The 123,537-nt window shown below is 49.3% G+C and overlaps 10 protein-coding genes and 1 long non-coding RNA gene across 16 annotated transcripts; 10 read left to right on the top strand and 1 right to left on the bottom strand.

The window, feature by feature from the left end:
- Positions 1-1,279: 1,279 nt before the first annotated feature.
- On the bottom strand, positions 1,280-4,874 carry EVX2 (even-skipped homeobox 2). The gene is made up of 3 exons (XM_036879368.2): positions 4,448-4,874; positions 3,289-3,554; positions 1,280-1,990 (listed from the first exon to the last, which is right to left on the bottom strand). Exons 1-3 carry the CDS (start codon positions 4,872-4,874, stop codon positions 1,280-1,282), a joined length of 1,404 nt encoding a protein of 467 aa, XP_036735263.2.
- Positions 4,875-13,385: 8,511 nt separating this feature from the next.
- On the top strand, positions 13,386-16,529 carry HOXD13 (homeobox D13). The gene is made up of 2 exons (XM_036879414.2): positions 13,386-14,305; positions 15,054-16,529. The coding sequence occupies exons 1-2, from the start codon at positions 13,540-13,542 to the stop codon at positions 15,302-15,304; spliced, it is 1,017 nt and encodes a 338-aa protein (XP_036735309.2). The 5' UTR covers positions 13,386-13,539; the 3' UTR covers positions 15,305-16,529.
- A 3,936-nt stretch (positions 16,530-20,465) lies between these two features.
- On the top strand, positions 20,466-21,846 carry HOXD12 (homeobox D12). Its single transcript, XM_036879448.2, has 2 exons — positions 20,466-21,039; positions 21,186-21,846. Exons 1-2 carry the CDS (start codon positions 20,466-20,468, stop codon positions 21,422-21,424), a joined length of 813 nt encoding a protein of 270 aa, XP_036735343.2. The 3' UTR covers positions 21,425-21,846.
- Positions 21,847-26,924: 5,078 nt separating this feature from the next.
- Positions 26,925-42,478, top strand: HOXD11 (homeobox D11). Of its 3 annotated transcripts, none has more exons than XR_008998256.1 (3): positions 26,925-28,666; positions 29,408-29,863; positions 42,348-42,478. XR_008998256.1 is itself a non-coding variant. In XM_036879472.2 (2 exons), the coding sequence occupies exons 1-2, from the start codon at positions 27,880-27,882 to the stop codon at positions 29,641-29,643; spliced, it is 1,023 nt and encodes a 340-aa protein (XP_036735367.2). In that variant the 5' UTR covers positions 26,925-27,879; the 3' UTR covers positions 29,644-33,062. The 3 variants fall into 3 exon arrangements, 1 of the variants encoding a protein (XP_036735367.2); XR_008998257.1 differs by lacking the exon at positions 42,348-42,478 and adding an exon at positions 39,470-39,606; XM_036879472.2 differs by lacking the exon at positions 42,348-42,478 and having other exon boundaries at positions 29,408-33,062.
- On the top strand, positions 34,352-41,122 carry HOXD10 (homeobox D10). Of its 2 annotated transcripts, XR_008998255.1 has the most exons (3): positions 34,352-38,112; positions 39,470-40,723; positions 40,819-41,121. XR_008998255.1 is itself a non-coding variant. In XM_036879469.2 (2 exons), exons 1-2 carry the CDS (start codon positions 37,158-37,160, stop codon positions 39,745-39,747), a joined length of 1,233 nt encoding a protein of 410 aa, XP_036735364.2. In that variant the 5' UTR covers positions 34,352-37,157; the 3' UTR covers positions 39,748-41,122. The 2 variants fall into 2 exon arrangements, 1 of the variants encoding a protein (XP_036735364.2); XM_036879469.2 differs by having other exon boundaries at positions 39,470-41,122.
- A 410-nt stretch (positions 42,479-42,888) lies between the features above and the next one.
- HOXD9 (homeobox D9) lies at positions 42,889-45,386 on the top strand. Its single transcript, XM_036879471.2, has 2 exons — positions 42,889-44,082; positions 44,437-45,386. The coding sequence occupies exons 1-2, from the start codon at positions 43,302-43,304 to the stop codon at positions 44,676-44,678; spliced, it is 1,023 nt and encodes a 340-aa protein (XP_036735366.1). The 5' UTR covers positions 42,889-43,301; the 3' UTR covers positions 44,679-45,386.
- Positions 45,387-50,286: 4,900 nt separating this feature from the next.
- Positions 50,287-53,196, top strand: HOXD8 (homeobox D8). 2 transcript variants are annotated; one of them, XM_036879478.2, is made up of 2 exons: positions 50,287-51,362; positions 51,747-53,196. In XM_036879478.2, exons 1-2 carry the CDS (start codon positions 50,765-50,767, stop codon positions 52,037-52,039), a joined length of 891 nt encoding a protein of 296 aa, XP_036735373.2. In that variant the 5' UTR covers positions 50,287-50,764; the 3' UTR covers positions 52,040-53,196. The 2 variants fall into 2 exon arrangements, with proteins under 2 accessions (XP_036735373.2, XP_036735372.2); XM_036879477.2 differs by having other exon boundaries at positions 50,294-51,362; positions 51,744-53,196.
- Positions 53,197-71,004: 17,808 nt separating this feature from the next.
- Positions 71,005-88,012, top strand: HOXD4 (homeobox D4). Of its 2 annotated transcripts, XR_008998254.1 has the most exons (3): positions 71,005-72,574; positions 73,118-73,551; positions 87,915-88,012. XR_008998254.1 is itself a non-coding variant. In XM_036879461.2 (2 exons), the coding sequence occupies exons 1-2, from the start codon at positions 72,139-72,141 to the stop codon at positions 73,456-73,458; spliced, it is 777 nt and encodes a 258-aa protein (XP_036735356.2). In that variant the 5' UTR covers positions 71,005-72,138; the 3' UTR covers positions 73,459-73,745. The 2 variants fall into 2 exon arrangements, 1 of the variants encoding a protein (XP_036735356.2); XM_036879461.2 differs by lacking the exon at positions 87,915-88,012 and having other exon boundaries at positions 73,118-73,745.
- Positions 88,013-88,668: 656 nt separating this feature from the next.
- HOXD3 (homeobox D3) lies at positions 88,669-92,701 on the top strand. Its single transcript, XM_036879459.2, has 2 exons — positions 88,669-89,264; positions 91,093-92,701. Exons 1-2 carry the CDS (start codon positions 88,721-88,723, stop codon positions 91,851-91,853), a joined length of 1,305 nt encoding a protein of 434 aa, XP_036735354.1. The 5' UTR covers positions 88,669-88,720; the 3' UTR covers positions 91,854-92,701.
- Positions 92,702-97,432: 4,731 nt separating this feature from the next.
- LOC118909209 (uncharacterized) lies at positions 97,433-98,468 on the top strand. The gene is made up of 2 exons (XR_005023528.2): positions 97,433-97,819; positions 97,989-98,468. It is a non-coding gene; the product is annotated as an uncharacterized LOC118909209 (long non-coding RNA).
- Positions 98,469-106,987: 8,519 nt separating this feature from the next.
- HOXD1 (homeobox D1) lies at positions 106,988-109,225 on the top strand. Its single transcript, XM_036879460.2, has 2 exons — positions 106,988-107,779; positions 108,151-109,225. The coding sequence occupies exons 1-2, from the start codon at positions 107,146-107,148 to the stop codon at positions 108,483-108,485; spliced, it is 969 nt and encodes a 322-aa protein (XP_036735355.2). The 5' UTR covers positions 106,988-107,145; the 3' UTR covers positions 108,486-109,225.
- The last annotated feature ends 14,312 nt before the right edge of the window (positions 109,226-123,537 follow it).

Here is a 123,537-nt window from a genome sequence, read left to right as displayed (position 1 = left end):
TAGCATCAAAATTGACGTGGCAGTTAACACTGGTGGGTTTTGATGTGCCTTTCTTCAAGTTCAAGGAAACCCCTCCAGTAGTCGGGTTTGGCAGAGCGGGTCTCGACAACCCAGCGGCGGCTTTGCAGAGGCAAAGGCGCAATTGACATGCGTTGAAAAACATGCCAAGTACCCTTTTACCAGAGGAAAAGGACAGCGAGGAGAGAAAGGGTGAAGAATTGAGTTCGAACTTAGAAAGTGTCCAAAGAAATGCTTCAGGATAATATTGTATATCTAGAAATTCAAGTATTTCCCAGATGGAGTGGAACCCGGTAGTTGGGAAAATGAGCTGAAAACGCTTCTTCAAATGCTAGTTATCTGTCAGTCTTGCCCTACCCTTCCCTTCGTTTCCCTTTTCTTTCCTGGCTTGGCTTTGGCAACCGCATTAGCCATTACTTTCTGCATAAAATATGCAAGACGCCTCCATCCCAAGCCAAAGATCAGAAAAGAGAACGGTGGTGGGCCGAGACACCGAGAGGGAGGTGGCGAGACCATCACCCCTTCCCACCTCGGCTTTGTCCTAACGGGGAAGGCGGCCACAGCCCCACCTGCCTTGCTCCCGCACGCGGTAAACAATCTCACAAACACACCCGCGGCCGCCCGCGCTCTCCATCCACCCCGCTAGCCGTCTTCTCAGGCCTCCATTCCTCCGCTCTCCTCGGACAGGGTCCCTAACGAAGCTCAGGCTGGGAGAAAAATTGCTACCCTACCCCCTTACCCTTGTTTAAAGAAAAGAGAAGAAAGGATGGAAGAAAAAGAAGCAGCCTCGGGAACCTCGGGGTGATGGGGTGGGGGGTGACTCCCTCCTGCACAAAGCACTAGCGCACACCATTCCGTTCTCCGTTGCTTCTGGCCACGTGGTTCAGCTGAGTGAATCGGGCCTGTGGGCTTACAGCCAAGGCCCGAGACCCCAGGTGACTGGGCGAGGGGATTTCTTCGGGAAACCAAGAGCTCAGCACAGAGGCGGGAAGCAGGGCCCAGGAGGCGGGAAACACACATAGAGGAGCAGAGGTTGTGGGTAACAAATACAAAAATATAAATAATTTGGAGAGCTCAAGCTGGGCTTTCGCGCCGGCCTTTCCCCCCAATTCGGAGTAGGTTCCCTTCGGCCTTCCACGCCGGAGCGCCCCCTGGCGGCAACTTTAGCAACGGGCAGCGCTCGGAGGGCGCGGGGAGCTCACAGGGGACTCCCGGGCACACTCGGAGCGGCGGGCACGGCACCCTGGTGGTGGCGACGTAGTTATCTGGTGAGCGTCGCCTCGTCCCTCTGGTCCGGCGGGCTAACGGCAGTCTTGCTAAGCACAGCGGCTGAGTAGGGCAGGAAACCGCTCTCGGAACGCGGCGCCGCGGCGCTGCAGCCGAAGTCCGAGCCCCCGGAGGCCCCTGCGGCACCTCCACCGCCCCCGCCGCCCCCCCGGGAACCCAGGGCCGCTGCGGCTGCCGCCGCGGCCGCCGCCGCGGACTGACTACTATGACAACTGAGGCAAGAACAGGGCGCGGAGCCGCCGCTTGGGGGCGCCCCGGCCGCCGCGGCCGAGGAGGCCGCTGCCGCTGCCGCTGCCGCAGCCGCGGCGGCAGAGGCCGCGCTGTTGAGCCCAGCAGCGGCCGCGGGCGTCTGGTAGAGGCCCGGGTGGCGGAAGCTGCACAGCAGCTCCGGCCGCGAGTAGGGATGTGAGAGAGCGCGGAAGGTGTCCAGCGGTCGGATGGTTGTGGCGAAGGGCGAAGACGCCGCAGCCGCCGCGCCGGAGGCCGCAGCCGCCGCGGCCGCAGCCGTGACGCCCACGTGCGGGTAGTAGTGCAGCGGCACGTGCGAGTGAAAGGGATAGGGCAGGCTTCCGGTGGCGGCCGCGTGCGTCATCATGTAGGTGTAGAAGCTGGGGTCGGCCGGGTGCGGCCACGACATGGCCAGGCGCTGCCGCTTGTCCTTCATTCGCCGGTTCTGGAACCACACCTGCAGGAAAAGCCGCGCCGCGGCCAGAGTTAGGGAGCGCGCCCAGGCCCCAGCCTCCGCCCCATGCCTCTCCTCCCCTCCCGTACCTCTGAATGGCCTGGTCTACCCCCTCCGACCGAGCCGGGCCCCACGCCCCCCTCTGCTTTCCCAGCTGGGACAGTGTGGGCGGCAGTTGTGGACCACGGTGAGCACACCCTCTTCAGCAAAATGAATCTCGCCTGTGTCCGACTGCTGAGACTCGGCAGGCTTCTGCTCTTTTTGCTGCGTTTTCTCGTCCCAACCCACCCTTTCCTCTCCTTCCCACCACCCACCGTTACCCAGCCTCGCTGAGCACCCGATTCTCATCTCAGGATTTACGTGGGGATTCTAGGCCGCCTTTGAAGAGAGGCTACCATTCCAGCTTTTCTGAAAGGCCGCCGCGCGATATCCTGAACCTCTGAGCTGCGAGGACCTGCCTCGAGGGGCAGGGGTTCGCTTGTTATATTGGAGGGATGATTTTGTTACAATCGTTTGCCTCAGATGAGTGACAGAAGCAACATCCTCTTAAACTGGGAAGGGGACTTTTCTACCCCTCCCAACACAGTATCTAATGAAGACATCATTCGTCACAACTCTAAATTAAAGAAAACCCGATCAAACCAAAGGGGGACTTCCACACCCCTCCTCTATCCCGTGGAGTTTCCTTTTCTCTTTTTCTAGAGTGTCGGATCCTCCGCGAAGTGTTCGCCAAGTCGCCCACCTCCCGGCTATCTCTCCCAGACGTATAATAAAATTAATCGCCTACAGATACATAAGTACTTACAATTTCGTTGCATTTCCCTCCCCTCCCCAAGAGACCGCCTTTTTCCTGCTGCCCTGGAGAAAAATGTTGAGGAAACTACTTTCTTAACCCAATCGATTGTTAAAATACAGTATCCTTCACTCCGGAGGTAACGATTCACGTGAAAAATAAATCTCCAATCAAGAGCAAATGAAAAGTTTCACCTCTGGTGCTTGCCACAGGAACAAAGACCAACCGGCTTTGCAGCCGAGGGGAAAGTGGGGCCATGAACTTGGACTAGGGGCGCCTAGGCAGGCGCTGGGCCGAATCGACCAGAAGTGAGCGTTTGCGGCATCGGCTCTGCAATTTCGCGGCCTTCCCAGCTCAGCCAGGCTGGCCAACCCTCCCGCAGCTGAGAAATAAATATGCCAATTCCTTTGCTGACTTTTAGCTAAATCTAGCCATCCAAAAAGGAAAAAACAAAATCAACCCATACACCCCCGGGGAAGCTAGACCAGGCGCATGCTGGCACCGCTACCTTGATGGTGGTTTCAGGCAGGTTGAGCGCAGCTGCCAGCTCGCACCGGCGAGGCCGCGACACATAGTTCTCCCGGTAGAACTCCTTCTCCAAGCGCGCGATCTGTTCGCGTGTGAACGCCGTGCGGTAGCGCCGCACCTGATCTGCGCCAGAGCCGGAGCCGCCCAGCGCCGCGCCCCCGCCGCCGCCGCCTCCATGCAGGCTGCCAAGGCCGGAGCCCGACGCAGACGTCGCGGTGCCCGCGGCTGAGCCGCTCTCCGCATACCCTGGGAAACAGCCACCAAACGCATGAGTAGTACCGAGATTCCGGCGGTGGGGCTGCAAGCGGTTGGGGGAATCCGGAAGAGGAAGGCGAGGCGCAGCCTGAATTGATGGGGTCTGTCATGCTTACAGATAGCTGCTGTTAATGGAATCGATAAAGTTTGGGGAGTCCTTCATAACCAAATAATAAGAACTCAATTAAGGAGGGTTGTTTTTTTTTTAATAATTGGAACTGTTCAACTCAGAAGGAAAATGGACCAAGGGAAAAAATGCCTACCTCTAGATGCAGTTTGGGAAGTTCCGGGTTTGCCAGGGTCTGGAGACCGCAGAGCAGCTTTCTGTATGGCCTTTAACCTTTTTTTGACAGTCTTTCGGGTTTAGTTAAAAATATTTTAAGAATGGAAAGACAGCACCAGCTCAAACGGGAACCATTAGAGAGTGGACTCTACTTCTCAGCTCTTTTTCTTTCACTGACCCAAGTTGAGTCTCCCAGAAGTGCCCAGTGAGGCTTCCTGCGACTTATTTAGAATGCCCCCTCCACTCGGCCTTGTGGGCTTAGAGGCCGCGGACTTGAGAGCAGATGTCCACAGCACCCTTCCCCTAGTGCAACCGGATCGGCTTTTAGACCCGCGCGCAAAAACATTTTATCGGACTCAGGGGTGCCAGGGCAGGCAGTCGGGCGGGCCTGGCGCTGCGGGCCTGTAGCTCGCTGGGAGAGTCAAGGAGCAGGGCCGGGAGAGCACGGTCGTCCGCATTCGCCCCGACTCCGCCGGGGCCAGCTCAGTGGAGCTTGCTGACGGAGGGCTCCAGAGGGGCAAAGGCACCAAGAAGGGTTGGCAGGGGCCAAGGAGGAACAGGGAGTATGGGACTGGGGAGCGCGGCGCCGACAGCGCGTTACCTTTGCCGTTGGTTTCCTTGAGCGGCGCGGCGCCAAGGCCGCCGGGGGAGCGCAGCGCCGAGCAGCCCACCTCCACGTCGCTGCTCATGTCTGCTTCTGCGGCCGCCTCTGAATAACGGCCCGGCTTTTTGCGGCCCTCGGCGGCGGAGGCGACTTCGGATGAGACGGTGCTTTCGCTGCCCGTGTGCTGCAGGTTGAACAAAGTGTCTATTTCGAATTTGCCCTTGGCGGGGATGTCTCCCAGAGCGCCGTGCAAGGGGGCTGACGGCAGGCGCGGGCTGAGGTGAGCTGGGTGCTGTGAATTTTCCAGGGCCTCGAGCACAGCATTGCCAGCGGAGTCGGACAAATTGGAGAACCTCTTGCTGGCCGTGGGGCTGTGCAGCCCTCTCTCCATAAGAATCATCTCTTTTCTTATTCTTTCCATCATCTCAGCTTTCTAAAAAATGTCACAGTGGCCTGGCTGTCCCGTCCTAATGATGGGCTGCGCCTAGGGCTAATTCACATTCAGCCCCAGCGAGCGCCTCTAAATATTATTATCTCTTTTGGAGGGAGGCGGAAAAATTGTGGGATGCCAGAGCGAGGGAATGACTGGTCAAAATGACCCATACATCCTTCCGAGCCCGAAATGTCATTCATCAAAAAGTAGCTCTCGCTCGTCATTAAGGTACGAATGACGCTGTTCGAATAATCATTTATTGTAACAGGTTTATAAGCAAATAAATACACGCTCCTGTCAGTGGGTAATGAAGGCGGCTTCGGAGCAGACAAATAGATCCAGGTAGGAGGCGAGAAGAGACTAGAAGTGAGGAGGACGGCTCCGGTCCTTTGCAGGCTCAGAGCCGGTTCTGCTCGCCCGGGAGGTTGGCCTCGGGGGTGAAATTGACAGTCTGATTAATAGAGCGCGCCGCGGCACATTTCCCCCTTCATTTAGGGGCATCATTACGCTCTCAGTTTGCTGGGTTGCCCCTTAGGTCCTAATCATGCAGCGCCTTACTCATTTTTTCTCGGACACAGATACGTGTTAAATAATAGATAATGCTTTGATTTTCCGGAGTAGATCTTCGGGAAGGTCTTTTTTCTTTTTTTTTTTTTTAAACCATTTACAAGCGGGAAGCGAAAGGGGGGAAGGAGGGGAAGTATGTAGGAAGAGTTGCGTAAGGAGAGGACCTTACGCTCCTGTCTGGATTACTTATCTTTCGAATTTCAGAACCAAATATGTATTTTATTTAACAAATAGGACAACTGAGTTCTCTCTCTCCCCACTTCACCTCAGCCTGGCGGCTCTCCTCCCCCTCCAGAAGAGAGACGTGGGGGGAGAGAGAGAGACAGAGACAGAGGCAGAAAGAGATCTTAGAGTTTTGAGAGCACTTTAGGGCTACGTGGCTGGGGTGGTGCGTTGGGCCCGCGCCTCCAAACGGAAATCATTAGGTCCTCTCTGGTCTTTTTTAACACTGTTTGCAGAGTGAGTTCTGAACTTGAAGTCCCGGATTTTTACGTTTATAATCCTGCTGATGGATAGGTTTCTTGCCTACGCATTTTCCCTGGGGAAATGAAGTCGGCTGGACAATTTCATAGCGGAATTCGACAGCTAACTTAAAACCCGGTCTCGATTTATGGCGCCACATGGGCCGCCCCAAGTCCACTTTTTACGTTACCAGCTTTCCCCCTCCCTCCTCAAATCGAATTATTTGTAGCAAAGTTGCCGGATTTTGAGGTCAAAGGGGGTAAATAAGAGACTTAGCCTCCTTCTCCTGCCATACTGCTACCCTCCCTTCCCCACTCGGCTCTTCTTCCTGCCCTCACCCGCCACAGCCCCTTACCTTGTGGCCTCCAGTATTCCCCGCGCTGAGTCGGGGTGCGGAGAGTCGCGGACCAGTCTTGCTGCTGCTCCTCGTGGCCTGATCTTGGAGGCTGAACCTCTTGGCGATAACTTTGATGGTCATAATGACGCCGGTGGCAACCATTTTAACGAAGATCAATCTTCACTCAAGGCCGTTGCACGTCTCCTCCCGCGCTTGCGCCCCACCCCGCCCGGCCCCCCAGTGCACTGTGCGGGTCTGCCCGCCAGCAGCTCAGAGCGAGAGATCCGCGGCCACAAGTGGTGAGAAGTGAGGCTAGAGACTGGACACGGAATCCAGCCTGAGAGCTCCCAAAGCAGCCGAAAGACCCTGGCAATCTTGGCGCTGGGCTCAGGTCCTGCATTTTCAACTCGGCTCCAACCCAGACCCCAACCCAAAGCCCCCCTTCTCCTCCCCGTCGCCACACCCAGCACATCGGGGTGTGTTAGGGGCAAACCCGGAATCTATTTGCCCATCTCTCTGTTGGCGCTTTCCTTTTAACCTTGGACCCGTTGGGGGCGCGTCAGGAATGTAAGAGGAGGCGAGGTGTGAAGTATATTTATATACATTTATGCACGTAGTGAATGCCAAAAGTTTCTCTCCTGTTCCCCTCGGCGCCAACTTATTTCAACAATGCTAGCTTTGCTTAGAAAATCAATTCCACCTCTTTAAGGTAATAAACTGAATTCTCCCCCAAGGTGAGAAATGGAAAGAAAGCTGGATAGGCAGCGGTGGCTAGGGGGTTTGAGGAGGGGACGCGGAGTGGGCGTCCGGAGCCCGAGGAGTTCTTGACCCAGCGTTTACCTCTGCTCCTTTCCCAGAGGCCACCCGACTCCAGCCCCTAGGATCCCGGCCATTAACGCGGTCAGAGCTCAGTGGTGCTGATGCCCCCACCTCTCCCTCCCTGCTTCGTAGTATGGGCTCCCAGCTCCACCACCCACTGCAGGCCGCGTCCAGCAGAGGGAAGCCGCTGTCCCAGGGACCAGGAAAGGGCACCCCCACTAGTTCCACTTGCTTAGGGTATTGAGTGGGTCACCATGGTCTTGGTTCGGGCCCGTGGGGTGCCAAGCACAGGCTGGGGGTGGGATCGGGCGGAGGCGCAACCTGAGCGGAAGTCGCTGATGCCTTTATTGCTGTCGTTTGGCGCCCCCGTCTGTTTTCCTCGCGGTTTCGGCGGCTGTGAGAGGCTTTCCAGCTTAAAAGCACCGGCTGGGGCCTAGGTGCAGACAGCGACCGGTTCCTCCACCCATCTCTCGGGTCTCCCACTTCATTTCTACCTTTGGGACCTAAGTCCCAAAGCCTGCGCCAAACCTGACCTCAGTCTGTTGTAAAGGGGAAAGAACATTTCTTGGAGGCACCTTCATTCATTAGTATTTTTAAAAACTATTTGCACCTTTTAAATAACCCTAATATTATAACACATTTATTATGGAAAGTACATTGGAGACCACCTCCGGGAAACTTCGCACAGTAAAAGACACCTATAATTTTTCCACCAAGCTGCATTTAGCAGATAACTTTTCATGGGAAACAGTGAACATTCCATTACTACATTTAATGTCTCTTAAATTTTAGATTCCACACCTACTAATAGTAGTAATATTGACCAACTTGTGTGTGTGTGTACTTTCATTCTGAAATTACAAGTTCTTTTTACATAAATTACCTTGTCTAAAGCTTGCAGCAACTCCAGAGATCAATACTATTATTGCCTCTTTTTTAGAAATGAGAAACCTTCCATATGTAGAGTTTGGAAGACTTCCTGGTGATTTAAATTGGTTATCTCTGTAACAATATGAGTTACAAGGTGTTTAAAAGCTTCAGATGCATTTTTGGTTAATTTCTTATTTTGCATATGTCTTTTTAAACACAGGCCCAGCACAAAGCTTTGAGCTTACACAGAGAATAGTAAGAAGATTAACACAGCTGTGGTGTTCATTAATCAAATGCCCAAACCTTGCAACTTTACCAGACTGTCAAAGCTGAGGCTGGGAATAGGCCTGTCTCATGACCCGAATTTTTAGATGCAGCCTCCCAGCCATTAAGGCCTCCTATCTACTACCAAGGTACAGGACTCACTCCATAAAATAAGACAAGAACCCAACCCATGCCAGCATGGTTTGGCAGGAATTTTTAAGATGCATTGGGGGTGCGGGTACAGGGAGCACTTTCTCCAATTGGACTGAAAAGTGCTTTTTGCTCAAAAGGAGGAATTACATGTAAGAGTCTTAAATTTTTATGTTAGGCCTCCAGACTAAATGTTTGTTTCTTGAGCCATGGCCCGTCCTCTGGGGTGAAGTGGTAAACACTTTTGGCTTTCTCCTGAAAGTAATAAAAATCTGTCCAGGTTGCTGGAGGGTTGGGGTAGGGGGAAGGGTGCCTGTAAAGCTGGAGCTGCGCGGGAGCCCCATGTCTGCAGGGCCTGGCTCCAGTCTTAACGCGCAGCAGGCTCCTGGCCAACCAGGCCAAAACCTGCGAGTCAGCATCAGGATGTAAGCTCACTCGAGGACCGGGGGCACTGGGTGTGGTGGGACAGCAGGATGGCTAGAGCCTGGGCTTCAAGCCCAGGTACCTTTTCTTTAAGCTAAGAATGATTCCCCGGCTTGAAGATTTCAGTTTTTAAGAGAAGACACGGGTTTGACGATTCTACGCCAGACTCTGTATTGACAACTTTTTGCTGCCACCCCTGGCAGGCCGGCGCTCCCACTCTCTTGTCTCTTCCAGGACTCTCTGGCTGTTTCTAGTCCTCCTCCTCCTTCCCCCTACAATCTGGCGCCCCACCAGGGACAACCATGGGTGGGGGTGGAGGGTATTTTCTCCCTAGACTCTTGGGGTTACCCAGACCTGTCTGAAGCTCGTGCACCCTCAGATGCGACAGGAAAACTTGCAGGGACATCTAGCGCCAGGCCTGAGGAACTGCGCACCACCCGGCCTGGAAGCTAAGCCTGATCAATTGGCCCTCCATCTCCCTCCCTTCAGCCCTCACTCCCACCCCTTTCCCTTCCTGGTTAGGCATTTCCCTAACCTTCATCCCTTCGCCCTGCCACTGATCGGTAGATTTCCCAAAAGGACAGCAGCCTGTGCGGAATGGAAAGAGAAAGAGGGACATTTATTTTCTCTCATCTGGAAGGGCCAACAGAGAGAGGACTTCAGTTAACAATGACAATGCTAGAGAGGTGTATTCCCAGGACAACACTATACCTTGAGATGACAGATAAAACAGAGGGAAATTGTTTGCAGTCCCAGCTTTTATTCTGGGGAAAATTCAACAAATTAGTCTTGTCCTCCAGCTCTGGGCACACCCTCTGGTGCCCCTGTGAGTGAGATTAGGGCTTCTCTGAGAAGGAAGACTCACTGTGTTTAATTCACATCAGGACTGGAGGCATTCTCTCCATCCCAAATAAGGAACTGCTGCTCTGTGGGAGGCAGATCTTGTTTTAACAAATAATGCTTTGGGTTTGGAGTGGCTTTTTGTAGTTTTTGCAAACAATTTACATTTAATGAAGCCTAATTGTGTTGTTAAATCAAATGAAATACATCTCAGGCAGAGAAAGTGCCTAAGCTTGGGATTCCACTGTCTGGCTTTTGCTAGAGACCCCTTTCTTTACCCCAGGTTTGTTTTTAATCCTTTTGATAGTTCCAGCAAAATATTGGCTGCTCACTGCCAAGGGAAAATCAGCTCCAAAATTGTCAGGACACAGGTTTGTCCAGCCAGTTCCACTGGATTTAAGACTTTACTTCAAAATTAAAGCTTTATTTCGACATTGAATTTTTGTCAAGGTTAATTAGGAGGGTGTTCTGCATTTCCTGGTGTGGCCATCAAGAAAAACGCTTCCAAATGAGTCTCCAGGAACCCACTCTGATAGGACCCAGTGATTGTTGTCCTGGCCCTAATGAATTGAGATCATTGCTGTCTTAGCAAGCAGAGGAACTTATGTTCTTCATAAGTCTAAATCACAGCCTGCATTTACCCATTGCCCAACCCAGGACAGGAACATTACTTGAAAGATCATCTATAAGGTAGAAAAGAGGGTATGTGACTTCAAAGCATCGATTTCCCAAAAGGTGCTTGTGGAGGGAAAGGAGGGAGTGGAACGAGACATGGGACAGGAGGGCAGAGCTAATCTGTCTCTCTCTGATAAAATGGGACTTTGGGCAATGAAGGATCATCTTGAGTTTATAACCAAAATCAGGAAAGGTGGCAAAACAAAACAGGTTTCAGTGAATAACACATCAGTGTTTGGAGACATTTCTGGTTGCAAAAGATTTTCCTTTAAGACTCTCTGTTGTTAAAGTCCTAACATAATACACCCACACACATACACAGGGTTCAGTCTGTGCCCCTGGCCAGTTAAAGAAAATTATTCCCATTAAGTTTACACCTAAAATCAACTTGGACACAGGGTATACAAGCTAAATAAAATGTTTAAATGAAAATTCAGCCTCAAAATTCCTCCATTACCTATCATCCCAGGCTTTAAACTATGTGTCCTATTAGTTTGTAAACACAGCAGCCCTGACTCTGCCTGGTACTCTACTACAACTCTGTGATCCAACAGCAGCAGCTGTCCTGGGGCACTGGGTTTAGGGGCCATCACAGGGTCCAGTCAGAGCCTCTTTCCTGAAGGGAATTCTCTCTCCCAGAGCCAGAACCTGAAAGGCTGTAGTGAAAGCAGGTTCAGCGGCAGGATAGCAAAAGGCAATGCTCCTTATTGTTCAAAGCCTCCCAGGTCTCTGGACACCTGTTAGAATGGGCAGAGAAGCCCCGAGTCCTATGAGAGTCCCACTGGAAGGCAACTGAAGGTATGACCACCACTGAGAAGTACTTTCAATCAGAGCATTAATTCAGACTTTGTTTCCAGTTCTGCAAACTTAATTTGCTGCATGGAAAATGAAGCCAAAAATGAAAGGCTGTCTGATAACAGCAAAACTTGACAAATTCTTCCTTCATATCTTAATTTCATTTTCTTCATTTTTTAGCATATAATCAGTTATTAAGATGTATTTATCAGCTAGAAAATGGCGCAGAGGTCCCTGGGCACAAAATCACAGGGACATTTAGTTTTAAGAGAACTGAAAATTTGTTGGTGACAGTTACATCTCAGAACTATTTCAACAAATTTGATTTTTTTGAAGCCACAGAAAAAAAATATAAGAGTATCTCCCTGTTTTCCCTCTCTGAGAAAAATAAAGGGAGACACTAGAAGAATAAGAGCATTTCAAGGTAGCAGCCCATGACTGGTTTGGTGCTGGAAAGTCAGCAACTCTAACAGTTGGTTCGGGCCGGCATTTTTTAAATGTCAATCCAGCTTCCGTTGTTAACTTTTGCCTTCTCTCAAATAGTCAAAATTGCTCTCACCAGGAAACTTCTATTCCCTATGATTTTCTGCAAAGGCTTAGATCCCTCCAGTCTTGAATTTGATCAGAAACACATCTAGGACTTCACAAAGGTCAAACAGATTCTCCTGCTTTTTCTTTCCAGCGCCCCTCTCATAACTTTCCCCTTTATTTGAGCCTTTTATGGTTACGGTGTTTTGCGTGTCAACACTCCTAACACCAGGAGCCCACCCTGCAATGCCAGGCAAGGCCCAGGAGGGGCTTCCTAGCTTTTTACTTGCCCTATCAAGGTCCTGTCCCCATCCATGAACAGTGGGACTAGATGACAAATTGGCTCCAATAATCACAGGCTCAGAGGAGTGATTTTCATGGGCTGGCCTGGGTAGCAGATGATACAGAATCAAATGGGCTCACTCTGAGGTCTTCCGCACCCACCCTAGCACCCTCTGCTCTTCAGATCTATTGTTACTCCAAAGGTGGAGCTTTAAATGTACCTCGGGACTCACACTGGCTCTCCATTAAGCTAGGATGAAGGATGGTGGGCTGGGACTCTGGCTGAGGACTGGCAAGAAGGGATGAAGCGGGGTCAGGACTGTAATCTCTGACACCCTGAAGGGGCTGCCCAGTGCTCATTCTACACCCTCGAAGTCAGACCCAGTTACTCTGAGTTTCTCCTATCACAAGACCCAACCTTGCTTGGAAAAAATGCCCTTTTAATTTGCCCTACTAAGTTCTCTGCAGTTGGCAGCTTGGAAAAGAAAGCGAAACAAAGGTCCCTGGGAAAATGAAGTTTTCAATTAATTGGTGTGAGCAACGGGCGGGGATAGGTGGCGGCTGCAAAAATAGTTCGCTGCAGGCGACGCGGTTTCTCCGCGGGCAGCAGAGTGGCCTTCTCCAGGCGCCTTCCACAGGGTCTTCCTGCGTACCGCGGGAGGATGTGCCAGGGGTAGGGGGCCCAGCTTGGGAGGCAACGGCTCGCCGGCCTGAGTCGCAAAAGTGAATAACGTAGACCAGGAATCCGCAACTTTTTCGCTGGGACAGATCATCAGTTTCGCAGCACTGAGGCCAGGTCTTTTCGTCTGCTTGACTTACTTGTAAGTCTCTGACCCAGCCCCAGGCGCGTTTTGTGGGCATATTCCGGGCGAACGGTGTGTATAGGGGGGATCTAACTCTAACTGGTCTTAGTTCAGAGGATCCCCTGGGAAACAGGCATGAAATGCCTTTACCCTATAGCAATGCGCAAAATTAGCTCCCGCAGGTTTGGGGGCTGAGGGATTAAGCAACAGGATCAAAAATCGATGTTTTCATATTCTGACCAACTCTGTCCTTCGCCTTCATTTGGTTGTGCAGCTTGGGGAGCCGAGAAGAGGTGCAAAAACAGCCGTGGCCGAGACAAGGCGCAGGCCTCAGCGCCCGCCTCAGTCGCAGACAGGGCCTAGGATGGGCGGTCGCGCAATCAGCTCGTGGGGGTTGGCTGCGGCTCAAACGCCTGGATTCGGGGGAGGATGGGCCGGGGCGGTGGGCTGCGCCAGGGGGCTGGGGAGGGGTAGGGGCCGGGGTGGGTGGGTCCAGCCGGGCCGGGGCCAAGAGCCAAGCTCTCCCGCGCCCCCACCCCCACGTGGCCCCGCGCAGCCAATGGCACGGCCCCGAGCGGGAGCCCTGCGGGAGGAAGGCGGCCCCCCGACCGGCCCAAGCCCCCTCCCAACCTGAACTTCGTTTTTATAAACGTCCCGCGATGAGCTAACCTGTTGGAGGGCGGGCCGGCGAGAGGCGGGAGGCTCGCAGAGGGAGAGAGGGCGAGAGGAAGAGGGCGGGAGCGGGAGAACGGGAGAGAAAGGAGAGGCGAGAGGAGGCGCGCTGCGCCATGGTGTCCTGCGCGGGGCCGGGGCCGGGGCCGGGGCCGGCCCAGGCCGGGCCATGAGCCGCGCCGGGAGCTGGGACATGGACGGCCTGCGGGCAGACGGCGGGGCCGCTGGGGCGGCCCCCGCCTCCTCTTCCTCCTCTGTGGCGGCGGCGGCTCCGGGCCAGTGTCGCGGCTTCCTCTCGGCGCCAGTGTTCGCCGGGACACCCTCCGGGCGTGCGGCGGCGGCGGCGGCGGCAGCGGCGGCAGCGGCGGCGGCCTCGGGCTTCGCCTACCCGGGGACCTCTGAGCGCGCGGGCTCCGCCTCGTCGTCGTCATCTTCTGCTGTGGTCGCAGCGCGCCCAGAGGCTCCCTCCGCCAAAGAGTGCCCGACGCCCGGGGCGGCCGCTGCAGCGTCCCCAGGAGCCCCAGCTCTGGGCTACGGCTACCACTTCGGCAACGGCTACTATAGCTGCCGCATGTCGCACAGCGTGGGCTTACAGCAAAATGCTCTCAAGTCGTCGCCGCACGCCTCGCTGGGAGGCTTCCCGGTGGAGAAGTACATGGACGTAACGGGCCTGGCAAGCAGCAGCGTACCGACCAACGAGGTGCCCACGAGAGCCAAGGAGGTGTCCTTTTACCAGGGCTACACGAGCCCCTACCAGCACGTGCCTGGCTATATCGACATGGTGTCTACCTTCGGCTCCGGGGAGCCTCGGCACGAGGCATACATCTCCATGGAGGGCTACCAGTCCTGGACGCTGGCCAACGGGTGGAACAGCCAGGTGTACTGCACCAAGGACCAGCCACAGGGCTCACACTTTTGGAAATCATCTTTCCCAGGTAGGGACGTTGGGAAAAAAGCTGAGGACAGGAGGAAGGGAGAGAGAGAAAAAAAGATAGGACTAGGAGTGCATGTGCCTACTTGAGATTGGGTGCCTGTCCTGCTTGCCCAACCAGGGTTGCCCCCAAAAGAATAGTTCCTCCATTTGCATGAAGTCTGTAAATTCCTCCTTTGATTTAAACTACCTCTTTCACACTTCCCTTCTTGTGTGCAGGCACAGGCCTGATTTCCTCCTAAAGTCGAGGGTCTTTTTGTGCACTCTGCTCAGGCCTTGGCTCCTTCTCCCAAAGAGGTGTCACAGAGTTGGGCCCCAGCGTTTAAGTACATACATGGTGGCTCCAGAATGACCACTAAAGCTTCCAGGAGTTCAAAAGCTCCAAACACAGAACAAGAAATAAGATCTTGAACAACCAACCTGGATTAAAAGTCTATGTGTATTTGAATATGCGCAATCGGCATTTGCAGAAACTTTGTCCTTATGAGCGTCCCCAATAACAATGCCATAAAATCAAAGGCTTGTTAAGATGTCGGTTTAAGAAACCATGATGATCCATCAAAACTGACCTATGCTTTGAAGTGTGAATAATCTTTCTTTAATAATGTGTGAATAATATGTCTGTTAAGTATACAGCGTAAGCACCTTCGTTTTACCTATTCCCCAAACCCCCTCCAAACGAAACACGGAGCCCCAGACCGGTGCTCCAGATAAATAGTTCTAATTTTTCCCGTGCTATTTTTTTATACCAGGGGATGTGGCTCTAAATCAGCCAGACATGTGTGTCTACCGCCGGGGGAGGAAGAAGAGAGTGCCCTACACCAAACTGCAGCTCAAAGAACTGGAGAATGAGTATGCCATTAACAAGTTCATTAACAAGGACAAGCGGCGGCGGATCTCGGCTGCCACAAACCTATCCGAGAGACAAGTGACCATTTGGTTTCAGAATCGAAGGGTGAAAGATAAGAAAATCGTCTCCAAGCTCAAAGATACTGTGTCCTGATGTGGGCCAGATTGACCATGAGACTTTAAATGCTTTCTGTTGTCTCGAAAAGACTTGAATATGTATTTAATTCCCCCCAGTCCGCCGCCAGTGAAGGCAAATTTTGTGAATTGTTTTTCTCTCTCCCTCTAATATGTCTCTAATACTTTCTGCTGCCCAACCTGACTTTGTAGTTCTGTTTTTCTCTTGTTTATTATTGATTTTGTTTTGTCTAGGTTTTTTTTAATGATGTTTTTAATGTTCTGTTTCTCCCTCCAGGCCAGTATAAAGGACTTGAAACATTTTTTAATAATCCCCCCAAATGAATTTCAGAATTGCCATTCTGATTTTAGGGTTTTATTTTTTTTTAATAATTTTATATACGCCTGTTCCCAGCACTGATTATCTTCATAATCCATTAGGGCAGAACGATTTACAGTCATTCACATACTGTGATTGGGTGATTTAATCATTAGTTCTCAGCAGTCGCCCTGAGGCAAGTGGAAACAGCTCTGGGCAGGCAGTACTTCAGCGTCACTGGGAAAGCCTAAAAACAGGCAACTGGAGGTACTGTGATGGCTTTAAAAGCAGTTTCCTTATTAAATAGGGTTTGTATCCATATTGGAATGAAGACAATCTTTCCGACTTTGGGTCTTTCACTTGCTGTTTTATTTGTTTAATACACCTTGTCAATTTGTGTTTTATAATCTTTAAGTTGAAAATAATGGTTGCCTTCATTTCCCCAGCTCTAGATGCAGATATTTAAATGACTGTGGTTGTCAGAGTGACCCGTGGGTGGTGTAAATGTACCCCTTCTCCTAAGCAACGGATCTGTGGGACTAAAATTGAGAGTAATCTCAGTCCCCTGAAGAGGCTGAATCAATGTGGCCATGGGTGGGAACTCTTATCCAGAACCCAATGTAGAACTTGACTGTGTCCATATATATTGAAACTCTCATGGAACTTCAAAATATCTAACAAATGCGAAAACGTGGAGCTCTAAGATCCAAGAAGAAAAAATAGTATTTCTGAAAGTGATGATAAATAACTACTTTCAAAGTGCTGCATATTTATACAACTGAGATTATTTTTGTAGATGCAATGTCTGTGAGCTGGGATAGTTGGGCAGTGCTTCAGGCATTTAAAAATCACTTTTTACTCCTAGGGAGATGCAAATAAACAACTGTCTGGTTTCTTCTGAGTCTTCATATATTTGTTTTCCTTTTCCAAGTTTGTGTTGCCTCTAGAAACTTTTTATTTATTATAAACACTACAATGTTCCCTGAAGATGAAGGAAACTCAACACCAGTCTGGTCTCTCCATTTTCCTGCCCTTTCCCCCATGGCTTTAACATAAGCAGTGGATGTCTTTAAATGAGGATATAATTTGTGGTGTCCAAAATGGTATTTTTTACCCAACCAGCTCAAAAACTTCTCCAATAAAATTTTACTTCTTTCAGTATCAGTTTATTCAAATAGTTACTTTTAAAATCAACATGGATGTATGTTCTCAGGTACAAGAAAATGTGCTCACTTGAGGGTTTTCTTCCTAAAAGGGCTGCTGTAAATATCTACTCTAGGAAGGTCTTGAAATTATACATATCCATGTTTGTCAGTTCAAAAGAAGAGTCATTTCGGTCTTATCCCTTATCTTCTTTTCCTGGCAGCCTGCACATAGCAGTTGAAGATTGAAACCATAATTACACACCGTAAACCTCTAGACGCAATTTTTAGGCACTATGAACTTTCTTTTTGAGGCTTTTTTGTCAACCAGGGAAACGGCCGCTGAGGACCTAAGCGTTGGCTCTGGAGAGCAATCCGTTTAGTCAGTGCTAATTTTTTGGTATGTGAGTTAGAGATTTAAAACCTCATACAATATGGAAACTTCTGGCAGGAGGCTTCCCTTACGGATCGGCCAGAGAAGGCGCAGAAACTCAAGGTCCAAAGCTACTTTCGTTTTCTCTCTCCAGGCTTGATTTCTTTCGTATCTTGCAACCGTCGGCGGGAGGCCACCTTCGTTTTAATTCGAGGGACGGAAACAGAGAAAAAAAAGAAAAGTGACCACGATTGATTCCATCTCTGGAGAAGAAATAACCCCCGAAATAAGGTCCCAGTAATCCCCGACCTTTCCCCTTCATAAACAGTCACCAACATTCTCTTTTTTTCACACAATGTGTTTTCATCTGAAGCAGGCCTCTGGTCTCTTCTCCTCCTTGGTCGTTTTACCCCTTCTTTTTTGTAAATTCCCGACTCCAGTGCCGTACACCATTCCCAGGTCCTTCTCTCAGGTTTCCTGTCGTGGATCAGGGGGTATTGCCGCCGAGGTCTCCTTTCACCTGTGGTTGGCGAGTCAGTTTCCCTCCGCCTAAGAGAAATGGGAGGTTTGTTGAAGATTGAAACTGCGCTCAAACGTTTTCCGGTGGAATTTGAATTGACGGCTAAATCAATAACAGATGAATACTTTATTTATATGCATTCCTTTTATATTCCGAATTGAGGAAGGAGAGGAGTGGGTAGGTGGCCGAAGCGCTGGAAGGGGGGCCCCCGTAGAGAGCCGCGAGGCGAAGTTGCTCTGGGGAGAGGCTGTTCTTCCGGGTGGAGATTGAGAGGCCGCAGGGAGAGCACCCCCAAACCTGGCAGGTTTTGAGCGCGGCTGGTGGAGAATCAAGGCCCGCGCGTCTGCGCGTAATTCAAGAAGCAAAGGAGGCTTTGGCACCAGGACGCACCGCCAGACAAAGGGGCCGCCACGATGCTTCCCCGTATTTGGCAGCATGCTGTGTCCCTCCGGCTCTGCGGTCTCGACCAGCCCTGCTACTACGATCTCCCGCTTTCCGAGACACCCAGCAGCGCCTGGCAGCGGGCCGTGACCGCACGGGCTTGGCGACCCCGGTCCGGCTGCGCCGCCCTTCACTGTTGATCTTGACCGTGCGGAGGCGCCTCGCCAGGCGTGGAGCTCGCTCGCCATCTCCTGGGCGGTCGGCGGCATTGGCAGAGCTCGCCTTTGGCTCTCGGCGAAATCCTCCAACTCACCAGCCAGGCCTCTTGCCCCTCCCCCACTTGCCGCCCTCTCTCCCCTCGCCCTCCGCCTCCCTCTCTCCTTCCCCCCTTTACCCTCCCCTCCCCTCTTCCTCTCCCTCTCCCCGCCTCCCTCCCTCCCGCCTCCTCCCTCTCTCCTCCCTCCCGCCTTCACCCTCCTCTTCCCTCTCTTTCCCCCTTCCCCTTCCTCCTCCTCCTCCTTCTCTCCCCTCCCTGTCTCCTTCCTCCCCCTTCCTCCTCCTCCCTCTCTCCTCCTCCCACCCTGTCCCCAGCCCTCCTGTCCCCAGCATCCCCGTCCCCAGCTCCCAGCTCCCAGGTTCGTGCACACAACTTTGCTGGCCCTAGGAAATTATGACCCCAGGAGATGAGGTGGGGCGGCTGGGCACTATTCAGAGCCAAGGAGAAATGGGAGTCTAGTTCTAGTCTTTCCTGTATCTCACTTACTTCCTTTATTTCTTTGGTCCCAACTGGCAAACCGCAGGTGTGCGGCTACCTAAGGATCCGGAGAAGTCACCTCTGGACTTGGAAATACTGGAGAATCGCTGTATACTGAGAAGTGGGGAGAGAAAGCTGCAGAAACCCCTGGAGCTGGTGCTTTAGGCCCAGAGAGGTTGTAGCTCCTCGAAATCAGGACGAGTTTCCCAAAATGAGAGTCTGGGTCCCCTAAGTCTCTAGGAGATGAGGATGCAGCTTGGGCATACACTTTCCATGAACGGATGCGAGTGGAGTGCGTCTACTCCTGAGCTACTAAGGGAGCTCTAACAGAGCCCTGAAGAGCCCCGGACTTGCCCACCCCTACCCAAGCAGGGAGGAAGAGGCTGACTGCGTTCCCCAGAGCCGCCCAATTGGTCTCCGTAACTCACACAATAAAGTTGCAGCGCGGTGGTCAGCCTTGCCCTCCGGCGGCGCCTGTGTGGTCTCCGAGCTGGAACTGGCGGTCTAACCAATTCCAGCTTGGCTCGCCGATCACGAGGCGGGCTGCAAGCTGAGGAGGACGCCATTCACCGGGTCGCTGAGTGACTTTGAACCAAGGCAGGAGAGGATTCTTAGCTCTTTGGCCAGACTAGACATAGGGCCTGCGGCGAGGGCTGCCCTGTTGCTCAGAGCGAAGGAGCGCTCTCCCGTCGGCCTCCCTTTCCCAAGACCTGTGAACCCTCCAGCGGCCATGGAAACGCAGAGCAGAGGAACGCTGCTAGCCTGCTGCTTCCAACGCTGCTAGTCTGCTGCTTCAGTGTGCCGGGCTGTTCTTGACCAGGTGACTCTGGCTATTCTGTCCTTCCACACCAGGTCAGGGGCACTCATCCTGCTCTACCAGCCTCCTAGTAGATAAACAGCTTGGTGACTCCTGATGATTAAAATATTGAGCCTTTGGCCACATTGGGCAGTGGAGCTGCCTGGTCCCCAGGCAAATATTCTCTGTGGACCTGGGTGGTAACTTCCCTAGGAGCAGAGGGCTTGGCTATGGAGAATCACACCAGGAATGGTGTGAAGCCATCTTCCTGGGCACGAAACTTGGGCAGAGTTTGTGATCCTTTCTCCTGGGCGGGCAAACCGCTGTGACTGTGCCTGAGGGACTGTTCAGGCAACCTGTGGGTCTTCGCTGCCAGATTACCCCTGCCGAGTTCTCTCCAGAGTAACGCACTGGGGAGGGATGGAGTAGGAGTACCATTGCTCAGGCCTAGGGACGGAGCTCGTTTTACTGGACACGCCCAGAGGTGCGCAGCACCGTAGAGGCCTTAGCTGCAACTTAAAGCTGGTAGAAGCAAGCCTGACCCAGATAGCCAGCCAAAGGGCCAGGGCGAAGCCAATCAAGCCAAGGAGGATCCCAAGGGACACTTGGGCAAAAGCACCCCATGCTGGATGCCCCCAGCTCCTGAAGTAGGGTCCTGAAACTCAAAGAGGCTTCACCTTCCGTCAACACACTGGCTCAGGCTGGCGGCCTCGTCCTCCGCCATCGAATATTGCGGGCGTTATCATAATACTCTGAAGGGGTGGAGGGAATACGGGCCTGGGGATGTAGGCGGTGCTGAAATGACCGGCTTTGAAGAACCTGCAGGCAAAGTTTCGTCCAATCGTCTGAGCCTGTCCTCTTATTCCCGGTTGTAACTAAACACTGCTGCGAGCGCAGCCGAAGCCCTTTGTTGGAGATGTGTGAGCGCACTCTCTACAGAGCGGGCTATGTGGGCTCGCTTCTGAATCTGCAGTCGACCGACTCCTACTATTTCTCCAACCTGAGGCCGAATGGCGGCCAATTGGCCGCGCTTCCCCCCATCTCATACCAGCGAGGCGCGCTGCCCTGGGCCACCACGCCCGCCTCCTGCGCCCCAGCGCAGCCTGCCGGTGCCACTGCCTTCGGCAGCTTCTCGCAGCCCTACCTGGCCGGCTCCGGGTCTCTCGGCCTGCAGTCCCTGGGCGCCAAGGACGGACCCGAAGAACAGGCCAAGTTTTATACGTCCGACGCGGCCTCTGGTTCAGAGGAGCGTGGTCGTTCGCGGCCGCCGTTGTCCCACGAGTGTAGCCTGGCCCCCGCTGCCGCTGCTCTTAAAGCTGCCAAGTACGACTATACTGGCCTGGGCCGTGCTGCGCGGGGCTCTGCGGCCCTGCTGGAGGGGACCCCCTGTGCCGCCGGCTTCAAGGACGACGTCAAGGGCCCGCTCAACTTGAACATGACAGTGCAGGCTGCGGGCGTCGCCTCTTGCCTGCGACCTTCGCTGCCCGACGGTAAACAGTTGCCATGCTCCCAGGGCCAGTTTGGGCCGGGATGGGAGGTGGGACGCAGGGGAAAGTGTGTAGGGGAGGGAGCCGTCGGGGGGTGGGCAGACAACAGGGAGTGGGCTGTGCTGACTAGGGTTGGGGCTGTGTTGCAGGCCTGCAGTGGGGGGCGGCCCCGGGGAGGACCCGCAAGAAGCGGAAACCCTACACTAAACAGCAGATTGCGGAGCTGGAGAATGAATTCCTCCACAACGAATTCATCAACCGGCAGAAACGCAAGGAATTGTCCAACAGGCTGAACCTCAGCGACCAGCAGGTCAAAATATGGTTTCAGAATCGGCGTATGAAGAAGAAGCGCGTGGTACTGCGTGAGCAGGCGCTGGCGCTCTATTAACACCCCTGGCATGGCCACACTGCCTGGACGGGCTTGCCTTTTTGAGCGGAGTCCTGGCATGGGGGAAGAGCTGAAACGTGGGGCTTTCCTTCCTTTCCTTCACCGCTGTTCCCAGATACTCTCCTGCTCAATCTGCAGCCCCAGAAGCCAGCAGGAAATTTAAAGACTTGGACAGTTGGATCTCCACACTCTCTCCGAGGAGCAAGCAAAAAATGCAGCAAAACCTTGGCCTTGAGGCTTCCTGAGTGGGGGCCTGGGTTCGCCTGTCCTAGCTGTTGCCTGGGGCACTTACACCTGGGGCTCACCCTAGCTCCCTGTACTTGGATTTCTGCTTCCACTTGGTTAGTCTCCTTCTCCCATTCTCCCCTTTCCCCCTTCTCCCCTTCCCACCCTTTCTGTATTTAGCGGGCATCTAGCTAGAGCTCAGAGTGGGACTGAATTTAGGAAGGCCTCCAGGGCAGAGTGGAAAGGGCTGAGGGCACGATTCTGTCTCTTTGCAGCCAGATATCCCTGTTGCAAAGCCAGAATCTTAGCTCTGGAGAAAGGAAAGGGCTCCTTCGCCCTCCTGTCTACTCCAGCTGGCTTGGGAGGACCAAAGCTGCCCTAGAACTTCAGACTTCAGGAAGAAAGGGGTGGCGAGGAGAGAGAGAGCCGACAAACTCAGAGACACCCTGGAGTTTGGGCTCGGCTTGTCCTTGCAGCTGGGCAGAATAGACTGGATACTTCCTTCCAGTTGATGGGAGGGAGAATGGGGCCATCCAACAAACTGAGATCTGAAGCAGGACTTGCAAAATTCCCCTACCTCTTCACCTCACACAAGCCTCAGCCAGAGCCCTGCACTCTGCAACCAGACTCATCTCTGGTGAGGAGAGCTGCTGGTCTGCTTTGAGGCTGGGTTGCACTAAGAGGCAAAAATGTCCAGGGGAGGAGAAGGAGTGAACAAAGAGAGGGGAGTCCTGCATTCAGCTGTAAATATGCTTTCCTGTTGAGGTGGATAAAGGTGTTGACAAGTCTCTCTAGAATAACTGTAATGGGTCAACACAAGGAGAGGTGAAATCTCCTCTCCTAGACAACGGGGTGAGGAATGAGGCTTCTTGGCCACTGGACCCTACTCTTGGCCAAGTAGAGAGAAGCACAAGTTACCCTCTCCTCATCCTCACCCCCCACTCCAACTCCCCCAGGGACTCCTCTGTCAGCGCCTCAGCCTGTGGGCCCTTTCTGAGGCCATGTTTGGCCTACCTCAGTGGAGACTGTGATGTCCTAGGACCTGCTAGGCTTGTTTTGTGGAGCTGGGGTTCCTGAATGCCAGATGGGGTTGCTCTGGGTGTGCTGGGGTATCCTGCCTTAACCTCAGTGAACCCAAGGGTCTGCCCCAGGCTCCTTCTATCATCTCTGCCTCTTTTCTCTCTCCTTCCAACTTGTAGCAAGTTGCACAACAGCCAGCCAAAGAGTTGAAGACTCCTTCCCAAAGTCCAGTGAATTATTGCCAGTGGGGGCCTATTCCCTAGATCTGGAGTGTGCACCTCACAGGGGCCCTGAGCCTCAGTCCAACTGACCTCAGTTGATGTTTAGACTAACTGCATTTTGTCTGCTAATAGTTGTCATGCATGTTTTGTTTTGTTTTGATTTTGTCAAAAACAATAGCTCATGTATATCAGACCCATTAAAATGTTTTGAGTGGAAATAAATATTGAGGTCCCAGCCAAGCTGTAAAGGGACTGATGATTTTTCAAAAATGTTTCAGACTCCCTCCTATGTTTTTTAGGCCACCACATTCATTTTTCTTTACTAGTTGTGGATTCACTGAAGGTGTTGACTGTTCATTAAATGAGAAAATGGCTTCCAAGTCAGTCAGGAAATGGTGTATAAAAGCTTATGAACAAAATGTGTATGAAACATTCAAGGGGTGGGGAAACCATGGATAGATTTAAGTGTGTCTCACACACTAAGCAGATCCTCAGCTTGTTGCAAGCTGTGGCTTCTGCATTTTGCCTAAATTTTCAAACTTTGCCATTATCAGGGGCAGCCAAGATATGAGGTTCTTCACATTTTAATACAGAACATCTCTCCCTGCTATTTTTGGGTAAGACTTCTCTCCAACAGGCTATGCCCTGTAGACATCCTCCAGACTGGTGCCTCTGCCTGGAGCCCAGCAGGCTCTTTTGGGAAATGTGGCTTTCGCACCCCCTAGGCCTTGGGACCCTCTGTCTCAGGCTGTGAAAGATAGGGGCTGCTCAATATTTCACTGTCATCTTGCAGACCCCAGCTCCCAGCTAGCTCGGACATGGTAAGTATAGAATTGCGAGTTTTTAGCAAGTGGGACAATTAGCAAAACCACTAAAACACTAATGTTGAGTATTCAGTAGTTCCAATTCCCTTTTCCTGAAGCAAATTTAATGTGTTCTTTTTTAAATATATTTTAAACAACTCCTTAAAAAATATATATATATAACAGGGGAAAAAAGGAGGCAAGAGGTTGGCAAGACCCTATCATTAGAAATGTTTCCCCACCTGGTGGAGCTCAGGGAGGCAACGATACCCAGAGCTGGGTCTCTCCCTCAAAACCACCAAACAAAGGCAGAGGCCATGCTCAGACCTCGGGTCCGTAGGACTGGGTAAAGAACCAGGAAACTGGACTTAGACCCAGGCCCTAAGAGAACACATGAAGGCCATTTCTTTCCAATATGTACCATTAAATCATCCTGTTCTTTCCCATTAGCCTGGGATGTGAGGTGGCTGGGGGTGTTCATGGAGACCACTCCCCAAAGATACTGAAATTATTCTAAGTGTAAAATATCGTATGTCGGTTGGGGCTCCAGCAATGTTTTTCAAATCTATCCCTTTTACTGACCCGAACAAATACAAAGGTGGTGGTGTCCTCTCTCCTTTTCTAGACGAGGTCCTGGCAGGGATTTGGAACCACGACGAAATTCGAAAGAAACAAACGCCGTAGAGAAATGATGCTGAAATCTGAGTGCTCAACATTCCCTCACACAAAGAATGCATCCTCTGAAATGTTGCAGTCCAGGTTCTTGACCAAGAGAAGATTTTTAAACAAGAAAAAAGATTTCCTCCAGCATTCAATCGCTGCGAGCTCAGAAGGCCAACCGGGGGACTCTTTTTAAGGCCTGGGGGCTCTCCTCAAGGGAGGTGGGCTGGGGAGGCTTCCGGGAGGCCGACGGGTGGAGGAGAAATCCAGAACCGTTGTAAATATTCATGTCTTCGGGAGGAGGGGGTGCCCCTTCACCCCGCCTCCCCCAGCTGCATCCACCACCCCTCTTAGTGGGGGAGGAGGGCAGCACGGCGCCTGTCGGACCGTCCTTGGACAAAGGTGATCTCCCCACATTTTTTGCTCTCCAGTCATTTGACTTAGGGAGCCCATTCCGAAGGCACTGCCGGGAAGATACTGGCTCTGGGTGTTTTCCCCGCATTTCTCCTCTTCTTTCGTTTCCTAAAAGAGCATAAATAAAGTTTGGCAGGGAGGAAAACCTTTCTTGCAGAACTGTAGTGGCAATAAATGAAATGACTCAGAATCCCTTCCCCAGTCAGCTTTTACGAGAGCTGCCAGACGGTGTCTGTTCACGTTCTCCAGATACCAGGTCGCCCTGACAAAGTTAAGGTCAAGTTAGTGTCTTATCTTGGGTGGCTCAAAATTACCGCATCGCGTCCAGGCGCTGCACGGAAAGCTACCACTCGGGGAGCTGCTAGCTGTGCCGCGAAGGTCCGGTGCACTCCCGGCGCTTCAAATGGGACCGGGCAGGCAAGGACAAGGCCACATCGCCGGAGTCCTCTCGGTAGGTTCTCGTGGGACGCGCGGGTCGGGAGGCTGAGGTTTTCTTAGGTTTGGGGTGAGGATCCAGGAGGGGGCTGGGGCCAAAGGGCCAAGCGGACTTGGCCCAGAATGAATGCCAGGACTGATGGCGGGGACGGGGGTCCGTGCTAATGCTCAGAGAAGGACCCGCTGCCCCTTTCCCTTGCACACCCGCGCCGCTGCAGATGGCGCACCCTCCCCCGCCAAAGCTCGGCTCCACCGGAGCCGCCATCGCCATGTCGTTGAACTTGAATGGTTCGTCCTCCGCATTTCCCTCTTCGCCGGTCAGCAGGTTCCACTTTGGGGGCAGCGGGCTGCCTGCGCCCCACCCCAAGCAGAGAGAAGGTGCGAGCATTTTGCACACTCCAGACACATAAAAGAGCCGGCTGAGGGCCACCCACCCACCCCCGCGGCCGTTGCCTTGGGTCCTGAGCAGCCGCAGGGCCAGTGTTCAGTGTCCTGGGAGCCATTTTAGGAGAGAGATCCAGGGGCGTCGACCACGCGCCCGAAAGGGAGAGGCTTGGGTGGCGGATGGAGATGGGAAGGCAGATAAATGAGCCGGCGATCTGAGCTGAGGAGAAGGGGGCGAACTGGAATCTGAGCGACGATGCCAGTTTCGAGGAGGTGCACACAAGGATGGGCAGTTCTGGGTAGGGGGAAGGCTCTTTGCCCTCCAGTAGCCACCGACCTGTTTGCGCAGTGTTCGGAGAGACCGGAGGTGGGAGGGCGGAGGAGAGCGTGGGAGGGAGAAAGAGAGGGAGGAGAAATAGAGGAAGTGGGGGGGGGCATCTGCCAGAAAATAGATATGAGCTCTGATCACCCGCCTTTTCTCTGTCTGTCGGCATGGTGGGCAGAGCTCACCGCACGGGCACCGCGGCAGCCAGCCGGGGCCAGGGAGGGAACCAGCTTCGCAGCCTGCGCTGCCTGCCCTGGGCGTAGGGCGAAGGCCCAGAACCCAGTGCTGGGATTGCTGTGGCTAGAGGAATCCTGGGGAGAGGGGCAACGTCCTGCCCTTGGTTATGGGACTTGTGTTGGGGCAGCTATTTTCCGAGAGACTGATTTTGCCGTTGGAAAGCTCTGACTCTCACGGAGGTGGGAGTCCAGGCCTTGCCTGGACCCCAGGTCTAGGAAAGAGACACGGCAGCCGCTGAGGAGAGAGAGGCCTTGGGGCGAGTGGATGGGGGGCATTCAGGGCCAAGTGGCGCAGAGGGGTTCGAGGAAGGTGGGAAGAGCCGCTGAGAGCCTGCTCCCGGAGCCAACAGACCTCCTGGCGGGCCGCAGGGACCTTGCCGGCTCAAGGGCGCCACAGGAGCCTAGGGGAGACGCGGCGTGGATGCCTAGGCCTCGGCGGGGCTCCGACGCGGGCAAGGGGCTGGATGTGAGGCGGGCTGGTATCAGTCCAGGCCAGAAAGCAGAGAGGGTGAGGCAGGCGGAGGCGCCCATGATTTGTCTTTGGTTGGCGGGGAGCGAGAGACCAGGCACCCTGAGAATAGGACTCCAGAGCCTTTTGTCCACCAGACCCCCGCGACCCAGCTTCCAGAGGGCCACGGGGTGTCTCCGCGGGCTGAACTCACTTCTTGTGCTAGTGCTGGGAAAGAAAGGGCAGAGAGGCGACAGGAGGGGAGAGAGAGAGACTGTGACACACTGCGAGGGGTAAGGAAGTGGATCCGCGGGCAGAGAGGCCGAGGAAAGGAGCCTAGACAAGTGAAAGACAGGAAGAAGGAAAGAGGAAAACAGAGTAGTGAGAAGACGGGAGGGAGATGAAGGGAGAAGGAAGACAGAGACAGACTAGGAGACAGGGTGACAGGGCCGAGTGGGCACCAGGGCCTGGTCCGGGGGAGCTCTTCCTGAGGTTTTGGCGTGGGGTTTTTGAGCTGGCACTCGCGATTCCGGAGTCAGGAATGGAGAGAGAACCAAGTTACTCCGCGGCGAACGCTCTGGGCAGAGATATATGTAAATCAGGGCTCCTTGAGCCTGGAGAGCGCCGCAATTAAGCTTCTTGAACAAGAAGCAACAAGCTCCCAGCGGGCATGCTGCAGAGGGTGGCGGCGTCGCGGGGGGGCGGGGAGCGGCTGCAGGAAGGGATGTGGGGGGTGGGAAGCTCACACCCTCACACCTAGTCCCCGGTGCCCCGGGCTGGGGCTGCCCCCTCCGCACTCCGCTCCTTTCTCTTCCCCCTTCCTCCCCCTTCTTCTTCTCCCCCTCCCTCCTCCTCCCTGCCGGCTTTGGTCCGCGTACTTAAAGCAGCGCGGGAGGGCGGGCGCGGGCGGGCGGCCCAGCCGGGCGGTGGCAGATGCACCCAGCAGTGGCAGCCGCCGGAGGCGCACAGGTGACCGGCCTGCGGCACAGCCTGGGGATTGCTGGCTGGAGAGGGAGGCCGATCCGCCCCCAGCGCGCGTGTGTCTCGGCGCCAGGAGCCGTCCCGGGGCGTGTTGGCGAGCGCTGATACAGATATAAGGACATTTCTCTCCATGGCGTCACGTGACATAATTACCACCAGAATCAATCAAGATGAATTGCACGTCAGCGACCGGTGGGGATTTTTGCTTAGTTGATCCCGGCCCAAGCCTCTTGTGCAATCGATGGCTCAGGTTGACGGCGCGGGGAGCGGCCCTGGGCTCGCAGGCGCGCACGCCGCGGAGCCATGAACGACTTTGACGAGTGCGGCCCGAGCGCAGCCAGCATGTACCTGCCCGGCTGCGCCTACTATGTGGCCCCGTCGGACTTCGCCAGTAAGCCGTCGTTCCTGTCTCAACCGTCGTCTTGCCAGATGACTTTCCCCTACTCTTCCAACCTGGCGCCACACGTCCAGCCCGTGCGCGAAGTGGCCTTCCGCGACTACGGCCTGGAGCGCGCCAAGTGGCCCTACCGCGGCGGAGGCGGCGGCGGCGCTGGGGGCGGTGGCGGCGGGGGAGGCCCCGGCGGGGGCGGCAGTGGTGGCGCCGGCGGCTACGCTCCCTACTACGCTGCAGCTGCGGCGGCGGCGGCGGCGGCGGCGGCGGCCGAAGAGGCGGCCATGCAGCGCGAGCTGCTCCCGCCCGCGGGCCGCCGACCGGACGTGCTCTTCAAGGCGCCCGAGCCAGTGTGCGCCGCGCCCGGGCCGCCTCACGGCCCCGCAGGCGCCGCCTCCAACTTCTACAGCGCCGTGGGCCGCAACGGCATCCTGCCGCAGGGCTTCGACCAGTTCTACGAGGCTGCGCCCGGGCCCCCGTTCCCCGGACCGCAGCCCCCACCGCCGCCCGCGCCCCCGCAGCCCGAGGGCGCTGCCGATAAAGGCGACCCCAAGACGGGGGGCAGTGGCGGCGGGGGCAGCCCTTGTGCCAAGGCGACCCCCGGCTCAGAGACCAAGGGGGCAGCAGAAGGCGGCGACGGCGACGGCGACAGCGAAGGGCCCCCGGGGGAGGCAGGGGCTGAGAAGAGTGGCGGCGCAGGTAGGCATGGGGCGCGGGGTGGGCGGCTGGGCCCGGGGGCCGTGGGCGCGGGGGGGGGGGCGCAGGGGCCTCCCTCTGCTTGCGCCGTTTTATGTGCTACTTTATAAGCGTTCGAAGGGGTTTATACATCCTTTAAGATTTCCCGGGCCGTTGTAAAGTGTGTTTACGATAGGAAACCAATTTAGGTGGGCTTAAGGTAGAGTTCGAAGAGGACATTAATCGCTGCAGAGAGCATTTCCCCAGTTTGAGGATGTGTGTTAGAGAGCAGGGAGGGAGGGGAGATTTAAGCCAATTCGTGAGTGTGGACTCTCGCACCTCCTGCTTTTGTGGGGGTTGGAATATGTGTGAGAGGGACAGTTTGATCCTTGAACTGGACTTCATCCAAGCCTCTGGCTGAGGCGCGCTGCTCGCTGGAGTCGAGCTAATGTTCTGGCGCTCTCGAGTTTCTTTCCCTTCGGGTTCCAGCTCAGAGCTTGCCTTTTCCTCTGCTTCTCCACCTCCGTGCCAGTGTGTGTGTGTGTGTGTGTGTGTGTGTGTGTCCCCGGGCGTGAACACACGTCCACGCCCGCACTCTCTCCTGTGCCCGCCCATATATCATCCCCCACGACTCAGACAGGGCCTTTCAGCAGCGGCAGGGGACGTCCCGAACGGGCTGGAGGCCTGGCCCTTGCGCGGGCCAGCGGGCGGGTAGCGGTGCGCAGACAGCGGCCTCTCTCACCCCTTGGTTTCTTTGCCTTGCAGTGGCCCCACAGAGATCCCGGAAAAAGCGCTGTCCTTACACCAAGTACCAGATCCGTGAACTGGAACGCGAGTTTTTCTTTAACGTGTACATAAACAAAGAGAAAAGACTCCAACTCTCTCGGATGCTCAATCTCACTGACCGGCAAGTCAAAATCTGGTTCCAGAATCGCAGGATGAAAGAAAAGAAACTGAACAGAGACCGTCTGCAGTATTTCACTGGAAACCCCTTATTTTGAGAGCTCCAGGAAGCACCCCCCCTCCCCCGAACTCCTCTCACCCACCCTGCTCCCCACAAGCCTGCCATCGGCAGGCCCAATGTCCTTGGACTTAATGACGCCTCTTCTATGTGGAACTCCACGACTCCTTCCCACGGTCAACTCGGGACCTCCCAGCGACCACTGCAGCCTGCCGACGAGGCCGGGACTTGGCCGAATGGATCCTAATAAGGGGAAAATGGTAAATGCAAACATCCCTTTACACTTTTACCGCCAATGTGCTGTTGTTCTCCCTCCCTCTCTTCGAGTCCCCGTGGGGACGCTGTGGGATCTACAGAGAGTTAGGCCTCTGGGCTGGAAAGCACTTGTTATTGTTCTGAGTTTAAGGAACCCAGACCTTTCCCCCTTGGTGAATACAAATTATTTAAACTGGGAAATGTACCTTTGGTCTGTCTTATCAAGGCATGAGTCACTACTGTCTTTTGTGTAAATAAATGGTTTCTAGTAAAATGAAGGTTACAGCTTCAATATACTATATGAATTTTCCTCTGCGAAGTTTAGTATATGATTAGGTTATTTTAGTGGCCAAATCTCCCCTACGCATCTGAAAATCAAGTGAAATGTTTTTTAATCCCGCTAAAATCAGAGTTGTTCCCTTCCACCCCTTCTAGGCTACACCAGTTTTTAAAATCACTTTAGGGATGAATTTCTGAATTGAGAATGTGATTGGTGCTGCCTTCTCCAAATTAGGCTGGGGTAGCAGGAAACTAAGAAACAAATCTCCTCCCCTAACCCACCTTAAGTCTAGTGAACTTGGAATTTCTGAAAACACAAAAGCCATTTTAAAAAACTAGTTAGAAAATCCAAATTCACTCTTAACAAGGTATCAAGGAGTCAGGGTCCTTTTAAAGAAGAAACAAAAATTAGAACTCTACATTGAAAAAAAAGTTTGCTAAAAGGAAGCTATCAGTGAGTGGAGAAGGCTTGATTGGGGTCCTTGGTGGTGTCACAGCTGGTCAGGAGCAGGAAAGGTAAGGATCTTCCTGGAATAGCGCCAGGGGCTGCAGACCCACATCTCACCGCATTTATCGTTTCAAGTTAAAGAATGTGGTGGGGGCTGTACTGCACTTTATGTTGCAGGGCGAGGCCAGGCTGTTTACAAAACCTTGAACTGTCTAGACAACACCATAAAAGCCAAAGTTCTAAACAGCTTAATTGGGTTATATTATACACCTTCTGGTGGGCCCAAAAGAGATTTCCGCAATGTGCAATAAACTGGAGGAGTGAGAAAAGCGTCTTTCTCTGAAAAGAGTAAAGTGAATCTTGTGACTCTTAACCTTTCATAAGCCCAAAGTACAAAATAAATAAATCCATAAGATGTACAGCGCTCCAAGCATCTTCCAAGGAGGCATGCATTTCCAAATGCAAAAAAAAAAAATTTAATTGCCAAAGCTTTTTCGGGAAGGAAAAACATAAGTGTATGCCTTTGAACTTCCAAAATGTCAAGGTCATCACCTTTAACCTTTCTGAATAATTAGGTGCCTTAAGGTTCTTCTCTGATATTCAACTGCCACCCACTCTCACACATACATGCTCACATACATCCAGACCCCCACATACATTTATGACCACACAGAATTATATCGGGGATCACATAAATCTAAACAAATTCCTCATTTCAAGATCAATAACCTTAATTTCCCTTCAAACATTTCTGTAATTCAACAGCAATTGACATCTTTTTAAAAATAGTGGTTAGATTAAAATGTCTACCAGCATGCTTTGAATACAGCTAGGAAATGCTGGGGGTGTTTTTTTTGGTGGGGGGCGGTCATAGCAGTCTCCTTTGCTCTAATGAAGAACTGTGGTTTTAAAACAAGCATTTGAAAGTGGAAGTTCTATTCAGGCCTACACCTTTGTAATATATGAAAAATTAGCCACCCTGTCAAATAAAATATTGTACTTTCTATGGTATGAAACAAAAGAAAGTATATTTACATTGTTTTCCAAAGCTTCTCTAAGCCTTTGGTGAAAGATGCACTAGATACAAAACCTACAATTGAATAATTTTGTTAGGAAGGGGATTTCTTTGTTTGGAATTCTGGACGTCCGTTAAAATGTCAATGTCCTAGTAATACGATCGTTCCAGGAACGTAAAACTGGTTTATTTCTTTCTCTCTCCTCTTTTTTTTTTTAACTGCGTCTAAATGCAGCAAGCTTGTATGTACACCACCTTAGGCAAGCAGAACCAAGAGATCCCATTTCCCATTTGCATGGCCTCGGAGAGCCACACGAGGGCGTGCTCACGTTCCAGAAGCCGCGTTTGGCAGAGAGGCTGCGGTACCGTATCTTTCCAATACTGGATTCTAATAGGAAATCTCAGCCCATTACAGGCAGGCGGCCGCTAAGGTGTTTGTTCTAAGCAGCCAGAAGACGGGGGAAGTTGTTTAAGGATAGAGAAAAGGGAACTACCCAGATTCCTGAAACAAGTGATCACCAATCGTTGTCTCCTTTATAAAGATAAAGCTGTTGCAAAGAATACCTTGGTATATAACCTGCTGGTGTTGAGGGTTTTTAAAAGACAAATATGTGTAACGTCGAAGTAGGTCATGCCACTAAGAGTTAACTGAATTAGGGAAAATCAGTTTTCTTGGTTTGAGTGTGGAGAGCGATAGGAGGGTAGGACCAACCCCTCCCCAAAAACCGCGTCTGCCTTGCGTGCTCTCCGACCGCCTGGGATGATTAAAAGGCTTTTGTTTAAGACTGATCAGAACGCCAGCAACTTAGCTGAATGTGGTCTCAGCAAAAAACAGGCGCGCTGGGACTGAAGGGGCCGTTTTGGGCGAGGGAGTCCCCCCAACCCGGTCGTGCCAGGCGCCCGGGGCTAGTGATAGCGACCAGGAGGCGCAGGCAGTTAGGGCGCCCAGGCCAGGCTGGGCTGACGCGGCTGCGGGAAGCGGCAGGCTGTCCGGGAAATGTTTATGCTCCAAAGCATCTCGGAATGGCGAATGCTTTGGAGACAAACGGGCTTTGCGTTTGACAGAACTCTGGACACCCTCGTAGCACCCTGTTGGCCTTGGCCGCAGAATTTGATTTTGGCACCAGGTCTTGGAAGCAGTTTTCTTGCTGCGTGCCCTGCTCACCCACTCCCACCCCAGTTCCCCCCTTTGCAAAGCCCCTGACAATGGGGACGGCTGTGTCACCGTCCGCGGTCCAAAAGAAAGGTTCCAAAAGGGAGGGCTCCCGGTCGTGGACCATTCTAAAGGAAGGTGGCTGTTCCTTCTTCCCCGAAGTTCACCTTGAAGTGCCGGCAACCCCTGGAATGAGAGCCGTCCTCGTTGTCTTTGCTGTCTCTGTCTCCTCTCTCCACAGTCTAGACCAAAGGCCCTGGGTCCACCCCGGGGAGCTGGCATTGGCTTCAGCGGTGGCTGGGACGCCACGAGCCCCCCCCCCCCCCCCCCCCCGGCAAGGCGCCAGCCAGAGGCGTGGGTGTTTCCCGAGGGCACCCCCCGGCTCCCGCCTGTCTAACGGCGGGTTCAGTTTAGCTGTTGTGAAGCGACATTTCCCGAGGTCTAACCTGGACTTCAGTCCACTTGGGGTGAGAACTCTCCTCCCCAAATGTCGTTGTGTTTCTCTTTAGGCGGCTCCAGCAGGGCACGCGTGGCCTTGCAGGGCCCCTTGGCCTTGGCTGGCAGCTACTGTCAGACCACGAATGCTCAGTTCTGCAGGTCCTTTCCTCCGGGGAGAGTTCAAGATGGGCCTGAAACAGGCCAGGGGATTTGACCGGGACTTCTTGGGGCTGCAGATCTGGCGCCTCCTGATTGTTCAGGGTGTGTGTGGCTTTGGAGGGTAGCAATGGAGGTTGGGTTGTTGTGGTCTCAGATCCTGAAGTAGAGGGAAATAGGAGTCTTTTGTGTTGGCAATGGGAAGAGGCTTCCCGGCAGCCGGCCCTTTAGCTGGTCCCCGTAGACCCCTCATCGTGGTGGTGGTGGCTTCCCCGGCCTCCCTATTTTCCCCTTTGATTTCTTTTCATTAGCAGGGACATGTACAGTGCAACTCAGAGGAGCACCCTGGGGAAGCACTTTTAAAACTCATCCCCATCCGCTCTGCCCCCTAAAGAGTGGCACTGCCCTGAGGCCACTCAAGGTCCAAATTCTGGGTGAATCTAGGAGCCCCCAGATCCTCTCAGGCCCAGGGTTGCTGCTCTTCCCAGTGACAGGAGAGCTCAGATGCAAACCACCTCTTGAATACAAATGCTAATTTCTTGCTAACTCGACCTTTTTAATTTTTCTCTAGAAGGAGTTGTGCCAGGGAGAAGGATGTCCTGCTACAAATATGGATATTCATCTCCTTTATGGTGCAATATTGATTTATTATTAATGGTAACTGCTCCAAGTGATCTAAAGATGATCGAAAACAGCAGCAATGCAGCCATATTAAATACTCCTAAGGAAAATAAAGACTGGCCTTGAAAGCCACAGCCTTTTCATTCCGTTTGCTTCATCCTAGCCTTTAGGTCTTAGGCAAACTTTACATTCCCCCAGCCCAGATAGTTCTCTTGAATTGTTTTTATTTTGCTGGACCTGTATGATAACAATTTCTCTGAAATATTGCCAGTCTCTGGCCTCAAGGAACTGGTCTGAAGGTAGAGATGTGAAAAAGAATAAAATAGAATTTTGTAAAAATAGACTAAAAATTATATCTGATACACATTTTTTTTCCTGTGAATAGACAAAACCTTCTTTAAACCAAATCCAATGTGATGGAAGGGTGACTTTGAGCTTGAAAGCCACTGGGAGCTGAAACAGAATGACTTCCAAATTGAAAAAGCAAATTCTGCCTGTCCTGCTCACCACAGACCTACCCCCTCTGCAAGGAATTGCTGTTTTTTTTGCCTGGATGTTTTCTTCATGTATAAATAAAGATTATGAAAGGGCATTTGATGGGCATAAAATTCCCGATTAGATTGGACAGTCTTGCTGTGAGAGTGGGATAGGGAGAATTAGACATACGAGTTTCCGGGAGCTGCCCTGGCCGCGTTGCAAAGGGATAACAGTGCTGAAGCACCAGGCTGGCGTCAGGGCGCCTGCCGAGAGTATGCAGCGGGCACTTCGTCCAGCCCTGGGCACGCTTAATGGTGGTGGCAAGGATCATGATTTCCACCTTGTGGGAAAGCAATTTTTGGGTTGCTGGTCAGTGGCTGTTAAGTTTGAACAGGACCTTAGCAGACTAGAGTCCAAAGTTGGGTGTGTTTTTCCCCTGCCTTCCTCACCCCCCTATCCCCAATCTTAAAAACAGCCACTCCTGCCTAAAGGTAATGTTTAAACCTCCGGCTTCACCAGCCGGCATCCCGCAGCCGGAGCAGTTACAGGCGCCAGGCTTTTAACCTGACAATGATGTTGTATTTGAACAGCTGCGGAAAGGTTTAAAAGGTCTGTCTCATTGCCACCGCGGAGTTTTTTAAAAGGGGTTATTGTTTGGGCGAGGGCACTGCAAGGGGACAGGCGAAGCGGTCCCAAGGCCGAAATAATGTCCAGCGCCTCTTTTCACCAGGCCAGGGGAGATTCCTTTTGGTGTGGGGGGCACAAAGGGTTTGTTGAAAAAGGTTTTTGTGAAGAAGCGAGCAGGCTTCTAGGTCCCCCAGAATGCTGAGGCGCTCTAAGGAACATTGGGCTCCAGAGAAATGTTCTGCTGAGGTAGAAACCTAATTTACCCTGAAGTTCAGTCTCTGGGCCTGAAATCCAAGGCCAGCCCATGACTTGGTGAGTGCGGGGAAAAGAAAACACGGATTCCTTCTGCACAGAGAACTGGTTCGTGATCAGAGCTTCCGGGGCCCCTTTCCTCTCTCAGACGCAGGAAAGGGATCTGGGAAACCAGGGGACGGCTCCAATGCCCTGGCCCAGCCCCTCGCCCAGGGCAAGCCTTTGGAAATCAAGGTTAAAGCTCCCTGCTGCTGCCCCGAGGCTGGGGCTTCCTAAGGGCTGCTCACCGCCTGCAACCACAGAGTGAGGAAGGAAGTTGTTGAAGTTCCTCATAAAACTGAGTTTCCATGGTGGTGATGGTGGTCGCTCTTTAATGAGCTCGACCACAACGCCAGACCAGATCCTCTTTATAGAACTTTCCCTCACCAAAGGAAACAGGACTAAATTCCTCCACCTCCTTTTTTTCTCCCTCCCTTTACCCATGCAAAACTGTGTCACATAATTTTAGAAATTGTCCAGAACTATAAAGCTCAACTTGTGGCAAAAGTATAGCTTTTAATATTTGACAATTTGTGTTAAAACAAAAATTGACCTTCTTGGTTAGTAGTGAAGGGGAAAAATCAATAGCATAATTTTCAATAATTCATAAAGCGAATGCCATTATGCTAAATCTTAACTATTAATCTTATCCTTTACAAAGTCTCGATTGATTTGTTAATAAAATATCTTCCCATGTGTGGCAACAGCGGGTATAACTCTTTAAAAACCTTCAGAAGCAAGAAAATTACCAAGTAGCCCAAGAATGTAGATGAGAATTTTATTGATCGTCCTGATTCTTCTTAATATGTATTAATAAATTCCACAACCTTTTGTACCTTGCACTTGTCAGAAACCAATGCTTTTACAAAATCCATAAAAGGAAAACATATTTTTCTTTGCAGAAGAACCAAATGACACCTTTGCATCTCTTTCTCTTCTGCTTGGCCCAGACAGTTTTCTGAAACTTCTGGAGTGTGAGGCCGAGAGTTTCCTTGAAAAAATTTTCCCTTTTCCTTGAAAAAATTATTTTGTTTCTCCCTTCCTTCCTCTTTGCCCGCTATTATCAGAGTGTGTGTGGAAAAGGAAACATCGGTTTCGTTCTCTCGCTGGAAACCCGAGGGACGCTTTCGCGGATAGCGAACTGCTGGCTAGGGATCGTCTCCCGGCTGAAAGCTCCCAGTGGCCCGGCAGCACAGGTCGGGGCGCGGTTCCTCGGAGAGCCGAAGGCTCCGGGCGGCAGCCTTCCGGGGCAAAGAGGGGCCTGAAGCCAGGGCGGGCGGGCCGAGGGAGAGCACAGCGCCGGGGCCGGCCGGGACCTCGGGACTCGGGGCCGGCCAGCTGCGTGGCCTCTCGGCCCTCATGGCCCTTCTCGCCCCCCGCTCCCTGGGACACCTTGACGGCATCTCTGCTAGAGCGATTTTTCCTGTGGACCTGTAGGGTGGGATGTGTCAGGGCCCGGGTATCCGACTCACCTTCCCAGGCTGCTCGGGACAAAATTAACCCGCCCGGGCCCCCGCCCCCCGCCCGGGCCCCGGCCCTCTCGGGCGCGTTCTGCCTGGGTGTGTGCGGGGAATGCTTCTGTGTGACGGCGCCGGGGCGCTCCGGCTTCCCTGCCCGCGCGTGTCCTGCCGGACGGCCCTCTGGCCGAGCCTTTCCTTCCGCCTGCGGGGCCAGACGCCGGAGCGGGGGACGCGAGTGGCGCGGACGGGCCGAAAGAGCCCTGGCGAGGCGGGCGGGCGGCTGAGAGCGCCGGGCTGGTTGTCTCGAGCGCGCACTATCTCGGGCGCGTAGTAGATGTCGCTGTTGTCCGCGCTTACGCGACCGGCCGGCCGGGCTCTGGAGCACGTGACCCGAGAGGAGGCTGCGGCTCAAGGCCATTTTCAAATCTCATTGGCTTGGTTGTCATGTGGTCGGCAGAGGCATCCACAATTACACGGGGAATGTTTTCCTAGAGATGTCAGCCTACAAAGGACACAATCTCTCTTCTTCAAATTCCTCCCCAAAATGTCCTTTCCCAACAGCTCTCCTGCTGCTAATACTTTTTTAGTAGATTCCTTGATCAGTGCCTGCAGGAGTGACAGTTTTTATTCCAGCAGCGCCAGCATGTACATGCCACCACCTAGCGCAGACATGGGGACCTATGGAATGCAAACCTGTGGACTGCTCCCGTCTCTGGCCAAAAGAGAAGTGAACCACCAAAATATGGGTATGAATGTGCATCCTTATATACCTCAAGTAGACAGTTGGACAGACCCGAACAGATCTTGTCGAATAGAGCAACCTGTTACACAGCAAGTCCCCACTTGCTCCTTCACCACCAACATTAAGGAAGAATCCAATTGCTGCATGTATTCTGATAAGCGCAACAAACTCATTTCTGCCGAGGTCCCTTCGTACCAGAGGCTGGTCCCTGAGTCCTGTCCCGTTGAGAACCCCGAGGTTCCTGTCCCTGGATATTTTAGACTGAGTCAGACCTACGCCACCGGGAAAACCCAAGAGTACAATAACAGCCCCGAAGGCAGCTCCACAGTCATGCTCCAGCTCAACCCTCGCGGCGCGGCCAAGCCGCAGATCTCGGCCGCCCAGCTGCAGATGGAAAAGAAGATGAACGAGCCCTCAAGCGGCCAAGAGCCCACCAAAGTCTCCCAGGTGGAGAGCCCCGAGGCCAAGGGCGGCCTTCCGGAAGAGAGGAGCTGCCTGGCTGAGGTCTCCGTGTCCAGTCCTGAAGTACAGGAGAAGGAAAGCAAAGGTCGGTATGAGCAGAACTGCCACCCCAGCGGGGTGCGCAGCCCGGGAACCGGCAAAGAGGGAGCGCCTGGGTGCCCAGCTCTGAGCCCGGGCAGCTGAGGCGGGTGCGACTGGCAGGTGCTGCTCCTCTCAGCTTTTAGAATGGCAGTCTCAGTCCTGAGATAGTCTCCGCGTCTCCCAGGCTGCCCTGACCCTCCAGGCTAGTCCTGGCCCCACGCTGATGGCACCCGGGGAAAAGGAAGGGCTGACCGGGGTTATTTTTCCTGAGCTAGACCTGAATTGCAACAAAAGAGAGCAAATGAAACCTGCGGCTCCTAAATGGCCCTAGAACCTCCTTTCTTCTGCTCAGATTTGCAGTCCCAGCTTTTCTTTTCATCCAATGGTGATGTTTAATGCAGTCCAAGGCACCGTGTTTGTGTTCAAGTGTATGCACCCCGCATCCTGCGAGGGGAGGCAAGGGAAACGAGATGGCTGGGCAGGTTGGTGCCTGGGCCGGGGGAACAGGGCTCCTGGCCTCTGCGGGATTAGGTAACCTTGGCTTTGTCTGGGGCCAAGTGCCGCAAGCTTTGCAATCCATTTGCAAAGGGGGCAAAGGTGGAAGGGATGGGGGAAGAATGGACTCTGTATGGCCCATACAGTGGCAGGGCCAGGCTTAGGGCTGGGTTAAAGCAAAGAGCCAGGGTCTCTGGCTTTTTGATAAGAAACCCTGCCCTTGAGCCTCTCCCAGTGCCCAGAGGTGGGCCACTGCAAAGAGATACATTTCTGGAGGAATGCTTTTGTGGGGGGCAAAAAGGCATGAGAAGTCAGGACATTCCAGGGATCACAACAATGCCCAGGAAGGGTGGAGGTCTACTTGGTTCCTCGATTATGTTTTGAAAGAGATTGGACACCTATAAACCTGACTAAGGGGCTCTCCGCCTGCCTAGGAGAAGTGGGGAAGAAGTGGCAGACTTGGTGACTTGAGACAGCAGTGGGGTTGTTACGCTTGTTTAGGCTGTGGCTTGCTTCTTCTACTCCAGTCTTGTTATGAGCTGACCATTTAGAATGTTGCTGGGAAGATCGTGAAAGTTTACTATTGTACTAATGTTTTGCGCAGGTCAGAAAGTTGAGAGAGAAGGAGAGAGGACTCTGATAGCAGGGCGAGAGTATCCGCCCATCATGTCATTTGGGCATTTAAACTAATCTGGCATCAATTACAAATCCCTTTCCAGGTCCCACCGCATGTGAGTAATGTTTAATACCAACATTTCCCAAAGCGGCCTGGCTGCCAGCAGGGTCATGGCCAAGGGTACATTTGAACAGACTGAAAGAAAAAAAATTCTTGATTTTATTTCTTCTTCTCCCTTTAATTTTGTTAGAGGAAATCAAGTCTGATACTCCAACCAGCAATTGGCTCACTGCAAAGAGTGGCAGAAAGAAGAGGTGCCCTTACACTAAGCACCAAACGCTGGAATTAGAAAAAGAGTTCTTGTTCAATATGTACCTCACCCGCGAGCGCCGCCTAGAGATCAGTAAGAGCGTTAACCTCACCGACAGGCAGGTCAAGATTTGGTTTCAAAACCGCCGAATGAAACTCAAGAAGATGAGCCGAGAGAACCGGATCCGAGAATTGACCGCCAACCTCACCTTCTCTTAGGTCCGAGGCCCGTCAGAGGCCAGGATCGGAGAGGGCACCGCGTTCCAGGGCCAAATGCTGGAGGACTGGGAAGGCGGAAACAAAACCTTCATTGCTCTTTGTTTTTTTGTTTTGTTTTGTTTTGTTTTTCCTGCTAGATGTGACTTTGGGGTCATTCTGTTCGTGCTGCAAGTGATCTGTAATCCCTGAGTATATATATATTAAAAAACTAGCACGTGTTATTTATTATTTTTACATCGTAATGCAGGGTAACTATTACTGCACATTTTCATTTGGGTCTTAACTTATTGAAACTGTAGAGCATCCATCAATCCATTCATCTATCCAGCAATGTGACTTTTTCATGTTTTTCCTAACACAAAAGGTCTGTATGTGTGTGTGTGGTTAGTCCATGAGCTCATGGCGTTTTGAATACATCCAGTACTTCAAAGTACTAAAATTACATATATATTTAAAAAAAAGATTAAGGAAACTCACAAGCTTTGGGGGGAGGGAAACTAAAAAAGCACATTACAATGTATCTTTTTGCAAATGAATTTAGCAATTGTCTTTGGTGAGATGAAATATTGACGACTTATGCCTTGTAGCCTTTCCCTTGTGGTGCATCTGTGGTTTGGTAGAAGTTCAACAGCAACCTGTCCTTTCTGTGCATGTTCTGGTCGCATGTATGATGCAATAAACTCTGGAAACGAGTTCGCTCCCTCTGCTTTCTGAAATGGAAATATGTTACAGTGGAAATGAAGGCCTTTGGTGAGATTATCTTCCTGTTAACCTGCTTTTGTTGGGAGCCGGGTGTGACAGACAGGAGGTAAAAGGAGATGGAAGAGGCTTAGGACACTGAAATCTGGCAGTGGTGGGGGGAGCGATAATGAAGCCTGGGTGTGCTGTTTTCATAGTTAAGGACAGTCCTCCACTCGCATGAGAGTAACATAATTGAGTTCTCAATGGGTGTGAGCTTCACTGGAGTCTGAGCCTGGTAAGTCAGTCTGTGCCCAAACTGTTTTTCCCTTGAAGCTCCCTACTGTGTCTTCCTCTCTTTGGTTTTGGTTGTATTATTTTTAATGCTTTCAGTGAGGTCCTGGTGATTTCTGGATGGTGTATCATCGTCATGGGCTGGATTGAAACCAGTCTTGCCCACCTGGAAGCCACTGGGCCTCCATTACAGGAGCAAACAAGCAGCAGCTTAGCATTACATCGGATCCAGTTCTGTTCCCCTCTCCCTCACACCCCCCCAATCCCAAGCACAAGAAAGCCAGGTCACAGTGAAGCCGAGGATGGGTGAGTTTTCCCATTCCACTTTGCCCTGGTTTCCTTGTAGAAGGATTTTATGCTCAGTCATTACCTTTAAGCGGCCCACATGAAATTTTTTAAAGGAAGAAAAGATTTCTCCCAATTAATTCGATTTAATTACAACATGCTGGCTGGAGTCACTGTATCTGGGATGCAAATGTACAAAGGGTGACTAAAAGAGAATTTGCAAGTGACCATGACTTCCCATGAAGTCCAATGTTTCAGCTGCCGCATGGCCCTGAAAACTCTCCAGCCAGCAGCGGCAGCAGCAGCAGCCTTCACCAGTGTGTGTGTGTGTGTGCGCGCGCACATGCGCGTGCACGCGGGGTGTAATATATAGCATTTGCACCCCAAAAGAGTCCAGACTTTTCTAGTCCTGCCAGGGAGAAGGGAGAAAAGGCCTTGAGGGGGAGTGAGCTGACAGAGAATTCGTTACCCCAGATCATGCTGTGATTTCAAAGGGTCTCCATCAGCTTCAAGCAGCTCTACAAAACACGTCCTTTTCGTTTTTTCCTAAAAATCTATTTAGGGGCTCTAAGCCTTAGAACCCTCATCCAGGGAGTCTTTCAGAGACTCGGTATTTATTCCAACTTGGAATAAACAACTTCCTCTTGAGAACCAAGAATCTTCCCCATTTCCAACACAGAACCTTTTAGGGGAGCCATTTCCTAAGGGTGGGAGAAAGATGGCTAGGAATCACTGCCAGGTTGGGAACACTGAAATAGATTTGCCCAAAGGGCCATTAGTTGGGCAGCAAAAGAAGGACGAAAATTTTTCCATTTTCCTTCCGTGTTGTGGGGTGCCGCATTAGACATTGACAGGGGCCATGTCTCGGTAGAAACACCATGCTACAGGCAAAGCAGCTCCTCTGGAAGAAAATCAGAAAGCCATTGGCAAAAGCAATCAATCAGGCCATAAGCAGCCATTTCCCCCTTCCTTTCCTGGGCTTGAGGTGAGCTAGGAGCCCTCCAAAGGTGAGCTGGGCAACTTGTAGCGAAGAATGTATCTTCCACCTCCTGAGCCCAGGCTGCTTTTGTCTCAGCCCCCAGCCGGGTTTCTAAGGCTTTGTACCATGGATTTGGGAGTGACAATGGGCATTTCCCTCAGATTCAAGGCTGCCTAGTCTCACCTCTGGAGGCAGAAATAGAGACAGAGAGAATTCGGAAGGGCGTGCCCCAATGACAACCTCGCGAAGCGGGCCTGCCCGGGGAAGATGTGGTTCCCGCTGACCAAAGGTAGGGTCGGGGCTGCGGGCGGGAGCGGGCCTGCGCTAGCATTTGGGTTCTGCCCTATGGCCTGTTCTTTTCTAGGGTCTTTCCAGCAGCTCCGGAGAAGACAAGTCACCCTGACCGCCACTGTCTGCTTGGTGCCGACTCGCCAGCCTGCCCGCCCTTCCGAGGGCAGACAGCGCCGCCGCCGCCGCGCCCAGCCCGCGGGCCAGTCCGTCCAGCTCACCCCTCAGGCCGCGGCGTGTGCTCAGCCTCACGTCGGGGGTGTGTGTGGCTGAGCGGGCGTGTGTGAGTGTGGTAAAGGGAGGGGGCCCTCCAAGCTGCTCCATCCGTCCGTTTTATTAGGGACACATTAATCTATAATCAAATACACCTCATAAAATTTTTATTGAAAGGCATAATATCATTACAGAGGTCTTCCACCTGTTTTAAACAACACGACAAGCTGTGAGAGAGTGTGTGTGGTTATGTGTAGGGAGGGGTTGGGTTTGGGTCGGGAGAGCGGCACAGGGGGAAAAACCCCCCTCGAGCGCCAGGGGGCCGGATCTGAAGGCACCGGCCCAGCCTGTCCCCGACTGTTACCGGCTCTGGCCAAGCGCTTGGTGGGCCTACGAGGCAAGGCTGTAGCTTGGATTCCAGGCTCTGGGGAGGCAGCGCCAGTGCCCAGGCTGCAAAACCCAGAACAGCAAGAAGAGGCGAACAAATAGTCCCCAGCGCCTCCTCTGGCCGCTGTCGGACGAGTGGTCCCAGCCGCCGCCGGGCTGGCCGAGCCAGGCCGAGTCGAGCTCAGCGCACGGGCCGGGCCCCGCGGGCTCTAATTGTGGCGCTTATGTTGATGATTTTTTTTTTTTTAATCACAGCAGCCCCCAGTTTAGCGGACTGATTTACTCCCGGTATTGGTAAATATGATCACGTGGGCAGCGCGACCAATGGTGGAGGCTGCAGTCTGCGAACTAGTCGGCGGCTCCGGCGCCGGCGGGGAGCTGCTCCGCGGCGGGCAGTGTAACCTTGGGTGGGAGCGCACGGCGCCTCAAAATGTCCTCCAGTGGCACCCTCAGCAACTACTACGTGGACTCGCTCATAGGCCATGAGGGCGACGAGGTGTTCGCCGCGCGCTTCGGACCGCCGGGGCCAGGCGCACAGGGCAGGCCCGCAGGTGTGGCCGACAGCCCGGCCGCCGCCGCCGAGTTTGCCTCGTGTAGTTTTGCCCCCAAATCGGCCGTGTTCTCCGCCTCGTGGTCCGCGGTGCCCGCTCAGCCCCCGGCGGCGGCAGCGATGAGCGGCCTCTACCACCCGTACGTGCCCCCGCCGCCCCTGGCCGCCGCCGCCTCCGAGCCTGGCCGCTACATGCGCTCCTGGATGGAGCCGCTGCCCGGCTTCCCAGGCGGCGCGGGTGGCGGCGGCAGCGGCGGCGGCGGCAGTGGCCCGGGCCCTGGTCCCAGCTCCGGTCCCAGCGGCCCACACAACGGGCACCACTACGGGATTAAGCCTGAATCCGGAGCGGCCCCGACCCCCGCCGCCGCCGCCTCCACCTCCTCCTCCACTTCCTCGTCTTCCTCCTCCAAACGGACTGAGTGCTCCGCGGCCCGGGAGTCCCAGGGGAGCGGCGGCCCCGAGTTCTCGTGCAGCCCGTTTCTACGGGACAAGGCGGCAGCGGCGGCTGGGGGAACCGGGCCCGGGGCAGGGATCGGGTCTGGGTCCGGGGCAAGCGGCTCATCGGAGCCCTCGGCTTGCAGCGACCACCCAAGCCCGAGTTGCCCGCTGAAGGAGGAGGAGAAGCAGCAGCCGCAGCCGCAGCCGCAGCAACTTGACCCAAGTAAGTGCAAAAGAAATTGCCCCCTGATTTATTGCTGAAACCCGTAAGGCTCGAATGTGCAAAACTGATAGTTTTACTAACCTATAAAAACGTCTAGACGCCTACCCTAGGCTAGGCGAGCAACACGCAACCATAAAAAAGCTTCCCATAACGATCTACCCTGGGCGCGCGGTTTGTACGGTAAACAGAGCGAGGGCATTAAGGCTTTTTATGATAATTCCCCCCCACCCCCGAAGTTGCGAGAAGCGCCCATCCGTGGTGAAATTAATTTAACGACCTCTCTCCCCAACCCTGTCTTCTCTCCCTACCTCCCCTCCGCCTCTCGATCCTTTTCTTCGACACCCCCCTTCATAGACAACCCTGCAGCAAACTGGATCCATGCTCGCTCCACCCGGAAAAAGCGCTGTCCCTACACCAAATACCAAACGCTAGAGCTGGAGAAGGAATTCCTCTTCAACATGTACCTCACCCGAGACCGGCGCTACGAGGTGGCAAGGATTCTGAACCTAACAGAGAGACAGGTCAAAATCTGGTTCCAGAATCGCAGGATGAAAATGAAAAAGATGAGCAAGGAGAAATGCCCCAAAGGAGACTGACCCAGCGGGGCGCTGGCGGAACTGTGCTGCTTTTGCGAAGGCAGTGGGGACTTTTCTTTGTGGGTGCTTGATTTCCAGAAACTCTCCAGCAACTGGGACATTTCTTTTCCTTTTTAGGTAGAAGTGACGGTGTGGTTGGTCTCTGTGAGGTATTTGGGGACTCTGTATTTGCCTGCTTATGTGTTGGAGAGCCCAAGTGGCTTTGGGATTTTGCCCTCTCCCGCTTCCTCCTTTTCCTTTCCTGTTGGTTCCTTAGGAAATGCTATATTTTGTGAGTGCACGCTGGCTCCAGGAGTCCTCTCCTGTGTAAATGTTCCCTCTGTGTCTGAGAAGTGCTGTAGTTTAGCCCCTGGTGCTGCTCAAGCAGGGGCCAAGGGCGCCCCACTTTTGGGAATGAAGGCAGAGGCAAGATAGTGCAGAGGCCTGCCCAGCTTGAGGCCCAGCCAGGTTGCCCACTGGTTATGAAAGCCCCTATCCTCAGGGAGCCTGCTGACCTTTGACTGAGACCTGAAATGAGGCCGAGAGGGGAGCCCAGGGCCCTCTGTTGGGTCGTGGGTTTATTCTAGTGCACCGGAGGAGCCTCTCTCTTCCCAGAAGGGCTCAGCTGGAATGGGCAGCTGTGGGTGTAGGCCCTCCAGGTTCCTGCCTGAGGACCCAGTTGTAAATGTTATCGCTTCCTACCAATAAATGCTGACCTGATCAAATGGAGACCAGATGCTGGCCCTGAATGTTGTGTGCTTGCTTTCTCTGTCTCTGCAAAATATCCCCTCAGGGGACTTCTATCCCAACCCTGAGAGGGCGACACTGATAAATATACGGGCGCTTTCACCTGAGGGGTCTCTGATATACTTCTGAGTGTCCCTTGGTGTGCCCAGTCCGAGCCCACAGCACAGCCCCTCGTATGCCCTTGGCAGCCCAGTCCCGCTTCCAGCCTGCTTCTAGCACCTCGGCAAACTGTGCCCTAGGCCCACTGTCAGCCAAGTAGCAGTGTTCAGCGAGGCTGAGGGGCCCCAGAAGACATGCACCCTGTCCTTGGTGCTTTGGCACATGGCACCCCACGACTCCGTCTGCCTAAGGAATCCCAGCCATCTACTCCCTATCCCTACCACCACCACCTCTCTCCAAAACAAGGGAAAGGCCACCTCTGCACTCTGGAGTAACTCCAACAACTCTGAGGGGCTGGCTGGTTCTGGGAGGGCTGAGCTGGTTTGACGGTGAGCTTTTGCTCCTCCCTATAGGAGCCCCAAAGTGATCTCAGCAGATCAAAATGGTCAAGGCTCCCCTCCGCAGCTACCCCACCCCAAGTCTTCTAACCCCCACCCAGTTTCTGTGCATGTTTAGCCCCAGCGTGGCCCTCTGAGGGCTGCATTCAGAGGCTAAAATGAAGGTCATTGTAAGTGAAGGTTCTGGGCCCAGCACAGCCTTTGCCGGCCAGAGAGACTACGGCGTCTGGCTGCCTGGCCCGGGCGGAAGGGGGGTGGGGGGAGGGCAGTAGCCAAGACTTGGGGGATCCTGTTGAAAGAGGGGACTTGAAGGAAAAACAGGGGGCCTGGGAGGGAAAGCCAAGGCCCAGATCCGGCAGAAGGTGCTGCGTACCCTCACCCCTGCGGCCAGCCCGATACCTAAGGTTCTTTGAAAACAGGAAGAGCCAAGGTGTCATAAAGCCATTGAGCCGTCGAGACGTCTGGAAGTAATGAGTTTACGACAGGCCCGGCGCTTCTCTTTGAAACCGTCTCATTTTGATGTTTGTGTTTGTGGGAGGAAAGGAAAAATGCAGACAAAATTGGGTCTTAAAATCTGGACAATAAAATATAAACAGGACTGCATTGGACTAAGAAGTCAGGGGCTTGGGAGCCCCCAGAGAGGTGTGAGCGCACCTAGAACTAAGAAATAGGAAGTGGAGTAGGAAGGAAATGATGTATTTCTGATTTTTAAGGTGGGAAGAGTATTAGAATTAGCTCTGGTTGGTGGCTCTTTATAGTATTTGACTATGGCCACGATCTAGATCATTCTTTAAAAAAAAATACTGGCCTGTACTATTTGGGGGTGGGAGAGTTAGCGATCTTGGGTCATTTACTCAGGCCGAGGGTCTCCTAATCCCATGAGGAAAAGATAAAGTTACTGAAGTGCCCCTTCATGAAAATATCTGGCCCTTCGCTCCAAATTTTACAGCAAAAACGTTGTTGGCAATTATATCTTTTTGCTTATAGAAAATACTGTCTCTGCACTGAATTGGAAAAAAGCATTTTTGAAAATGAGAAAAAAATTAAACTCACAGGAAACATCTAAGCTGATTAAAGTCTTTGTTTAAAAAAGAAAACAAGTAGGCTACTTAGTCAAAATATTTCATTCTGTGACGATATTAATTTAAAATCTCATTTATTGTGCATCCGTGTTCCAATGAGCATAACCCAACAGGGCCTTTTGAGACAGCAACCCAGAGATCCAGCAAAAGCTTTTAATTTGGCTTCTGTCCCTTCCACCGGCCCCAACCCCCTTACTTGGCCAGTGGGAGACTGAAGTATTAACATTACAAAGTTAAAATAGCAAATATTCATGATTTAATACTTAAAGAGTAGCGGCTTTGAAAGAAAATAATTAAATCTGTAATCTTTTAGCTTTTGAAGTGCCTGCCTCCTCTGGAAAAAAGCCACGTTGCAGCTGAAATTTAGAAAGTTGTGATTTTTGTTAAACCTAGCCCCTCCTGTAATTGCGGGCAATTACAAAATGGGGACTATTGTGTCTGGCAAAAGAAGGGCTGGAAGCTTTTGAAAACGACACTACTGGAAACTCTTGGGAGCACAAATATCTCTGGCATTCAGGAGTCCCTGTTTGCTGCACTTGACTTGTTGACAATCAAAGGAATGAAGCGTTATTAGTGTCAGCGTATCCAAGTCTCTGTTAAACTAAACAAAACTGGAATTGGTTTGAGTCTAAAAAAGAAAGTTAAGCTCGGTGGGCTCGAGGTGGCCACTAGAGAGCGCCGTTGCTCCACTTTGCGATCTCGTAAACCTGGAGTTGCGGAGGAGGAAAATTTTGATTAAAATATTTACGATTTTATTTTTAATCCCAAATTAGGGTACATTTCACCAAAAAGAAACAATATGTACTGTTAAAATCTGCAGCCGTATTTGTTAGGTATAAAATCTTGACTTGGTCAGGATTTCATAAAATTTGGAGTATGGCACAGCTGAAACTATAAAGTGTTATGGTTGAGGTAATGCATTCTACCAAAACAAAAACGTGTAAAAGCATAGATCTTTTCCATTCAGATTATAAACTGAACACTTGGGGGAGAAAAGAAGTACTACGTGTTTTGTGCCAAAAGAAATGTGTTGTAATGTTTTCTTAATTGGGCCAGAATGTGTAGAAATGAATTTTGTAGTGTTTGTGTTTCTTTTGTGCCCTCCAGGAATCACACAGTTCTAGAAGGTGCCTTGTATTGTTGAGATCTGAGCTGGCTCTTCTTTTTCCCCACTGCATTACCAAACCCACTAATTTATCGAGGGTTTAAATATGCACACTCACACATACCACAGTGAAATAAAAAGAAGCAGTTATATAGTTAGTCCCAAGGCTTTATTGAAAATAATACTCTTTTAGTTGGGTGTTTGCAACATTGAAGTACAAATCATAAACTGTCAGAATCGGTTCGTTCAAATTGGGATTTAAGGAAAGTTCTACCTGGCGATAACCCGCGGAAAACAAGAACAAAAAAGTCTACCCTCCACCACACCTACAACACAAGTCTACTGCTTTCCCTATGATTTTAAATTTTAAAGAAAGCAGGCTTTTTTCATCTGGAGACTCATTAGCAATCCCTTTACCTTAAACATTTTCAGCCATTCCCTGTAGAAACAATTGGGAGAGTGTTAGACATTATTATCTTGTGCCTTTTCATCTCGACCTTATTTTCTCCATTTGCAAAGTATGATACTCAGTCCACCCGGACTGACTGGAAGGATCGCACTTACAGGCTGGGCCAACCGACAAGGAGTAAGGAGTAGTTGAAATCACACGCCTAGTGTGCCTTTGGGAAGACTGTCTGGGGTTTTTAGACATTTGTATTTAGCTGAAAAGCCGGCGTGGTGTGTTTTAACTTTAGCGGGAGTGTCCACGGTGGGCTCTGGGCGTTTCAGAGGTCGGCTTCCAAGGCCGGTGAGCCTGGCGCCCTCACTGAATTATTCCCAAGGGAAAGGGGCTCAGGCACCCAAACAGCTCAGGAAAAAGGTCGAGGAGGCGAGGGGAAATGCACTCAACAGAGACCTATTACATTTATTGGATATTAAAACGGACTAGAAAGGGAAAAAACGAGATTGGCGGGGGTAATGAAAAGAGAAGGCGGTTGTTGTCATGCCAGGCGACTTCAGAGCGAGCTTCTCAATCAGGAATATTTTGCCGATTCACACTGGATTTGCCCACAAGACTCGAGACGCTTCTCTTCCCAATCGCTCACAAATTATCATGAGCCTTCTCTTTCCTTTTGGAAAAATTAGTGACTTTTTCATCTCAACCCAAAGCCCGCTATCGGCAGTAATTTCACAGGCTTCGCGGATGAACTAAACTCGTTAGCAGAAGGGCGCCGCCAGCAGCTGCCTGGAACCGGCGGGATCTGAGCGCAGTGAGGCTCCGTGGGGGACTCGAGGGCATCGCCCCCCGTGCTTCGCCCGGGGCTACCTCCTGCCCTAGTCCGCTCCGCGCCGGGTCTGAGACCTGGGAGCCGCGCGTCCTGCTCGAGGAAATACCACCCACCCCCGTGAGTCCTCCTCCCCGCCTTGGAACATTTCTGTCCACTTTTCTATTTACTCCCTCAGCAATGGTAATACCTTCCTCGCTCCAACCACATTCTTCAGCCTCCCCCCTGCGCCTGGTGCTGACGTCTATCAAGGGTGAAATGATGGAAACTATATTCATGGGCATGATTTCCATTAAATATCAATTAACCTGGGAGCCTCAACCAGGCGTGCAATGCGTCAAGGGTAAATGTACATCTCATTTCCACAAGGCCCGCTTGTCTGGAAAAGAAGGGCTTAGATTTGCTTTGATAATGCCAGGTTTTGGGGTCGCACTTGTGGCCTTTAATCAAACCACTCAGATTGACCTAACCCAGATGTACAATCCGGTCTGTCTACACTGCTTTCCCACGTTCCCTAGGCGGCACCTGGATGTCCGAGAGGTGCAAAAGCCTTGGCCAACTTCTGAGGGGCTGTTCGGGAGCAAAGGTAGGGAGTCAATTGCTCCACAGCCTGCTGGGAATGGCCTTCCTGCCTCCCCCCAAGTGTAAGTTTCTGCGGCGCCTCCGCAACGCCGGCCGCTTGCCCGCATACCCTCAGCCCCCGCGGGGCACGGAGAGCCCCGGCGGTGCGGCTTTATAGGCCCCCTTTAAGGCCGGCGGAGGCATCTCCCGGACAGAGTGAGGCGTCCCGACGGGAGAAGCGGCATCGCCTCCGCGCAGATCCCTCCGCGCGGTTATCTCGCCCCCATCTCGCTCCCTCTCCGCGAAGTGGCGTGGTGCGAAAATGCCTCGCCGGGGCGCACCGGGGCAACAGCCTCGGCGGAGGCGGCGAGAGCGTTGGGAGGGGGCCGGGAGGGGGGGGTGAGGTGAGAGGTGGTGGCGAGTGAGGGGTGTTTTTTTCTTTTCCCTTTAGAGCGGGGGTTTGTAAACTGAAGCCAGAGTGTCCCCGTGGGCCGGGCGCACTTTTTTTCTTGCTACAGTGTGCTCCGAACGGCCTGGTGCCTGAGAGGAAACAGTGGAGGCAGCGGGGCAGGTCACCCCGTGCGTCGGCGATCATATTGCCCAGCAGGCGCGCGCCGGGAGAGGCCGGGCGGACGGCGAGCGCGGGGGCTGGGTGAGGCCCCGCGACTCGCGAGGGAGGCGGCGCGAAGCCGAGGCGGCGGTCCTGAAATCCTGGCATAAGCGCCCAGTAGCAGAGCGCCCACGGCTGCCGGGCCTCAGAGGCAACGCGCGTTCGGGCGGGCGGCCCCAGGGGCGCGAGCGGCCGGCCCAGAGGCCCCTGCGGCAGTGCGGCCGCGCCGAGGCGCGCTCCCCGCCTGCTCCGGCCGCCTGCCCTCCCGGGGCCGCCCCGATGAGCTCGTACTTCGTGAACCCGCTGTACTCCAAGTACAAGGCGGCGGCTGCGGCGGCCGCCGCGGCGGGCGAGACCATCAATCCCACTTACTACGACTGTCACTTCACGCCGGAGGTCGGCGGCCGCCACGCCGCCGCTGCAGCCGCCGCAGCAGCCGCCGCCCTGCAGCTCTATGGCAACAGCGCAGCCGGCTTCCCGCACGCGCTCCCGCAGGCGCACGCGCACCCGCATCCGTCGCCACCACCCGCCCGGCCCGGTTGCGGCGGCGGGGGCGTCCCGGGCCCCGGCCAGGACTACTTCCACCACGGAGGGGGCATCCCGGCCGCAGCCTACCAGGCCGTCCCCCCGCCTTCTCGGCATCCTACGCCTCCGCCGCCGCCTCCCCCCTGCGGCGGGATTGCCTGTCAGGGGGAGCCAGCGAAGTTTTACGGATACGATAACTTACAGAGACAGCCGATTTTTACGACCCAGCAAGAGGCCGAGCTGGTACAATATCCTGACTGTAAATCGTCCAGTGGTAATATTGGCGAGGACCCAGACCACTTAAATCAGAACTCGTCTCCTTCTCAAATGTTTCCCTGGATGAGACCACAAGGTTGGGATGCAATATATATTCTTTTTTTAGGCGGGTAGAGGGGAAGAAATCTGCTTTCGTCTCACGTTGTAGCTTTAAAACTCCCTTTCCTCTCCCTCTCCCTTTTCTGCTCGCGTAGCCACAGTGGCTCTTATTCATAAAGCAATACAGGCTTCTTTTTTCCCCTTAAAGTAGAAACCATGTAAAGATGATGGGGACAGAATAAACTGTAAAGACCTTCTCTCTGCCCCTCTTGCCTGAACATTCTATATCTGTCAGAGCTAAGAGAGTTGTGTGTATTTCACTCCTTAAACCTGTTTCAGAAACCTCCAGCAATTTGCAGAGGCACCATTTTAAAACGTTGATTTTCCACGTTCTCTCCTTTTTGTTTGTTTTAATCAGCAGCTCCTGGTAGACGAAGAGGAAGACAAACCTACAGTCGTTTCCAAACCCTAGAATTGGAAAAGGAATTCCTCTTTAACCCTTATCTGACCAGGAAGAGAAGAATCGAAGTTTCTCACGCCCTAGCCCTGACAGAGAGACAGGTAAAAATCTGGTTTCAGAACAGGAGAATGAAATGGAAAAAGGAGAACAACAAAGAAAAATTCCCGGTTTCCCGGCAGGAAGCAAAGGATGGGGAAACCAAAAAGGAAGCCCAAGAGTTGGAGGAAGACAGAGCTGAAGGCCCCACAAATTAACTTCTACCTTTAAAATTTTACCACAGACTATTAAAACTAATGATCAACGTATGCTGGTGGACACCATTCATTTTCTTTGTTGGAAAGGACCTTGCCTGTATTTCAAGCTACCTTCATGTCACTGCTCTTGAGTTTCTGCGCTTTGAGAGGGATTTGGGTATTAAAAAAAAGTTTCTAGTATTGCGTAGAAGCAGCCCTTGAGCTGTCTAATGTAAGGGTAATTTGATACTGATCTTGTAGTAATATTTTTATAATTATAGTTTTTAACGTCTGAGCTGGTGATTTGCCTCAACAACATAAACTTCCTAATAATTAGCACTAAATAATTGAATATAAAATGCTTTATTAAACAAGTGCACTTGAACATTTCAAATCTTTATGGTGAGTAAATTAAAAGAAGTCTATTAATTTTTTAAAAAATTATGCCTGCAGAATATTTACTTTATATTTGATTAAAATGTATTATTTATGTTTTTTTCGTTCTGCTTTTATAATGAATGGTTCGGGTGCCTTTTGTTTACTCCTTAAAGGTTTCTTTGAGTATTTTGTAAATGTAACATCTCTGGGAAAAGTCTGGGCCAAATATTCAAAAAGCACATGTTAGCTGAAGGGTGTAATGTGTAGTCCTGGCTCTACAGCTTCTTTAAACTTGGGGAAAATGTTGGGCCAGTGACAAAAATTTCAGGAAAATGTCAAAGTTGACATTTAATAATTTTTCTATAGTCTACACAAATTATGGCAAGTTAATCATTTAGAATGAATGAATACTTGAAAAGCCTATTATAACATTTTCATTCATTAACTTTTCACTCTGGCCAGTCGCCTTATGGAATGCCTCTCGTTTCTCAACTTGCTTTCATTTTGAAACGCGCTTGATATCTCCTGAAATCTCTAGGTCTCTATTCTGTGGCCTCCACTGTGATTCTGTTTTTTTTGACTAGATGCCATATTTATTTGTATTCCCTTTGCTCTGTTTGCACGTCCATCTTGAACCAACTTGCTTACGCGTCTCATATGTCGGTTGGTACGTCCTTTGCTGTTCTCCTGGATGGCCTCACCTATTTGAAACAAATCCCGAGACCATGCAGAAAAATCTGAGTGTAAACAACCGCTCCAGAACATAGCTAGCTCCTTAATAAATAAATGAATTTTTTTTCTAGAGCTAGTGTCTTTGAGCGCCGCAAATAACCATTTTCCTGAGTCAAGAACAATTGCCTGGGTTCGCATGAAGTCAGTGTCCTGTTAAAGCTTCTATTTGATTTTTTTTAAAAAAGGGGGGGAGCGTGGGGGTAACATGCACCCTCACTAAAAAAGTAATTAATGTGGGGACGGGGCTCTTTTTCATTCCAGAGAGGGCTGGATAGGCTATCCTAGCTGCTGCTTGCTCTAGATAACCTTGCTAAGACATTGTGAAAGCTTTGAACTTTACAAAGGACTCTAGTAGGCCCAGTGGGAGCCAACACAAAGTCCAGGATACACTGCAGCTTATTCTGCTGAGTCCATGCTGATGACTGGGTTTGGGATCTGTTATTAACAAGATATCCATTTCCCATTCCAGGCTGCTGCTGCAGCTGCCATTTTAGGAGGGAAGAGTGGCGGGAGAGGGAGAGGGGAGAAGAAAAATTCAAGTAAACTAACATTTCTTCATGAAAAGGGGAAAGCATTTTCCTCAGGTAGACATGGAAGAGCTCTCTGCTTTCTAGATGTGTTTATTTTTAAAGAGGTAGTAGATTAGGTTTTATTGCACAGGTTAAGAAAATGTGATTTTATAGTTTTAGGCCCAGATCACCCCTGCAGGCATTGGTGAGTGATTTGCCTGCTGCTTGAAGAACCAGAGAAATGTTGGTGCTGCTTGGGCCTGAGGTAAGGCACCACCTGGCTTTCTATCCAGGGAAGAGGCTGTGACTGTGGCATTTCACTGACCTGAGTCAGAAAAGATAAGTTTAAGTAACTGCTGGCCCAAAGCTTAAGAAACATTTGCACTAGAAGAGGCACTGCAGATAATGCATGCTGGATTTGAAAATGTTTTACTCTGTGTGCTGCCTGTGACTGCTGTTGTCTGGAATAGAGCAAAAATGCCAAGTGCCTGAAAGTATGGTTAAGGAACAACCTGGTTGAGGGGTGGGAGTCAGCTGGCCAGAGACATGCTGGCCAAACTCCAGCTGCCCTCCATTTATTTGGGACTCCTCTGTCCTTCACTGTCTCCCACTCCAGAATGCTCCCCAAATACCACTTTTAGAGCTACTGATTTGGGCAAAACTCTATCATGTAGGGGAACTGATACATGGATGGGCTACGGAAATCAAAGAAAGAAGGGGAGGTCAAAATGTCCTTAATTCTTTTGCCTTCTGTGCTGCTCTGGAAGTGTACCTTCTGGCCACTTCCCCCCTCAAGCAATGTTAAATTGTAGCTCAGAAAAAGACCTACAGTAACTGCTGTATTTGAGAGTATCTGTACATATACAAATTTGGGATTTGGGGGGGCATATATTTGATGTATTTGTACATATGCATAGATTATATGTGTGAGAAAGTGTTGGTAATATTTGGGCATATAGGTTTCATTTTGTATCTGGGAAAAGCATAGATTTGTCTTCAGATAAAGAGCTTGAGGAATTACTGATCACATACACACACTCACCATCTTTCTTACAGTGGTTAGAACCCCCGCCCATCATGGTGTTTCATGCAGATTCAGGTATGAGCAGAGAAAATGCCCCCTTGTTGGCTCAAATCTGTAAACATCTGAGGGTTGCGGCAGCAAGCAAGTGAGCTTTTTTGCTGCAGAAATTTGCATAAACCTTCAGAGTACCCTCTGCCAACCGAGGCAACGCTTTTCTGTGTTAGACTGCCAAGAGAGTCAGCTTAAGTCTGTAAATCGTTTAGAGAAAAACAGGACCCTCCAATGTTAACTTTGAATGAAGAGAACCAAGCCTTAGAAGTGATTTAGGTTCTCTGTCTGCAAGGACCAGAAACACACAAAGAAGGTGTGGGTCTTTCTTAGAGAAAAGTCAGTTTGGGGACTGCCATTTTGTGAGATTCCACAAAACTCAGCACATCACTTACCTCTCTGCACAGGGGAGAAAGTACAAATATGGCTGTCTTTTCTGAAGTGAAAAGTCTTTTCCCAGCCCTCCTTCCCCAAGCTCAAAAGGAGAGTCATAAAGTTTCAGTTTTATTTGGGTGGAGGGAGAGAGGAAAATTGACAATTGAGATTACTTCTCTGAAAATTTTAGAATTGGGCAATGTCTGTTCAATTCCACATATGTAGAGCAGGGTAAAGTGTTTCAGCTTGGGAGGGCCCAAATTACTTCACTTTATTTGTTTAACTAAAAATACTGTTTTATTTTCTTCATTGCAGAAGGTGTTGCTATTTCACATCCAAGCTTGTATCCTCTGCTTCCCTGTTGTTTGCTGAATCCTCAGGCATCTGGGGGTGGACAGGGGAAAAGAAAGAACATTTTAATGGATGCTGACTGCCCCTATGGTTCCCTCCAGAGCCCACTGTTTTTTTCTAGAATGAATATTACTTTTGCTGACAGATGGCAACAGAAATGCTTTAATCAAAAACATCCAAGGTCATCAGAACTTTTTCAAGGGATACAAGTGACCTACTACAGAAGGTGCTATGAGCTACCTGCTTAAGTCTAAATGTACATAGGCACTTACTCAGTGTGAACATATTAATAGCACAGATCTTACACATAGACATCCAATGCAAATATTTATACACATAGTACTAGAAATCCAAAGACAATGTCCTTGAAAGGATGGGGAGAGGGGGTATCTCTTTTAGGCAGGTTCTGAAGCCTGATGGTCATGCCCGTACATTAATGATGAGAAGAATGCTGGGGCCAGCCAAGGACATTTACTTTCAGTGTGGGTTCCCTGGAGCAGTTCCTATCAGAAGTGCAAAGGGAATGTTACTCCTGCCTTTGAAGGAAAGGACTATTTTTTTTTCAAGGCTGACACAAGGCAGTCACTCTTTTCCTGAACAAATGGAACCCCTCTCCTCTTTAATAGTGAACTGAGCAGGCTTCTCAACAGACAAACATTTTGGAGGTTAGGGAGGAGGAGGAACTAAAATTCCACAGAAATGAGAATTGCACTTAGGAGAGACTTAAAGCAAGGGGTTTCAGAGGGGATCCAGAGAAACTGTTTCTCGTCCAACCCAGGACTGTTCAGGAGAATATTTCTTCCAAGACAAAGGCCAGGCATTGGGAACAAACTGTTATTTTGGAGAAATTGACAAGCACCTACAACCATTTCCAGCCGTTGAGCTGGTAGGTGACTCTCCTACTATGGAAACCCCAAGAAAGGAAGGGCCCCAATTTATGTTTGGGGGTGCAATTCTTGGCCTGCAGAGCCCAGGTTTTCTGCACGATCACTGGGGCTCGCTTGCCCAGATATGAGAGGGGCAGAAACGAAAGTGCTTGGCTGCCATTCCAGAGCAAGCCTTTTTGTAAGGGGAGGAGAGGAGAATCCGGCTGAACCGCAGAAGGCAAGAGATGGAGGGGGGTGACTGCTGGGATCACCTCCCCAAGCGCCAGGGCACTCATTTTCCCTGTAACACAGCGCCCAATTCAACAGAGGTTTCTAGCCAAACAAGGAAGGAAGGGAGGAAGAGAGGGAGGGAGAGATGTTGAGAGAGAAAGAAATACTTCCTATAAAAGGTGAGAACGAATCTGGACCAGGGAGGCAAGAGAGGCAGAGAGAACAGAGGAGAGGGGAGCAGAGGAAGGAAGAGGAGGAGGAGGGTGGGAGAGAAGAGGGGAGAGGAGATAAAGAGAGGAAAAAACATGGCGCTTGCAAGCTGTGTGTGCAAAATCCGCAAGGAATTGCAGCAAATTCCTTTTTGTTTGAAGAAAATTTACAACTTGGTAATAGACCTTTTTATGACCTATTTGCGGTCGTCATTGGCTGCGGCTGGTCATGTGCAGGCGCCGCTCGCCTTCACGGCCTTTTTCCTGATTTCCCAGGCGAATTTTCCCCCGCATTCTGCCTTCCCGGAGCCTCACCCCCTCTTTTTCTAACCTTTGTCTCTGCAGAGGTGGGCTCCAGTCGCCGGCTGCGGAATTGCGGGGTCCGCAGCGGCCTCGGCTCCCGCCCGGCGCCCACCTTGGACCCAGCGCCGCTGCGCTCCAGCCGCGCTGCTGCTGCCTCCCGAGCCGGTGGGCAGCCCGGTGGGCGGGAGAGCCCGGAAGGAGCCCCGGGCGAGGAGGCCCCCGCTGCGCCGGCGCCGCCCGCCAGGAGCTGCCCGGCCTGCTCCGGGTGACCGTGGCCGCGCGGTTCAGACGCGGCTTTCCAACATGAGAGGGTCCCTACCACCCAGAGTGCGCGCAGCCCGGCAGCGCCTAATGGATTACAGCAGCCTCCCCGGCCGACCGCCGCCTCCAGCTCGGCAGCTACCGGGTAAGAGCGGCCCCTCCCCGCGCCCCAGCACTGCCCACGAGGAGCTTGAGGAGCCCACCTCCTTGCACAGCTGGGGGAACCCTGCGCTTCCCCGGAACTTGGGGTGGCTGTCTGCGCCCTCTGCTCCCTAGGCACTCCATGGCGGAACGGGAGCCCCCTGGGGCCCCGGGTGGGGTCCGACTGAGCTCCAAAGTCTAAGGAAAACCCCATTTCCTTTTGAGATTCCAATAAGTGGATAGCAGTAGACAAGACCCCACTGCCTGGGTCTACAGCCTCTCAATGCCCACCCTGGTCAGAGAATATAGAAGGTTCCTGGACGTCTCAGCTTTGCTGGCGATCACAAAAGGCACTCTGTTGTATATGGAGCAGTGTTTTGCGATTTGTCTGTGGTCAGAAGCGCCCGGGAAGCTAACAGGTGTTTTTTGAGGGTTGGGGCTTGGGTTGGGTGTGGGGGTGGGGGTGCGTTCTCTGTACCTAGGATGTGCTTGGTTTGTTAATCTAGGCTTTGGTGAATGGTGATAATTTCTAGGGTTTATGGTTTATTGGGCCTTGTGTATGAAATGGAATTTTAAGTATTTCTAGCTGTTTCTCTAGTTCTTAAAGAATTTTTGTAACAATTCAAGAAAGGTTCCTCCCATATCTAATAACCTTTCAGGTGAATTTGGATTATTTTATGCCACCAAATAGATGCATATTTTGGGAGGTAATAGTATCAGAAAATCTGGTGCAGGTCTTGTGGAAAAAACCAAAAGACATTTCAGAAATGCAAAGCATGTCTAAATTCAAACATCGCGTGTGTCTGATTTGCCAGAGTAGGAAAATAGTATTTTGTTCTTTAAATGTACTGTTGTGTTTTGTGCCTTCCAGTATATATTATATGGCAACATTTCCCCCTTTGCTTCAAAATTACTGAACGGAAATGTTATCTATGAGTCAAAAGAAAATCCTTTGCAGAAAAAAAAATGCCATTTTCTCCCACCGATTTTGAACTGCACTTGATCTAATTCTCAAATCCTATTGCCTATTCCCTCATGGACACGTTGTGAAATCTTAAAACCTTTGGACAATATGCCGCATTGCGCATGGAGTAGACTTGCGCATAGTGGAATAATGGTCTCCAAAGCACTCAGTGGCAAATCCTAGTGATGTTCCCCCAAATATTCCAGTGTAGCCATGTTGGCCATAAAAGCATTTTTAAATTATAAATGACATATTTGTAGAAAGGCGTTTTTAGTAATTACAGATGGACCACACTCCTTTCAAAATGGAGGACTGTGATTTGTGGCTAGTTGATGTCTGCCGAATTGTCGTGGATAACTATGATCATCCACAAATAGGAAGCAGGGATTTAAAAATTTGGAATGACTGTATTTTGTAACTATTTCTCTACTACTGTACATTGGCTGCGGAGATCATTCTTTCATATTGGTAAAAAGCACTACCTATTGAAAAACAGGCCCCAGGTCAGGGGCTTGTATACCCCACCCCTCCAAGCCTGAACTTTCACAGCCTAAGGAACCCCATGGGCTGCGACCAGCTTGGGGAGGTGGGGAGGAGCTGTGTCATGACTGCTAGATCCTAGTGATCCGAGCTTCAGTCGCCTTTCCCTGGGCTGGGTGGTTGAGCGTGCCCAAGTGACTAGGAACCTGGGTAGGCTGTCGGTCCGATATGCAGCAGGGAGTGATGTCATGGCATACATATGGAGGACTGAAGGGCTCCTTGTAAGTCCCCTAGTAGCATTAAGAGCTTTCTGGAACTAAAGCATTAAGAGCTTTTTGGTCAGTTGCATTTCAGGGAATGATGTGCAAATCACATCTGCAGTCAGGCCACTAAGTCCACGAGGCTAGGTAACACTTTTGCCCAACTGCTGGAAAAGTCCCCATTATTCCTGTTGACCCAATTTTTAAAAAATCAAACGAAATAAGAAACACTTGGACCCTAAAAGCTCACAAGCCAGGGAGAGTAACTCCCAGCATCGCTTTCCTGAACCTCTATCTTTTTATAGTTCAGGGAGCCGGTGGCATATCTGGGCCTTGGTGTCTACCGCTCATGCTGTGAGCTGGGGTCCTGCTTTCTGCAAGAACCAGGAAAATGAGCGAAGCTCGTTATTATGAGGCCAAGAACCAGGGCTGAAAACCAAACGTATTCTCCTGTCAGTTGCTCCAACAAATAAATGTATTTGCCAGATTTCTGTTTTCTAAGATCGGGAAGCGGGGGAAATCTGAACAAAGACAGTATTTCACTCTGGGCTGGCAGGCAGCTGTTAGAGGTATTTACGGCCTTGCCGCAATGCGGCCGCTGGGCAGGGCACACGGGGGCACCGGAAGCTGAGGAGAAGCCACCAAGAACTTGGAATTCCGATTTAAGTCCAATTTAGGGACACTTTTCTGGAACTGGTGTGAATAGATACCCTCTTTCTAGGAACTGGTCCCTTAGACTTAATAGTGGTGCGGAATGAGGGAGAAGTTGCGTTCTCTAAACGTAGGGTGATATTTCTCTGCCTTGATTAACGCCTCTGGAGAAACCATGTGAAATTGCTGAACCAAATGACAACCTTAAGAATGTTCGCTGGCAATATGGCGATTTTCTTGGTTTGACGGAACAGGGCCAAATCAGAAAGGACGACTGAAGTTTTAATACTGGTTTTACTGAAAAAGAAAAGTATGTTTTCTGCCTAAGATGGGGCGCCTGGGCCTTCCTGCATATAGGCGGCTGAATCAGGGCGCTGTGCCGCGCAGCGCTCCGCTCGCCGCCCGCACAGATCTGTGCCCAAAGCGCCTGCCACGCACATTCGCCTGGCTCCCAGCGCATGTGCAGTAAAATAGCCCAGCCCAGGGATCAACCAGCAAAGCTTGGATGGGGGAAGGGGGCGAATAGACTCAGAGCAGGAAGATATAAACAGTTCTCTTTATTCCTCCCTTAGGATTCGCCAATTCCTCTTTCTTTTATTCCAGCCTCGGTCTAAAAGTAGTCAAACATGTTGCCCTTGACTACGTTAGTTTCAATCATCTTGATTTACCACCCCACCCCAGTTTAAATTCGAGCTTCAGAAATTGTCTGCAGATCTGAGCTAGTGGCCAAACGGAAACCAAATTTTCTTTCACGATATTAAATAAATACACACACATATACATATATATTTTAACACCTTAAAAGATTAATGCGTGTGTGTTTGTATCTATATATATATGATTCTCGGGAACAGTATAGATTTTTTTTAGCCTGGTGCTTCTGCTTTGGGAAAAGTCTTTTCCTTTTGGCGTCTGTTCAAACCGCCAAACTTACGGCCAGTCTTTCAGCCGGACCATTCCTGGATCTTGTTACGCCAGCGCAGCACGTTCGAGGGCTCTGTTGGGGCCAGCCGCTCAGTGCAGAGCAGTCAAATAAATAAGTAAATGGACAAACCGGAGGGATTTTACGCTCAGGCGAGCCTAATTAATGCGGGATGTAGGCTCGTGGGCCTTGAGCCCGGGGGTGTGGTGGAAGGCGGCCTCAGGGCCCTCTCTGCACTCTTGGCTGCGCCGGGGAACATTGCTGGACAAGCTCGCAACCTTTGGTACGGAAGACCCCCCGCCGCCCGCGCAAGGAAACCCCGTCCTCGCGTTTCCGGGACTGGCACAGTCCCCCTTCACGGCTGTCTGGGACCTTGTCCAGGAGGAGGCGCTGTAGGACAAGCCTCTCGTCGGCTGCGGCAGTGAGGGTGATGCCCCTGGCTCAGGCAGGCGTGGGGGGCGGGGAGAGGAGCGGAGGACATGTGACCCCTCCCCTAGCTCTCCCTGTCCTGGACCTCGGGTTGCAAAGTGTTTTCTGCCTCGGAGAAGAGTCGATGCCGCACCCATCCCCAGGGTCCGCTTCCCGGCTTGGGCAGCTGAGGTGCCCGAGGCTCAGGAGCCTGAAGGCAAGTGACGGGGTGGCATGCCAGCTCACTTCCTCCGCTTTCCCGGAGGGGGCGCGATTTCCGCGCGCTGGGCTCCCAAGAACAGGAAACTAGGGTCCTGTCCGGTGGTAGGGCAAGCCGCGCACAATCCGCAGGGTCCCAACCAGCCCCGTCATGCTGGGCTGCTGTTCTTGCCACTTGCTCTTTCTGCGATTCCTGGTACCCACAATGGGCACTCTTGAAAATCCCAGCATTCAGCGCTTCCTCCAGCAGGCTGACAGATCTCGCCCCGGCTCACCTAGAGCGTGGGCTGGGTCCCTGTAATCTCTCCGCGCTTCCAGGTGGCTGTGAGAGCTGGGGTGAATCCCATTGATTTTGAGGGTTTGAGAGCTCCGCAGATGCGCATCTCTACCTTTTCTACATTACCCACACACTCTTCTTTCATGATTGCGTGCATTTCAGGCCTTTGGTGGGCTCCAACAGGGCGATTCTTGCACCAGCTGTGACACCCAACTTGAACAACTAGCTCTGATCCAACCCCACTGGTTTTCCATTGTCTCTTGACAACACAGCCTTTTGCCTCCCTCTTTTCCCTATTTTAGGGCAATGATTCTTAATGAAGGCCTGCATTTAAATCTCCTGTTTATTAACACAGGTTCCTGAGTCTCACACCAGACTTACTGAATCAGAATATCTGAAACTTCCATGTTAGCATTTGTAAACGCTCTTCCTCAGGGCAGTTAGATGCACCCTTATGTTTGAGAACTATTGGTCAGAGGACTCTCTTGCTTCTATGGTTCTTTGGTCTGCGGAGGACAAAATTCCTTTACCACTCAGCTCCCCCTCTCCGCCTGCCCCAGTTCCTGTGGTTCCCTTCTTAACTGGGTTTTCTAATGTTACTATCCCATAGGCTGAGTAGTGCTCCCATTTAGGGAAGGGAACAATGATCCTTGCAAACATGGAAGTTTCAAAGAGGTGAGTAGGTTCTGGACTCAAACCACCTTGGTCCAAATCTTTACCATTAACCTACTGGGTGCCCTTAGGCAAGTAGGGCAAATTCTTTGGGCTTGTTTTCTTATTTGAAAAATAGGGATAATAAGAGAACCTTCAAGGATTATGAGGATTTTTACTTACAGTATGTACCAAACATTGCTCTAATTGCTTTACATATATTAACTCATTGGTTAAGTACTTAAAACAGTGGTTTGGCATATAACAAGCATTCAATACGTGTTTCTTATCATCAGTATCCCTTGTCTGTTCAGCAATCAGGCCTAGACTTTTAGAGCTGAAAGAGACATGATTCACTCACCCAATCCTTGAAGTCTCCAGAGAAGATGGGCCTAGGCAGACCGCCCAGGAAGTGGAAGGTCCAGGAGAACATCGTTCCTGAGCTCTTCCTTCTGTTGTGGTGGACCTCATAGGCCCTGCCCCTTGGATGTCCGTCTGTCACATGCCTACAGGTAGGCTTGAGGGCCACACCCAGAAGGAAAGTGCCCCTCCGTCCTCAGTAGGCATGTGTCAGACTGGGGATACTTCACATCCATCCAGGAACATCTCCAACCCTTAAGGAGGGCCTTAGGTCTCTCCAGAGAGCAAGCCCCACTGTCTGCCTCCTGGAGTCACCTGCTGTGCTACCCAACTTGAACTACTGGCTCTGATCCAACCCCACTGGTTTTCTATTGTCTCTTGACAACACAGCCTTTTGCCTCCCTCTTTTCCCTATTTTAGGGCAATGATTCTTAATGAAGGCCTGCATTTAAATCTCCTGTTTATTAACACAGGTTCCTGAGTCTCACACCAGACTTACTGAATCAGAATATCTGAAACTTTCATGTTAGCATTTGTAAATGCTCTTCCTCAGGGCAGTTAGATGCACCCTTATGTTTGAGAACTATTGGTCAGACCCACCAGAGAAATTACTCTTTTTTACAGCTCCAGAGTAAGTACCCTCTTTTCAATCTCTTGAAATCTGGGGTAGGGTAGAAAAGCAAAAGGTGATGGGCAATAGCAGAGGAGGCTGGGAGACTCCCACTCCCTCTCAGCTGCTTGTGCTCCAAGATGGGCTGAGCCCAGGTCCCAGCATATGGGCCACAGTGATGCCACTGAGTGCTTGTGGAGGACTTAGCCCCTGAAACTCTGTCACCACTTCTAATGTTTTGAGATTCTTTATATATTTTTAAAAGAGCTATGTAAATAATGACTTCAGGCTATGACCTACACACGTGCGCATACCCCCTGCAGCTAGGTTCCACCCACCTAGGCCTGTTTTCCATGACTTCTTCCTACAGACTTTTCTCAGAAGGACCTCCACAGCTGTTGGCCAAGCTGCTTCTCTTGGCTAAGCTGTGAGTTGCCCTGCATCAGATTTTCTCTCAAAACACACAGAGTCTCTTCTCCTATCACCATGTCAGGGGAAGTTCAGGTCCTGCATCAAGCGGCACCACGGTGCCTCAGCCACACCCACCTCTGGTGCCATCTCATCTCCATTCTTGGTTTTCAAAGGACTTCCTCTTCTACTACTGGACTACTTGAGCCATTTCTGCCCTTGGCCCCACCCTCAGAAATCCTGCCCATGGGCCCATTCTTTTGGATTCCATCTCTCACTATTGGAGTTTTCCTCCGGAGTCAACTTTTTCCCCAGAGGACACCATGCCAGCGCTCCAGTGAGTGGACTCCATTGTAGGTGGTAGGGATGCAAGTGGCAGGAGAAATGTCTAATTTTCAGTGGTAGAGTACAGTGGCAGGATTTCCCTCCTACCTCTAACTCCCTGCTCAGCCTTCTCTGGCTCTACCCCTAGCCTGTATCTCTAAGTGTCAGGCCGTGGTGGTTTCCTTTCTCCATCTACACCCTTAGGAACTTAGGGAGTTCATCCAAAGTCCCATCCCCACCTTTTGTGGTCATGTTGAAACACCATCTCTGGGCAAGAGGGCTCTTAAAAGTCAAAGTCAGAATACATAACAGGGGCCCTTAAGTTGGACAGGCAGCATATCTCATTACATTTTGAGTAGCTGATGTCTCCTGGGGTTCCTTCAGGTCTCCCCTCCTTTCTGAAGGCTGCTCTAGCTTCTTGGTTGGAGCAGCCCTACAGAGACCCTACCTCATAGGAACTCTCTGGACAGGAATTCCAAAGACTGGCTCTTTCTAGCCAAATAGGGAGGGACAGTGACTAGAGTCCCACTTTACCCAGAAACTAATTCCTTATAGATTTTTATGAAGGCTTCACCCTCTCCTCCCTCACCTCCTCTTCCATTACCACAAAAACCATCAAAGAAAGTCCTTGGGGAAATGCCAACAAATTGGCCCAAACTAGGCTGCTCCCACCTCACCCATGTTCAGCCTTCTAACTAGACTGAGTTTACTCTTCCCTATCTCCTTTTTCTCATTCATCTACAGAAGCCTGGGACATTGAGACTGGGGAGCAAGGGAATATTATAGGAAGATGGACATTCTCACCTTAATCACATGCTTGCTGTTCTAAGATTACCAAGTGATTAAAGATGTCTGTGTCTTCCTTTGTTCCCTCCTCTTCCCTATATAGGTATAGCTAGTTACCTTCTTATTATTAGCTAAATATACAAAGTGGGCTGTGTGATTTTATTCTTCCATGTAAGCCACAGTGAAGATTGCAAGCAAGTTCCAATCACCACCCTTCATCACCATTCATTAAAAAAAAAACCCTACTGTGCCCTAATTAGGCACCAGGCATTGTTTCAAACACCACCCTCTCAACCTGATCTTCTTAACCCCACCTCCCATAAAAATCTCAAACAATTTTCCTAGGAGGTCGTATATTCTTTGATAAATTGCTTTTTTTTTAATTTAAAGAAAAATAAAGGAAGCTTTTCCCAACCCCTCAAACTTTGATTATTTTTTACAGGATTAAAAAAAATTATTTTAATGGAATAACGGGGGCTAGTTTTGAAGCTGCTCACCTAGTCCTGTCCAAACAGAATAAGAAAATGTATTTTAAAGAGTTGATCTTTACTCACAGTTTTAAAAGAGATAACTACTAACTATAAAAGCAAAAGATCCTCCTAGGTGGCCAACGGCGGCAGGTGGGGGTGGGAGTGGGGGTGGGGGTAGATGCCATAGTAGGGGAGAATGGCACTCGCTTTCTAGCTAAGGAAGGTTAAATCGGGAAATAGGTTTAGAAATACAAGAATGGGTGGAAATTAGGAAATTACAATATCTTTTTAGAGAGGGGTCTCTTTCATAGGCTTGATGGGACTTACTGCTGGAGAACTTTTGCACCTGAATTTGATTTAGAAATCATATATGTGCCTGCTCTGCAAATCTACACAGACCAGCCATTCTTTTAATTAGAATAGACACAAATCACACATTTTCACAGTTTGGTGGCAACTTTGATGGGCTATAGAAGGATGCTGGGAGTCAATTCTCTTTTCATTTGCTCCCCTTGTTGGGAGTTGGGACATCTTTTCCACCCCCACCTCCCCCAGGCATAGAATGTCACATTCACCAGCAGAGCATGCTCAGGCCCAAGCTCCTTTTCTTGGCTTTCTTAGCAGAGCACACTCCCTCCTCTCTTAGGGTCTCCTTCTGGTGGGCATGCCAGTGAGTGGGAGTGGGTGAGGTGGAGGGGCAGAATGGGGGGAAAGGGGTAGTATCCCACTCAGGTTTAGGCCCAGGGACCTTGAGCCCGGGGCGGGGACATCTGACTTCTGGGCTTGGGTTCCCTGAGAGCCTCATTTGCTTCCTCACACCCTGTCCTCTTCACACCAGGACTGTTTTATTGTTTTATAGCCTTCTTTAGAGTTTCAGTTGCCAAAGATTCCGAAGGAGCTATTCTCTACTTTCTCACTTTACCAAACCCCAAGTCTTGCTGTTTTAAGCAGTTTGGTCACTTGCAAAGGCTTCCCTTTCAGATCTTAGCAAATTATAGAAACCTCTAGATATCTGACTATCTTCAGCTTTCCCTGAGCCCATCCACAGCAATACCTAGCCAAGTGTTAACTCCAATTGGCCCCCCTCCCCCAAGCCCACCCAGAATTTCCCTAACCACTCTTTTTTATTGAAGCTTGAACAAATCTCACATAACTTCTAGTATAAGCAAGTTAAGAAGTGGTTTTTGACTTTCCTCTTTATTTACCGTATCTAGAGCTACAAAATGATTGAAATAAAGGAGTTGATGATACTCACAGCGAATGCAGCCAAAGACTCATATGCCCACCAACCAGCCTTTTCCAAATAGCACTTTCTCCCAACTTACACAGAAGTCTCTGAAAAGATGCTATTTGAAAAGCCTGGGTCATTGATATGAATATGACCCCCCTTGCATTCTGGATATTTGGAACTATTTAAATGTGAGCGAACAGTTGCAGTGAACCTTTATTTAGTGAATAAAAGTTTAAAGCCAAAGGTTATTTATGGTTCTGCAGAGATGGGACCTGAGTGGCTATTTACAAGCACGTGATTCCAATAAACTTTGTTTTATGGCTTGAGAGTTGACAAGCCAAAATATAATTCCCACCATAAATTAGGTTAAGAGCATCCAAGTGCAGATGCTTGGTTCCCGGAGCAGCTATAGGCAAGTGAGAGGCTCCAGCTAGCGCCGGGCTCAGAAGGAGACAGTTCTAGTCCCAGCTCCCCTGCTTTCTAGGAGAGAAAACCAGTAAGTCATTTACTACTTTTTCCTGGACAACTCCAAGGTTGGGGAATTTCTCTGCTTCATCTTTTGCACTTGGGGTGAGGGAGAGTTCCCATTGAAGTTAACTCTAATTCTAGCCTAAACATGAATTATCAAATAGACTGGGACTCCTGGTTTTCTTCCCTCCCTTCTGGCCACAGAAAATTAGGAATTGAGGACTGACTCCCATCTCACACGAGGGACTGTCTCTCCTCCTCATAATGGAGCATGTGTTTCAAGAGTGGAATAAAACAGTGGTAGTCTAGTTGGTTAGAGAAAGGTTGAGGATGATGTTGGCTTTGCTTCTGAGATTTCTCAGAGAAGACTGCCATCCTAGAATAAAACTAGAGGAGACCAGAAACTTAAAGCTGGACACCAGCCCCTGTGAGGAACACTGCTTTGTAAGATCACTTTGTGGGTTCTCGAGACGCAAAGCTGACAAAATGATGTCATATCCACAGAGCTGGATAACAATCTAAAGCATTGCCATTTACTTCTAAATCCATCAATTTTCCTCCTCCTTGGTTATCGTTTGGGCCCTCATTTCCCTTGGAAATTGCTCTTTGTTTTGAATTGGAGCAGAATTGGGAAGAGAAGTCCCAACCATGTCTGGTCCTTCAATAGGAAGGTGGAGACAGGCTTTTGGGGTGCTAGTTAGGGCTGGGAAATTTGAAAACAATCTGAAACTGGAAAAGGGGTCTGAACTGACCCCAGCGTGGACAGATGGGGAGCTGGGGCAGGGGACAGATGCAGCGGCTGCCCGCTCCCCAGTGGACCTGCGCCCACCCAGCCGATTGTGCAGGAAGAAATACACAAAGGCCCATTTTCTCCTTGCTTCCCGTTTTCCTAAGTGAGGAAACCCTGTTACAGGCAGTCTGAGTGGGCGAAGCAACCAGTAAGGTTTTGCCTAAGGGTGCATGGAGTGGGGGAGGTGATGGGGGCCACACTCTCCTACTCCCTGGTTCTGCCCTTGAGGTCTGCGGTCTCCAGCTTCGCGGAGAACTTGGCGCAGTTCCTGGGGGCGGGCACCCGAAGCAGGGAGATCTGGGTATTGGTGGGGTGCCCAGGCCTTGTTATTTTTCTGTGTATCTACGCTTTATTATCCTGTGGAATTTAAATGACACCCGTTTTCATTGCAACAGGTTCGGGACCATGAGAAACGGCCGCTGTAAGTACCTTCCCGTTTCTTCCGAATCGCGAAGAGGCAGTATTGATGGCTGGGGAGTGTTGGGCGATGGGCTGCGCCGAGAGTGGGTGGGTGAAGAACGGCCCTGCCTCCCCAGGCTTGGCAATGCGAGGGGAGCTCGCTTTGGAGGTGGAGGCTCTAAATTGAGCTCCTGAAAAGATTTTCTGGGGCCTAGTTCACAGTCACTCAACTAAGGGAACGCGCGCGGGCTCTCGTCCTTGTGTTCTTGGGCCTCTCTGGACCTTTCGGGCTTTCTAATGCCTTTCCAGCTCGCACAGGTGCAGCTCCGCCGCAGCGAACGTTTCTTTTAAGAGCTTGCAGCTAATTAGCAGCCCGGCCTATTAACAAGCTGCGGCGAGCATCGCCTTCTGTCCGAATCAACCTGCTAAATAAAGATCGAGGCAAAATAATCCCTCGCCGCAGCCCAGCCCAGCTTAATGCGGTTCAGCCTGACCCAACCTCCTCCTTGTTTATTAAAAAAAGAAGGAAGGAAGGAAAAGAAAAAAAACACATGCACAACTTAACCCTCTATAGCTGCGGGTGTGTTGGGTTGGCCGGCTTCCGGGAAGGGCTGCAAATTCTGAGCTTTACGTGGAAGTCCCTCCTCTCCCCTCCCCCGGCCCCGGGCTCAGCAGTTTGGGCTCTGGTTTGGCGACAAGGGCTGAGCGAGGAGAGAGAAGGGTAGGAGCCCCTTCTCGTTCACCTCTGCTTCTCTGCAACTGCAATTTGAGAATTTTCTCTCCAGAATGCTGGTGTTGCAGGCAAACTTGGTGTGTGTGGGGGAGAGCGGGGCTGGTTGAGAGTGCCCTGGGGGCAGAGATTCTTGGGATCCTGGGCTCAGAAGTTTGGATCTCTCTGAGTTGCAAGTCCCGCGGAAAACAGGTACATTTCTGAGGAGGCCTGTGAAGTCTTCAGGAAAACTATCTCATTAAGATGATAGTAGTGGTGGGAGAACTGAGGGAAAAACAGTAGTTCCTCCCTCACTGCAAAACAGAGATGATTATATTTTAATAGGAGACAATATGCAAGGGAGGTAGGAACGAGGCACCCTCCCGCTCTGGTGAGATGCCCTCTCTCCAGGGTGGGAGAAACCAGGGCTTGGCTCCGGGCCAGGTTTCTTTGCCCTGGAGGCAGCCTGTTTCACTTCCTGGGGGCTACACTCACCCCCAGAAGCAGAGATTCCGCCCAGTGCATATTCCCTAATACAAATCAGTCTGGCTCAAGTGAAACAGGCTCTGGGCTCCAGACTGGAAAATCTAGTGTCCCCAGACCGCCCTGGTCTTGCCCCCTTCCTGCCGCTGCCCTGGCTCTGGGTGCTTATTGGTGCCGATGCTCCCCACTTGCAAACCCACATTCTGGCGCCCTGTAGCTGAACACAGCACAAAAAGCGGGAGAGATCAAAAGCATTTGTAGGGGCAGTTGAGCGGGAGGTGAATATTTAACGCTTTTGTTCATCAATAACTCGTTGGCTTTGACCTGTCTGAACGAGTGGAGCAATAAGGTGAAATACAGGTCACAGCGTCTAACAAATATGAAAATGTGTACCCTTACCGGATCTCCACCCAGCCCAGCAGGCTCCCCCAATTTATCTGGATAAATCCTAGACCAGGTATCCCCAGAAAGATGGATGCATAGGAACGGGTGGCATTAGGGGAAGCTGGAGGGAACCCCCTTTGGATAAGAGAACTGGGTGTGGGGCAGTCTCAGAATTCTTGTTAGAATTGGTACCCAGGAAATCCCGACAAAATAACTAAAGCACTGGAACCAATGGATGGGGGGCTGGGGGCGTGTGTAATGTGCAGAGTAGAAAAGCAGGCAACCAACTTTGCCAGACTGAGAAGCTGGGGTCTCCCTGCTGCACCCCACCAGTCCCAGGCTGATGCTTGAAGCTAATGTTTGAATCATGAGGGGGGAAATCAAAACAATCGAAAAGAAAAATTTAACACCTCTGCCCTACAGTCAGGGGTACAAAAGCCCCACTAGAGCCTGGGTATACTTCTGCTCCTGAAATCCAAAGGGGCCCTGAGTGTGTCTGTGCTCTTGGTGCCTGAACTGAGGGGTGAGTCCCAGACAACGCTGAGGCACTGGGGCGGGCACAATTCACACACTCTTGTACTCTTGTGTGCTGCTGTCGGCAAAGCAAAAATAATGAAACTTTGTAATGTTTGTAAATGATTTCGAATGACCCCTTGCCCTGCCCTTCACCGTTAGTGTGCCGGCCCTGCACAGGGCGGCTTGGTGGCTGCAAGTAGCTCTTGCCTCGAGGTCTGCAGCAGCAGTGGGACAGAGAGGCCAGCCTGGCTCAGGCCCAGGAAGGTAAATGTGCGACTTCTTGGAGAACTTGCTCTGTAAGCCAACCTGGTTTGCCCAGGCGACGGGAAAAAGAAAGGGGTGGGGATATTCCCCTCTTGCGTCTTTTTCTTCTGCCACTGAGGATGTATTTGTTCCTTTCTGGAAAATACTATTCGATAAGGGGGTGGTTATTTGGATCTGGAGAGGGGGTTAATAAAGCCGCCATTTGTGGGATGGATAATTTTGTCTTCTTTTCTTTTCTTTCTTAAGAAGACTGTTCTGGCTCCTTGGCTGCTCGATAACCCAGGCCATGTAACAAGGATGGGGACCTCATTGCTGCAAATTGCCACCAAGCCCTTCAGGCTACCTGAAGCGTCTCTGAAAGTGGGGTTGCTGTGTCCAGCTGGTGACTGCTCCGAGGAAGAGGCTGGAGATGGCAGCGGTCTGGGTACCAGCTCCGGGTGGAACCCAGAGGTAGTAACGTTGTCTATATATACCCTGTAGAACCGAATTTGTGTGGTGTCCACATAGTCACAGATTCGATTCTAGGGGAATATATGGTCGATGCAAAACCTTCACGTTTCTCCGAAATAGCCAGAGTCGAAAGTGGAGGCCAGAGGCAGCCGGTGCGGGTCAGTCGCCTATTTTATTACCTTAGACTCCAGAAGGTTTGACATGAGCCTGCTGACACAGAGGAGCCTTGTCCTTGAAAATCCCCTCACCTTTAAACGAGGCTCCTATGTAAACCCTTAATTGGTTGCATGAATGCAGGGCCAAAGGGCTAGGTTTTGGGGGACTGGGGAACAATGTGGGTGGCCAGGTAGCCCAGACCCAACTCTGCCCTCCCGGAACATGAAGTTGGAGGGTGCCCAATGCGGGGGCTCATTGGCTGTTGACTGCCATGTGGGAAAGGTCTTTGGGAGCCCATTTGGGTGAGAGATTACCTTTACCATCTTCCAGGCCCATCCTTCCTCTACATGGGCTGAGGGTGAGGGTTTGGGGGGCTCTTGCCATACCCACAAGTCCCAGCTTTGGCTAGAAACACCCTGGCCTGGGCCCTCACAGAAAGCTGGTAGTTACTCATTGCCTAACTTGATTTAGGCCAGCCAGACTGTGGTAACTTTTGGGTGACCCTGACGAAGACAAAGCCGGGACTAGGCCTTTGTATGGCAGAGTCCCTGTTCCCGCGGGCTGGGCGGAGGGAGCCCTGCCTGCCTGGGGTACTCTGCTCTTCTCAGAGGCCACCTCACCCACTCGCCTTTTGGTGCCTTGCACACTCACAGGGGGGTGTGTTCCCCCTTGAACTGGACCTACTTTGGGGGGTTGATTTCAGGTGTGGGGGTGAGTGGGGAGGGCACTCAAGGTTAGCAAAGTCAGTGGCTGACAAAAGCTGTAATTACCCGCGGGGAATGAGGGTGCTGGAGATAAGAAGTACATTAACATCTGGTGGGGGCCCGAAAATATACCATGGCGAGTCACTTGATTACATGTATGTTATTTAGTTAAATTTGTGAAAATTATGAGATGCTCACCAACCCGGTGATAAACTCGCTCTCTCGCTATTGGCTGTCCTGGTCACATGGCCGCCAACTTTATTCAGTTGACAGCAAGTAGGAGGGCCCTGTGGAAGGAGAAAAAAAGACAACACGAGAAAAATTAGTATTTTCTACCTTCTGAAATTAATGGCCATGAGTTCGTATATGGTGAACTCCAAGTATGTGGACCCCAAGTTCCCTCCATGCGAGGAATATTTGCAAGGCGGCTACCTAGGCGAGCAGGGTCCCGACTACTACGGCGGCAGTACGCAGGGTGCTGACTTCCAGCCCCCGGGGCTCTACCCACGGCCCGACTTCGGTGAGCAGACCTTCGGAGGCGGCGGCCCCGGGCCTGGCTCGGCGCTGCCCACGCGGGGTCACGGGCAAGAACCCAGCGGTCCCGGTGGCCACTACAGCGCCCCGGGAGAGCCGTGCCCGGCGCCCCCGGCGCCCCCTCCCGCGCCGCTACCGGGAGCCCGGGCCTGCAGCCAGCAGGGCGGCCCCAAGCAGCCGCCCCCAGGGACGGCACTCAAGCAGCCGGCTGTGGTCTACCCCTGGATGAAGAAGGTGCACGTGAATTCAGGTGAGCCACGGGCCCAAGGACTGCTAAGTCCCCACTGCAGCTCAGAGAACAGGGCCCAGGGAGGGGTGTGAGTGGGTGGGGGCATGTGGGGCTTCAGTGGGCGCCGCAATTACTCTCCCCATAAATTTTTATAGCTGAGGGAGCAGGCCGGGACCATGTGGCTATGTGCTTGGCTGTGTGCGAAAAAGGGGGTGGAGATGGGGGTGGGGTGGGGTGAGAGAGGCCTCCATTTTCAGAGCAGAGGGGACAGGGTGGAGGAAGGGGAATTTCCAAAATGCTTAGAAATTCCGAAGCTCAGGGTGCACTGGGGTTATGGGAGCACCCTTGGGGATCCGGGCCTGCGAACCTGGGAGTGGGTGGGTGTGAGGGGATGGTGGGAGTGTGTGTGTGCCTGGCAAAGAGGGCGGGAGAGAGAGAGAGAGAGAGCGGGCTTGGGAGCGCGGGAGGGCTGCGGCCTCGGGGCGCGCCAGGAAGTCAGTTCGCTGGCGAGGGGCCTAACTAGTGGCAGGCTGACCTGACTGTGCTGTCTGCTTTGTGTCTCAGTGAACCCCAACTACACTGGCGGGGAGCCCAAGAGGTCCCGGACGGCCTACACGCGGCAGCAAGTCCTAGAACTGGAAAAGGAATTTCACTTTAACAGGTATCTGACGCGGCGCCGTCGGATTGAAATCGCTCATACCCTCTGTCTGTCTGAACGGCAGATCAAGATCTGGTTCCAGAACCGGAGGATGAAGTGGAAAAAAGACCACAAACTGCCGAACACCAAAGGCAGGTCCTCATCATCGTCCTCGTCGTCATCCTCCTCCTGCTCCACCTCAGCTGCCCCGGGCCAGCATTTGCAGCCTCTGGCCAAGGACCGCCACACGGACCTGACGACCCTATAGAAGTGGGGACCCCAGGCCCATCCCTCCCTGCGCTCCCGCTGAGCTGAAGCTGCGGGGGCAGGCGGGCCTGCTGCCACCTCCCTGGGCTCTAAGGTACTGTGGGGTGGACCTGGGACACGCAGGTCGCCCTCGGACTAGGTTAGCATCCTGCCCGAGGGCAGCCCCCTCCCTGGACCCGGGATGGGGATGGGAGGGGGTCGGGGTTCTCCCTCTAAGTTTCTTATCAAAAGGCAGGAGCTACTGAGAACATAAAATCTTGGAGAGCCATTAAACTCATGAAAATCTCGGCTGTTGGATTTTGAATTTGCAAATGAAGGTTGGATGCTTTATCCTGGTGTGAATATGAACATTCTCCCCCACCCCACCCCTCCAGGGATCTTTGTGGTTTAATAATGTGGGGGAGTTGAGGCAGAAGGTTGGCACCCCAGTGCTAGTTGCTTTCAGTGGAAGCAGGAGAGCTGGGCCAAAATTTTTTTTACTTTATGAGTTGTCTATAATTTACTGTGTGAAAAAAATTTTTTTTGCTTCCAGTGGTCCCATGCGCAAAGGAATAAGTCTAAGAAGGAAATGGAAACGGGTTATTTTATGTTTGGATTGTATTTGCTTAAATATTTATTTGTTGGAGAATGGGGTACAGAAGTAACTGACATCTTAATGCCAAAAATCTAAGAATGGTCAAAGGGGCTGAGCTTCAGGGAGCAGAATCAAGAGATGTGTAGACTTACTTCTGGCTGTAATGGGCATTTTGGACTCCACCCCTTCCCCACACCCCGGAAATGTGTAGGGGGCTCTTAACTGGGCTGAGGAGGCAAAGGACCCACTCGAAGTTGAGTTCTTGAAAATATGTTTTCACATGTGCTGTTTTTCAGCACTGTGCTTATAACCACTTCTGGGTGATTAAAGGAAAGGAAAAAAAGAAACAAATGGTCCAACATTTTCCTTCTGGAGAAAGAAAACAAAACCTCTATGCTCTGGGTCATTAGATAATGACTGAATTTTCTGTCCCAACTGGATTCCAAATGCCTCCAAATACCCCCAAGTAGCAGTATTTTATGGGAATTAGCATATGGCCTATGTGAGAGAGGGGATGTGGGGTGGGAGAGAGTGGGAAGGTGAGGAAGTCTTGCTTTAAAAAAGAAGGAAAAAACTACTGGAATCTAGAAGTCCATAAAAGTTGGTATTAGGATTATTCCCTTGAAGTTTTATTTAAACAAATCTAAGGAAGTTTTCCTGAACCCGTTAATTAGAAGCAGAAATTATGAAAGTATAAAAGTTTTCAGGCCTTCTTCCTTGCCCTGAGAATAGTGGTTTAAAAACAATCACTCTCAAAACAACAGGAGAGATATTCTTCAGTCATTTTTCTTATGCCTTGCCTGGGAAGAGTTCAAAGCTCATTTTTCTAAAATGCTGACCTTAAGGATAAGGGGGAAAGAGTCAAAGGTAATGACAGAGTTCATATACTCAAATGAAACAAGGCTTTGGAAGTTTAAACCCCAAAGCCTCAGGCTTCAAAAAGAAACCCCTGGCTGTAGCTATCCAGAAGTGACAAAAGGAAGGGTGGGGGGAGAAAAAGGGTGAGCTTGAAAGGGAGATTCAGAATTGGGACTATTTTTTTCAGTGCTACAAAACACTTTAGGAGGTTTCAGAAGTAATTTTAAAAACATATTTAAATTGAGGGGGGAAAAAGACCTCTGTAGGCATGTTCTTTGGTTCAGTGTCTCCAGAGAGCTGAGGGCAGGTATTCACTGGAGTCCCTAGGCTAAAATTCCACTTCTCTAAAGTATCTTCCAAGCCTTGGTCTTTTGTATTAGACCCTGGGGACAGCTCTTTGTTCCTCCTTGGGGTGAGCCTGGCTTTCAGACTTGCACATGGCAATACTTGAATATCCTCATGTCGGGATATTAAAGATGGATATTCCTGCATTATTCGCATCATTGTTTCTATGACAAAAAGCACAGAGTTCATACATAGTCAAGACGTCTTTTTTCTGATGCCCTCACGTTGAGAAGTTGAAAAGGTATTTTACTGAAGTTCGGCTAAATTACAGAATCAGGTTCATCCAGAGGACAAATTTTCTATTCGATTAGCTGTATTTCAGCCAGGAGGACTGACCTCTAAACCCTTAACCTTTTGGACTCTAACTACCCTTCTTTTCTTTTTTTCCCTCTAACATGGAAAGCAGTCTTTGGATGTAGCATTTGAAAAGAAGTGCTATGCTTAGTCAAATTGGGAAGTTGCTAAGATTCTTTCCTAAAACCAAAATCTGTGAATACATTGAACCTTCTCCTTGGGAGGGGGGAAAAGTATATATTTTCACAACATCCAATTACATATATATTATAAACATTATTTATAGATTTTCCCCTTCCCAGAAATTCAGTTTACTCACTCCAGCTTCAGACCAAATGCCAAAATGAACTGCCTTCACTCCAGCCCCAGAGGAGTGCCAAGAGGCTTGTTTTGATGAAGAAAATGCAAGCTCCTTCTCAAACATTGCCCCACTACTTTGGAAAGTAACTTAATCAGAGAAACAACTTTTGTTTGTAAGTCTCAGTTCTTCTCAGCTTTCAGGGATTGTCTTTTGAAATGTTAATGGAGCCTAGATGGCCCAGAAGCCAGCTCTCAACCCTCAGGGCCCAATTGGACCCCAGCGTCCATTTGGGCTGACTGGAGTAGGGCAGGAAAAAAACAGGCGTCCCCCAACCACACAGGGCAGGCAAGGAAATGAGTTTCCATCTGGGAACATGCTCTGGAGAAAGCTAGATGTAGAAAGGCTCAGTGCCCATTTGCTTTTATTTGTTTCCAGTTTGTTACCCCAAATATGAGCCAGAAGTGTTTGTTTTGGTGGTTTTTGAAAAAGCTGTGTTGGGGTTGTGACTGATGGGGTGGGTGGGGGGGGGGTGAAATGTTTACTGAGGATGTTGCTCCCCAGACTCCCATACCACTTTGTCCATTGCAGCCTTTTGTTGGGAGATGACATTGTCAGTCAGCCCCATGGTGTCTGTTCACACAAGATGCTTTTTTAATAGAATTAACCAATGTTCTGCCATTGATTAAAGTATTATTTATACTAATTGTTGCCTGTAGTTTTGATGTAATTCATTGATCTATATTTGAAATAATAAAAGGTGTAGCGAAATCTCCCTTCTGTGTGGTGCCTCCACAGAAGCATTCTTCACAAAGTCTTCTAAAAGCTAACGTTCAATGTAAACAGTTTATTATTTTCTGCAGCATGCCTGATCAGTGAAGGTTAAACTGTGTAAGGCAATTCTATCATCATCCTTCCTCTATGTGTACACACTCCCAATTTGGCCACTATATTTTGTGAGCTTTGGGAAGCATGGGCTCGTAATCAGGCTGCAGGGCAGTGAGCATTATTCTTTTGAAAGGAAAATAACTCTCTAGACTAAAAGGAATCTCCAGGTTGGCTCTCTGCCCTGGTCAGCCCCAGACTCCTTCAGCCTATTTTTTGTGATGTGGTGGGTGAGAGACCTCCCTGCCCCCCAACTCTGGAAGAGAGTGTTGGGTGTTGGGTTCTGGGCTGACCTGGGGCTGACCGGTGGCTGCTCGGCCCTGACCTCTCTGGCCTCTGCTCTTGGGCCCCTTGGGCCCCTTCTTTTCCAGTGCTGTTGAGCTCCACTGGGGCCTCCAGCACCTACCCTACCTTTCCCCAGAGACCCCTCCGCCCTCCAGACTGCAATAAACACCCCCTACGGTAAAAAGTGGCGTGCACTATTTTTTCGCGAGGGCTTTTTCACATCTGTGCCTTGTCTTGAAGAGTGGGGCCAGGACAGGAGTCCCGAAATAGACTGGGGGGTGGGGGAAGGCTCGCTCGTGACAGGAAATGAGCAGAATGCATAAAATCAGACATGTGTCCTTAATATATGGACGGGCTCGCCTCAGACGCGTGGACATGTGTATTTATAAGTGCGTGGACAGAAGTTTAAATATTCAGACACATTTTATGATTGTCCTCTGCCGGTCTCCTGGTTAATGGCTCCTCCTGTGCCCACCAATACATCAATACCGTTGTGTGTGTCGAAGCTCGGGCAGGAACGAGGAGGGAGCGAGTCCGCAGCCGAGCCCGCTGGAGTACAGTACAGTAAATCGGAACCCTCGGCAGACTGCGCTTCCCACCGCCGCGCGCCATGTTGGGGAGCTCTCCCTGCCCCCCGCGCCGGGCTGGGCGGCCGGGGCTCGCCGGCAGCCGGGGGAGGGCCTTTCATAACCCAGAGAATTTTCAAAGTGCGAGGAAGATGATAAGAATAGATTTCTACAAGTCCCGACCACGTGATTGGCGAAATAATTAATTCAGCACGTCCCTTAAGAAACACGGAGTCGTCATTAATCTGCCACGCAAAGGGCTCTCTCCGACTTGGAAAGTGCAGGGATCCCAAGAATACCACCCGCCCAGGGGGGCCGCGCGGCGCCCCCAACCCTCCACCCTCGGCCGGCTGCAGGCGCGGGAGCGCTGCCGGCAGGTAAATATTTTGGCGACTTTTATTTCTACAGATTTAAATCCTAATGAACTTAGCTGTCAGGGCCGCTGATGAATAGTTCCCTTTGCTTCCTGATTTGGAAACGTGCGCCGGCGAGAAGTTGTTAGTGGCTTGGATGGTGACCTTTGGTTCAGCAAAGCTTTGCACTTATGAAAAATTACTGAGAGCGGCCAAGAGTATGTGAAAGAGAGGGTGTGTGCGCGCATGTGGGGGGGGTGCGAGGGGCGAGGGGCGAGGGGCAGGGGTGAGGGTGCGCGCGGGCCGCTCTGAGACAGCAGGAGTTCTAAAAACCCGCTCGGCTGGGGGACGCGCCTGGCGCACGCGGGCCGGGGTTGCCCGGTCGCCTGTGTCTGTGTCTACCGGGAACAATGGTCGCTGTCACGGCATCTGCCGCCTATTCTTAAACTGGTGAGAAAAGGCCCCGGCCCTCTTTTCAAGCGAGGGTCGTAAATTTTTCTTTGCGTCATAATAGAAGGCTATAAAATCGAGTTGAAATTTTACCCCAGGCAGGTTTTAACCAACAGATAATGATTTCCGAGTTGTTTCTCTCCCTCCCTCCCCGCTCAAGCTCTGCTGCTGCTGTTTGCCAGCAAGAAGTTTCCTCTTCTTCCCCTTTATTTCTGTATTTTTAATTTTTGGGGAAGAGATAAAATAAAGGCAGGGGCAAGATGTCTCTGCTGCCTGAGTGGGAGACCGTAGGGCGAAGGGAAGCCTCAGGGAAAGGGAGAGGCCAGAGAGAGATGCAAAGGTTCTCCTTGCTCGCTCGCGTTTCAGCCTTTTTTTTTCCCTCCCTCTAAGGCGACTCGAGGTCCCACGAGCAACTCAGCTCCCACCCCACCCCACCCCCAACTTGCGGATCTGGGCTGGGGGCAGCAGCCGGCATTGTTCTCCTCCACCTCAAAACTCTGTCCCAGATGCCTGGCAAGGCCGACTATTCGCCCCCTATTCTCTTCCCCGCTGGTTGGCTTCTGAGGGTGATTTCCGCGAGCTGGGGCTGGCTGCCTTTGGTGGTGATTTTGGGATTGTGTGTCTATTTTGATTTCTTTTTTGGTGTGTGTATATTTCCCTGTCAGGACAAAGTTTCCTCCGTTATGAATTATACATTCAACAATAATACATTAATTCAGTTATTCAAGAATGACAAATGTTTATGTGCTTTGCAAGTGACTCAGTCGCACATTCCAGGCCCTTTCTCTGAGCTGCTTGCATTTTTCTCAATGAGAATTGGTTCTCCTCCCAACCCCCCCAACACCACCCATTCCAACCCACCTCGACATTCCCTGGTAGGCCCAGAGAGGAACCCACAAAAAGTCTCCCCAGCACCTCCGGCAGCCCAGCAGCCAATAGCTCCTAAGGCCCAGGCTTGGCGGGCACCGGCCTGGGCTATTTTATCAGTGTGACAATTGCCCAAGTTGGTGTGATAAATCATCGTAAGTAATTCCTGAAAGGGTGCGAGGCTGTTGGGGGCCGGGCGAGGACTGTAAATCTTTCCGGTTTATTGCTCTATGAACATATGCTCCTATTGAAGAAGGCTTAGATCCTTTTCCTGGAGACAAATTCCCGCAAAGCGGGCTCCCCTCTATGGCTGGAGATTAACACTTGCTGCGGGCCGGCGGCTCAGCCCCAGGCCAGAGGCTGGGGGCGGGGTCCTCTGGGTGGGGGTGGACTGGTAACATCCACAATCCTGGTCCAAGAGGCCCCCGAGTGGGCCTCCTTCCAGGACCCGCCAGGTGAACAAAAGGAAGGGTTCTCTGACAGGCCGGGTGGCTCGAGCCTATGATCCATCCTGAGGGACTTTCCCGTGCCTCTGGGGTGCAGATGTGGAGGACCTTACCCCATCTTGTCCGCTCTTTTACTGCTGGGTTCATTCTCTTTCGCCAGTCTGAAACCTTTCAAGCAGTAACAGTATCTGCTCCGTGCCTGATGCCGCTGAGAGAGACTGGCCTTGAAAGAGACTTCAGGGATGGGGTGGAGATTCCCGCATGGTGCGGGATTCCGGGGTGCGGGCCATGCACGGAAAGGACCGTGGGGTTCGCAGCAAGCCAGGAGCTAGAGGCCGGCCCCTTACCCTGGCCCGGGGTTTCTTCCCACCTGCAGTTACTGTAAATAACGCCCGACCACTCGGAGAGTGCAAGGAACCTGTGCTATTTTAATATTTAAAAAACAGAAACTCCCTGGATTCCCAGATTAGCCTGGTCAGGATTGATTCCGCAGTCCGCCGCGCCTTGGAGGCGCCGCAGGAAGCGGGAAGCTGCGGCCTGGCGGTCGCTGGGCCTGCGGGATCCGCGCGGGTCGTGCTCATATTGGGAAGCGCCCAGATCACTGCAAACAGCGGCTTGGCGCCTCGGCACCTCTCGGGGTTCAATCTGCAAGACGCAGAGAGGGGAGTCTGCTTTCGGTCCCGCCCGGCTGTTTATGCGCCTTTTCTGGCTCTCAGAAGTGATGGGCTCCGTTCGTCTGCTGTATCCGCAGAACGAGCCAAGGCCGCAAGCCGTGTTGGTGGAAGGGTTTCTCCGGAGTGACCAGCCTGGCCTGTGAGCTGGAGGCTCCCACCTTAGGGCCGGGGCCTGCGCTGTGCCACAGCGTACTTGCCTCTCCCCGGGAGGCATCCGCTTAGGGCCGCGCGTCCGCTTAGATCGCGCCATAGCCCGGGTGTGTGAGGTTGCAGGCTACCCGGCGCGGCCAGAGAGCTAGGGAAACCCTGTGCTTCTGCTGCTCCACAGCCGACTCCAGAGAGACCTCTAAGAGAGATAGCCTCTAAAATTTCCAATTCCCGGACCAGTCTGGTGGAAGTCCCGGCCAGGGTCAGAGGTCGTGGGGGGAGAGACCTCAGAGCCCCATCCCATTGCGGGCAGGTAGGCTGCGTCTGTGCTGGTCTGAGCTGCAAGTTGGGAGCTTTCCCTTCCTCCGCTTACTCCCCCAAGTCTGCCCGCATCCCACGCCTCCTGCCCCTCCTCCCAGCCCCCAGGCCTGGCTGCACTCCGGGGCTGGATGGCGTGAAAGTTTCAGCCTCAATCAGTACAATCTTCCCTCCGGGTCACGTGAACAAATATGCTCGCATTTGAAGGCAGCGTCTGTATTTCCCTACTATGAGGGGTTTCTGGGGCTCTCTCCAAATCCAGAAAGAGCCACATTCCGAAAGCAAAACAAATCCCGAGCTCTGGGGGGCCTGGGAGGGCTGGGCAGGAACCCAAGAGTGGGTGGGGGCGCGGGTGGCCGCCGCTCTGGGCCTGGAAGCCGACAGGCAGGCGGGTGGACCGACGGGCGCGCAGCTCAGGCGAAGCCAGCTCGGGGACTACGAACACGTTCCTCCTGCGTTTATTGGTAGCTGAACCTCACTCAGGCTGGTTCCGTTCTACCGGGAATTCCGTGTGCTCGGGTATATGGCCGCGTCTGTGAGCGCGCAAGACCAGGGTTGGGACGGTGTTGTCTGCAGACAAAGGGGGAAGGCTAACTCTGCCCCCCACTGGCGCCCAGTCTGAGGCCGAGGACACCGGGTTTATGATAAATTGGGATCCAGGTAAGCAATTGCATGACAAAATGGAAATCTTTGGGCACGAGGCTGCTTGCTGCCCTGAGCAGGATGCTAAATATGATTTATTTTGTGTAATCTGTGGTCTTGATTATTGCCAATTGGTGAGGCAGCCCTCGTAGACCTAGATACACTTCTACATATACATTGAAGGCGGTGATTAATTGAAACGAAGTGTGCTTTGTGGGGATACTCCCCGCCTACCCAAAGGTTAGGAGGACACACTACTGTGCCAGGCTTGGAGGGTGGCCGGTGGCATGGAAGGGGAGCAGTTTGAGGAAGGTCGGTGAGGGAGATGGGGGCTGGAGGAAGCATTTTGGGGTAAATGTGCAGTTACAAGAAGGGGCTGGAAAACAAAAATGAATAAGAAAGTTTTTTCCAGTGTCACTGCCAAAGTAAGATGGAGCGTCATATTAATTCTGTGTCTTGGGCTGCCTGGCTAGGCGCAGGCAGGTTGATTTATATGTATTTAAAATAAACTCTGGGGCCAGCCATCTCCTTGCATTGTTCTGGGAGCTGGCTCCATATATGCTCACCTTATCGCTTGCTGTTGGCTTAATTTTTTTTTTTCTTGGGAAGTGAAAGTGCTACTCCAGCTTTCCTCCCCAAATTCAAGAGAACCCTGAAACTACCCAGAAGTGTTTGGAAGGCTACTCCACACTCCTCACTAATACTAGTTTTGACTGCAATACTGGCAGAGAAAAGGTTTAGAGCCTCTGGGTCCTTCTCCCAGATAACTCGGAATGAAAGCTAAATCATATTTTGGCTCCTGCATCACATCCATCTTTTTGTTTACTGTGTCTTGTGGCTTTCTGGCTGAGAGTGGACAGGACAATTCATCCTGGGTCTTTACCGGCCAAAGCCCGAATTAGTGACACTCCATGCTCATGGGGATGCCATAGGGCTCAGCCAGACAGGGCCTCTGTGGGAAAGGGACCTAGAAAGCAAGGAGCACTTCCTTAGCCTATGCTGGGACCGGCGGCAGGAGGGGGACAGACTTCCAGGGTCTGTCACCATCAAAGGGGAAAAATAAAGTTGTTGTGTCAATCACCAGCGCTTGGCTCCATCAGAATTTAAAGTCACTGGACATTTTTCTTCCCTTGCTGCCTTGGAGCACAGCGCCTGCCAACTTAGTCGGCTGAATCCAATTACTATGAACAGCATTTCATTTGGTACCATGGAGTACTCACTCACAACTTACCCGAAAATTTCAATAATCCGCACCAAGGCTCCCTCTCCTAAAGACTTTTTCTGGAGTACTAGTGAGAGATGGGCATAGGACCGGGTCTGTTGGGGACTAGCTCTTAGTTGAGAGTTCACAGATGCGGCTCCCTCCTGCTTGCCCAGTATCTGGCTGTGGAAAGGGTACTTGAGCTGATGGCCGAGAGCCAGCTGAGTTAAGCCTGTGATTTGAGGCAGGCAGGAGGCTGAAGTTGGGTGCATTCTGGAAGGTGGGTGGGAAGCGGACGGAGTGGGAGAAGGCACTGAGGGCTCTGGGTGGCCCAGCTTTGGCCACTTTGGGGTCCTCTTCTCCTAACTTCCCAAGTGGCCAGAGTTCAGAGCTCACCACAGCACCCCTGAACACCCAGGAGCAAACTTACCCTGTTCCTCCGTATCAGGAAAAGCAAAATCTAGCTACATCATCAGGGTATTGAGGCCCTGGATGGCCTCAATTTATCCCTTCTTTTGAGGGAAGCTCCTACTTTTAAAAAACAGTTATTTCAAAAAGAAAATGTCAATTGGTGAAATCTGATGTCTGCCCATGTGAATGTATCATATAGAGCGGCTGTGGGACTCTCCATTTAGGTCCGATGGCCTGGTACATCTCGCCTCCACAGCACAGCCCTTGGGGCGGCTCCTGGGTCCGGGCCGGCTGGGAAGCTGAAGCCCGAGGGTGAGAGTGATGTTAGGAGCCCTACCGGCTGGGGATCTCTCTGAGGAGCTTCCGTTGGGTGTTCATTAAGGGGTGAGTTATTGCTGCATGAGCCAAAGGTCACTTCAAAGGCTTATGGCTGCCCATTCTGGTCTTCCAAGGGGCCCAGAACACTTTGTGTGGGGTTTTCCCTGGTGCGGTTTAGTGTTTGCAAAGTACTGAGTCGACAAATTGCACAGGGCAGATGCGAGGTGGGAGGGGGAGAGGGGGGTGTCTTTCCTTTCACCTGACCAGGGTGAGCACCTGCTGAGCACAGTCAGTGGTGGGCAGGTTGGTCTGTTTTTGGGTGAGGATGGAAGGGATGTTTGTTTCTTAGGTGGTCTGCAGCCTGATCGCGCAACCCAGGAGCAGACAGCTCAGGCCGAGAGTGTGGTGGGTACTTATTGGAATAAAATAAATGTAGGGAAACCATCCAAGATTTTATGTATGAACCAAGAAATTGGACTGTGTGGGACAGCCATCAACTAAGATCTACTCAGGCCCATCTACATATACCCTCATTTTCTGGGGCCCTATGCTGTGGCAGGTCTTCACAGTACCCCTCCTTTGCTCCTAGGAGGCTGCGCTGGGCCAGGGGGTTTAGGGCTCTGGAGCATTTAGAGCTTGGTTGGAGCAGGAGGAGAGGGACTTGTTTCCCTGCACCTCTGACTCACTTGGCCCACCTACCGGGCTAGGGTTTGGCCCTTCCCTCAGATCCTGGCTTCTCCTTCCACTTTCCAGCCAAAGATTTTGGTGTTAAAATCCCCGGGAGACAACTGAGTCTCCTCTCTGCCAGGGAGAAGGCACTTGGAATGGCTTTGGGCACCATATACAATAGTCACATCTATTATGACACCCTTAAAGGGTGTAAAGCCTCTGGACATGTGTTTGTAAGAATGAACCAGCTGCTACTGAGAGTTCTCTATTTTGTTCCAGATTCTCCTCAACAGACTATCAAAAGGAACCCGGAGAGACTAAAAAAGAGTTAAAAACAAAATTCTAGAAAACACACATGCGCGCGCAGGCACGCACACACACACACACAATTGCGGTGAATGGCAAAATTTTTAAAAATAATTTCCACTACATTTCCATTTATTCCGCAACTCAAGGTAGCCATCTCAGGACTCATACATCAAGACATAAAACAAAGGGCGACTTTGAAGTGGATCACCTCAGTGTGAACTGCTGCCCGTTACATGATAACCCATCATCGGCCTTCAAATTTATGGCGCTTTAATGGGGGTGAGCCCAATGCCTTAAATGCAGGGTGTATTATGTATTGCGTTATCTGGGCTAAATAAGAGTGATTTAGAAGGCACGTCCAGGGGATTCCCATAAGGAAGAAGAGGCTCAGGCTGAGAGATCGGGAGAACTTGGCAGAAAGCTGCCCCAACTCTGTGGTAAATTTATCCCCTTCCGACCAAACCGGAAAGGGGTGGTTTCGAAATCCCGTCGTAGCAAAGCCAACAGGGAGGGAAGAATCATTGCTAGGTTCCAGTGAATTAAGGGGGATGACTTGTAGAGAGTTGGGTACGCCAGAAAGATCTGTGGGCTTCCGGGGCCCTGGTTTAAGCAAAACAAGAACAGAGGAGGCCAAGTCAAACCTTCGAAAAATTTGAAAGTAACAGAAGCAACCATCACTCTATCGCCTACCCACCCTCCTCCTTTCAATCTGCACGGACTCTACCGACCCATAATTTACGCAGATTGCGGCGCAAGTCACAGCTTGGGCACTGCCGCCCCAACCCTTCCCAAGCCCCTCGGCCATGCCACGGCCACCGCAGGCAAGCGAGCGCCTGGCTGGTCTCCGCGCGTCCAGCGACCCTCTTGGCGTCCCGAGGACGCGGCGGCAGCAGGTCTTCGGCCCCAGCGAGGCTGCGCGCGTCCCGTCCCGCATCCTGCCGTCAAGCCGAGCTGCTTCAAGAGGCGGGCGCCGGCCACTTTATATAACCCCTGATCGCTGGGCGCAGGGCCGGGAAAAAAGTGGAGCAGGGAATTCTTTCGCTGCTCTTCCTCCCACGCGGAGCCTGTTTTCCACTTCTGAAAAGTGCCGGGCCTTGGGAAGTGTTTTTCTTTTCATTCCTTCCTGAAGCGTTTACGGCCGCCCGTGCTCGCAGTCATAAATTTTGTACAAACCACAATGACAGGTGCATTGATATGCACCGTGAGAGCTCCAGCTGCTTAATAGCCCCGTCCCCTGGCCGCTGAGAGCGCCTTTTATTTATTCGGTATCATATTATGTATTGATCCCAGGCAGAATTAAGTGCAGCGAACAAGTATGAGGGTTTGGTTGTTTCAGAGGCGCGGTGTGTGCGGCGGGCCACCGCGGCCCGGAAAGCCCCTGGTGGTCACTCGGAGGCCGCTTTCCTTCCGGCTGGGGACAGTTTGGCCCTGCGTTCCTAGCCCGCGGTTGGGCCTCCGAGGTGAATTGGGCAACTTCCCGGGACCGCGGAAAAAGGACGAGCCAGACCCCGTTTGGTGCCTCTTCCCCAGGAGGGGCCGGGGCATGGCAGAGGGATTCTGGGGAGGTGCCATGGCCGTTTCTGGGACTGGCGGGCAGAGGGGAGGAGACGTGAGAGGAAAGGGCAGCCGAGGACTTCGAAGACCACCCCTCCCCCTACACCGGCTAGTCTTCACCCCAAGGCTTTTGGGCCCTGGAGCCCAAAAGAGTAGAGGTACCAAAGGGCGAGAAAAGAAAACCTTAGGGGGTGGGGGGATGTTGTGATCGAAAAGATGAGCCACTGAACAGTTGACCATTGTCCAAGTGATTTATGACCCGTTCCTGCTTTTTAGGTTCAAGCAGAGTTCACAAGGAGTCGGGATTTCTTGAAAGAAAAGAATTTTTTTGAAACCAGTTTTGTAACAATATTCAGGTTCTATTTTAGGAGAGAGAGGTGGCTTCTTTGGGGCACGGTTGCAAAGCCCTTTCCAGTGAGGACAGAGCTACTGCCCTTGCTTCTGGGGAAATGGGCATTGGGGTGGTCGGTCATCATTGAGTGAGCCTTGAAATTCTTCAAGACAATGAAAACGGAGGCGGTAGAACAGACTCTATTTTTTTATGAAGCTGCCCAGTATTTGCACTTTTGAGGTCTGTACACAGACTTTTTCTAGGAATACACCATAGGAACAAATATATGTAAAGCCTGTTTCATATAAGAAGAAACCACCTCTCTCTCCTAAAATAGAACCTGAATATTGTTACAAAACTGGTTTAAAAAATCTGTTTAAAAAACCTGGTCAGTTCCTGAAGAAGCTATTTTAATGTAACTGCTTCACCTATCAAGATAAACTTGGTCAACCAGGGAGGCAAGAGGCGGGATGTTTTGATTACACAGTTGTAAATGGAATGACAGAAGCAGCAGGAAGTTCTGGTGGCCTTAGTGTCAAATGTGACCATTTTGACATCCAGAGGGCCCAAGGTTTAAGACTGGAAGCAGGATTTCAGAAAAGTCCAGAAACTTAAGCAAACCCAGAGTACTTGGTCCTTTGCCCCAGGGGAAAACATAAATATTAGTCACAGGATGAGAATGCAGCTGTCCGTTTGATATTCAGCAACTTTAATAGTAATAGAATTACACAGAAAAATGAATGAAGGATTAAGACTAGCTTTGTTAGCTTTGTTAGGTAGATATCCTAACTGCATATATTAAAGAACAATAATAGAAACAATTCCTAAAGGTAACATCGTACTATTCCAACGTCCCATTGAGAAGGGACTGCCTCTTACCAAGATAAATGGCATATTCACTTATATTTTAAAACAAAAAAAAGGGCAACAATACTACCAAACATAGACTAATATGAAGAATTTTAAAACTTGGGTTAGGCTCTTTGGTGAAATAGAGGGTAAGTGAGTGAATGGAAGAGTGGTTCATTTTCTTTTTCTTTTTGGTACTGGTGGTCAAATCAAATAGGCCACATAAGTTGTCTAGATAATGTGGGTCGTCATGATGGCCGTGGGAGCCAGGGTATTTGAGGGAAGCAAAGTTGCCTGAAAGATGAGATCAAGAGTTAAGACCAGGGAGCTGACCTATGAGTTTTCTTTATCACACAGACAAAAGTGGTTGAATGGTATTAGTTATACTTCAACTCTTTAGGAGCATTTCAGGAGAGGATGGAGTGAGAAGGAAAACCCCCATCAAGAGTTAGAGGACACAAAAAAAGGTAGACTTTTAGTTTTGTTTCTTCTTTCAATTCTGGGCCCATTCATTATGCCAAGAGAGGTTATCTCATTGGAGGTGGGGTGGAATAGATGGATGACCCAGAGCAGAGGTCAATAATAATGTCTATTTATACCAAAGTTATATTATAAAGCATTCTTTATACACTCATGCTCTGTATGTGTCAAATTCTAAATCTCTTTACCCATTTCTAGTGATATTCATTTAAAAGTACTGAAGGACAAAGTTAGGAGTCTAGAAAATGCAGGTGCAAGAGAAGAAACATTTTGTAGCTTCAAAATAAGTTTGTAAGTCTTTAAGTCCTCTCCTTGGTTTTTATCTCCTAGTAGATTTCACAGTGCTGACCCACAAGGCTGACTGGGCCGATACTCACCCTGTCACCGGAAAGTGGACTATCTGGGTCACCACAAGAGATGCTGTGATTTTGAAACCAGGTGGGGGAGGTAAATGTGTGTGTGTATGTGTGTGTGTGCATGTATATGTGTGTGTATATATCTATGTAAAATTTTTTTGAGAGCTATGGCTTTTCTGAGTGTGTTATAGGGTTTTATTTTGCCAATTAAACCCTGGGATGACCCAGTGATTGATTGACTGACTGACCCATTCATTCATTCCCTCATCCAGCAAGCATTTATGACATGTGGGCCTCTGGGTTAGATGTTAGAATAGATGAATAACAACACACAGACCCTGCCTGCAAGGAGCTCAAAGTCTAGTGGGAGAATCAACTATGAAAATGTACGAGGCTGTAAATGCTTTTCTGTGCAGTTTCAAAGCTAAATTGACAATCTTGGAGAAAGAAAATTATATTTGGGGAAAAAAAGCCCCTTCCCTTGGATGTATTGAGCTTAAGAGAAGGAAAGTTCTTTTCTTATGTTTACAAGAAATTCCTTCTGACTTTTCCGAAGGTTCACATAAGTTGAACTTCATGAAAGCTCAGATCCTCCCACTATGAAGTGGTTGGGAAGCAGAGAGCCTGGGCTAGTCCTTCTATATTGACTGGTCTTACCAATGACAGTCCCTCTGGGACTTCTCACTTTTCTTCTCTGCAGGTCACCTGGAGCCTGGGGCTGCCCCAGCTCTCTCAGGATTTGGCAGACATTGGAGGTGGCAGTGAAGGAGAGAGTGGCGGTCAATGTTATTTGAGCAGGGTCAGCAGGTCCTGGAGTTTCCTGAGTGCACCATGCAGAAGGCTGCTTACTATGAAAACCCAGGACTCTTTGGAGGCTACAGCTACAGCAAAGCCACTGACACTTATGGCTACAGTGCCCCCCATCAGCCTTATCCACCCCCTGCTGCTGCCAACTCCCTGGACACTGATTACCCAGGCTCTGCCTGCTCCATCCAGAGCTCTGCACCACTACGAGCACCAGCCCACAAAGGGGCTGAACTCAATGGCAGCTGCATGAGGCCGGGTGCTCATGGGAACAGCCAGGGTGGGGGTAGTGGCAGCCAGCCTCCTAGTCTGAACTCAGAGCAGCAGCCGTCACAACCCCCTCCTCCACCACCAACCCTGCCCCCATCCTCACCTACTAATCCTGGAGGTGGGGTACCTGCCAAGAAGGCCAAGTGTGGGCCCAATGCTTCTGGTTCCTCTGCCACCATCAGCAAGCAGATCTTTCCCTGGATGAAAGAGTCCCGACAGAACTCCAAGCAGAAGAACAGCTGTGCCACTGCAGGTAGCTATCTGAGGGAGCTCACTGCTGGGCTAAGTTCCCCAGAATGACGCCAAGAAGCTAGCTTACCTAGAAATCAAGAAACTCAGGGCTGCAAGCACAAATTTGAAGCCCAGACATATATTTTAACTCCTACTCATGCAGGAATGTCTTTTTTTTTAGTGTCCCTGATTCAGGTCATACCCTTACAGTGACAGGGTGTTCACTTCCCTTCTAGGCTGCTGATGCCATTGCTGAACAAGTCTCATAGTTATTAATAGATGGCTCATCCTTATGCTGACCTAATATCTGCTTTCCTGGGCTGCAGGTCATAACTCAGCTCCTTCCATTCAATAGCTCTTGAAAACTTGAAGGCAGATATTATGATCCCCAAGCCCAGGTAGTTATGTAGTCCATATTCACATGAATCCCATGCCCTTAAATTAATAAGAACAAAAATTATGGAGTGCTATGTTAAGAACCATGTTAAGTGCTTGACAAGCACTATATAATTTAATTTTCCAAAGGACCCTTTGAGGTAGGCATATGATAATATCCCAATTTTACAGATAAACTGATAGAGTTAAACAAGGAAACTGATAGAGATGATAAATGGCTAGCTAGGATCACAAAACAACAAAGTGGTGCACTTGTATCCAACCAGGGCTTGCAAGGCATAACCATGGACTCTACTTGGCCCACCCCAGCCCAGTTCTCCCCATCCCAGCAAATCCATACTGAGAAGGGACATAGCCTAGGAGAAGAGGACATGCTTTCTGAAACAGGAGCAGCCTTGGGTTTGTCTCCCTGGAAAGAGAGACCTTAGAGTTGAGAAGATCTTCTGTGGGTCCATTCAGGGTATGTGGAAGAAGATGGGCAGGGCCAGGAGCTCTGAGGCCTGCTGCCTCTCTCTGCTCAGCCTGCTTGGCGCTTGAAGTTTTCTGGCCTTGTGCTCTCTGATGTGGTTTATCTTCAGATAGCTGAGCTTGCTTTCCAGGTCCAGGGCTAGTATGAGGCCTGGGATGTATGTAGCTACCTTGTTAATCAGGTCTCTGGTTTGCCTCCTGCTTTCTATGGCTGCTGTTCCTGGGGGGAAAGTTGTCTTCCAGCCTGTGAGCTCCTTCTCCTGCCCCTCCTTCCCAGCTGCAGGCCCAGGCCCTCCCTCCCAGGAGAAATCCATTTGTCTTCCCAGGGAGGGAGTAGACAAGCTGCTGAGAGGTGGCAGGGGTAGTGAAAACCAGCGTTGAGGCTGCTACTACTTGTACTGCAATACTCAAAATGTACCCAGCCTAGCCTTGGATCCCCTCGATTTCCAGGCAGTATTTTTATTGTTTATCACCTCCGTGCACTTGGGTGCAGCTGGGTTGGAGTGAGGTGCCAAGATCTCGATCCTCACTCCATGCTTCATGGGGCTTGGCCCAGGAGCCAGACCCTGAGCAGGACAGGCTGGGGCTGCCACCCCCACCCTCCTTCCCCAGAAGCAGAGACTGGAAGGAATATTCAAAGAAGTTTGGCCCTTCTTTTATAGGGAAGGAGGCCTTACCAGCTGCTACTAGTGTCTAATTAAACTCCTCCGCAGCCTTTGGGACAGGATGATGGACTAGGCTGGAAGGGAGGGGGCGGGAAGAGTGAATCGGACCTCCGAAGGCAGATGGGAGTATCAGGTGCGACCGACAGGCCTGGGGCCGGTGAGTTCCCTCTGGAATCTCGCCTCTCAAATGCCCCTCCCCCAGGAGAGGGATTAAGGTGGGGAGAGGGGTGGAGGGAGAGGAGGGAACCAAGGAAGCACCCCTCCCTAGCTCTGGGTACCCCCACCTCTCCCTCTCAGTGTACCCTCTCCCTCCCTGCTCAGGAGAGAGCTACGAGGACAAGAGCCCGCCGGGCCCAGCATCCAAGCGGGTGCGCACAGCGTACACCAGCGCACAACTGGTGGAATTAGAGAAGGAATTCCACTTCAACCGCTACCTGTGCCGGCCGCGCCGCGTGGAGATGGCCAACCTGCTGAACCTCACCGAACGCCAGATCAAGATTTGGTTCCAGAATCGGCGCATGAAGTACAAGAAGGACCAGAAGGCCAAGGGCATCCTGCATTCGCCAGCGGGCCAGTCCCCAGAGCGCAGCCCGCCGCTCGGCGGCGCAGCCGGCCACGTGGCCTACTCAGGCCAGCTGCCTCCTGTGCCGGGCCTGGCCTATGACGCTCCCTCGCCGCCCTCCTTTGCCAAATCTCAGCCCAACATGTACGGCCTGGCAGCCTACACGGCGCCACTCAGCAGCTGCCTGCCACAACAGAAGCGCTACGCGGCGCCCGAGTTCGAGCCCCACCCTATGGCGAGCAACGGCGGCGGCGGCTTCACCAGCGCCAACCTGCAGGGCAGCCCGGTGTACGTGGGTGGCAACTTCGTCGACTCCATGGCCCCCGCGTCTGGGCCCGTCTTCAACTTGGGCCACCTCTCGCACCCGTCTTCGGCCAGCGTGGACTACAGCTGCGCTGCGCAGATTCCTGGCAACCACCATCATGGACCGTGTGACCCCCATCCCACCTACACAGATCTCTCCGCTCACCATTCGTCTCAGGGACGCCTGCCCGAGGGACCCAAACTGACGCATCTGTAGCGGCCGCCACCGGCCCGACCTCGCGGCGCAACCTCTTGCTTTGGTGGCGGGGGTGGCGGGCGGGGCCCTCAGGACTCCTCGGTGACCCTATCTATCCCTTTCTCTGGCCGGGTCGCTGCCTCCCGGATGTCGGGCCACAGGCAACTGGGCCTCCCCTCCAGGCGCACCCACCTTTGGGCGACTCGCCATAAATTGGCTCCGAGGGTTCTCTTCTGTAAGCCTGACATGCCACCATATACTGCGGACCGAGGGGCTCTAATCTGGTAATGATGTCCTGAAGGTAAGTCTGAGATCTATTGGCGGTGCGCCCCTGCGGAAGGAGCAGGGCCCAAAGAGCCCTGGGCCTGGCCCACGTCTAGCTTAGTTGCGGAGACCTTAATTTATATTCTCCTTCCAGTCCCTTAAGGATTGCATCGGACTCAACGACCTATATTTATTATTTGAAGCGAGTCATTTCGTTTCCCTGATTATTTATCCTCTTCTTAATGTATTTATGTGTATATTTGTAGAATTCTCCAGCCTAGCTTAGGAAAGCGCTCCCAGTCCGCGGGAGCCACATTTCACCTCGTTAGTCCCCTTGGTCTGAACTAGTTGAGAGTAGTTTTGAACAATTGTAAACGTGGCTGGTGTTTGTAGTTAATGTAAAGGATTAAGACCGCAAATTGTCCTTCATGGGTAGAGTCAGGCAGCCTCGTGGCGCGGCACGACTCCAGTTACTCATTTCTCAACAGCCGCAGCCATCGCCACTCAACAGTTTATTGATTTCAAATTGTCTGGTACTATTTGAATAAATATTTAGAATAAAAAAATTTCTCAGTCTTAAGTGTATCTGTGCTAATGACACACCCTTGCAAGTAGATCACTCTTGCCTTTATCTTTCAAACCATCCCGGTGGAAGGCCCCAAAGTAGTCTAACCCTTTGAAATACACACACACACACACTGCACTTATTTGGAATCTGATACACAAATTGGTTCTGGGTATACTTGATTACATTCCAGCTATTGACATTTGGCGGGGCAGGAATCTGAGGACTCAAACCTAGAAATGTCTGGGCAGGATGATTTGGGTAAGGGCTTTGCTGCGCCTGCTTTGCTGTTTCTACTGCCCTCTTTATAGACACAAGTCCACCTTTTTAGACTGCATTTACCTTGGGGAGGCCAGGGCTCACTTTTCTGCGTTAATAAACAAACTGAAAGAAAACTGACAATCAAAGGACACAAGAGAAGTCCTAAGAAGAACTGAGCTATGAGAAAGCTAAGGTGCAGAAAAAGAAACGATCATTTGGACACATGCATCTAAGCTTTTTGGGTAGGAATGCTGTCACAACTCCCGTTCATAGTGGTCGGTGGTTCATTTCTAAAGAAAAATGTTCCCCACAATGTTAAGTAATTAAAGTTTCATTGATGGAACATAGAAAGTATATACACCTTGTTTACTCCAGTTTCTTTGTATAAAATGTGCAAAAATGTCTTCAAAAATTTACAACCATTTTGTAAATATTTGAATGGCTCTAGCTAAGGGTGAACAACTTGCACCAATTCTCTGGGAGGAGGTACTTGGGGAACGCCTTCAGATAAGGTTCAGTTCTTCTGTATTTCAGAAAAGCCGGCCCACGCATCTCTATTTGGTTTGACAAATAATGCAACTCCTACTACAAGTGACACGGGGTGAAATTCCTATTGTGTGGAAATAATTTGACTTCTGATCTTCTGATGGGACAACAATAATTTCTGTTTGGATGTTTGTGTTTTACTAAATAATGATGGCTCAAGATAATATTTAGTTTCCTTGTTCCTTTGTGCTGTTTTTAAAATGGCATGTTAGATTGGAGGTGGGAGGGGATTATCCTTTTACTAAATTTCACTTTATCCGAGCAGGTTTAAAGTACATATGTTGTAGAAGTGTGTCAGCAGAATAAATGACTTCAACTGAAGGAATATTTTACCCACTTCCAAGGCTTAAAATTGTTTTCTATGAAATTTGCATCCATAGGCAGAATTTCTAATTGTCCTTTTTAAACTATTAGGGAAATCAAAGAAGAGCTTGCTGCCTTGCAGGGATTATAACCACCTTTTTTAACTGGCTAAATATTAAACAGATGAATTATCAGGCTGTTTAGATGCAGCCCCCTTTTTCCTCATCTCTTCTTCCTACCATAAATAATAATAAAAATACATAATGCATTATGGCTCCAGGCGTTTTGCAGCGCGGTGTGTTACCGCAGGAGTATCTGCTGAGTCTGCGGGTGTCTACAAGGCCCCAAGTGTCATCTGCGGTTTAGGGTTTCATGGATTAGACTTTAAACGGTGTCTAGCTCGGCTGACATAGGCTTCCTTTCACACTCATGCTCCAAAGAACTGTGGGGTTTGGGGCTTCCTCTCCAGGCAGCCGCAGCTGCCCGGAGACACCCCTCTTTAGTAGGGCGGAGGAGTTCGCTTGGGACAAATCAGCTTTCTCTCACCCCAGGAGGAAGGTTCCCCGAGGCTTCTGAGAATGGCTGGGATCCGTTCCTGCCGGTGGCGTGGTGTCATGCGGTGGGCACACTCGGTTGTTCCAGGCGCGGGTGGGGGCGGCGTCGAGTCTGGCTGGGGAGGGCGCTTCCGGCGCGGCCGCCGGCCAGGGCAAGAACGGGAGACCGCGGCACAGCCATTTAAAACTTCAAAATTATAAGGAAGCCGCCTTGGCCTTTGCCATAAATTCTGCTTCTTTTGAGCCTCAATTAGTGTTAGGAAGCGTCATAGTCTAAACACAATCAAACGCCCTCTGATGGACCCAACTGCCCAAGGTTACAAACCTTTATTTCCCAGTACCACCCCCTCCGCGTCCTGAGGTTTGCACATACAGTCGTCTCCTCCCTCGCCACCGCCGGCGGTACACACTCGGCTGGGTTCCCGCTCTGCAAGGGGAGGCCACAATAGCTGCTCTATCGGCGGAGGCGCCCTCCTCCTCTCTCCTGGGTCTCAGAAAAGCTAAGAAGCGTGGGGGAGGGGAGCCCGGGCCCAGGCCTCTCCTACTTTCCAGTGTCGGTGGGAGGCCTCAGCGGAAAGGGGCAAGTTGGCAGGGGAAGGAAACCTCCACCCGAGCCCGTGGTTTGTTCCTGGGACGGGCGCGCAGGGGGCAGGAGTGAACGCACCAAGGCCTCAAGGCCACTGGCCTCTTCCCGCCCGGCGCTGGGTTGAGGGCGCCTGGAGCGGAGCATACAGGCTTCCGGGAGCGGCTGCGCCTTTGTGTGCGGGGCTACCCGAGGCTCCGTGGTGGTGGGGTGGGGGGAAAAGGCCACACAAAGGCAGCGCTAGGCCGACTCCTGCAGGTGGAAAAGGTCCGTGCTTTGCTCCAGGCATAGGTCTCAGAAGCTTATTTCGTTTGTTTTAGAGCAGAAAATGGCTCTTCGGCTCAGGCCTTGGCCAGCTCTGCTTGTTTCCTATACAGAACACTTCAGGGGGAGGTGGGGATCAGAGAGACTGTGGAGGATTCTCCAGAGGCCTGAAGAAAAGGGTCAGAGTCTCAAGCCCAGGCCCACAGATAGGGCGGTGCAGTCTTTGGGAGCCCCTGGTGGTTCTGTCGGGACAATCATATGTGAATTAAAGCAGAAAAGAGATAAGGTAGCAGGAATGGCTCGCTGAAAAATGGGAGATGGGGCTGGCAAAAGAGATTTAGGCAGGAGAGCTCTCGCTGCCTACCAGGAGAACCTCAGGACCCAGCCTGCGGTGGAGTGAGGAGACCCAGCTGACCTAGCCAGGGGGAGGAAGTTGCAGAGGAAAGCCCTGAGGTCCTGGCCCCTGGGAAGGTGATCAATCAGAAGGGGCACTTAGGTGCATGCTCTGCTTCCCGGCTTTCAAACCTCAGCCTCATCCAGGGAGCTGAAGGAGAAGAATCTGCCTCCGATGGAATTGTTGTTAACCATCCATTTATACCATTTCTTTGTACAAGCTTTCACATAAAAAAGGGGAGAATATAGATCAAGATACTTTCCTCTGATGCAGCCCCAAGCTTAGTGCCTATCAGAGACACATCAACCAAATTGGTTTCCCAGGGCCCAGAGACTGCTAACCTTGCTGGACATGATTTTTCGAATTTCTACCTGTAAGGAGTATTAAAAGATAGTGACTGCCTATACAAGCTACTCCTCCCTTCTCTTTCCCCCATTCTGTACCAGCCAACTGACCCTTCAGGGAAGTGCATCTTCTCAGCCAGAGGGCTTGGGAATCTAGGCTCTCCATCTGTTGAGGTTTTTCATTAGGGAGGGTGAAGAGTATGTGTGTGGGTGTATGTTTGAATAACAAAGAAGGGAACCAACATTCTTATAGAAATGTTTCACTGCTTGACCTGGGGAAGCTAGAAGCTGATTTATACCATCAGTATTCAAGGGACAATAACAGGCCTGTTTGACTTTACCCTGAGAATTAGTTGAAACTTCCTTCTGAAGTCAAGAATTGGTTAATTCCAATGACAGATATAGGAAGGTCCTCTTCATGTGGGACTTCTTGGTATTACTTTGGTCCTTTTTCCAGAAACTCTTAAGAAAAGAATAGGATGAACAGACGTTTGTTAGTATTAAAGAAAAAAAATAAAAAGAGAGTCAGAAAGGCCTGGTCCTCACAGGCTTATAGCCTGATCACTTCAGAGCACCGCAACTCTCCCAAAGAGGGAATAGCTAGGGCCGGGGAGAGCAGACCTATCCCTAGACACTTTGTGCACAGGGAGCTGAGACTGAGTCACCAGTCACACATTTCTGAGGACTGGCTCACTTAGCTCTCTCTTGCATGGACTGGAAAAAGATGGGATAGATGAATCCTCTGCACCACACTCCATTGGAAGTGCTGTTGGTGGAGAGGCTTATCACAGAGGATGAATCTTATACTTTCTTCCCCTGTCTTCTACTCTAGATACAAATGTCCTTATCTTTGGGGCCCAAAGTTGGTGCCAAATGACTTATATACCTGGTCTAAAGTCCATGCCTCAACACTTCCCTCAGGCCTAATACCCACCCTGGCAAGTTGGAAAAGTACACATTTAACCAAAGACCCATTTTCAGGCCAGGTCCAGCCTGAATCATAGTGAACAAAAGGTTTCCACCCATGAAAGAAGAACCAAGGTAAATGGATGTCCAGTTGTTTGCAGCTACAGCAGCAGGTAAAAGGTCCCCAGGAGATCTGCAAGGTGGGAAATACTGCATAAGTCCTCTTGTCTTAGATCTTGTGGCAAAATAACTTAAATGGTTCCCATAGCTAGTCTGGATCATTTTTGTGAAATAATAACTGGAGAATCATGAACAAAGGGTTTTAATATTCAATGTTCCTAATAGCCCAAGAAGAAATCTTCATTTAAATCAAGATACATGGAGGACGCTGATACACATGAGGTGTTTTTGCCAGGGAAGCAGGCCTAAAACCAGGCCAAGGAGGACTTGCTGGGCCAGGGCCTTTTTGAAGGCGGGGGTGTGTGGGGGGAAGTGTCCCTTACTTATGGGACAAAAAGGCGGCCTTTTGATGTCTCTATTGTCCAAACCGCTGCCCTACAAACATCACAACCCTCCCCACCTCCTCCCCAAGGACCCAGAGGGAAACTGAGTCGGTTGAGGGGAGCTCAAGGCAGTGGCAGAGCTGACATCAACCTCCCTCACTCCCCCCCCCCGCCCCGCCCTTGCTGGGGCAGCAACGACGCCATCCCCCGCCGCAAAGCAGAAAACACACAAAGAAAGCTCCCACCCTACCTCGGACCTGGGGACACCCTGGGGAGGGGCTGGCGTAGAACCGGAGTCTGGGCGCCTCCCTCCCCCGCGGCGAACAATAGCCGCCGCCTCCACCCGGCGGTCGGGCGGCACAAAGACCGGCGGGGCCCGCGCCGCCGCGTGACGCGCGCGGACTCTGCGCTCTCCTGGCCGGCGCCCCGGAGCAGCCAGGCTGCGGCTGGGGTGGTGGGTGTTCCTGAAAGCACCTGGAACCCTTTCGGAAAGACAAACGGTGAGTTAATCACCAACCGGCTGGTGGCCGCGTCCCCTCTCGCTAGCGGAGAAGCCTGGGAGGGGGCTGGGGTGAAGGATTTCTCGGTTTGTGTCTAGGCTCGGGGGCGGGAGGGGCTGGTCCTATCAAGGGTTCATCAATCATCCGGTGTGCACTTTTCGCCCGACAGCGGTTCCTCCTACTTCAGAACAAGCCTGGGCCAGCTGGGATCCGACCAGAAACCGCAAGCGGAGGAGACGCGGGCACCCAGGGTGGGCGCTAACAGGGGGCGCGAGGCCGGAGGGAGCGCCAGCCGGTCACCTCCTCGCTCCGCGGCGGGCACCACCCGCCTGCGGACCACGCAGGGTGCCCAGACCCCTTTGAAGACCCTACGCGACACCCTGAAGGGGCCGAATCCAACGCTGAAGGCAGGACAAGAAAATTCCAATGCGTCAGGTTTTTGCAGACACTTTTATTTTTTAAAAGTTTGAAAAAGATGTCTGAGGAATTAGAATTCAGGGGATGGTCTGAAGTAGTTTAGTTGTCTTAGTTGCGCATAGAAGTATTTGTGTATTTGGGAGGATGCAGAATAAGACCTTTCCCTCTGTTGAACTGGAACTAGACTTGAATGCCATTTAAAGTAACAATAAAAATGTACTTAAAACACCAACCACAATGATGTGCCTCTCCTCTCTTCTGATGTGAGGGAAGGACTGGAGTATTTTCACTTCAGCTCTTTTGGGTTCATTTTAGAAACACCACAGAGGGATAGACTGTAAATTGCTGGGAGAGGGGGGTAGTCTTTCCTATATTATACTCTTTCCCCTGTTTATAGCAGGAGGGCTTGGGTGAAGGTGGTGAAGCATTCTTAATACTCCCTCTTGAGTGGTACATGTTCTCTTTGTAAATTCTAGTTAAGTCTGGCTTACTCCTACCTTTTTCTGAGGAACATCAGCTTCTAAGTTTCTGAAGTTAGGTAAATGTGTTGCCTTGGCTCACAGGAAAGAGCCCCTGAAGGACAGAAAGTCCCAGTTTTCTCCCTTCTCCCCTCAGCCCTTTTCTCTGTCATCAGCTCTTGGGTGGAAATTAACTTGCATTGAAGAGATGTTCTACTCTCATTTTGCTTCAGAGAGATATAAGCATTAATCCTTGCATGGTGTTCTGACCTCACAGCATTAAAATACTGGTCCTATTCTCCTAGGCTCAGAGTCTGTCCCTCTCTCCTTACCTTTCACCAATATCTATGGGACAGCTCCTCTGTGCACTGTGCTGGGCTCTGGGTACAAAATGAAGTCACTAATGGTCTGTGCCCTTTAATCTACTGGGGGAGGAAAAGAGTTAATCCTAAAAAACTGTAACAGGGGTGTGACCAAAGTGTTTCAGGAATAAAGAGGAGCCATTAACAGTATAATAGTGTCAAAGAAGGCTTCTCAGAGGAGGTGAATTTGGGTCCCTGAAGTATAGGAGTTTAACAGGCCCAGGAAGGGGGGACATACCAGGTGGATAGAGTACCACATTCAAAAGCAGTGAGGAAAGAAAGAGCAAGGTCTGGACTTGGAACAGGGAGACTGGTTTGGAGTGGGGCCCCTGGCTGGAAGGAGAGGTTGTATAAAATCCATAGAAAGGAATCTGGACTTAATCTGTATCAGTAGGTCCATCTCTGCCCTCTCTTACAAAAGTAGCACAAAGTGGGGCCTCAGACATTTGGGGCACAAGGTTAGCAAACAAATCACAAAGGGAGGCAATGGGGAGCCATTCAAGGTTTTAAACTGGGACATTAGTTTATCTATTTGGAAATCTAACTATTGGGGGCACTATGTCTGACTGGAGAAAGGAGAGATAGGAGGCAAGAAGAACAAAAAGAAGGCTGCTGCAATAATCCAGCCTAAAGAGGGGCTAATATAATAGAGATGAAGAAGAGAGACATTTAGGAGGATGAATTCCTAGGACTTGGTGATCAATAGGATGAATGAACGAGTAGTTATAGATATTAATCCATAGGTTTCTGTTTTGAGGGCCTGAATGGGTAGTCAGGCTATTCACCAAAATGAATAGAAGAGGGAGAAGACTTTGCAAGCGAAGCTAATGAGTTCAGTTTCAGGTCTGCATTGTGTTTTCTGTTTCACTAATTGATGCATTGTGTGACCCTAAGCAATTCACTTAATATTTCTGGCCTTCAGTTTCACCATCAATGAAATCACCAATAAAGGTATTTACCTCATAAGTATCAGGAGAACGCTGTGTGTGTGTGTGTGTTTGTGTTTGTGTGTGTGTGTGTGTGTGTACATTAGGCATTATCTTCACCAGTTTCAAGGAGTGTCCTATACAAAGTTAGCCTAGAGAAAACATCCTCTTACCCCTAGCAGGTTGATCAATACTGAGATCCTGGGTGGCCAGTAAGAAATAAGTCTCAGGGAAATTATAAACAACACCCCATTGCTTCCCAGATATTGAATCCAAGCTAATTCTTAGGACTAGGTCAGGTCAGATTGCTAAACAGAGCCCCTCTGCTTCCAGGGAGTACTACTCTCCAGGGGATACATGCAGAAATGTGGTCTTGGTATTAGGCTAAGAGGAGGCCTCTTAGCAGATGTTAGAAAGCTTCTGTGCTTTTTTATATCATAGGTCTTTCAGTGAATGCTCGAAGCCACCCACTTTCTTTGAGTCTTCCTAAGCTTCTTTGTGTCACAGTGTAATATAGGAAAGAGTATTCAACACCTGACCTAGGCCATTTACACTGGGTTTGACTACAGGAGGGTGTTTATCTTTTCTGTGTCAGCATTATCATTTGTAAAATCGAATTATGAAAGGATCAAGTAAGATAAGGAAGAGTGACATTTTTTGGAGATGCTGTAAGGGTAAGCAAAAGGCATTATTTTTCATTTAACAGACTGGTTAAAAAGTTAAAAACTTTAATATACCACTGACTTGGCAAGGGTGTCAGGAAACAGGAATGCTCATTTGTTGCTGATAGAAATGTAAATTGATTCACTTCTATGGAGAGAAATTTAGCAATATGTCTCAAAATTGCCAGTGCACATATTTCTAAGTAATTTTAAATCTATTAAACTTTCTAATAGGTAAATACTTGAACAGGTTTTTGTAATAGCAAGAGATTGAAAGAAAGCTAAATGCCCACTAATAGGGGACTGGCTAACCAAATTTTGATAGGTGTATACAGTAGAACAGCACGAAGTTGTAAAAATAAACCAGGGAGTTCTGTATGCATTTATATGAAATGATCTTCAAGCTATAGTGGGTAAAAGCATAGAGCAAAAGAGTCTAGTATGTTATCTGTGTAAAAAATTGGTGAGATACATTGTGGAAAGCAGTATGGAGGTTCCTCAAAATGCTCAAAATAGAAATACCATTTGACCCAGGAATTCCACTTCTAGGAATTTACCCTAAGAATGCAGCACTTCAGTTTGAAAAAGACAGATGCACCCCTATGTTTATCGCTGCACTATTTACAATAGCCAAGATATGGAAGCGACCTAGGTGTCCATCAGTAGATGAATGGATAAAGAAGATGTGGTACATATACACAATGGATTATTACCCAGCCATAAGAAAAAAACAGAAAAAAAACATGGATAGAGCTAGAGAATATTATGCTCAGTGAAATAAGCCAGGCGGAGAAAGACAAGTACCAAATGATTTCACTCATATGTGGAGTATAAGAACAAAGGAAAACTGAAGGAACAAAACAGCAGCAGAATCACAGAACCCACGAATGGACTAACAGTTATCAAAGGGAAAGGGACTAGGGAGGGATGGGTGGGAAGGGAGGGATAAGGGCGGGGAAAAAGAAAGGGGGCATTATGATTAGCATGTATAGTGTGGGGGGCCACAGGGAGGGCTGTGCAACACAGAGAGACAAGTAGTGATTTTACAGCATCTTACTACGCTGATGGACAGTGATGTGAAGGGGGTGTGTGGGGGGGACTTGGTGAAGGGAGGAGCCTAGTAAACATAATGTTCTTTCTGTACTTGTAGATTAATGATACCAAAATAAAAAAATAAAATAAAATAAAAGACTACAACTAAAAAAATTGGTGAGATATATGTATGCATTTGTGTGTAATATATATATAAATATATATATTAAAATTATATACACATAAATTTTATAGGTATGAAGTATCTCTGGGAAGATATACAGGAAATTCATAAAATTGTTGCCTATGAGAAGGTTGGCTGCAGACAGAGATGGGAAAAGATTTTCACTACATACCCTTTTGTACCCTTTGAATCTTGAACCATATAAATTTAAACTTACTAAGTATGCACAAAATAAAGGAGCAAAAAAATAAATGATCGATACAAACGTAACTGACCTGGGTGTTCCTGCGTGTGTTCACACGTCCTTATTTGTACTTGCTCTATCTAGCTACATTAATCTACGGACACCTCTTGCTTTGACTCTCCATGGCCTAATGCTGATTAAACTCAGCAGAGAATGAGGGCATCCTTACCTTTGTTTGGTGGAGGGGGTGGAAACACAGGTCTATCTCTGTGCTCTTACAGGAGTAGCACAAGGTGGGGGCCTCAGACATTTGGGACACAGGGTTAGCAAACAAATCACAAAGGGAGGCATCAGGCTTCTCAGCCAGCAACACTGGCTGCATGGCCTCTCAGAAAATGGTGCCTCTGGAACACTGCTCTGCTTGCTTAGCATCCGAGGCTGCCACAGTACAGAGAAGGGGCTGCCTTGCTCCCCACTCTCTGCAGACCGTGGAATGGCAGCAGGCTGTGAAGAGTCAGGAGACCCAAGCTGATGCCCTCATTTTTTGTAGGATGGCTTTACCTTTTAACCTCTGAGTAAAGTGACTTCCCCAAAATGAATGGTTTGATGTCATTTATATCTAAGGGGCTTTCTGGCACTAACATCTATCTTACGCTGTGAAAGGTCAGTCTTTAGCCAGAGGAAGGGTTAGAGTCAAGGGACATTTCCCCCTTCTGGATTCCTGGGGCTCAAATGTTCATTCCAATTTGGGAGAGGTGCAAGGAAATGAGAGCTCGTCATTCCTACTTCTCCCTCTCCATTCCTACTCCCTTCTTCCCATTGTCTCAGAACAACTCTAAATTTTCTCTGAAGAGAAGAATCTCTTTGACTTCCTATCACACTGGTGTCCTCAAAGACAAGTTAGGGATGTGGTAGAGAGCAGACAAGAGCCAGGTTTCTACAAAGCACTGTTTTGTCAGCAAAACTTGGGAAACTCCTACGGACTACTTCTTAAGGATATTTGCTGAAACTTCAGCCCAACTAGACTTTAGTTTGAGCTTGACACTGACCTCTGCATCCCTATGACCCAACAGGCTTCTGGACACTTTTCGGATACACTCATGTTGCAGCTAGCCATTAGCTCTCATTGCGCTGGTAAAGGGCCCCTCCCACAGAATCACCCGTCTGTCTCCCCACTGAACCCCCACCCTGTGACTTCTAAAGCAGAAATTCTCAAGAACCTTGCTTTAGAATCACCCAAGAGACTTATTAAAAATAAAGACTCCTGAGTTAGACCTACTGGATTGAAATCTCTGGGGGTGGGCTGAGGAACCTGCACTTTTAAACAAGTTTCTACAGTGATTTCCACCCACATGAAGGAGTTTGGGGAGCCAATAACCTAAGTATATCCTTTAACCAATACTCATCACGGTAAAGACACACCATTCTACCCATATTTATTTCTGTCCAGCTTACCGTGAGCTGGCACAAGCGTAACCTGTGGGCCCTGTGTTCGCAAAGCTCTCAGGGAAAGGGCACAGCACTTTAAACTGTTTCGTTAGGGAGGCTCCTGTTATTTGACTTCAGGCAGGTTTAGAATTCCTGTCCCTGGGATCTCTTTCATACCCACCGCATGCTGCAGAGAACTGCAAATCTTGCTCATGAGAAAAGGTCCCTCTTCTCCTGTCCCTTCCCTTTTTTCTTGCCAATAAGCAAGAGCCTTTCTATCCTTTGGGATTATGGAGCCAAGACTGCATGTGCTCAAATGTCTCCACAGGTTAACATGGTGGGGCGTGTGGAGAGAGGTTATAAGAGGTTTCTTAGGAACAACTGTAAACACACAGAAGACCAGACTGCTCCCCTCCATCACTTCAGCCTTGCAGAAATGAAGCATGTTGTTCAAATGGGAGAGAGAAACATAGTCATGTAGGGTGGTTATGGGGTGGGTGCTGTTGTGGGCAGGATGGGAGAGATTTCAAAGCATTCTTACATCAAACACCACCTGGCAATCAGACCCCTTTGCTGTCACCTCCTGCTGAGAACTGAAAGCACCAGGACCTAGCAGGGCAAGTCACCCTCAGGAATTCATGACTTGAACAAGCAATAAAATTAGTAAGCTATTTCTCCCAAACCTTGTGAACATCTAGGATACAAACTTTAGAGTCACTCAAAATATCCTATATTCACATATTCCTACATACACTTCCTCTAATAATATCTTCATATAGCCTCCTTAAAAATTAGATATTCAGACAATTCTGGAGTAGATTTATAGTATAGCTAAGACCTGTGCCAGGAATAAATCCCTTGTTCCTTTGGTTTGAGAATATCTCTTTTCCCAGACTCAGCCTCTTGTAACAGAATGTTCTTACACAACAGATCTCTGGCAAATGCTTGTTGAATCTGAGTCTGAAATAACCAGAGTTTTGACTTCCAACTTAAGCAAGTCAAGAGCCAGCTCAGGAGTGGAAATGGCAACTCTGAGCCCCAAGGTATATGGTATGTCAAGATTGTGAGATTAAAGGTAGTAGAAGGAAGGAAGAACAAAATATAACTCTGTATAATTATCAGGAAACTGCTGTTGGGTTTGAAGAAATACTGAACAATTGTTTAAAAATCACATTCTCTTTCAGGACATTTTTTCTCTCATCAGCAAAAACTCAAAGTCTAAAACTTTGCTTTAGGGAAATGGTGTGGACAGCTCATGGGGGCATCAAAGCCAATGCTTACTTGTAAACTGGCCTTCCAATTGCCCCAAATACTTAGCAGAAAAATCCTGGTCTTTGTTTCAATGCAGGTTGCCAAGGAAGCTAGTTGACCTGTTTTTCCTGAAACCTTACAGAAAAGGCTCTTAATTTGATAGGTTTTGGTCAGATTTGCCAGACAATCAGGCCAGGTTTTCTTACATCCAGGATTGCAGCCAGCTGGACATCTTTTCGAAAAAGGTTTATAAGGCCACCCATCCTTCTTGACCCCCTGGGGCCTCTGGGCCTAGGAGTTGTGATTAAATGAGTATCTTTTGAGATAGGTGTGTAAGAACTGGGATACGCTGGTAAAATTGGCTATTAAAGTCTGGCCAGGGTGGATGAGGTGTCACTGTGAAGTGCGCAGTGCCTGGCTTGCTGATACTTTTCCATTAAGGGCACAGAGCAGGGACAGTGAAGAAACGTATTTACATTTGAAGACTGGATTAGCTCTGAAGAGCCAGTCCTTCATTTCCCAGCTAAGGTGCTAGAGTCTTTATTTTTCATTTTCAAAACTATTTACGACCTTTGTCATCTGAGTGGTCATGGTTACAGGAGAAAACTGAAGTAGTAACATCAAGTTTGAAGGGCTATTTTCAACACAAGACTTTATTTCCCAGTCAAACCCAAACCCTCCCGCTTTGTGCTCATGCCTAGGTGTCTACCCTCTACCTCCCCTCTCCCCACCTTGGCTCAACTTCAGCCTCACCAGCCCTAACACATTTGGTGTGGCTTTGTTTATTCACAAGTTCACATCCCTGCAAGGAACCGGCTTCCTGGACTGTGATGGCTCCTATTTTCCAGACTTCCCCGGAGTGGAATTTTAGGCCTAGACTCAATCGCTCTTTCATGACAAGTGGATCAGTAAAACAATAATAAAACCTTGATCACCTTAACTAAGAGGCTGTAATATATCAAGTTCTCAAGGACACTTGAATAAGCCAAGAGTAGACTCTTTATTCGCAGACTTTTAGGAAACCAACTTCTTTTGTTACTGCTGTGTGTAATATTTATTAAATTGTTATTTTCCTTACAGCCCCCAAAGAAGGAAACATTAAAACAAATGTTCAAGGAAGCTAGAAAGTTTGTCAATGTAGAGCTTGTCTCTGTAACCTTCTATTCTTCATTTCCTGTGCCAATTGCACTTTTATTTCCCGTCTCTCTACACTCAGTAAACAAAACCATATTATCAAGGGAAAGACGTGAGCCCATTAACATTGTAAGCCCTCAGATTTCACTCGCAGGAGACGACGCAGCACTTATCTGATGGAACAGAAGCTTTAATTGCTTCGAGGTACAAGCCTGTCCAAACCTCTGAGATCTGACTCGTCCCTGCGAAGCCTTTGCATCAGAAGCCAAGAGCCTCAGAGAAAGCGTGCGCAGCGCCAGTGCGTGTGCCAGCCTCCCAGAGAGGACCCCAACCAGCATTCCACTACAAGGGCAGTCTTTATTTTGACAACCTAGTCAACGGGGGAAATCTGCTAAACTTCCCCACAAGGCAGAAACTTTTATCTTCTGTCCGAATAAAAAACCTGCAGCTCCACACTCACCCTTATGGAAGGAGTGAAAGAAGCTGAAGGGAATGTTGCGAAGCAACGTGAAAATCTAGTCTAAAAGTGAAGATTTTGTGCTATCCCAGGAACACAGCACGTGCAGCATAAAATTTAGTCCTGTGAGTCGGAGAGAGGGAGAAAACGAGGGAAAATCAAATATTACTACGGTTTAGGCGAGGGATAACACCAGTGCCAAGAAAAAACGAAAGCGCATAGGACTCAAAAAAAGGGAAGAGGAATAACTTTACCTTCTCTGGAGAAGCGCTAGGAGCCGTCCCTGAGAGCCGAACTCCACGCTCTCTCTTAACCCCTCCCACACCTCTGCGGCCGCAGTCTACACCCGAGGGACTAACCACCCACGATGCAGAAGAACAAGCTCTCGCCCCGTCCATCCTCTCTTTCCCAGCGGCCAGCCTTGCCTCTCTTTCCCCTTCTCCTCCAGTACCTGTCCAGGGAGCCGGCGTCCTGCGCTCTCGCCCCGTCCTTCCCCGGGCAGCTCCTGGGCCGCGCCGGCTCGCCCCGGGGCCTGGGGGCGCGGGGCGGTGGCCTACCGCAGGTTTGGCAAAGTTGGCGTCTGGGCAGAAGCGTGGAGCTGCGCGCCAGTCGGAACCCTGGCCGTGCGGGGAATGTGCCCATTGGCCGGCCGGCGCCACGTGGCCACCCCCGCTGCTATATTAGGCCACTATTTACCTCCCTCGGGTTTGCCATGGCTCGGCGTAGGCAGCTCGGGTAGAGAGGGAAGGTGGAGCGGCGCAGAGCGCAGCGGTCCTGCCCGGCCCCGCACCCCGTCCCTGGCCTGCGCGCTCAGGTGGGTGGACCGGAACCATGAGCTTCTACCTCCCACGGTGCAGCGGCGGCGGCGGCGACGTACTTAGCTTCGCGCCCAAGTTCTGCCGCGCTGACGCCCGTCCCGTAGCCCTGCAGCCCGCCTTCCCCCTGGGCAGCAGCGACGGCGCCTTCCTCAGCTGCCTACCCCTAGCCGCGGCCCGACCTGCGCCTTTGCCCCCGGCTGCGCCCGCGCAGCCTGCGGCGCCGCCTGCGTCCGCGGCCCCCTATGGGCCGTGCACCCTGGAGGGTGCCTACCAGCCCGACGCCGCACCTGCCGCGGCCGGCGGCGCAGACTACAGCGTCCTGGGGCCCGGGTCCGCCTACGACTTCCCGGGCGCACTCGGGCGGCCGACCGACGACGGCGGGGCTCACGTCCACTACGCCGCCTCGGCTGTCTTCTCGGGCGGCGGCTCCTTTCTCCTCAGCGGCCAGGTGGATCACACAGCCTTCGGCGAGCCCGGCCCCTTCTCGGCGTGTCTCAAAGAGCCAGCCGATGGCCACTCTGGGGCCTTCCAGACCGCGTCCCCGGCCCCCGGCGCCTACCCCAAGTCCGTCTCTTCGGCCTCTGCCCTCCCCGTCGCCTTCAGCACCTTTGAGTGGATGAAAGTGAAGAGGAACACCCCTAAGAGAAGTAAGTACTTGGGCCCTGGACCGACACCTTTGGGGCTGGGGACGGAGCCTCTTCAGCGGAATTGCGCTGGGAGCGCGTTGGAGCTGTTACTCTGGAAAATTTGGGTTTATGGAAGAAACGTGTTTCGAGGCTTTGTTAAAGTAGGCGAATTCCGTTGAGCGTGCCCCGAGTACAAGCTCCGAAGATGTGCCAGGCACTGAGAAAAACTGCAGGAAGGAGCTCTCTGTGGAGCGTGTCTTCTGGCACAACTGCGTTCACAGAGACCCAGGAGGGCTGCGCTGTGACTTTGATTCTAACTGTAGCCCCAATGCCCTCCCGAGTTCTGCCTCCGCGACCCCTCGCTCCACTGACACCCTGTCTTTACGTTGCAGGCAAACTCTCTGAGTTTGGAGCCCTTAGCCCCTCCAGCGCCATCCGAACGAATTTCAGCACCAAGCAACTGACAGAACTGGAAAAGGAGTTTCATTTCAATAAGTACTTAACTCGAGCCCGACGCGTCGAGATAGCCAACTCTTTGCAGCTGAATGACACCCAAGTCAAAATCTGGTTTCAGAACCGCAGGATGAAACAGAAGAAAAGAGAACGAGAAGGGCTTCTGCCATCAGCTACTCCTGTGGCTTCCCTCCAACTTCCCCTCTCAGGAACAAACCTCACTAAGTCTGGCAAGAACCCGGAGAGCCCTTCTCAGGCCCAAGAGCCCTCATGAGGTTTAGTCTGGAGGAAACTTGGCTTGCAGAAGTCATAGGCCACCACCCCTGTCTAGTTTTACTAGTGCAGTTTGGGATGGAGATGGGCATGAGCAGAAACTAATAGAAGTTTCATTTGGGAAAGGAAATATTTTAGTCGGCTTCTGAGTTCAGGCGAGGTCTGTTAAGCCATTCATTTGTGTATTTGTGTCTTATCAGGCAGGGAAAGGTGCCCAACCACCAGCCCTGCCCTGCTGCTATGTTGCCTCACTTAGTCATATGCAAATTCTTGGGTACAGAGTGGCAGAGCATGAGTTGCTGAGCTGTGCTAAACATCTGATGTGCTAAGAAGAACATCTACTCATTTCCGTCTTTAATTTAAAGGACAAGGCTCCGTTTATTCAGCTTCATGAGAAGACCAAAGCTAGTCAAGGCCTCCCTGATGTAGCTAAGCTGCTGCAGTGATGATCCTCACATTTGTACTTCAGTTTCTTTTTCTTTTTCACTAAAAAGCAGTTTCTACCTCTTCGTGTGCCTGAGTGAAGATACAATCACTGTTTAGTTAGTAGCTGAACAAATCCACAGAGTGGGTTAAGACTAGAGCCTGAGTTACACCTTGACACCAGTTACTCAAACTTGAATGTAAATACATACAGTATGTATATTTTTACAAATGTTTGCTTGCAATGAACTTATATATGACATTTAATGTCAGCATGTAAAGGGTCTGAACTTTTTTTTTGTAATAAAAATTACAGAATCTGTTCCTGTCTGTTTTTCCTTACTCCTTTTATTTTGATTATCTTTCTTTAAAGCTGATTCAGTTTCTTCTCTTTGGAATTTCTCGATTCTGCTATGAGAATTTGTTTAGTCAATAGCTTAAAAAATAACACTTCTTACAGGTTGTGTACACAAACAACAAGTTAGGGACAATTACCTGGGCAGTTTAAGGGAGAAAAAATGACTCTGCCAAATATCCACCTAAGAAAGTACTTCTTTACCTTAGGTGCTCTAGTTTTATACTGAATATGTAGACAGCCCATTATCTCAAAGGTTGGGTGTCCCCTGTGGGATAGTTGTAAACCTAGGACACTGTGGAGAGATCTCCTTACTCTTTTGTCTCCTGCTCTCACAAAAGGGAGAGGAAAAGCTATCTGAAGACTTTGTTAGTTGGTTCCTGTTCTCTGAGAAAGGCAGCTGCACATCAAAACGCCCTCAATGGCAGAATTCCCATTTCCAAAGCCAAGCATTACAAAGGAGACTGGCAGAGGCCAGAAGTCAGACCTTTCCACTTCCTGTAACCCCAACTGAGCATCTGGCTTTTTAAGAGAGCACAGAAGTGCTGTTTGGGTTTTAAAAATGAAATCTTTTCAAATGAATTTTTTGAACAAGAAGGACAAAATTTGAAAGTTGGCAAGAGGGCATGTACTAAAAAACTTCCTTCTAAACTTATTTCCATCCAGCCCCCTAGTTTTCTACCCTGAATACACCCGTGATTGATCAGGCTCTTCTGCAAACTTACAGAAATAGTATTTGAAAAAAATGCTATGTTAATACACAAAGTCAAGTGGATACTTGGAACAATTGTCAGGGCAGGTCCTTTTCCTCACTTTATAGACAGATAAAGCTGAATCTTGACATTCTCTGTATAGTTCAATTGAAAGGCCTAAAGGCCCAAGTAATCCACATAAGAGCCTCTGTTCTCCCGTTAGATAGATTTCTAGATTCTAGTGTAGTGCTACTTGCAATCTAATAATTCAGAAATTTAACAACTGTAGAGGATTACTTTCCCTATAAGACAGTAATGTGATTGTCTTAGAAGTTTGAAATAATACTTAAATTCCTGTCCTTTGCACTCTCTGTTTAATGGAATTGAAGAAATAAAATTATGAGCTCTAATAACTCAGCTGGTTAGGGGGAAAAGATACCACTTAAAAAGCAGGTCTGTCAATATTATTCTTGTATTTCACCATCTGTGCTTCACTAACTTGATGCTAATCAGATCTTGTTTGAAACAACAGCCCTTCCCTCCCCCACCCTCCCACCCTCAGCTCTGTAGCTTTTTGGAAGGACTTGTTAAAGAAATTGTGATCTGCTTGCTTGCAGCCACCTCTGGGCTTCCCCTGTAGTGGTGTTTGACAATACTATGCTTCCTTTTTGATAAGCATTCAAGTGTACACCTAAACAAACAAACAAAAAACACACGCTTGGTAATTTCCTTAATCTACCACCCTCTTCTCTGAGAAAATAAAGCTTTTCCTTTTGAAACACTTATGGCTGGTGGATGTCTCCCCTGATGAAGGTGGCTATTTTGACGCACACACATAATGCTGTTCTATGAATCAGGCCAATCTTAGCTATTTTTTGGCCAACCCTAGGGATCTTTAAAAGCTTTTCAATGCAGATCACTATACAGCTATATTCAGTGTAGGGAGAGTCCTGGCTGGAGATGGGGATGAACTAGGTGACCTTTAGAGGTTCCTTCCAGCAATGAAAATACTACAGAAATAATTCAATGACTTCCACACATTTTATTTTAGGTGTATCATTGGAAGAAAGAGAGTTCAGTTCTAAGAAAGCATATGCAGTCCCTAAGATTACAGTGATACTGTGTTCATACAGGAAAAGTGCATTTTGGACATTATTAAATACATCTTGTCAGAGGTACCTAGCCCATGTGGATCGGTTATGGAACATTCCCCTTACCATTATTCGGAGTCGTGTGTTTTATTAGTCAGATTGTTCATGAAGCATGGTGGTTACTATGCAAACTGTGAAACTGCTAAAACAATCCCACTTCTATGTTATAAGAATTCAAACTAAATATGCTAATTTACGCTCCAGAGATCTGTTACAAGAATGAATACACAGTGGACAGTTCTGTATAAATAACTATTCAATGTTCCTTTGTCTTTAAAGAATAATCATGTGTCTGTTTTTCTAGATTCGGGATAGTTGGGAGTGTGGAAGAAGAAATAAAGCATTTAATAACATATAAAATTTCCATTACTTGAGTACTAGTGAGACAGGGACTGTGGGTGTAGGCAGAGTAGGATGAGGGCCTCTGGAAAAAAAGGCAATGCAAGGTAATTACAGACAGAACAATGTAACAATGTGCAAAGAAGTCCCTATAGGAACTCTGTGTTAAGCATTATGCAAAGTCAGGGTCACACTAAATCTCTAGGGTAAAGATACCAGACTAGGAATCAGTGAAATCAGTTAAAGCTCAAAAGGCCAGGAGCAATTTAGCCTGGAATGTTTGAGTGTTCCCCAGATAAAGAAAAGTATCTCAGCACCACCCGTGACTTTATTGTATCAATTAGATCACGACACTGTAAAATTTACCTTAGCCTGCTAAGAGGCCCAGCTTAATTTTAACTGTACCTGTATGCTGTGTTTCCTTCTCTAATCCTAATCAAGTAATCTGAAACCTAGGCAAAAGATTAATTTAGTAAGCAAGCCTAGCTATAAACAGCTCAAAAAGTTAAGAAGTAAGATTCTTAACACATTCTAGCAAACAGGCAGCAGCCCAGCCCACCTTGGGGGCAGGGAAGGTGTTCTTCACTGATATGCTCCCAGAGGGAAACTGCTATCCTGAGAAAGAATCAGAGCAGCAAATTTCTTCCACTCATCAAAAATGAGCATTCTACAAGTCTGCACCCCTAGCCCTTTAGCCCCATTCCTGAAAATCCTCAACCAATGATAAGTCCCCTAGACAACGCACCACCGTGGACTCTCTTGTCCCCTCCTGGCCTGAGTCAGGAGCTCTGTCCTCTCAGTTTATCTCTAAATAAAAGACTCTACCTTGCTCTCCTACTTTGAGTGTTTATGAAGTTCATTTTTTTGGCTCCATGAACAAGAACCCCAACATCACTAGCAAACGAAAGACATGCTAATGTAAAAACCTAAAGCAATGTCACCTATACCCTCGAAAGATTAATTGATATCTTCTGCCTCAATCTCAAATATGGTGAGGCCCAAGACCAGAAGAGGCTATGTCCTATTAGCATGTCAGCAAAAAATAGGAGCAGACGCAGGAGAGTTGTTACCTCCGAAGTTCTTAATTATTTTTCATGGCTGCACAAATGCCCTATATTTACTGAATATTGAATTAGAAAACCTTAGGACCTAATCAGATCAGAGAGATATTTAATCTGGCCACAGACCTCTCAACGAGAAAAATGCCAGTTGTTAAAACTTTATTTGTGGTTTTAAAGTGAAACCATACTGGACATATCTCACAAATAATGATCAATCTCCATTTAAATAGAAATCAAAATTTTCATGGTTTTGACCTTCTATAGCATATTTCCAGGACATGTACATGCAAAAAACATATAAAATAGTTCTGTATGACACCTCACTTATAACTGCTTCTGAAATTATACTTGTTATGGGGAAATACAATTTCAACAGAAACTTTAACTAGATTCAATAATGAGCAAAGAGGAAAGAAATCCTAAATATTGTTATGAAAGGATGGTCTATTACTTAAATTGCAAAGTTTTAAACATTATCTCTTCCACTTCCAATGGTCTTATTGATATAATTTATAAATATAAAGAATGGCCAAAGAGTGGTTATTTGGACTTGTAGTAGCTAATAAAGCAGGTCACTGGCACTTTTGAGGCATTTCTAGGGGGTGCTAGACTATTTAGCACATCCCATTCTTAGGGGGTTTGTAGAACCTGAACTGCAACTTGTGGGGACCTCTTTAAGAAAAAAGCAACATCAAAATCATAAATACAAAATTGCCTGGGCACCTCCCAGGACATGGAAGGGCCCGAGTTAGCGAAGCTTTAGTTTCAGTGGGTTCGTAGTAAATCCATTTCTGCCCCTTCCTGAAACTGGTGTGCCATTCCCACTGCCCAACCATTGCTTGTAAGATAATAGCAATGATTGCTTTTCTCCACCGTCTTGGAACCAGAATTACTGTTTGCCCCTCTTCGAGTGCATCAAAAAGTAGATAATGCAGACAAGGGCAGACTGGGGCTCTGTTCTATTCTCTGAGCATCTCAATCTCACTCTGCTCAATCTGGACTGCTGGCTGGCTGATTTGCTTCATTGCCTCACAGTGGGAGATCAGTCTCATGCTGGGGGTTCTTTTCTGTTGTGTTTCCTTCTGAGTGATAGAAATAGAACAGAAATAGAGAGCTGGAGATAATACCTCCCCTGGTTTCGTTTCTTCTGTAAAACAAAGGGTGTTGGTCTGGATGACCATTGACTTTCCATATCACCTTCCACAATCCTTTCCTCTGATGGTTATTACTGAAACATTTACTTAACAATAACATAGCTCTGTAAGATTAGCATAAACAAGAGGCTGTTATTGAAGTCATATCTGAGGCCTTTGCAATCTAATCTGTCTATAGCTTTGAAGGTGTGCATGTGTGTGAACTAGTGATTTACTCACTGGTCTTGACTTGATGAACTAAAAAGCTCACAGTGATGATAGGCCCTGCCAAAGTGGCCACTTCCTTTTGAACAGATAAATTGAGTCTGGTAAGAGACTTTTCAAATGAGGTTTCAAAACTTCAGGTTCTCAGTCTCCTTGTCCTTAATTCTATCAGAATAGTAAAATAATTTTGAATTCCTCTTCCTTTAAGATATGTGGGATTTCAAAGGAATTACAATGTTCTGTTGAAAAAAAGAGTGTGGATAACCAACTTATTCCTGCTTTTCTTTAGTCACCAAATCCTACCTGGTTTCCTGAAAATGCTCATATGTTTTTTCCTTCTCCGCTGGTTTAGGCTTTACCATCTCTCTTTTGGCTGTGCAATAGGTGCTTTGCTAGTATCCCTGCCTCCCAGGCTCCTTCCCAGACAACCCATTTTAAAGCCCTGTCTTCACCATGCTGTTCCATTTTAAATTCTTGGTTGCATCTTGTTGCCTGGGATAAACTCAAATATTTTAGCCTGAGACTCAAGTCCCTGAACATCTGTGTCCACCCATGTTAATCTCCTACCGTTGCCTGACACAAAAACTTCACTCCAGTTAGTGTGATCTCTTCATTCTTTCCCCAGGCAAATTTATGCCTTTCTGCCTGTGAAGCTTTTCTCATACTATTCCTCTCTCTTGTACTCATCTCCCACCTTCTCTCTGCCTATCTAAAGTCATCTTTTATGGCACAGCTCAAATCCTATCACCTCTGTGAAATCTTTACACTATCTAAATTGAAAGCGAAGTCCTCTGAGCTTCCGTATCACTTATTGTTCAACATTTACAATCTTCTGCTTTATTAGGAGATCTATTTCCCTTTCTCTTTCTCCTTGTCTTTCTGTTTCCCTCTCCCTCTCTACTGCTGTCTCCTTTTCCCCCCACTTCCATTAGTTCTCTCTCCATGGATATATATGTTATCTCCCATTGAGTGCTTTATATGTAGTAGTATAGTGTTCAATATTGCTGAATGTTGAACATAGTTTTATTAGATTAAAGTGTGCAGTATTACTCATTAACTGACTCTTCTACTACAACTTATTTTCTAAGTATTCTTTATATTTCATTTTTTACAGGAAAACACAAGCTACTCTTGACTACATAATAAAATAAAAATAGGAGGCTAGGAGGGGAAGTAGGGAGAACTACAGACTTCCCTCGTACTTTAAGGCACATTCTTTTGATTGAATACATTGTAAATCAATGGAGTGTGAATGTTATCTAAAACAATCCCATTTATCCTTACAGAATATAATTTATAATGCATTTTGCTTGTTGTTTGAGGCTTTTTTCTATATAGCATTCATTACCTGCTACAGTCGCTGGAGTACCTTATGGGAACAGAATCACTGCAGGAGGGTCATTGAAACCAAACAAGGTCTAGTGTGGGATTTCTTGAGAAAGGTCTGGAGACAATAATGTAGTGGTTAAAAGAGTGCACTTTGGAGGCAGAAAGGCTACGGGGCAAATCCTGTGACAGATGACTCAGTGTCACTCAGCTTTACATTCCTCCTTTAAAATGTTTCATTGACCCTAAAGAATCCACCCCTAAACTACTAGATCTAATATCTTAATTCAGCAAAGCTGCAGGATACAAAGTCAATACACAGAAATCTGTGGCATTCCTATACACTAACAATGAACTCACAGAGAGAGAAATCAGGAAAACAATTCCATTCACAATTGCAACAAAAAGAATAAAATACCAAGGAATAAACCTGGCCAAGGAAGTGAAAGATCTATGCCCTGAAAACTATAAGACACTCTTAAGGAAAATTAAAGAAGATAACCAATAAATGGAAACACATCCTGTGCTCTTGGCTAGGAAGAATTAATATTGTCAAAATGGCCATCCTGCCTAAAGCAATCTACAGATTCAATGCAATCCCTATCAAAATACCTACAGCATTCTTCAGTGAACTAGAGTAAATAGGTCTAAAATTCATATGGAACCACAAAAGACCCCGAATAGTCAAAGTAATCCTGAGAAGGAAGAACAAAGCAGGGGGAATTACGCTCCCAACTTCAAGCTCTACTACAAAGCCACAGTAATTAAAACAATTTGGTACTGGCACAAGAACAGACCCACAGACCAATGGAACAGACTAGAGAGCCTAGATATAAATGCAACCATATATGGTCAATTAATATATGATAAAGGAGCAATGGATATACAATGGGGAAATGACAGCCTCTTCAACAGCTGGTGTTGGCAAAACTGGACAACTACATGCAAGAGAATGAAACTGGATTATTGTTTAACCCCATACACAAAAGTAAACTCGAAATGGATCAAATACTTGAATGTAAGTCATGAAACCATAAAACTCTTAGAAGACAACATAGGCAAACATCTCCTGAAAATAAGCATGAGCAACTTCTTTCTGAATGCATCTCCTTGAGCAAGGGAAACAAAAGCAAAAATGAACTCATGGGACTACATCAAACTAGAAAGCTTCTTTACAGCAAAGGACACCATCAACAGAACAAAAAGGCATCCTAAAGTATGGGAGAATATATTTGTAAATGACATATGTGACAAGGGGTTAACATCCAAAATATATAAAGAACTTACACGCCTCAACACCCAAAAAGCAAATAACCCAATTAACAAATGGACACAGGATATGAAGGGACAGTTCTCCAAAGACATTCAGATAACCAACAGACACATGAAAAGATGCTCATCATCACTAATCATCAGGGAAATGCAAATTAAAACAACAATGAGATATCACCTCATACCAGTAAGGATGGCCAGCATCGAAAAGACTAAGAACAACAAATGCTGGGGAGGATGTGGAGAAAGGGGAACCCTCCTACACTGCTGGTGGGAATGTAAGCTAGTTCAACCATTGTGGAAAGCAATATGGAGGTTCCAAAAAAAACTCAAAATAGAAATACCATTTGACCCAGGAATCCCACTCCTTGGAATTTACCCTAAGAATACAACTTCTCAGATTCAAAAAGACATATGCACCCCTATGTTTATCACAGCACTTTTTACAATAGCCAAGATATGGAAGCAACCTAAGTGTCCATCTGTAGATGAATGGATAAAGAAGAGGTGGTACATATACACAATGGAATATTATACAGCCATTAGAAAGAAACAAATCCTACCATTTGCAACCACATGGATGGAGCTAGAGGACATTATGCTCAGTGAAATAAGTGAGGTGGAGAAAGACAAGTGCCAAATGATTTCTCTCATTTGTGGAGTATAACAATGAGGCAAAACTGAAGGAACAAAATAGCAGCAGACTCAGAGACTCCAAGAATGAACTATTGGTTACCAAAGGGGAGGCATGTGGGAGGGTGGGTGGGGAGGGAGGGAGAAGGGGATTGAGGGGTATTATGTTTAGTACACATGGTGTGGGGGATCACGGGGAGAACAGTGTAACAAAGAGAAGGCCCATAGCGGATCTGTGGCATCTTACTACACTGATGGACAGGGACTGCATTGGGGTATGGGTGGGGCCTTGATAATATGGGTAAATGTAGTAACTGCATCGTTTTTCATGTGAAACCTTCATAAGAGTGTATATAAATCATATCTTAATAAAAATAAGGAAAAAGAAAAAAAGAAGAACAGAGAAGATAAAATAACCACAGACATTTAATATGTTTAAAGAACATATAAAAAATTAAAAATATGGGTGTGGAATAAGAAATATAAAAATAAAAACAAGTAGATTTCACAAAGAAAAAATAAATAAATAAAACAAAATGTTTCATTGACTTGTGAAGATGAACAGAGGTAATACATACAGATTGCTTAGCACAACGTCTGATGCTTAATGAACATTTGCTAATTATTAATACTGGCTAGATCATGAGAGTTGTAGTAGGCAGCTAGTATGGAAAGACGGGCTGAGGGAGAGAAACTTTTGTATAAACACAAACATTATTGAGCTCTTAGGTGCCAGGTACAGACTCTTAACAACTAGAACTGAAGAGATACTGAGAAGGGAACAAGAATTTCAGGGCATCAGATTAGAGAGAGTAAGTAAAGGTCTAGGGTTATTGATAAAATTAGAAAAATATTGGAGGTACGTGATAACATACTGAAGTAAAATGGCAGTTAGTGGGTACCTGATGAGAGCAGTGGCTGAGCTCTCACTGAATTGAGTAAAAGCCCAAGGCCTATAGAAAAAGACTGGGAAAATAAAGTCTGAAAGGAGCTTTCGACCATTAAACACTGCTTCCAATTTACTGGATTATTCCAGGTAATGCAGAAAACCTAAATCCATCACACTCTGCTCAAATTTTGTATTCAAAAGGACATAAGAATTCACATGAATAGTATTCCGAGTGTCATGTTATAAATTAGAATGCAGTGATGATTTACATGAATTTCCTACATTATGATGCCTCCCCAGGGCTGAATTTATTATCTTTAAAAAAGAGAGACTCTGGTTGTCGTGTTTCGTTGACATCAAAGTTTAAAAAGGATCAGTTACATTCTTGACTATTGCTGCAGAAAGAAATTCCTCCCTTTACCTACTCTGGCAGTGGGGAATCATGAATTTTCTCAACTGTGCATAAACAAATTACTAGTTCCATTGTAGGTTTATGAAAGTCTGCCCTTGAACTGGAAAAAAAAATTTGCTGAGAAAAGGACACTTTGAGGTCTAGTTAATTGCCATTGGATAGTCTTACGTAAATAGAAAGTATTTTATTTTTCCTACATGCCTATGACCTAATTGTCAAAATAGTGTTAGTATTCAATTGTGATTCAATAGCGATTACTTTCTCATAAATAAATGTTTATATCTCTTCTTACATTTGAAACCTGAGCTATGTTTCAAATTCATGAAGTGTGTTGGCTTCACTGTAGGGCACAAGAAAAGAAATTACTAGCTCATGAAAGAATTGTAGAAAATATAGATTCCATGTAAATAAGTAAAATGAGTTCCAAAGGACAAATTAAAACTACAATATGTTTTATTCAGGCAAGGATAGCAGACTATTTCTTCCTGAAACTCTTCAGTTGACTTTAAAAGCAATTTAAACTTCCCTGGGTTAACCTGCCAAGAAACCCAATTTATTCCTCTATTTTGACTGCAAATAAAAGCCCACACGAAATCAGAATAATCTATTTTTTCTAGTAGCATATGGTTCCTTTGCAAACTTCAAAAACAGTTGTGTTTGTGTCTCTGAAGATGCTTTGGAATTTGTCACATGATAATGCTATCCAAGAACTGTCCAAGTCCACTTTCATTGAAGGTCTGTGGTTTTTGGCTTGGCCCTTGATTTTGATTATATAGATTATAAGAAAACATTTTGGTTTCTTAACTGGTCCCATGCAAACACAAACTATTGTAATTTACATATTTTATTACACCAATGAACTGAATGAACTTCATTCTGAATAAACAAAGATGAATAAAGGTCTAGCTTTATACATGCCCTTAACTCAGTACGCATCACAAAGACAAGCTAGCCCCAGGTTAGGTTAGCTGTAAATAAAAGTTTCAGATTTTCCATTTCTGCCCCCTTCTAATTTTAGTTATAAAATATAATCATCACTTTGAACGCAGGACAAATAAGAGTTAGCTTAAAGCTTTCTCAGTTAAGATTTTGTAGTGTTTATTTACTTCAGTGAAAATAAAAAACACACTTGGGTTGTTAGAAAATCCAAACTTTAAAATATTTCCCCCTTTTAGCTCTTTTAGAGGCTACTTTCTTAGTGTAGGGGAAACAGTGATCCAACTATTAGTTTCATCTGTTTTTCTCTTATGTTAAATTTAATCTCTTCATTTTTAAGTAACATGCAAGGTATGTATCGTTTCATAAAATGATTTCTGTGTACCAAACTGTCTCTTCATGTGTTCATCTATTATTACTCCAAGAGATGTCAAAAAGAAATGTTCATGTAATGTTAATAATGACTGTTTCTACACAGTAGGATTTTACTGATTTTTTTCCTTGTAATACTTTTCTATATTGCCTAAAATTATAAAATAATAAATCATTAAATGTAGAGATAATAGTTATTACTTTAAAATACATGAAAAAGGGAGAAAGGCATTTGGTAATGATAGTCTTTGCATTAATTTTTGCCAATGGAAGACCCCAGAGGAATTAGATAATGCATCTCAGGTGCCCATTCCTGAATAATTAAATAAAAATGTCTGTAATATACATGGGTGTACACATGAGTCAGATAAATGATAGATAAGGTCTATCATTCATTTCTTCAACAGGGAATTCAGCACTTGGGTGTCACATATGTTCAATTTTCATCCTACCAGTTGGAAACAAGCTCTGAATTGTGCTGATAAAAACAGAATTCATGATTAGCAAAATAATACTGAAATGGAGAACCGAAAAAAAAAGGGAAAACTGTATTTCTGATATTCATTTTGTGTTAAGAGAACTTTATAAAGATATAAGCAAACTTTTTATAGCGATTCATATTCTTAAAAGCTTTACATCTTTTTGGAGAGCAATACCAAAATATTCTTTGATTTCTATCCTTTTCTGTTGTAGAAAGACTTAAAAAGTCTCATAATGGTCTGTGAGATAAAGAAACAGATCTAGTTAAGCCTCTAGGAGGCTTGGTAAGGGTTAGATAACCACCATGAGTAAAATGCTAGTTCTTCCATTGGTTTTATTTCAAAGATGGCTTATTTCATTAGCAACTCGATACTTCTAGGTATGTGCGAGAAAACCTGAATCCTATACATATATTTTTCTAACTGTACTGGGTGTCTTCACTGGGCTGAAATTATTAAAATTCTGTGGAAGACCTACAATGTTGATTTTGGTTGTTTTGGCTTGCCTGGTGTCTACTTCTGCCCCTACCAGCCCTTCCCTTTTCTGTGGGGAAAGGAACAGCTGATTCTCATTTCCACAGGCAATGCCATCCTGGAGTCTGGGCCTGGCTTTCATTCAGCTCCCCGCCGGCCATGGAGCCTCCTTCAAGCCTAGTTCCCTGGCCATCCTAGAGGTAACTACTGTTCATCAATCTCCCCGCTCTCAGCTAGCTTAAGTGGGTCTGAAGTTTGCCTCTCAGAGCCTGTATGGATGCACTGCCCTCAAGGAACTTGAGGCAAGGGAGATTAAACAAGTCCAAAAATAACGGTTGGTGCTTTGGAGGAGCTTCACATGCTTAGGACTGTCTCTACACAGCACAAAATGAACTAGCTGTCTGGTGCATATCCAGTTGTTGTTTTTTGTTTCTTTTTTTTGTAGATAATTATTTTTTATTGAAGGGTAGTTGACACACAGTATTACATTAGTTTCACGTGTACAACACAGTGATTCAGCATTTATATACATGATAATTCTAGGTACCAGCTATCACCCTACCAAGTTGTTACAATATTTTGACTATATTCCTTATGCTATACATTACATCCCGGTTACTTATTTATTTTACAATTGGAAGTGTGTACTTTTTTTTTTTTTTTTCTGTGAGGGCATCTCTCATATTTATTGATCAAATGGTTGTTAACAACAATAAAATTCTGTATAGGGGAGTCAATGCTCAATGCACAATCATTAATCCACCCCAAGCCTAATTTTCGTCAGTCTCCAATCTTCTGAAGCATAACGAACAAGTTCTTACATGGAGTACAAATTCTTACATAGTGAATCAGTTACATGGTGAACAGTACAAGAGCAGTCATCACAGAAACTTTCAGTTTTGCTCATGCATTATGAACTATAAACAGTCAGATCAAATACGAATACTCATTTGATTTTTATACTTGATTTATATGTGGATACCACATTTCTCTCTTTACTATTATTATTTTTAATAAAATGCTGAAGTGGTAGGTAGATACAAGATAAAGGTAGAAAACAGAGTTTAGTGTTGTAAGAGAGCAAATGTAGATGATCAGCTGTGTGCCTGTAGACTATGTGTTAATCCAAGCTAGACAAGGGCAATAAAACATCCACATATGCAGAAGATAACTCTCAGAACAGGGGGGGTGAGGTTCTAAGCCTCACCTCTGTCGATCCCCAATTTCTCACCTGATGGCCCCCCTGCGACTGTGCCTGTCTTAGGTTGTTCCTCCCTTGAGGAATCTTACCCGTCTCTGGCTAACCAGTCATCTTCCGGGGCCATACAGGGAAATGTAAAGTTGGTAAGTGAGAGAGAAGCCTTATTGTTTGAAAAGGTTAGCTTTTTACTTCTTTGCATATGTATGCCCTGTGGCTTCTATGCCCAGCATTTGTCTTGAGGTATCTTTACCACTTGGAAGAATTATGGTACTCGGTAAATTTGATATGAGGCACGAATTCTATTTAAGGGTTGTAATTAGGAAGGAAGAAGAAAAGCTATAGAAGTAGCAGGTGGAAGAAAACATGGGAAGATTATTTCTTTGACATATCTTCTTGTAGAGTAACTTCAGCATGTATAGGTTTTAAACTACTAATTAAATTGCGCACACACATTAACATAATAGGAGTATAGTTACATAATCAAAGCATACCTGTAATTACCATCCATCTCCAGTGAAACCAAGAAAAACCAGTTAGGCACCTTAGGCATTTGTGAAAACTTATCTACGATATGGTGGATATTGTCCAACTGAACTTGAACAGTCTGAGAGAAATCAGACAAATTAAAACAACCCATTCCTGGGGACTGTTCACATCCCATATGTTCTTTTAACAGTAAATAGTCTGTAGTTGTAAGATTTTGGAGCATTACAATTTGCACTTCTCCTAATTCTTTGTTGAGTTCCAACAATATAGATCCAGTCAAATTTGTTGTTTTACTGTATGCACAGGCCAGCTTAGATATCTCCTTCTTCATTCCCATGGCAAGTCCAGGAACTGGTGGGATGAGTGCATCTACAGCTGTAGCAGTGCGTGGATCTTTGTTGGGGTTTTTTGATGATCAACTTCTGGCATGAGTCTTCCAGAGAGTGCTGATGTTGGAAGTTCTTTTTCATATCGTATCTTAGTTGATTTTCGGGGTAGCCAAATTAGGCTTTGATCCTCTGTATAAACACAAACAGGCCCTTTGCCTACACTTTTATATGCCCTTTACACCCTTCTGTAGAACTCATTGGAGGTCACCACACAGGAACTGCCTTTTTTTTTTTTTTTGGTATCATTAATCTACACTTACATGACGAATATTATGTTTACCAGGCTCTCCACTATACCAGGTCCCCCCTATAAACCCCTTTACAGTCACTGTCCATCAGCACAGCAAAATGTTGTAGAATCACTACTTGCCTTCTCTGTGTTGTACAGCCCTCCCCTTTCTCCCACCCCCCCATGCATGCTAATCTTAATACCCCCTTCTTCGTCCCCCCCTTATCCCTCCCTACCCACCCATCCTCCCCAGTCCCTTTCCCTTTGGTACCTGTTAGTCCATTCTTGAGTTCTGTGATTCTGCTGCTGTTTTGTTCTTTCAGTTTTTCCTTTGTACTTATATTCCACAGATGAGTGAAATCATTTGGTATTTCTCTTTCTCCGCTTGGCTTGTTTCACTGAGCATAATACCCTCCAGCTCCATCCATGTTGCTGCAAATGGTAGGATTTGCCCTTTTCTTATGGCTGAGTAGTATTCCATTGTGTATATGTACCACCTCTTCTTTATCCATTCATCTATCGATGGACATTCAGGTTGCTTCCAATTCTTGGCTATTGTAAATAGTGCTGCGATAA

This window comes from Manis pentadactyla, chromosome 6, assembly GCF_030020395.1.
Source record: "Manis pentadactyla isolate mManPen7 chromosome 6, mManPen7.hap1, whole genome shotgun sequence".
Classification (NCBI taxonomy): Eukaryota; Metazoa; Chordata; class Mammalia; order Pholidota; family Manidae; genus Manis; species Manis pentadactyla.
The sequence above is the reverse complement of the archived record's forward strand: the minus strand, read 5'-3'. Positions and strand labels throughout refer to the sequence as shown.

Coding starts and splice junctions, on each gene's coding strand:
- HOXD12 (XM_036879448.2), top strand. CDS start 20,466: ATGTGTGAGCGCACTCTCTACAGAGCGGGCTATGTGGGCTCGCTTCTG. Junction 21,040..21,185: donor GCGACCTTCGCTGCCCGACG/GTAAACAGTTGC, acceptor GCTGTGTTGCAG/GCCTGCAGTGGGGGGCGGCC.
- HOXD1 (XM_036879460.2), top strand. CDS start 107,146: ATGAGCTTCTACCTCCCACGGTGCAGCGGCGGCGGCGGCGACGTACTT. Junction 107,780..108,150: donor GAGGAACACCCCTAAGAGAA/GTAAGTACTTGG, acceptor TTTACGTTGCAG/GCAAACTCTCTGAGTTTGGA.
- HOXD4 (XM_036879461.2), top strand. CDS start 72,139: ATGGCCATGAGTTCGTATATGGTGAACTCCAAGTATGTGGACCCCAAG. Junction 72,575..73,117: donor GAAGGTGCACGTGAATTCAG/GTGAGCCACGGG, acceptor TTTGTGTCTCAG/TGAACCCCAACTACACTGGC.
- HOXD8 (XM_036879477.2), top strand. CDS start 50,765: ATGAGCTCGTACTTCGTGAACCCGCTGTACTCCAAGTACAAGGCGGCG. Junction 51,363..51,743: donor TCCCTGGATGAGACCACAAG/GTTGGGATGCAA, acceptor TGTTTTAATCAG/CAGCTCCTGGTAGACGAAGA.
- HOXD3 (XM_036879459.2), top strand. CDS start 88,721: ATGTTATTTGAGCAGGGTCAGCAGGTCCTGGAGTTTCCTGAGTGCACC. Junction 89,265..91,092: donor GAACAGCTGTGCCACTGCAG/GTAGCTATCTGA, acceptor CTCCCTGCTCAG/GAGAGAGCTACGAGGACAAG.
- HOXD11 (XM_036879472.2), top strand. CDS start 27,880: ATGAACGACTTTGACGAGTGCGGCCCGAGCGCAGCCAGCATGTACCTG. Junction 28,667..29,407: donor TGAGAAGAGTGGCGGCGCAG/GTAGGCATGGGG, acceptor TTTGCCTTGCAG/TGGCCCCACAGAGATCCCGG.
- HOXD10 (XM_036879469.2), top strand. CDS start 37,158: ATGTCGCTGTTGTCCGCGCTTACGCGACCGGCCGGCCGGGCTCTGGAG. Junction 38,113..39,469: donor ACAGGAGAAGGAAAGCAAAG/GTCGGTATGAGC, acceptor TAATTTTGTTAG/AGGAAATCAAGTCTGATACT.
- HOXD9 (XM_036879471.2), top strand. CDS start 43,302: ATGTCCTCCAGTGGCACCCTCAGCAACTACTACGTGGACTCGCTCATA. Junction 44,083..44,436: donor GCCGCAGCAACTTGACCCAA/GTAAGTGCAAAA, acceptor CCCCCTTCATAG/ACAACCCTGCAGCAAACTGG.
- HOXD13 (XM_036879414.2), top strand. CDS start 13,540: ATGAGCCGCGCCGGGAGCTGGGACATGGACGGCCTGCGGGCAGACGGC. Junction 14,306..15,053: donor TTGGAAATCATCTTTCCCAG/GTAGGGACGTTG, acceptor TTTTTATACCAG/GGGATGTGGCTCTAAATCAG.
- EVX2 (XM_036879368.2), bottom strand. CDS start 4,874: ATGATGGAAAGAATAAGAAAAGAGATGATTCTTATGGAGAGAGGGCTG. Junction 3,555..4,447: donor CAAGGAAACCAACGGCAAAG/GTAACGCGCTGT, acceptor GCTGTTTCCCAG/GGTATGCGGAGAGCGGCTCA. Junction 1,991..3,288: donor TGCCTGAAACCACCATCAAG/GTAGCGGTGCCA, acceptor CTTTTCCTGCAG/GTGTGGTTCCAGAACCGGCG.